Source organism: Haliotis rufescens, unplaced genomic scaffold (assembly GCF_023055435.1).
Source record: "Haliotis rufescens isolate VD_foot unplaced genomic scaffold, xgHalRufe1.0.p SCAF_8, whole genome shotgun sequence".
NCBI lineage: Eukaryota > Metazoa > Mollusca > Gastropoda > Lepetellida > Haliotidae > Haliotis > Haliotis rufescens.
In genome coordinates, this window is record NW_025964372.1 from 20888930 (window position 1) to 21013626 (window position 124697).

The following is a 124697-nucleotide window of genomic DNA, read 5'->3' on the forward strand; positions in this document are numbered from 1 at the left end:
CGCTTGATGGCACAAGCTACCTCCAAAACTACACGCTTGATGGCACAAGCTACCTCCAAAACTACTCGCTTTGTGGCACAAGCTACCTCCAAAATTACACGTTTGATGGCACAAGCTACCTCCAATATTACACGCTTGATGGCACAAGCTACCTCCAAAATTACACGCTTTGTGGCACAAGTTACCTCCAAAACTACACGCTTGATGGCACAAGCTACCTCCAAAATTACACGTTTGATGACACAAGCTACCTCCAAAACTAAACGCTTGATGGCACAAGCTACCTCCAAGACTGATGGCACAAGCTACCTCCAAAACTACACGATTGATGGCACAAGCTACCTCCAAAACTACACGATTGATGGCAAAAGCTCCCTCCAAAACTACACGTTTGATGGCACAAGCTACCTCCAAGACTGATGGCACAAGCTACCTCCAAAACTACACGCTTGATGACACAAGCTACCTCCAAAACTACACGCTTGGTGGCACAAGCTACCTCCAAGACTACACGTTTGATGGCACAAGCTACCTCCAAGACTACACGTTTGATGGCACAAGCTCCCTCCAAAACTACACGCTTGGTGGCACAAGCTACCTCCAAAACTACACGTTTGATGGCACAAGCTACCTCCAAGACTGATGGCACAAGCTACCTCCAAAACTACACGCTTGATGACACAAGCTACCTCCAAAACTACACGCTTGGTGGCACAAGCTACCTCCAAGACTACACGCTTGGTGGCACAAGCTACCTCCAAGACTACACGTTTGATGGCACAAGCTACCTCCAAAACTACACGCTTGATGGCACAAGCTACCTCCAAGACTACACGTTTGATGGCACAAGCTACCTCCAAGACTACACGTTTGATGGCACAAGCTACCTCCAAGACTACACGTTTGATGACACAAGCTCCCTCCAAAACTACACGTTTGATGGCACAAGCTACCTCCAAGACTACACATTTCATGACACAAGCTACCTCCAAGACTGATGGCACAAGCTACCTCCAAGACTGATGGCACAAGCTACCTCCAAGACTGATGACACAAGCTACCTCCAAAACTACACGATTGATGGCAAAAGCTCCCTCCAAAACTACACGCTTGATGGCACAAGCTCCCTCCAAAACTACACGCTTGATGACACAAGCTACCTCCAAAACTACACGCTTGATGACACAAGCTACCTCTAAAACTACACGCTTGATGACACAAGCTACCTCCAAGACTGATGGCACAAGCTACCTCCAAAACTACACATTAGATGGCACAAGCTACCTCCAAAACTACACGCTTGATGACACAAGCTACCTCCAAGACTGATGGCACAAGCTACCTCCAAAACTACACGCTTGATGACACAAGCTACCTCCAAGACTGATGGCACAAGCTACCTCCAAAACTACACGCTTGATGACACAACCTACTTCAAAGACTGATGGCACAAGCTACCTCCAAAACTACACATTAGATGACACAAGCTACCTCCAAAACTACACGCTTGATGACACAAGCTACCTCCAAGACTGATGGCACAAGCTACCTCCAAAACTACACATTAGATGACACAAGCTACCTCCAAAACTACACGCTTGATGGCACAAGCTACCTCCAAGACTGATGGCACAAGCTACCTCCAAAACTACACGCTTGATGGCACAAGCTACCTCCAAGACTGATGGCACAAGCTCCCTCCAAAACTACACGCTTGATGGCACAAGCTACCTCCAAAATTACACATTTGATGGCACAAGCTACCTCCAAAACTACACGCTTGATGGCACAAGCTACCTCCAAAACTACACGCTTGATGGCACAAGCTACCTCCAAAACTACACGCTTGATGGCACAAGCTACCTCCAAAACTACACGCTTGATGGCACAAGTTACCTCCAAAGTTACACGTTTGATGGCACAAGCTACCTCCAAAACTACACGCTTGATGGCACAAGCTACCTCCCAAACTACACGCTTGGTGGCACAAGCTACCTCCAAAACTACACGCTTGGTGGCACAAGCTACCTCCAAAACTACACGCTTGGTGGCACAAGCTACCTCCAAAACTACACGCTTGATGGCACAAGCTACCTCCAAAACTACACGCTTGATGGCACAAGCCATCTCCAAAACTACACGCTTGGTGGCACAAGCTACCTCCAAAACTACACGCTTGATGGCACAAGCCAGCCCTTCCGTTCACACTCTAGCAGGCTTGAGTATGACTGGGAGAAAAGGGTTGAAATTTACTGTTTCACTGAAATGTAACAAAGTCAATTTACATCACTATTTTTTTAATTGCATTTATCATTCGGTACTTTCATTAATTTTCTTTTGATACTTTTCAAATATTCGCTGATTTGTGTACAAAATGAAGCATCGATCGTACTTACTGCGTTCCCTCAATCTCATTAAAATCAGACCTTAGTTCTCGCTACCGCTAAACAAAGATCTGAAGACATCCCATTAGGGATCACGTCAGACCGACCTTTCATCCGACCAATCAGTGCGTCGCTTACCAGATTATGAAAGGGACAGTCGGAATGTGATTTCTAGTCATGCAATCTCGAAAACTTTAACATGGTGTATTCCTAACAATAGTTACGGGTTTAACGACTGAATCCATACAATCTAGACCATCTATTAGCCATTCCAAAATGGTTTTTTTTGTTCAGGTTTCAAATTTGTAATCGAGAATTTGTCAAAATATGTTTCGAAGCGTAGTCGCCAATTTGTAATTTGTGCCGTAAAGCACGAGAAAGCTGCCTTCTGATTGGTCATTCCATTGGTCGGTCAAAGTTTGCGCAAGGTCGGCCTGACGTGACCCGTAATGTGATGTCCTCAGATAGATTGTGCGTTCCCTTTAACAGTATCCTGATCACAACTTGCCGATATGTTCGACTCCTACAGTGACAATAGTTATCGAGTTATAATGGAATGTGAAAGTTTCTCTGAAGATGAATTAATGATTTCGGAAGAAGTACAAATGAACCCCTACCTGTGACCGACAAAAGTGACAACAAAAATCAGGATGGTCTCCATCCTGGATGCATGGGTTACAAGTGGTTGCATCACACAGATTGGTTCGTTTGTTTAGTATATTTTATCCAAATCACAATATCCCGTTGCAGTCATGCAACAGCACTACAAAGATGAAGTGTCATGTCATAGACTGAATTCGTGTCACTTGCAAACGTGTTACTGTACACATGGCTGAATGTTTTATGATACCTGGACTGACTGCTGACACACATTATGCAATAATCTACTGTGGTTACATGTTGTTGTGAGATAATGACTGTCGGTGAAAACAATACCTTTCTTTTTAATTATCATTAATTGGCCACAAAGATCAATCGATTTTTATCTTTATAACGGCGCAGATTGAGGGCGTGGTTGTGGAACCCGCGCTCCTAAAAGTGAACAGGAAAATATCTTACGATGTTAAAATGATATAATTCACTTTAGTGAGTTGGGTTTAACGCCGCTTTTAACAGTATTCAAGTTATATCACGGCGTGTCAGCTTAATGTGGGAGGAAAGCCCGAAGTGATGCAGGTCTCGGACGTTTACCACTTCGATGAAACCCACGAGCACGGGTATGGTGCTGACAAACCTAGAAACATAATCGTTGAGAACCGGGATTCGAACCCACAATCATAGGTTTCTGACGCGCCCAAGGGACGCAACTCTGCACAGCGAATTGCGGCGCCTTAGACGACTGGGCCACCCGTGCCCCCTAATTCACTTTAAGGTTACTTGACACGCCCCCACCAGCCATACTCGTGACATACAAGGAATCCGTACCAATCAAACAGTTAATCCATACCAGCATTATATATACAACACTGGTCTCCCACCATTGAAACGATCGCGTATGTTCTGTACCCGCCTGGGAGTAATATTTAATCAGCTTGCAGACCTAGCCGGCCGTCTCCCTCGTAAGCACTTTTAGGTGAAATGGAGTTTAACGTCGCGTCCAAGATTTTTGCACTTATATAGCGACGTGCATGTATGTGTTTGTGTGGCTGCTTGTTTGCCGATTTATAGTGCTAGCTCAGTGAGATACCGTGCCGCAGTTTAACATGAATACCCCACTCAGACACAGTATACAGACCAATCCTTTTTTAGTCCCTTAATGCCGAGCGCCAGACAGGGTAACAATAAGTACCATCTTTTAACGTCTTTTGGTATGACGCGGCCGGGGATCGAACCCCGGACCTTCCGCTCTCCGGGCGGACGCTCTACCACTAGACCACGGAGGCGGTCTGTTAGCGCTTTTAAGATTTAAGGTTTGGATTATGACAAATACTGACCTCAAAATACGTACTTTTAATTAAGCGAAACAGCGCCAACTTTACTTTTCATAATCTCTTTTTCGCGGCCATCGTATTGTACTTCATACTAGCTACATAACGATGTAAGATAAATCTATTACTAATTTTAATGATACTTGCACTTTAAAAGTTACATGTCATTGTAGCCCGTTAGTTATACGTTTGTCTACAGTGGTGGTATCAAATAACTTGGGTAGTTTTCTATACTATTATTTTCCGTTAGTCTCAAAAGTATCAACTACCATCTCGTATTGTGAACCCTGGTGGAACGGTTTCGTGCACTTAGTTTGTGAAGTGAAATGATGCAACATTAGCTTGAAGTTTATAAGAAATAGAATATTTAATGATGGTTACTAGTTTTATTTCATCTTGTGTTATGATTCGTGAACATACCAGGTCTTACCACGATACTGTTGAGACAAACACCATATTTGGCAAACCACAATTAAATGTCCTCTATTTGCATAATACTTGTCAGGGGTCAGTGAAGGTCAGGTCAGGGGTCAGAACTTACAACACTGTGGTCAGTGATATGAGCCAGGCTTATACCGAATATGGCTGTCGAGGTTCAGCATCAAAGTAGTGACATAAAACAACATGTATCAGAAATAAACTTTATTCATCTTCACCAACAAAATGACCTTGGCATCCGAGTGTCACCTCCTCCAGGCGAGGACAGTGCCTCTTATTTGACCTGCACTTCCGGGGGCCTCCATGTGAGGACAGTGCCTCTTATTTGACCTGTACTTCTAGGAGCCTCCAGGTGAGGACAGTGCCTCTTGTTTGACCTGTACTTCCAGGGGCCTACTCCAGGTGAGGACAGTGCCTCTTATTTGACCTGTACTTCCAGGGGCCTACTCCGGGTGAAGACAGTGCCTCTTATTTGACCTGTACTTCCAGGGGCCTACTCCAGGTGAAGACAGTTCCTCTTATTTGACCTGTACTTCCAGGGGACTCCAGGTGAGGACAGTGCCTCTTATTTTACCTGTACTTCTGGGGGCCTCCAGGTGAGGACAGTGCCTCTTATTTTACCTGTACTTCCAGGGGCCTCCAGGTGAAGACAGTGCCTCTTATTTTACCTGTACTTCTGGGGGCCTCCATGTGAGGACAGTGCCTCTTATTTGACCTGCACTTCTGGGGGCCTCCAGGTGAGGACAGTGCCTCTTATTTGACCTGTACTTCCAGGGGCCTACTCCAGGTGAAGACAGTGCCTCTTATTTGACCTGTACTTCCAGGGGCCTACTCCAGGTGAAGACAGTGCCTCTTATTTGACCTGTACGTCCAGGGGTTTGCCCCAGGTGAGGACAGTGCCTCTTATTTGACCTGTACTTCTAGGAGCCTCCAGGTGAGGACAGTGCCTCTTATTTGACCTGCACTTCTGGGGGCCTCCAGGTGAGGACAGGGCCTCTTATTTGACCTGCACTTCTGGGGGCCTCCAGGTGAGGACAGTGCCTCTTATTTGACCTGTATTTCCAGGGGCCTACTCCAGGTGAAGACAGTGCCTCTTATTTGACCTGTACTTCCAGGGGCCTACTCCAGGTGAAGACAGTGCCTCTTATTTGACCTGTACTTCCAGGGGCCTACTCCAGGTGAGGACAGTGCCTCTTATTTTACCTGTACTTCCAGGGGATTCCTCCCAGGCATCAGGTGGTCAACTCATATTAAGCTGGGAGACAAGCAAGATGTCACATTATCCCCGCTACCCTGAATGGGATGGAAACATGAGGTCATATCTTAACCTATATCCCCACTGGGACACACACATGAGGTCACATCCCCAACTCTATCCCCACTTGGACACACACATGAGGTCTTATCTTCACCTATATCCCCACTGGGACACACACATGAGGTCACATCCCCAACTCTATCCCCACTGGGACACACACAAGAGGTCTTATCTTCACCTTCATCCCCACTGGGACACAAACACAGGGTCACATCTTCACCTGTATCCCCACTGGGACGGAAACATAAGGTCACATCTTCATCTGTATCATCACTGGGACACACACATGAGGTCACATCTTCACCTATATTCCCACTGGGACACACACATGAGGTCACATATTCACCTGTATCCCCACTGGGACACAACTTTATCCATGGGGTAGGTACTCTGGGTAGATCAGTCCACAAATATAAAACTTGTATATTCAGGATGTGAGCCTCCGGTCTCTCAGGTTCTTCAGTTTCTGTCTCAGACTGAATATTTCCTCTTTGTATACATCTTCTTCGGCTACCACAACTAGCTCTCTCACCTCCTGCAACACACAACACACACCCTAAACTCCTCAGCCACGTATATCTCTACTGGGACACAAACATGAGGTCATGTGTTCACCAGTATCATCACTGGGACACAACTAGCTTCTTCACCTCCTACAACACACAACACACTCCTACTTCACAGCCACCACTCCTACAAGGCACATCTTCCCGAGGCAAGGGAGTTAACTGACTATCAAAGTCAAGTTTCCACTCTTGCCTAACTAGGCTGGTATTATGGAGTTACATTTTGGCTTGACTAACGAGTGTTTGCATAGTCCAATCAAAATCACGCAACGGAATCGAAATCCGGTTTGGAAACTGTCGTGCAGATTTCGATCGATTGCAGGATTTGTAAAGCATGTGCACCGTCAACTCGTCGTCAACAGATATTTTCCATATCTTTTCATGTTTTTAATCAAGGTGCTCGCGTGATTTGATGTACCCGTTGTATCACAATACAGATCTTGATTATCGATTAGATCGTCTTGACTGGGCGCCACCATTTTGTTTGAAGCAAATGCAAGTGATACGAGAGGTGGCATCTAATTGGTCCATAGGAGAGGCTTAGAAGGGACATAACTGGTAATAGCCACTGGTGGCGCTACGATCGAGCCCAGGAATTCCAGCAAAGTTCGGCAAGGGTGGAAACTGGACTTTTAAAGTCAGTTAACTCTCTTGCCTCAGGAAGATGTCAAGGCACAGCACACACCCAAGTTCATCAGCCACTTATATCCCCACTGGGACACAAACAGGTCAATTGTTTACCTTTATCCCCACTATACTATACTATGTTCTCCTGTATTACCACTGGGACAAACACAAGGTCATATCGTCACCCATATTCTCACTGGGACACAAACTCGAGGTCATATCGTCACTCATATCCCCACTGGGGCACAAACTCGAGGTCATATCGTCACCCATATTCTCACTGGAAACAAACTCAAGGTCATATCTTCACAGCACAAGCAGCTCCTGCAACGCACACAGAACACACCCTTACTTCATCAGCCACCACAACACTGACCTTGATAGTGAGAGGAAGTGTTCTGGCACCGAACCTGTAGAGACAGTCCTTGGTTGAGTGGAGAGTACCTCGACTTGGTCGAATTCGGAGCTCTGCAATGTAAGAGGATCAAGTTTTGTCCGATTGAAATGTTGTTAATTCTCCAGACTTCATACAGTCAGACCAAACAAGAAGCATATGTGTGGAGATAATGAAATATACATCTACGTCACAGTAGTCTGTAAACAGAAAAAACAGTTATCCCCCACCACAGTGAGTGAATATGATTTTACGCCGCTTTTAGCAATATTAATGCAATATCACGGCAGGGACACCAGAAATGGGCTTCACACATTGTACCCTTGTCGGGTCTTCGGCATGACGAGCGAACGCTTTAACCACTTGGCTACACAACCGCTCCCAAGTCAGCTCGAAAAGGGCCTTGAATGTGTGAGTTGGGTTTAACGCCACTTTTAACAGTATTCAAGTTATATCGCGGCGTGTCAGCTTAATGTGGGAGGAAAGCCCGAAGTGACGCAGGTCTCAGACACTTCGGTGAAACCCCCTGAGCACGGGTATGGTGCTGACAAACCTAGAAACATAATTGGGGCGAACCGGGATTCGAACCCACAATCATAGGTTTCTGGCGTGCCCAAAGGACGCAACTCTGCTCAGCGAATCGCGGCGCCTTAGACGACTGGGCCACCCGTGCCCCCAAAAAGGGCCTTGAATTGCCAGAAACCACAGGGCACGTAAGAACTGTGTTTGTTCATACAGTAGTGAGCAAGAAGACGTAGTCATTAATATCCCCCTCCCATTGTCCAATCTAAAAGACATTAAAATGTGCAATGAAATGTGACATTCTAAATTATCAGTTTGTCCAGCTGCTTGTGGAAGAGGTTGAATTCAAGATCTACTCCATAAAACTTGTACAAATATCTGCTTCAGTAAGACTTTAATGTTAAACAAATGTATGAGTGAGTGAGTATGATTTTACCCCTCTTTTAGCAATATTCAAGCAATATCACGGCGGGGGACACCAGACATGGGCTTCACACATTGTACCCATGTCGGGAATTGAACCCGGGTCTTCGGCGTGACGGCCGAACGCTTTAACCACTAGGCTACCCGACCGCCCCTCATGTTAAACAAAGATTATAATCATCTTCCAGTTTATTTTGTATGTCTTAGATAAGCTTGCATAGTTTTATTCAAGAAAAATAACATGGATCAAGGGCAGTAACTCCATAAATTTAAGACATCAATTTTTTAACTCATCTGAGATCACGACAAATAATACATCTTTAACTTAAATAGTTTTTGAGAAAAGGTGTCCCCATTGAGAAGCAGATGGATGGAACTGATTTCCCCTGATTGTACTCACCTACAATGTACAGATCTGTCACCTGGATGTAGTCATGTGGTGGGGGTCTGTACGTGGCCTTGAAGACAGGCGTGTAAATCAGCTCAAACTGGATGTACAACACAGGCGGTGAGATCTGCTTAATCATCATGTCATCAATACCCAGACGGAAGGAGTCTCGGACTTCACGCTTAATCTTGATGCCCTGGACAATCTGGTCCTCAGACACACCGAAGTAGATAGAGCCACCACGACCTGGGGACAGGCACTGAAGACTTGGAGCAAGTGGGTGGGTGTGTGGGTGGGTGGGTGTGTGGGTGGGTGAGTGAGTGAGTGAGTGAGTGGGTGGGTGGGTGGGTGAGTGAGTGAGTGAGTGAGTGAGTGAGTGGGTGGGTGAGTGAGTGGGTGGGTGGGTGGGTGAGTGAGTGAGTGAGTGAGTGAGTGAGTGAGTGAGTGAGTGAGTGAGTGAGTGAGTGAGTTGGGTTTAACGCCGCTTTTAACAGTATTCCAGTTATATCACGGCGTGTCAGCTTAATGTGGGAGGAAAGCCCGAAGTGATGCAGGTCTCAGACGTTTACCACTTCGGTGAAACCCACGAGCACGGGTATGGTGCTGACAAACCTAGAAACATAATCGGGGCGAACCGGGATTCGAACCCACAATCATAGGTTTCTGGTGTGCCCAAGGGACGCAACTCTGCACAGCGAATCGCGGCGCCTTAGACGACTGGGACACCCGTGCCCCCTGAGTGATTGAGTGAGTGCAAAAGTGTGTTCATGAATATTTAAACCAAAGAGAGCGGGGAGTGAAATTTGTGAGTGAGTGAGTGAGTGAGTGCAAAAGCGTGTTCATGAATATCTAAACCAAAGAGAGATGAGTTCACCTCCATGCCCTGACTTACTGTTCAGCATCCCACAGGCGACATCCGCGATGGCCAGGGCGGAGACTTGGGACAACTCTTTAGGGGGTCGGATTTCATGTGTCACATCATTACAGAAATCCACCCGAGAACCTGTAATAAAAACAGTGGAGTCAGTCTGGTGTTGTGTCACCAGGAGGAGAGAGGAGTCAGTCTGGTGTTGTGTCACCAGGAGGAGAGTAGTCAGTGTCACCAGGAGGAGAGAGGAGTCAGTGTCACCAGGAGGAGAGGAGTCAGTGTCACCAGGAGGAGAGTGGAGTCAGTCTGGTGTTGTGTCACCAGGAGGAGAGAGGAGTCAGTGTCAACAGGAGGAGAGAGGAGTCAGTCTGGTGTTGTGTCACCAGGAGGAGAGTAGTCAGTGTCACCAGGAGGAGAGAGGAGTCAGTGTCACCAGGAGGAGAGGAGTCAGTGTCACCAGGAGGAGAGTGGAGTCAGTCTGGTGTTGTGTCATCAGGAGGAGAGAGGAGTCAGTGGGACCAGGAGGAGAGTGGAGTCAGTCTGGTGTTGTGTCACCAGGAGGAGAGAGGAGTCAGTCTGGTGTTGTGTCACCAGGAGGAGAGAGGAGTCAGTCTGGTGTTGTGTCACCAGGAGGAGAGTGGAGTCAGTCTGTATTACATCACCAGGAGGAGAGGAGTCAGTGTCACCAGGATTGAATAATTGTAAAAAGAAAGTTGTAAATTATGATAAAAGCAGGTACTTTTTCTTGTTACACCTTGGAAACAAACCATCTATATAACCAGTCATAGGAAGTAGATGACAGAGGGGAAGAGTCTGCCCACCACTCACCATAGATGTACTGCTGGTCTGGAGTGTCCTGCATCTCCCCTGAGTTGATGGCCACAACATCACCATCTGTAACCATGGTAACATGAAAGGATGAGAATGGATATTTTCCTTTTCAGCTCAAACTTCTTTGCAATGAAGCGTGGTCCATAATTTGGAGGTGTTTATGGGGGGAAATCATCAGATTTTAACAAATTTGTGGTCACTAAAATTCACGGAAATTCGTGGATACATGGAAGATCCTCATCACTGAAAATGAGAAGGAAGCTTATGTAACAGTTTGTATACCAACTGAATCAGGGCTCATGACATCAGAATTATCCTAGTCAAAATTCTTCAGTAACAAGAGTTGCAGTAGTAACCAGACAATCCTCAAGTGAACACAGGTCCTGTCCTCATCAAACAATAAACAAATTACTGGTCAGAACAATTAATATGCCTCTCTGAAGCCTTCCCTCCCTCCCTCCCTCCCTCCATCTATGCCCCTCCCTCCCGCCCTCCATGACAGCACCTCCCCCGTGCGCTGACCTACAAATGCTGCACCTGTTGTGGGGGACGCACGACGTCCTCCATTTGTATCCCCCTCGTCCTCCTCACTAGAGCTGATGTCCTGTAACACAGTGGAGAATAGGGAGTGAGGGGTTTAAACACTGTCATTATGTGTAGGATAAAGCACGCCCAGGGGTTTTCATGACATACAAAACACGCATCTGCAGGATAAAACCGAGAGACATCAGCCCCAAGGTTTTATCCCATGGATGAACCCCAGGAAACGGGCGTAAAATATCTGTTGCTTGCGTAGGGTTCTTGAAAAAGACATTCTAAAAAGCATCGTATTTTATCAGCGCCACAAACACACACACACAGACAGACAAACACAAACACTGTCCAATATGCATACACTGCACATACAAAGAAACTGACTGACAGACAGACATACACACAAACTGACAGATACACACAGGCACACATATACACTGCCTAATATGCATACACTACACAGACACACTGACTGACAGACACAAACACACACACTGACACACACACTGACAGACTGACACACACACTGACAGACTGACACACACACACATTTACACAGACACGCAGACCCACACTCGCACAGACCCACATTCACTGACGCGCACATACGCAGACACAGACACTCACTCACACTCTCACACACGCACAGACACACACACAGACAGAGCAGGACACTGTGTAACTGATGTAGTCACCTCTGCCTGGAAGGTGACCGGCCGCTGAGGACTGTTTGTCTGGTCCAAACTAGTGCTTCCTGCAGTCACCCTAGGAAAAAGAAAACTATACTCAAATCTGAATGTTGAGTCTTTCACAAGAGTCAACAATATACACAATTTCTAAATAGGTATACCTACAACCCTTCCTCCTTAACAATATTTAATTTTCAGACCACAGACTATCCTAGTTTAGATATTTGCCTTTAAATAAGACGATACCTGTTTGTTCCCTCTCGCAGAGAATGGTCACCATGCGAGGATTACAAATTTTGAACTATTTCTAGTGGCCAAACAGCAAGATGAATTGAGTTTGATTCCAGATGGGTCCATAAAATTTGAAAACCGTGAGGGAATCATTCAAATGTAACTCATAAACAATGTCAACCACATTTTAACTTCCGGGTTTTCATCAACATTTTCTAGCTTTTGCAAAAGGGAAACACGCCGTCTTCTGCGGGAATTAAATTACGTAATTGTTGCTAATAAAACAAAAGTATGAATCTGGAACAATATTCATTATTATTATAAACATATGATGAACTGTCACTACTAATTAAATTAAATTTCAAAATTATTTCCTTCAATACAGTATGGTACATACGACAGTCAACTATGTTTATAACGAACATGCTAATAATGAACTGATGGCTATAATGAATTTACTTTTGTCCCTTAAATTTGCTGTAGTTATGCTGTATGAATGCTAATAACGAACCACGGTTATAACTAACTAAAATTAGTGGTCCCTTTGAGTTGGTTATAATCGTAGTTAACTGTAAATATGAGTGAGTGAGTGAGTATGGTTTTACGGTGCTTTTAGCAATATTCCAGCAATATCACGACGGGGGACACCAGAAATGGACTTCACACATTGTACCCACGTCAGGAATCGAACCTGGGTCTTCAGCGTGACGAGTGAACGCTTTAACCACTAGACTACCTGACTGCCCCTACTGTAAATATGGAAGGAAATGGCAGCCACATGAGACTAATTCCTTGAAGTGACATTGCATATTTAAATGGTCTCTCTATTGGGTGAATGAGTGAGTGAGTGGGGTTTTATATTCCAGTCATATCATGGTGTGTCAGCTAACTGTCAGTCTGTCTCCCAGACCCAAAAGAACAAATTAAGAAAGGAGTCTAACTCAAGTCTAGGATGATTGGGCAAGTCTAGACTGCTTCAGCTCCTGAAATTAAGCATTATTCTCGACTCCATTTGGATTTTATTTATCTATTTAATAGATGTATATTTTTAAATACAATAATTTTATTTCTGAGACTAAATGTCAGTCCAGCTTACTGTTAGAGGAAAGTGTACAGGTCTCGGGCCTTTACCACTTTGACGTAACCCAAGAGCACGGGTATGGTGCTAACAAACCTAGACATATAATCGGGGCGAACGGGGATTTGATTTGTACCAACAACCATATATTTCCTGTGTGCCCAGGGGACGCAAATCTGCACAGTGGTACAATAGGCATTCATATAAACTGTATCTCTTTTTTTTCACCAACACAGCATTTGTTTAATAAAGTCTAAGTCGCACATGAGAAGGAAAAATACTTCATCATCACTAATCTGTCCTCTCACGTGTCAGCCTTTGGGGCCTCAACACCATCTGGGGTTCCTCGCTGTGTGGCCTTCACCTCTGTCACATACAGGAAGTTGCGCAAAAGCTGAGTGCCCATCTTGTAAACGGGTCTGAATGGTTTGTAGCACACCATGATTCGTAGTACAGTTGACAATCCTGCAGGAAAGAGAAGCCACTAGGACTTAAGTGTACAAAGAATACCCTACACATGTATGAACGTTTTGGGCCAAATGCACTAAAGTACTCAGGGAAATGAAAAAAAACTGTTTTTTCGATCTCAGATTTTAAATAAATGCAAGTTAATATACACAATATATAAATATTCAAACAACTCAATTAGTACTAATTGGGCCTTGGCACAAATACAGCGTATCAAAGGTTTTTATGTCTTTTTACACGTAAAAGTGTGTAAAAATATGAACAAAACAGACTATTGTGAAACTGAGCATAACCAGGTGCTAGTAGAACAAGGTGAATGTCCATGACCTATGACACCTTGACGACAGGTGAAAACAGGTGCTTGTAACCCACGTGCATGTGATTTGTCAGTGGTTAGTGATTTGTGAGTGGCATTGTGGGATAGTGAATCATCGTCAAAATATCAGAACGTAAAAGTAACATATTCCCTTCTCAAACAACAACTTACATGTCATTATTATTATGTACATAAACATAGCTGTTATTTTTACTTTAATTTGAAAGTGCCTACAAATTACCTCCTGTAAAGTACATTTTGTATTGAGCACTGAGATAAAACTAGCAAATCCAGACTAGTACTTTTCCAGTTGTTTTGTTATTTCGTATTTACATCTACCTAATGCTTTGTGTCGATTATTAAATCCAGCAAAACAGGGTTTTTTCATTTCCATGAGTACTTTAGTGCCAATTTCTAACACTGCATAGACCGTGTACACTAGAATACTGAATCACAAACACAATAGAGTAACGGAATTACTCAAGTATTGCTTGTGGGTTCCGTGAACTTATTTCTTTGCCTACTACACACATGAAGTTGACCCGTGATTCGAAACCACGATCATAGGTTTCTGGTGTTCCTAAGGGATGCAACTCTGCACAGCGAATTACGGCACCTTAAACAACTGGCCCCCCATGAAGTCAGTGAAGAGACAAGTTCAGTCAAGGAGACTCCATTGTTGTAGCACTGATAGTATATGTGAAGGCTTCACAATGAAGCTATGACTACACATTGTAAAGAAGCAATTGGAAAAGAGTTTATCGTTATGACCTCACTGACACAAGATCTTCCCTCCAGTACAGCACAGACCCAGTGATTCAGTACCCAGCGAAACCACATACACCAACAGTTAAAACCAACTTCATATATTGACTACCCCATGCCGACACCCCACGCTACCGACAATACCAGGCAATTGACAACTCTCAATAGCCAGAGAGAACATGCTATTACATTCAAAACCTACTGCTATCAACCTCGGTGTCACACGCCCTCTCTATGATTAACTGTACCTTGTCAATGGAGGAATTGGGTATTGAATTATGATTGACTGATAGTGCTGCATTGAGTCGGTTGTTGAGCCTTGGTCGCGAGAGTGGTCGTTAATAGCGGTACCTTGCTTGTGATTATACAAGGTTGATCTACTGTTCGGACATACTGATTGGCATACAGATGTATTGTCATGGTTGACATGTGTACCTGTTGTATCGACAAAGTATATTTCAGTGAACATACACTAGGAGTTACAAAGATTGATCCAGCATTTTTAAAAGGGGTCGAAAATATAAAAATCCTCTCTCAGTCAATTTTACTGCCTACAACAAACTACACTTGGTTTTCAAAAGGGGAGGGGGCAGACCCCTGGCCCCCCTCTAGATCCACCTAAGGGTTATTTATTTTCCAATTTAACATTTATTTTCAAATAATTTAAACAGAGTATCCCTCCCATTATAAATCTGTCAATGATGCTTGCATAAGTTTTAAGCAAACATACATTCTTACATTCATGACCTCTCAAGTCAAGTTCGAACTTATAAAGTTTCTGTTCAAGTGGCTATAAGCTAGATAATGAATGAAAATACAGACTGACCTGCAAATCACCCACCCACAATGTTGCTAAATACAGTAACAATATAAAAATCATTACTTTATTTTTTCAATCTGGCTATATCTGATGATCCTGTCTTTGAGGCCTGCACATATCTACTGTCTGCTACTTAAACATTCAAGTACATCGTGTCACTGTATACTGGGTCACATATGACTTGTCAATCAGAATGTCTTGTTTCTCTCAAACAGCGCCCTCTGTAAAACTGTCCTACTTTTAATATTTTATTTTTAAGCACATTGTTTCAAGCAATAAAGATTTTGTTACGGCTAAAATATTTCATGTCTTCATTTTCTTCCAACTTCTTAACATTGTTATGAAAAGAGTTTTTTTTCGATTGTGTTTTTGACATGACATTCAGACATAGAGCCAAAAGGGCGTGGCCAAACAGCGACATTGTTCAGTAAAAACAGTTTACTTACATAGATTTGTATCCTATCAAAGAAATACAATATAGGAACTTAAAACCCTCTTTCCCATAACCCATACAGTTCTTAAAAAAAAATCTTGAGAAGCAATGTATTCTTAGTAACTGGCCCAAACAGATAAATATGACATTCTTACTATGGAGAAACTGAAGAAAAAAATATAATCTGCAAGACAGAATTTTTACTTTATTTATTGACTTATTGACTGACCTTGGTTAACAGTTTAGACCTGACAGGTAATTTAATATTATCAATTCTTTCAATACTGATACCATTGACTCTGTGATTGTGTGACTGTAATCAATACTCAACATAGCTGTTTTTTTTATTGTTGTTTTGATAACTTTTTTTCCAGGCTAATTTGCATAATGCCTATAGCCTGTTTCTGCCATGTCAATTTGGACTTAGTTTTATTTTTGAATGTTGAAAGTGCCTACAAATTACCTCCTGTAAAGTACATTTTGTATTGAGCACTGAGATAAAACTAGCAAATCTAGACTAGTACTTTTCCAGTTGTTTTGTTATTTCGTATTTACATCTACGTAATGCTTTGTGTCGATTATTAAATCCAGAAAAACAGGTTTTTTTCATTTCCATGAGTACTTTAGTGGCTGTTATTATCAGCAAGACCGTGAAGATCCGAGTAGAACAGGTCTTCAGCAACCCATGCTTGCCATAAAAGGCAACAATGCTTGTCGTAAGAGGCGACTAACGGGATCGGGTGGTCAGGCTGGCTGACTTGGTTGATGCATGTCATCGTATCCCAATTGCGTTGATCGATGCTCATATCGTCAATCACTGGATTGTCTTGACTCCATTATTTACAGACCGCCGTCATATAGGTGGAATATTGCTGAGTGCGGCGTTAAACAACAAACAAACAAACAAACAGACAATTATATTATAATGAGCAACATACCACACTGGGAACTATGACACGCAATTAACTCACCCAGCCTGAACCTGATCAAATTTAGTTGCCTCTCACGACATGCATTCAAGTGATGGGCTTATACTGTAAATCTTGAAATTAACGTGAGCTATGGGAAAAACGCGAGTGGTCTTTGCTCGCATTAATCATCTATGCATTTATGTCTCCAAATGACTATCAACAATAAGATGCACACTTTGCGTAGCAGCAGTTGTAACAAGTATATAACAATGTCCTTCAAAAAATAGGAATTACACAATGGGCATCCGGTGAGTTATCACTGCTGGGGTCAAGAGTTGTACCCACTCATGTCAAGCTTGTTGACACCTACTCCGCATACCTATCAGTGAACTGTTGTTGATTCAATAATCTTATTGCCTTTGAACTTCCTTAGTGCCAGTCAACAGGGTAAACATATAAACTGTGTGATGTTTTTAGGAAAACATGCTTATTGTTTTTACAGAAGGGCTCAACTCAGCCCTAATAAGCTGTGCTATTTGATTGGATTAAGGTAAGGATGTATCATTCAATTAGGGACGGGGTGGGAGTCGCATTGATATTGAGTCACATTTTTGGCTAAGGTTCAGCAGTCATATTAAATTGGAGACGCATTAATTTCCAGATGTACAGTATTCTAACCAGTGGTGGGATGGATGTCTGGTATTTTATGGAAACGGGAACTGGATATTTTTAAAAAACACACTACAGGTAACTGCCCACACTGCAAACAACCAGAAACCCCAGAACACGCACTCATCCACTGCACACACTACCTAACACATCGAACCGCATTACAAACCACCCTCAATCTAAACAAGGCTCTAACTCTAGAAGCAATACTAAACCCACAAAATAAACTAGAAAACTTCAAGGCCTTAGGCGTATTCTAAATAAAAACGGAACTAATAAAACGCATCTAAAAACACAATAACCTACCAAATCAAAATCACATAAACAAACAAACATCCACCATACCCAGCTCCCTTAGTTCTCCTCCCCAATCCCATCGGCATCTATTCCAAATCTCAAAATTCCCAAATTCTATATAAGCAACCCCTAAAACCCCCCTCTTGGGTTGCACAGACCACTTTCGCCCCTTTCGGAAACACATTAAATGGCCTGGCCGGGCCCGTGTGCGAAATACGCATCAGTCGGAAAGCGCACGTTAAATATCCAAAGTAAGTAAGTGGATAGTTTTCAGCTACAGCTCACAGTTGCAAAGTCAAATATTATTAAAAGTAGGAGGCTAATTTTATCTTAAACTGGCAACAATGTATTCTTTGTGGCAGACTTACTTTTTGTTTCACAAGTCTGAATTATAATTATTTTTCTCATGCATCCCCCCTCCTTCCCTCCTTCCCCCCTACAGTATCAACTGGTCACTCCTTTTCACAAGAAAACACCCATTCCATTATATCTCTTCAAACCAGGATACTTTAACGTGTCTGACTGACCCTCGTTCTGGTAGAAGACCGAGCGGTAGTGTCTGGAGAAAGTGAGGATGTTGGCGATGCAGGACATGCAGGTGTAGCTGGTGTCCTCCCTCACGTTGACGCTCCAACCCTTGTCAGGCACACTCCTCAACAGCTCTACAACCACCAACATGAAGCAAACGTTAAGGCCATCAGCTGTGAAGGCACCATGCTAGTGGTCTGGAACACTCCTCAACAGCTCTACAACCACCAACATGAAGCAAACAAGGCCATCAGCTGTGAAGTCACCATGCTAGTGGTCTGGAACACTCCTCAACAGCTCTACAACCACCAACATGAAGCAAACGTTAAGGCCATCAGCTGTGAAGTCACCATGCTAGTGGTCTGGAACACTCCTCAACAACTCTACAACCACCAACATAAGCAAACGTTAAGGCCATCAGCTGTGAAGTCACCATGCTAGTGGTCTGGAACACTCCTCAACACCCCACAACCACCAACATAAGCAAACGTTAAGGCCATCAGCTGTGAAGTCACCATGCTAGTGGTCTGGAACACTCCTCAACAACTCTACAACCACCAACATGAATCAAACGTTAAGGCCATCAGCTGTGAAGTCACCATGCTAGTGGTCTGGAACACTCCTCAACAGCTCTACAACCACCAACATGAAGCAAACGTTAAGGCCATCAGCTGTGAAGTCACCATGCTAGTGGTCTGGAAACTTGGGCTTCACCCTGACAAGCCAGTACAACACAAGCTAAGTGAACACAGCCAGCAGCAGCTGAATCTCTCCCTTGTACTTACAACTGAACCACAAAGTAGTGAGTGAGTTTGGTTTTTACGCCGCTTTTAGCAATATTCCAGCAATATCACGGCGGGGGACACCAGAAATGGGCTTCACACATTGTACCCATGTCGAGAATCGAACCTGAATCTTCGGCGAGACGAGCGAACGCTTTAACCACTAGGCTACCCGACCACCCCTAACCACAAAATAACACAATGTACAGAAGAGGTGGTGCAGGTGATACAGAAGGTGGTGCAGGTGATACAGAAGGTGGTACAGGTGATACAGAAGGTGGTACAGCGCTGTAACTTACAGTGGTAGGTGGTACAGGTGGTACAGGTGATACAGAAGGTGGTACAGGTGATACAGAAAGTGGTGCAGGTGACACAGAAGGTGATACAGGTGATACAGAAGGTAGAAAAGGTGATACAGAAGGTGGTACAGGTGATACAGAAGGTGGTGCAGGTGACACAGAAGGTAGTACAGGTGATACCGAAGGTGATACAGGTGATACAGAAGGTAGTACAGGTGATACAGAAGGTGGTACAGGTGATACAGAAGGTGGTACAGGTGATGCAGAAGGTGGAACAGATGATACAGAAGGTGGCACAGTGCTGTAACTTACAGTGGTAGGTGGTACAGGTGATACAGAAGGTAGTACAGGTGATACAGAAGGTGGTACAGGTGATACAGAAGGTAGAAAAGGTGATACAGAAGGTGGTACAGGTGATACAGAAGGTGGTACAGGTGATACAGAAAGTGGTGCAGGTGACACAGAAGGTAGTACAGGTGATACAGAAGGTGATACAGGTGATATAGAAGTTAGTACAGGTGATACAGAAGGTGGTACAGGTGATACAGAAGGTGGTACAGGTGATACAGAAGGTGGAACAGATGATACAGAAGGTAGCACAGGTGATACAGAAGGTGGCACAGTGCTGTAACTTACAGTGGTAGGTGGTACAGGTGATACAGAAGGTGGGACAGGTGATACAGAAGGTGGTGCAGGTGATACAGAAGGTGGCACAGATGATACAGAAGGTGGTACAGGTGATACAGAAGGTGGCACAGATGATACAGAAGGTGGCACAGGTGATACAGAGGGTGGCACAGATGATACAGAAGGTGGGACAGGTGATACAGAAGGTGGGACAGGTGATACAGAAGGTGGTGCATGTGATACAGAAGGTGGCACAGATGATACAGAAGGTGGTACAGGTGATACAGAAGGTGGCACAGATGATACAGAAGGTGGCACAGGTGATACAGAGGGTGGCACAGATGATACAGAAGGTGATACAGATGATACAGAAGGTGGCACAGATGATATAGAAGGTGTCAGAGGTGATACAGAAGGTGGCACAGATGATATAGAAGGTTGCACAGGTGATACAGAAGGTGGTGCAGGTGATACAGAAGGTGGTGCAGGTGATACAGAAGGTGGTGCAGGTGATACAGAAGGTGGTACAGGTGATACAGAAAGTGGTGCAGGTGACACAGAAGGTGGTGCAGGTGATACAGAAGGTGGTGCAGGTGATACAGAAGGTGGTACAGGTGATACAGAAGGTGGTACAGGTGATACAGAAGGTGGTACAGGTGATACAGAAGGTGGTATAGGTGATACAGAAGGTGATACAGGTGATACAGAAGGTGGTATAGGTGATACAGAAGGTGGTGCAGGTGCTACAAAAGGTGGTGCAGGTGACACAGGTGGTACAGGTGATACAGAAAGTGGTACAGGTGATACAGAAGGTGGTACAGGTGATACAGAAAGGTGCAGGTGATACAGAAAGGTGCAGGTGATACAGAAGGTGGTACAGGTGATACAGAAGGTGGTACAGGTGATACAGAAGGTGGTACAGGTGATACAGAAAGAGGTGCAGGTGATACAGAAGGTAGTACAGGTGATACAGAAGGTGGGACAGGTGACACAGGTGGTACAGGTGATACAGAAAGTGGCACAGGGTGGCACAAAAGGTAGTACAGTGTGTGTGTGTCTATACATCTGGGATTTAGGGTGATACAGAAGGTGGTACAGATTGAGAGTTGGCCTACTCACCAAGTAGGTCATGGAGAACTGGTTCAAATACAGTCTTGTCGGTGTGGGGGTTGGTGGCGAGGTTGTTGAGGATGCGGAGAGTCTGTAGCACCAGGCTGGAGTCTGGGCAGCGCAGGACTGGCAGCAAGTATGTCAAACAACCAGTCTTCAACAAAGTCAACCCTGAAAACAAGGGGACATTTCATGGAAGCTCCTGAAACTGCTTTGATATAAAGCAAAGCAGCTGATGAAGTTATTCACCTGATGGTACACAGTAGCGGATGAAGTTACCTGATGCAACACAGTAACAGATGAGTTTACTCACCTGATGCCACACAGTAGCAGATGAAGTTACCTGCCTCGACACAGTAGCAGATGAAGTTACCTGATGCGACACAGTAACAGATGAGTTTACTCACCTGATGCCACACAGTAGCAGATGAAGTTACCTGCCTCGACACAGTAGCAGATGAAGTTACCTGCTGCGACACAGTAACAGATGAGTTTACTCACCTGATGCCACACTGTAGCAGATGAAGTTACCTGCCTCGACACAGTAGCAGATGAAGTTACCTGCTGCGACACAGTAACAGATGAGTTTACTCACCTGATGCCACACAGTAGCAGATGAAGTTACCTGCCTCGACACAGTAGCAGGAGAAGTTACCTGCTGCGACACAGTAACAGATGAGCTTACTTACCTGATGCCACACAGTAGCAGATGAAGTTACCTGCCTCGACACAGTAGCAGGAGAAGTTACCTGCTGCGACACAGTAACAGATGAGCTTACTTACCTGATGCCACACAGTAGCAGATGAAGTTACCTGCCATGACACAGTAGCAGATGAAGTTACCTGCTGCGACACAGTAGGGGATGAGGTCACTCACCTGATGCGACACAGTAGCGGATGAGGTTACACATGGATGCTAAGGCCAGCTGCAGAGTGTATACATCACTGGGCGGGGCTTGCACACCTGCACAACCACAGCAAGTTAACGACAAATACTTGTTATCAGAAGTGTGTGAATATTTACATATATTTCATGGCATCAATCTGTTCGTTATGGAAGATCTGCAGTTTGTTATGAAGGGTCTAAAACATAACACAAGGTTTGAAACAATACTGAAGAATATGTCACAATATGAAGAATCACTTGCTAACATTACATTTATCGAAAAGGTTGCTACTGCATTCTTGTTTATAACATGAATAATGGGTTTAGAATTCTGTCATGACATTAACAACTACTTATTGATATGACAAGCTCCAGTACATTAGTACTGGTTCCATATATTTAAGAGCGAATGTGTTGCCACGACAACTTACCTGCCAAGTAGCACAGGGAAGTCTGGGCAGGGAAGTACATGAGGCTGAGAGCAGATGGCAACTCAAAAACATTCTTCAGCCGAACTTCCCTCACCCCTCCGTACTCCAACATCGTCGCCTTCACCCATTCTCCAACATAGCTGACAACCTGACCTCGGACATGTTCCAGCTGCCCATCTCGAACAACAACCATGAGCACAATCTTTCCAACCTCGATGGCTGCCACATGTAGATCACCCTTCACATTTTCTATGAGGGACTTAATGGCAGCTGCCTGCCTAATTGCCGCCTCACCAAGAAGAGCATAGAAGTACTGATCCCTGAGATGCTCGGTGACAATCACGTCCTTCCAGTCCTTCAGTTCTCCTCCCTGGATATTTAAGGTGGGCCAGGCCAGACCTTTGCTCATCAGCTGCTGTGTGATGTTGACGTCCGTCTCACCACTGGTGTCGAAGCAGCTGCACCTGTAGATACGTCCAGGCAGGTCTATGGGATATTTCAGGATGTTTCCAAGATGTTGTTTAACATCTCCGCCAACTGTTTCCATGACAACATTTGCTATCAGCTGTTTTCCCCGTGTTAAGAGGGAAAACATTTCCTGAAACTCACAAGAGAATCTGAAAAAGTCTCCTTTGGTGTCTGTCAATTGAAGTAGGGATGTGTAAAATCTGACTGTCATCAGCGGGCGCAGAACAAGTGGAGACATGGATGCAAGGTGGTGGGTGACTTTCAACGCGAGCATCACGAGAACACCATGTATGTCCTGGTTCTTGCCCCCCGGCGTCCAGGTGTCCAGACAGCTGACCAGTACATCGGCCAGGCCCTCCTCCAACAGGTACTGCACAACCTTCCAGTCATATGTGGACTTGACAAACTCAAAGATGGCCGTGAGCCCAGCTACAGTCACCAGTGGATTGTGGGCAGGTTTGGACACCTGCAGTAGGTACTGCAGCGTCCTGGTCTCAGACGTAGTCAGGGACATTCTGGAGAAAATGTTGTTTATTTATTACAAATCTTGTCAAAAGAAAATGAAAGTCAAAGTACATTTCTATATTTTGGGGCTTCTAATCCTTGCATAATTTTTTGTTGTTTTTGGTTTGTTGTTTTACGCCGCACACAGCAATATTCCAGCTATATGACGGCGGTCTGTAAATAATCAAGTCAGGACCAGACAATCCAGTGATTTACATCATGAACATCGATCCACGCAATTGGGATCGATGACATGCATCAACCAAGTCAGTGAGCCTGACCACCCGATCACGTTAGTCGCCTTTTACGACAAGCATGGGTGGCTGAAGACCAGTTCTACCCCGGATCCCTTGCATAATTAGTCTATTGTCAAGTTATTAAGCATGTCTGGTTGTGTGCAATGCATTAGCTCCTGTGAACTATGTTCACTGGACCTTTAGTAATGGCCTAATTGCAGCACTAAAAAAGTTATTACTGGTGTTGTTTTGCCATCTGCAGATTATGATAGAATACGTAACTGTATTTGTAATGAGTATGGATGAGACATATGGACGAACAACTTCTATATTACAATTAGGAGCGATGGTTTCAGTGTAGATTCTAACACCGTTATCAAGCAAGTGAAGTACAGAGTATGGTTGACAAGAATATATAGTGTTTATACAGTTGAGTAGGTTTAAGATCAGTTACACTGTTGTATTTGTAATGAGTTGTGTTTCTGCATGAAGTTAGTCAGTGAATACAACAACTGTGACCATGACATTTTTTGGAGGAACATACACTCAAGCAATGTAGAACTTACCAACAAGAAAAGGAAATGTATTCAATACTGTGAGATGACATTATGTGCTAAGTTTGGTTGCCATTGAAACAAAAAAACAAAAAATTTAAATCCCAAACTATCAAAAGACACCAGTTCACCACTAGACCTATCTATGTGCCAAGTTTGGTGAAGAAATATGGTAGGGTTTTCAAGATCAGCTCCGGAAACGAGGACTACCGCCATTTTCAGTCTAAATCAAAGCCGTTGCCATGGAAACTCGAAAAATAACTTTTTTTTTAAAAATCCCAAACTATCAAAAGGCACCAGTTCCCCACTAGACCTATCTATGTGCCAAGTATGGTGAAGAAATATGATACGGTTTTCAAGATCTGCTCCGGAAACGAGGACTACCGCCATTTTCAGTCTAAATCAAAGTCGCTGCCATGGAAACTAAAAAAAAAATAAAAAATTAAATCCCAAACTATCAAAAGACACCAGTTCACCACTAGACCTATCTATGTGCCAAGTTTGATGAAGAAATATAGTATGGTTTTCAAGATCTGCTCTGGAAACGAGGACTATCGCCATTTTCAGTGTAAAACAAATTCGTTGCCATGGAAACACGAAAAAAAAAAATTCAAATCCCAAACTATCAAAAGGCACCAGTTCACCACTAGATCTACCTAGGTGCCAAGTTGGGTGAAGAAATGTGGTACGGTTTTCAAGATCTGCCCCGGAAACGAGGACTACCACCATTTTCAGTCTAAATCAAAGTCGTTGCCATGGAAACTCAAAAAATAAAAAAAAATTAAATCCCAAACTATCAAAAGGCACCAGTTCACAACTAGATCAAGTTTGGTGAAGAAATATGGTACGGTTTTCAAGATCTGCTCCGGAAACGAAATGTGACGGACGGACGGACAGCACCCCTTCCTATATCCCCCTTCCACTTTGTGGCGGGGGATAATAAATGGAGACTTGTTTCAGTCAGTTCGTAAAATGACTGAAATATTTAGGCTTGAGAAAACAACGACTTACTGTTGTCTGGCCCACTACAGCAAATGAGAGAAAACAAAATGCAAATATAGCAATTACAGCCGACCAAAGTTATATGTATAATATTAAGGAATTACCTTGTTCGAGGAATGCATTTGTCAATATCCACATAAAGGAACAATATCCAATACATCAGCAGGTGTACAAAGTTCGATGTCACATGTCTTTGTAACAATCTGATATATTCTAAAATATATTGGCATTTCTGGATATTATAACTCTTGTTCGTATCTCAACTGATCACATACGTTTGTTTCACAAGTTTCACGCAGGTGACAAATCTCATTGGTCAGCTGAGATAGCACATGTGACAACTATTTTCATGATGTCCACAGTTCTTTAAAGAAATCCATTGCGTGAGCTATCAATCAACGTATTATCAGTTAATCCTTTGAACAAAGTGTGTTGTTTTCACATCAGCACTTCATGCCCTGGTATGGGTGTATTCTGTCTGCTTTAGGAACCTTTGTAAGGCAATCTGAATGGTGCTACTACTAACTATACCAGTAATAAATTCATTAATTGAGCATCAAGTGAATGACGACAAATGCACAGGTGTAGGGTTATACCAGTAAACATGGATGACAACAAGGGAGTAGTAATCATATTTCTGAAAAATACGCAATCTGAAACCCAAAAATGCTTTCACTGCAGGGATATTTTTTTTATAACTATAACCATCAGTGATATCTCCAAATAACATCCGATGAGCTTCCATTGTTTGTTTTTTTCAGTTTGTTTAGGTTGGAGAAATTAATTAACATACGCCTTTTGTAATACTGTATTGAAATCTTCAAAGATCAAAGTTCAGAAATCAGTTTCCAGGCATGATTATAGATATGGCCTCAACGTTTATTTATGCGGTCCTAGCGGATGGTAGCCCAATCTCGCTCAGTTGCGTTTGCAAGAAAATCGACTAACAGCTGCTAGTGCATCCAAGTTGGCAGTGTTAGATAGCTAGGAAGTGCCCCTTTAACCACTAGGCTGGTGGGCTGTAAAAGGCTTGTCGTAAGATGCGACTAACAGGATCTTGCTGACTTGGTTGATACATGAGATCTCAATTGTGTGGATCAATGCTCATGATGTCAATCACTGGATTGTCTGGTCCAGACTTGATTATTTACAGACAGCCGTCATATAGCTGGAATAAGCTGAGTGCGCCATTAAACAAAAAAAACACACACACACACACACCACACGGTGACACCACACACACACAAACCGCAATGCTGGCTACCCCACTGCCCCGGCTATTGTTCAAAGAAGTTAATCACAGTGAACTTGTCAAAACACCAATGAAAATGAAATAAATAGTTTACCATACCTAAAAAACGGCACGGGGTGTTGACATTCTATCATTAAAGTGTTACATTAACAGTCGAGGGGGGTAATTACTGTTACATTAATGGTGTTTTAGATGAATGCTCGTTTGTGTCATTGTTTTCACTGAAGGCATGTCAAAATCTTTCAAAAATGGCATATGTTTTTTGCTTGATGTTAAAAGTGGGTTAAAAGTGAATTATTTTAGAAAGGTGATTGTGATTACTTACAGGATAATCCTGTCAAAAATATCAAGGGGCATCTTTGTTTGAGTTTCAAAATATGACATGCGCCAATCCTTGTGGCAGTCATGGTAAAAAGTAGATACACCGATATTCTACTTCTGTCACGACTGGGCATTTTAACAGATTAAAAACGAACGTAGAGATACTTTGCATTCACCTTGACAAGTATTTAATACCAGCATTTGAAACCTCCGCTTCTCGTGATTGCACCTCTGCACCCCGTCTGGCTGTTTATCTGCGTGGAGTTCATACGCGGGAGCTAGTGGCGCTGTTGAGAGTTGACAAGTATTTTCGTAAGGAGTACTAGAAATATTCAGCCAATGAAATTGTTAAAAAGCGTATTCTCCGGTGTTAGTGTTTCAGAAACATGGCCGCCGCTTTAGCTACAGAGTTGCCCCAAGGAGGGTTTTCTTTTGAAAACTGCAAAAGGTTTGTAAGGAAACAATATAAGAATATATATGAGTAATACCGTACTATAATTCTATCAGCGTGTGGGTTAACTCAAGAAAGTATTCTTCGGTTCTTGTTCTTTTAGTTCTGTAAGTAAGCATCTGAACATGAGTAGACAGATTTTAGCCATGTTGCATTGTCATCTTTAGCCGGTTATGTTTGCTATTTTTCTGACTTGGTAAACAATTCGGTTTGATTTCATAAATATATAGTATTTGCTACGAAAAGATATGACCGGAAGACTGCTGTTTATGGGTTGCACCTATATAGCGCTAATTTGCTCCAGTTGTACTTCTCACTTGTCTGTGCTCTGGTTCGTCTCTCCGATCGTTAGGTTTGGCTAAGGGTAGGGGTAAGACTATTATATTGATAAAAATAGAAAATTAAACATTATCATTGAAAAATATCTCTGAGATTGAGAAGTAATGCCTTTTGACAACCTCATTACATATGGTATTTTCCTTAACTTTGGCCCCTGAAAACAACATTTACTAAAATACTTGTGAAAGAATATATTACAATTTAAAAACCATTGCAATAATTACCAATAAAGAAATTGCATGTCCCATTCTTTCCCATTCTTTGACCACCATGAAACATTGCCATTAGTGTAGTAATACACAAAAAGTCATTTTCAACTACCTTACGGTGTTAGAAATTGGCACTAGTCCCATAGTCCTTGCCAAACTGCCCAATAGTAAAGGTATCCTACATGTCCTAAGGACCAGTAGAAATTTGCTATTTTTATGGGGTTTTCTATATGTTTCCATTATAAGGACTAGTGGACTTAAATTGTTAGTGTCTGCTGCTGCCTTACTAAGTTGACATGTGCAGTTGCAAGCAACATGTTTTAAAAACTTTTTAGATACAGCTCTACAAAATGCTCCAATGAAAAGAACCGAGAGCAAAGTGAAAATAAAACATCCGTGAATATAGACATAACCATAATTACCTTGATAACAGATAATATGACGTTCTTGTTTCTTGCAGGAACTTGATGTTAGAAAACCAAGGGTTCAAGGCTCCCAAGGTTTACAAAACAGGAACAACTATTTGTGGTGTTGTCTTCAAGGTAAGTGACGTCACACACCTGCAAATTGTACATGCAGGTATTATACCTATGCTATACCATGTCTGCCTTCTGACGCTTTCATGAATGCATTGCATACATATTGTTTTCCCTAGTCAAAAGTCAGTAGTGCCAATTGTAAATTGTCTCTCTGTCTAGTAGAAAGTTCAGCCAATACAAGCTGTGTTCTAAAGCCAAGGTCAGGCTTGTAGACTCAAAAGTGTTCAGCACAGACTGGTGTGAATTGTGTTCTCTCATGTTATCCTGTGTGTTATCTGTTTACAGGATGGCGTTGTGTTGGGTGCAGATACAAGGGCAACAGAGGACACTGTGGTTGCAGACAAGAACTGTGCCAAAATACATTTCATCTCCTCTAACATTTAGTGAGTACTGGAACTGTGGTCCCTGTGGAGATTATCACTCACTGATAACTGTTGATAACTTTGTTGCTGGGCAAGGTGTAGAACTGTAACCAATATCTTTTGATGGGCAAGGTGTAGTACTGTAACTGATGTCTTTGTTGCTAGGCCAGGTGTAGTACTGTAACTGATGTCTTTGTTGCTGGGCAAGGTGTAGTACAGTAACTGATGTCTTTGTTGCTAGGCCAGATGTAGAACTGTAACTGATGTCCTGTTGCTGGGCAAGGTGTAGTACTGTAACTGTCGTTTTTACTAGGCAAGGTGTAGTACTGTAACTGATGTCTTTGTTGCTGTACAAGGTGTAGTACTGTAACTAATGTCTTTGTTGCTGTGCCAGGTGTAGTACTGTAACGGATGTCTTTGTTGCTAGGCAAAGTGTAGTACTGTAACTGATGTCTTTGTTGCTGGGCAAAGTGTAGTACTGTAACTGATGTCTTTGTTGCAAGCCATGTGTAGTACTGTAACTGATGTCTTTGTTGCTTGGCAAGGTGTAGTACTGTAACTGATGTCTTTGTTGCTAGGCAAGGTGTAGTACTGTAACTGTCGTTTTTACTAGGCAAGGTGTAGTACCGTAACTGATATCTTTGTTGCTAGGCCAGGTGTAGTACTGTAACTGATGTCTTTGTTGCTAGGCCAGGTGTAGTACTGTAACTGATGTCTTTGTTGCTAGGCCAGGTGTAGTACTGTAACTGATGTCTTTGTTGCTAGGCAAGGTGTAGTACTGTAACTGATATCTTTGTTTCTAGGCCCGGTGTAGTACTGTAACTGATGTCTTTGTTGCTGTACAATGTGTAGTACTGTAACTAATGTATTTGTTGCTAGGCCAGGTGTAGTACTGTAACTGATGTCTTTATTGCTGGGCGAGGTAAAGTACTGTAACTGATGTCTTTGTTGCTGTACAAGGTGTAGTACTGTAACTAATGTATTTGTTGCTGTACAAGGTGTAGTACTGTAACTGATGTCTTTTTTGCTGGGCAGGGGAAGTACTGTAACTGATGTCTTTGTTGCTGTACAAGGTGTAGTACTGTAACTGATGTCTTTTTTGCTGGGCAGGGGAAGTACTGTAACTGATGTCTTTGTTGCTGTACAAGGTGTAGTACTGTAACTGATGTCTTTATTGCTGGGCAGGGGAAGTACTGTAGCTGATATCTTTGTTGCTGTACAAGGTGTAGTACTGTAACTGATATGTTTGTTGTTGCTCAGCTGTTGTGGTGCAGGAACGGCAGCTGACACAGAGATGACGACTCAGATGATCTCGTCCCAGCTGGAGCTGCACCGACTCAACACAGGCCGCAAGCCACGCGTGTGTACAGCCAACAGACTGCTCAAACAGATGCTTTTCAGGTGATGCTCCTAGCTCAAGTCTAAACTCAGATACTCTTTGAGATTCCAGGGCAGAATAGATCCCCTATACCCATTGCTGCTCAGGTTCTTCATGAATCCAGCATGGGATTTGTGGGGATTCCTTGGCAGAATAGATCCCCAATACCCATTGCTGCTCAGGTTCTTCATGAACCCATTATGGGATTTGTGGGGATTCCTGGGCAGAATAGATCCCCTATATCCATTGCTGCTCAGGTTCTTCATGTACCCATCATGGGATTTGTGGGGATTCCTGGGCAGAATAGATCCCCTATATCCATTGCTGCTCAGGTTCTTCATGAATCCAGCATGGGATTTGTGGGGATTCCTGGGCAGAATAGATCCCCTATATCCGTTGCTGCTCAGGTTCTTCATGTACCCATCATGGGATTTGTGGGGATTCCTGGGCAGAATAGATCCCCTATATCCATTGCTGCTCAGGTTCTTCATGTACCCATCATGGGATTTGTGGGGATTCCTGGGCAGAATAGATCCCCTATATCCATTGCTGCTCAGGTTCTTCATGAATCCAGCATGGGATTTGTGGGGATTCCTGGGCAGAATAGATTTCCAGTAGCCATTGCCCTTCAGGATCTCCATGAACCATTGTCAAACATACCCTGACAGCGCTATGTGCATGCTATGAACCATTGCTTTACACAAATTACAGATTTCTGTGATATGACTGCAATATTGTTGATGACATTCAGTATAAACCAACTTTCTCATGCTTATTCTAGGAAATATTAACTCAGATTTAGAGTGGTGAATATTTATACATAAGAGTTTTGTTGATTTGTGTGTTTGCAGATACCATGGTTACATCAGTGCCGCCCTGGTGCTAGGTGGGGTGGACTCTACCGGCCCCCATCTGTACAGCGTCTGGCCCCATGGATCAACAGACAAACTGCCATATGTCACCATGGGTAGGTGTTCCTACATTCACCCACAGACAACATGCCATGCAGGCGGATTTCACACCCACCCACAATCAACGTACCAGTCAAATTGATTTTACATACACCCTCATACAACATAGTTGTCAGAGGGATTTCACATACCCCATAAACAACATACTAGTCAGACATATTTCCATACATCCCCACACAACATACCAGTCAGACAGATTTCAGATACAACTGCATACAACATACCAGTTAGACAGATTTCACATTAACCTCTGTAAGGAAGACAATGTGACATGAACAAAGTTACTTTGTACCTCCCCCATTCACACAACACCTACTCACAGTCACACAGTGGATGCAGACCCATGAAGATCTGGTCTTCAGCAACCCATGCTTGCCTTAATTGGCGACTAACGGGATCGGGTGGTCAGGCTCACTGACTTTGTTGATGCATGTCATCGTATCCCATCATCGGATTGTCTTGTCCAGACTCGATGATATAGCTGGAATATTGCTGTGTGCGGCATTAAACAACAAATAAAGTTTTAACATTGGGGCAGCAAGGTTACCAGTGGTCCAAGGTGCTGTGACTTGTGCAGAGTTATGTCCCTTCCTAGGATTTCCTGAATCCACACCCCCTCTATAATCATCTTTGTTCACGCCATGCATGTGATCTTGGATTTCATCCAATTGATGAGTGTCTGCACCTGCACCTCATTAGGGTGATAATCCAAAATGATGATATCTATCCTATGTTTGACACTTGCATTAAGACCCATGAAGATTCGGGTTAGAATAGGTCTTCAGAAACCCATGCTTGTCGTAAGAGGCGACTAACAAGATCGGGTGGTCAGGCTCGCTGACTTGGTTGATACATGTCATCATATCCCAATTCCCTGGATCGATGCTCATGATATCAATCATTGGATTGTCTGGTCCAGACTCGATTATTTACAGACCACCGTCATATAGCTGGAATATTGCTGAGTGCAGCGTTAAACAACAAACAAACAAACAAACACTTGCATTAAGTTAACCACACCAACAATATGTGTGGTGTATCTGATGTGTTAGTTAGTCATCTAAGGAGCCACAATATGCTGTGCACACTTATGTCCCTTTGACATGCCAGAATCAAGTAATTGTTGGTTCGAATGCCGAGTGTACCAGTAATCCTTGAATGTCAGCACGGTTCTGGTGTTTCACCAAAGTACTACATGTCTGACACCTGCATCTCTTTGGGCTGAAGTCATATTGTGGCTGAAATATTGTTCACAGTTGTAATAAGCCCAATGCACTCACTGACTTGTTGATGTCTGTGCCTGCATCTCATGTGTCTGTCTCTTTGATGTGTCACAGGATCAGGCTCCCTTGCCGCCATGGCAGTTTTTGAAGATCGCTTTAAAGCAGATATGTCTGTGAGTATATTAATCAGACATGACTTCGTAAGTTATATCAATAGATGACATTGGGATATAGGAACAGGATTTAAAAAGTTTACAGGTTTTAAGGACAACCTAGAACGTGTAAGATTTGTACAAACATGCTACTTCATACCAAGGATAACCACTGACCTGCCCCCATAACAAGTTATCTCCCTTGTATTACTTAGGTAAGGTTCTGATGCCACACAGCACTCTGTGTTGATAATGTTTGATTGTGAACATCTCGACTTAAAATGTGTTTGTGACCTGACCCCATGTAAAGATTCCTGGAGTAAATTGGGTAGTCAGACTCTGTGATGTGGCTGATTACAATGGCGTGGATTGTATGGACTCACTTGTGTGTCCTGTGTTGACAGCGTGAGGATGCCATGCAGTTGGTGCGAGATGCCATTGCTGGAGGCATCTTCAATGACCTTGGCTCTGGCAGCAACATTGACGTGTGTGTCATCACCAAGGACAAGACGGAGTACATTCGGCCATTCGACCAGGCCAACCTCAAGGGTGTCAGGTAATGAAGACTGGGTGTTGGGTTATGCAGACTGTGTGTTGGGTAATACAGACTGGGTGTTGGATAAGAGAGACTAGGTGTTGGGTAATGCAGACTGGGTGTTGGGTAATAGAGACTGGGTGTTGGGTTATAGAGACTGGGTGTTGGGTAATGCAGACTGGGTGTTGGATAAGAGAGACTAGGTGTTGGGTAATGCAGACTGGGTGTTGGGTAATAGAGACTGGGTGTTGGGTAATAGAGACTGGGTGTTGGGTAATGCAGACTGGGTGTTGGGTAATAGAGACTGGGTGTTGGGTAATGCAGACTGGGTGTTGGGTAATGCAGACTGGGTGTTGGGTAATAGAGACTGGGTGTTGGATGATAGAGACTGGGTGTTGGGTAATGCAGACTGGGTGTTGGGTAATAGAGACTGGGTGTTGGGTAATAGAGACTGGGTGTTGGGTTATAGAGACTGGGCGTTGGGTAATACAGACTGGGTGTTGGGTAATACAGACTGGATGTTGGGTAATACAGACTGGATGTTGGGTAATACAGATTGGATGTTGGGTAATACAGACTGGATGTTGGGTAATACAGATTGGATGTTGGGTAATACAGACTGGATGTTGGGTAATACAGACTGGGTGTCAGGTAATACAGACTGGGTTTAGGGTAATACAGACTGGGTGTTAGGTAATACAGATCGGGTGTTGGGTAATACAGACTGGATGTCAGGTAATACAGACTGGGTGTCAGGTAATACAGACTGGATGTTGGGTTATACAGACTGGGTGTTGGGTAATACTAATAGACACAAGGATCTGGTTTCACAAAGCGATCTTAGCACTAAGACTATTCTTACTCCCATTCTTTAATATAGACTTGCATTGTGGAACAGGGCCATATTCATGTCGTGATTGTATTGTTTGACTGTATCTTGTGAGTTCCTGGGGCCCACTTCCTGTTGTGATTGTGTTGTGACTATCTTGTTACTTCCTGTGTGCAGACAAGGCTCCTACCGCTACAAGCGAGGTACATCGTCTGTGTTGAAGACCGAGGTGAAGAAAGTCGAGTTTGACGTTGTGCAGACCGATGTGCGACCCCAGGATATGGACACCGACTAGACCAAGTTCTCAGTTCCTGGTGTGCTACAAGTACACATCTTTCCATCTTGGGTACATCATGCAGATTGTATAACTCATGACTTGACACAAACACAAAAAAACAACACTGTAAAATAGGATAGAGTTGTTGATATTTTGTATCGGTGTCAATTCCTGTGTTGGTAGCTGCCTCTCTAACATGGCACAGTAAATGTTACACAACATTTCATCTCATAGCAGCATGGTCATTCGATACATAGTTTTATGTGAGCTATATCTAAGTGCTATGAAGAGACGGGTTCAATTATGTTTGTTAACAGTTCATGTCCAGCTGATGTCTGACAGCTGTGTTGTATGAATAAACCTTGTCACTGTCTGGTCTGGTCCTGTTGTGTGTGTACAAGCTCCTCACAGCGATAGTCCGTTCGGGGAGCTCTCTATGCTACCAGTCAAAACTCCCCACTGTGATAGGCATGCTTGGAGTTGAACTCGCAACCGAATGACTGTTATGTTTACAAACAAGTGACGACTTTCGTGACGCCGAATACACTTACCGCTGATAAATTACTTTCTTTGTTTGTCAATTTGAATTTCTATTTCATTAAAAGTATCATCTTTAATTGGTATAGTAAGAATGTAAGGGAGAAGTTGGTTGATTTTTCGTTAGTCTGCAATCTCGAACTAATCTGATTATTAAAACAACAAAGTAAATTCATCTGGAAAACACGGTCAGTCGTAAACCTTTTCAAAATGAAACATGATGGCATTCCCAATATGGGGTTAGAGGGCAAATTTCAAAATGATTGTAATGGCCACGCCCACACTGGTGGCAGCGATGTTACCGAGATTGTAACGAAGGTGTCACGCTCTTGGAAGGAGCTTGGTGTGTGTACTACTCAGTAGGGGGCAGGTAGCATGGCCATTTGTCAGCAGTAATATAATAGTCTCCGACAGTCTGGGGCCACAGTTGAGCCAGTTGTCTTAGGAGCCATAATTTCGCTGTGCAGTTGCACATGCATGCCACAAACCTATGATCATGAGTTCGAATACCGGCTTGCCCTGGTATGTTTCTAGGTTTGTCAGCACCATACCTGTGTTTGTGGGTTTCGCCAAAACGATCAACGTCTGAGACCTGCATCACTTCAGGCTTTCCTCCACTATTAAGCTGACATGCCGTGATATAACTGGAATACTGTTCAAAGCGGTGTTGATCCTTTATACCCAACTCACACCCACTCTCCATCATCCTGGGGCGGTGGGGGTAGCCTAGTGGTTAAAGGTTCCATCGTCATGCGGAAGACCCGGGCTCAATTCCCAATGGGTACAATGTGTGAAGCCCATACCTGGTGTTCCCAATCGTGATATTGAAGGGATATTGCTAAAAGCGAAGTAATACAATACTCACTCACTGCCCTGAGGATGTTTCTGGTTCGTCAGCACCATACCTGTGCTTTTGGTTTCACCAAACTTGTAAATGTCTAAGACCTGCATCACTTCAGGCTTTCTTCTGTCGTGCCGCCTCCGTGGTCTTGTGGTAGAGCGTCCGCCCGGAGAGCGGAAGGTCTGGGGTTTGATCCCCGGCCGCGTCATACCAAAAGACGTTAAAAGATGGTACTTGTTGTTACCCTGTCTGGCGCTCGACATTAAGGGGCTAAAACAAGGACTGGTCGGCTCGGAGTCCGTATACTGTGTCTGAGTGGGGTATTCATGTTAAACTGCGGCATGGTATCTCAGTGTGCTAGCACTATAAATCGGCATCAGTCCAGACTAGTACAAGTAGCCCCACACACACACATACGCATGCACGTCGCTATATTAGTGCAATAATCTTGGACGCGACGTTAAACCCATTTCACCTCACACCTCATACATTACATGATAGGTTGATTGCGATCTGGAATTTAGGAATTCCTGTTCAAGAAACAGTTTGAAATTTATTTTAAGACTGTTAAGCTTGTAAGAGGCGACTAATCCGATCGGGAGGTCAGGCTCGCTGACTTGGTTGATGCACGTCATCGATCCCAATTGCGTGGATCGATGCTCATGGTGTCAATCACTGGATTGTCTGGTCCAGACTCGATTATTTGCAGACCGCCGTCATATAGCTGGAATATTGCTGAGTGTGGCGTTAAACAACAAACCAAACCAAGTTACCATACCATTGGGTGATAGTACAGATGTACGGATAGTACAGATTCAGATACGTCATCACCTGAGTCAGACGCTGGCTGAAGAAATCATCTGTAGAACAGCAAATACTTCTTCCTTCAAAAAACCCAACCCTCCAATACTCGTCCGTTTCACAGCTTTTAACTATTTCACCAAATATAATGCAGTACATATCTTTATCGCTACCCCGTCAACCCATATTTCAATAAGGTACAATAACAACAATATTTTGAGACCAACACAGGTGACATTTGCACCTGTGAGAATGCAGGGCCCCCTGCGGTGTCATCACCTCGGGGCAGGTGTTAGGTAATTACCTCAGGCTGTAAGCAGTTGCATACATGCATGACAACACACGGATATTTTCCAAGTTTATCATTATTTTACCTGTAAAAGTACCTTTTAAGACTAATCGGAGTGACGGTACGGTTAATTAATACATGCTATTTTCTCAGCCCTATGATTCGTATTTATTAAATGAAACCTGAAAAGCTTTTTTCGACATCACTTTAATGACCACTGCTTTTCTACACTTTTAGTTTAGTTCGACAGTAGGATTATTGACAAGGACGCACATTAAACAAAACACTGTGGATTTTACACGACAATATACGATGCAGTTATATGTAACTTATAATATTTGAAAGAACTAATGATCATCATGGACATATACATACAAATCCATCAAGCCGGCGTACACAAACACACTTGAAGATCCTGGTTAGAATGTGTCTTCAGCAACCCATGCTTGCCGTAAAAAGCAACTAACGGGATCGGGTGGTCAAGATAGCTGACCTGATTGATGCATGTCATCGTATCCCAATTACTTAGATCGATGCTCATGATTTTATTCACGGCATTGTCTGGTCCAGACTCGATTATATACAGACCGCCGTCATATAGCTGGAATATTGCTGAGTGCGGCGTTAAACAACAAACAAACAGCATTCACAAAAGCTGACAGCAGTTTACCAGGCACTGCCGTCATGACAAAAGGGGAAGTAAACGCTGCTTGGGGAAGGTATATGTCTGGGTGTGTCCGCTCCATGCCATCGTCATCTTCACCGGTTTGAGTTAACTACGGTCCTCCTCCGTGACTACAAACAGCCGCAATGTCGTCTCTTCTTTTAACCAACAGCCTAAAGCAAAGTCATGATACAAAGTCATGATACAAAGGAGAGTATCGAAACATGGTCTTCGAATGTCATAAGTATTGATAAGTCTGGTCGATAACATTCATAAATGAAGGTTTTGTTTGAGCATTTTTTTGACATTTTCTGTGACATTTTTTAGGAAATTGAATTGATGAAATATGTTTGTAATCAAATTTCCATTCACCCAGGTTACACCCCAGTGGGATTATCCATTGCTTGTAGTCAGTATGGACTAAACCCGTGAAGATCCGGGATAGAATAGGTCTTCAGCAACCCATGCTTGCCGTAAAATGCGACTATGCTTGTCGTTAGAGTGAGTGAGTGAGTATGGTTTTACGCCGCTTTTAGCAATATCCCAGCAATATCACGGCGGGGGACACCAGAAATGGGCTTCACACAATGTACCCATGTCGGGAATCGAACCCGGGTCTTCAGCGTGACAAGCGAACGCTTTAACCACTAGGCTACCCGACCGCCCCTTGTCGTTAGAGGCGGCTAACGGGATCGGGTGGTCAGGCTCGCTGACTTGGTTGATGCTTGTCATCGTATCCCAATTGCGTTGATCGATGCTCATGATGTGAGTCACTGGATTGTCTGGTCCAGACTCGATTATTTACAGACCGCCGTCATATAGCTGGAATATTGCTGAGTGTGGCGTTAAACAACAAACAAACAAACAAACAAAAATGTGGACTTATTTGAGGATGTGGTGGGGCAAGGTCCCTTTTTCCCATCACTTGTGTTCTGTTATGTCACTGTAATCCAGGGGCGGTCACTCATGCTGTCAACCACTGGTTCGTCTGGACCTCGATTGTTTTCTGGCCGCCATGATTAATTAAGCTGGTCTAGTCATCACTGCGACTTGAAAGCACGCGAACTCACCATCACTGTACTATATATAACAGGTGTCATTTCCTGAGCGTTGTGCTTCCTACAGATGTTTCCTGCTTGCATTGACATCTATGCTTATAACGATGCCCAGGGACCCGTTCCACAAAGCAATTTTAGATCGTAATTCCCATTCTTTAATACTGACTTACGACAGTCGTAGCCCTAACATCTATTTGTGAAACAGGGCCAAGGCCTGTGTTGGGAGTTAAATCGCACAATTATGAAACATCTTGACAAATTATGCACATATTTGGGGAATGTTTTCCCAAAACAGATTTATTGCTGGGTTTGGCAACATAACATGCCAAAAACGACATAATCATTGCTTTCGAAGAGCCTGCACAAGCAGGGTCGAGTCTCCTGGCGCTGCTGGGTGTGCGCGTTGTTCAACAGCCATGACGTCATCGCCTTGTTATCTATACTCAGATGTCAAATGGGATGAAACAATGACTGGTTAGATACAAAGTTCCATTGTGTTGAAACCTGCACTGGCGGAACCTAGGCCTGTTTGTGATTAAACAGGATCTCCCGGGCGTGTCCCAGGCGAGTTGATTTCCCTACTTCTCCGTGTGTGAACATCTACGATAAACACTTATAAATATTCATACTCCAACACTCCACGTGAGAAGTGTTTGATGAGCCCGAGGGGTGGACCCAAGGGGCACGTGCAGCAGGCAGTAAGCATGAAGTGGAAATAAAACAAAATCCTCGACAAAAACAAACAGATCACCTTTTGAAGACTGAACCAGTCTCTATTTTATAATAAATATGTCATTGATTTTACAAATTGAACGCACAAGCGAAACCACACAGCACGCTTTGTAGGGGTCCCAGTGTTAGAACAGGCGCTCTCGTGCATTTGACACTCCCGTGTTTTGTTTCATGCGTCGTAGACATGATATTTTCTTTCAGAAAGACTTAGTCCAGACTACTCTTCAGGGTGTAAAAACAATCATTTTTCATTTGTACTAGCGGAACTGACTTTCGTGTCCGCGAATATGTCTGCTACAGACTCCAAGTGACGTGTTTGCTGGCCACGCCTTTCAGTCAAAGATCAGAATGTAAAAGCACAGTATGGGTATTTTAGTTCACCGTGAAACTTCAGAACTGAGCTGAATAGATATGCCCCCCCCCCCCCCCCCCCCCCGGGGTGTCACGATAAATCGAAATATCGATATATTGCTATTTGTAAGCACTTAGAGTCAATAAACGATTGTTAAATCAGTTCCCGATCAATAGTATCGATTTCAGTTAGGAATTTCAAATTTGTTTTTCTTTTGATCATGAGTGGTAGTAATTTACACATGGTAATGTGGAAGTTCCTTTTTCTTAAATTATTATGGTAAAGGAAAAACAAATCAGTCATATCTGAAACTTTACTTTTTATTTGTTGTTATGGTTAACAAATTCAAAGTAAACCTCAGTTCCAATTTGTAATTCAACTCTAAAATGATACACTGAAAACTATCGATATTTATTGCAATAGTTGCTTGCAATATCAATAGTTATCACAATAGTTTTTTTCAATATCAATAGTTATCGCAATAGTGATTTCCAAACCAATAGTCACCCCTACTCCCCACCCCGTGCCCCCTAGAGTCGGAACAGAAAGATACAGTAACCACCCACCCTGTCGGAACAGAGTGATATGGAATCTCCCACCCTTCCCTGTCTGAACAGAGAAAATGTACCGTGCCCCGTCCTGTCTGAACAGAGAGATACAGTCCCCCTACCCCCTTCCTGTCTGAACAGAGAGATACAGTCCCCCTACACCCACCCTGTCTGAACAGAGATACAGTCCCCTATCCCCGCATTGTCTGAACAGGGAGATACAGTCCCCCTACCCCCACCCTGTCTGAACAGAGAGATACAGTCCCCCTACACCCACCCTGTCTGAACAGAGAGATACAGTCCCGTACCCCCACCCTGTCTGAACAGAGAGATACAGTCCCCCTACACCCACCCTGTCTGAACAGAGAGATACAGTCCCGTACCCCCACCCTGTCTGAACAGAGAGATACAGTCCCCCTACACCCACCCTGTCTGAACAGAGAGATACAGTCACATACCCTGTCTGAACAGAGAGATACAGTCCCGTACCCCCACCCTGTCTGAACAGAGAGATACAGTCCCCCTACACCCACCCTGTCTGAACAGAGAGATACAGTCACATACCCTGTCTGAACAGAGAGATACAGTCCCGTACCCCCACCCTGTCGGAACAGAGAGATACAGTCCCCTACCCCCACCCTGTCTGAACAGAGAGATACAGTCCCGTACCCCCACCCTGTCTGAACAGAGAGATACAGTCCCCTACCCCCGCCCTGTCTGAACAGAGAAAATGTACAGTGCCCCTTCCTGTCTGAACAGAGAGATACAGTCACATACCCCCACCCTGTCTGAACAGAGAAAATGTACAGTGCCCCTTCCTGTCTGAACAGAGAGATACAGTCACATACCCCCACCCTGTCTGAACAGAGAAAGTGTACAGTGCCCCTTCCTGTCTGAACAGAGAGATACAGTCACATACCCTGTCTGAACAGAGAAATACAGTCCCGTACCCCCACCCTGTCTGAACAGAGAAAGTGTACAGTGTCCCTTCCTGTCTGCACAGAGAGATACAGTCACATACCCTGTCTGAACAGAGAGATACAGTCCCGTACCCCCACCCTGTCTGAACAGAGAGATACAGTCCCCTACCCCCACCCTGTCTGAACAGAGAGATACAGTCCCCTACCCCCGCCCTGTCTGAACAGAGAAAGTGTACAGTGCCCCTTCCTGTCTGAACAGAGAGATACAGTCACATACCCTGTCTGAACAGAGAGATACAGTACCCCTACCCCAACCCTGTCTGAACAGAGAGATACAGTGCCCCTACCCCCATCCTGTCTGAACAGAGAAATACAGTCCCGTACCCACACATTGTCTGAACAGAGAGATACAGTACCCCTACCACCACCCTGTCTGAACAGAGAGATACAGTCCCCTACCCCCACCCTGTCTGAACAGAGAGATACAGTCCCCTACCCCAACCCTGTCTGAACAGAGAGATACAGTCCCTAACCCCCACCTTGTCTGAACAGAGAGATACAGTCCCCTACCCCCACTCTGTCAGAACAGAGAGATACAGTCCCCCGCCTCACCCTGTCTGAACAGAGAGATGCAGCACCCCACCCCACCTTGTCTGAACAGAGAGATACAGTCCCCTACCCCAACCCTGTCTGAACAGAGAGATACAGTCCCTAACCCCCACCTTGTCTGAACAGAGAGATACAGTCCCCTACCCCCACCCTGTCTGAACACAGAGATCCAGTCCCCTACCCCCACCCTGTCTGAACAGAGAGATACAGTCCCCTACCCCCATCCTGTCTGAACAGAGAGATACAGTCCCCTACCCCCACCTTGTCTGAACAGAGAGATACATTCCCCTACCCACACCCTGTCTGAACAGATGGATACAGTCTCCTACCCCCACCCTGTTTGAACAGAGAGATACAGTCCCCTACCCCCACCCTGTCTGAACAGAGAGATACAGTCCCCTACCCCCACCCTGTCTGAACAGAGAGATACAGTCCCCTACCCCCACCCTGTCTGAACACAGAGATACAGTCCCCTACCCCCACCCTGTCTGAACACAGAGATACAGTCCCCTACCCCCATCCTGTCTGAACACAGAGATACGGTGCCCCAACCTGTCTGAACCGAGGGATACAGCCCCCCATCCCACCCTGTCTGAACCGAGAGATACAGTCCCCCATCCCACTCTGTCTGAACCGAGAGGTCCAGCCCCCACCCCCAATCCTGTCTGACCAGAGAGATACAGTGCCCCAACCCCCATCCTGTCTGAACACAGAGATACAGTGCCCCAACCCCTGTCTGATGAGTTCAGTCGACGGGCAATTATCCCGGTGTGAGGCAGGGCAACATAGGTGAAGCTGTAGAGACAATGATCGAATGTTGGAGTGTTATTTCCCGTGCATTAGGAAATGGGCTGTCGATAGTGTGTGCATTACATCTTCTTGTGGGTGCAGCAATCTGACTAATTGCCCCGTCTCGTGGACTGTTTGTTGTATTGTCCGGCAGGAATAGTCCGGCACGGTCCGGATTCTCAGTTGTCGTGGGTGTTGTCCCTGAAACGCTGTTTAATATTTCAGCAATTTAAAAAAATGCTTTGTACGGAGTGCAAAAACAAATACATTTTAAAGTGATAACGAATTTGTAGTCATCCGCCTTTGCTATCCACCCATCCCTGGTGTCCACCATCTTCCCGAGGCAAGAGAGTTAACTGACTATAAAAGTCCAGTTTCCACCCTTGCCGTACTAGGCTGGTATTATGGGGTTACATTTTGACTTGACTTACGAGTTTATGCATAGTCCAATCAAAATCGCGCAACGAAATCGAAATCTGGTTCGTAAACTATCGCGCAGATTTCGGTCGATTGCAGGATTTGCAAAGCATGTGCACCGCCAGGTCGTTGTCAACAGATTATTTTCCAAACCTTTTCATGTTTTTTATCAAGGTGCTCACGTGATTTGATGCACTTCGCGATGTAAGACCCGTTTTATCACAATATAGATCTTGATTATCGATAAGATCGTCTTGACTGGGCGCCACCGTTTTGTTTGAAACAAATGCAAGTGATGGAATCTGATTGGTCCATAGGACAGGCTTAGAAGGGACATAACCACTGGTGGCGCTACGATCGAGCCCAGGAATTCCAGCTAAGTTCGGCAAGGGTGGAAACTGGACTTTTAAAGTCAGTTAACACTCTTGCCCAGGAAAGTTGGGTGTCCACCAGCCGTGATATTGCCGGGATATATAGCTGAATAACAGCCGCGTCAGACCCACTCACTCTGCTCATTAGGGTACCATCTCCCCATTCTATTATGATAAATCATATTAAACACTGGATAATTCATAATAGATTTAAATAATATAACTGGGTAATTCTTATAATATTATTCACAATATATGTCCCAGCTGTGATGTATATAGTAACACCCATATAACTCACGGGGTAGTTCAATACACTGAACTCTGTAACAGCTGTGATATATCTGTAGTAACACCCATATAACTCACGGGGTAGTTCAATACACTGAACTCTGTCACAGCTGTGATATATCTGTAGTAACACCCATATAACTCACGGGGTAGTTCAATACACTGAACTCTGTAACAGCTGTGATATATCTGTAGTAACACCCATATAACTCACGGGGTAGTTCAATACACTGAACTCTGTCACAGCTGTGATATATCTGTAGTAACACCCATATAACTCACGGGGTAGTTCAATACACTGAACTCTGTCACAGCTGTGATATATCTGTTGTAACACCCATATAACTCACGGAGTAGTTCAATACACTGAACTCTGTCACAGCTGTGATATATCTGTAGTAACACCCATATAACTCACGTGGTAGTTCAATACACTGAACTCTGTCACAACTGTGATATATCTGTAGTAACACCAATAAAACTCACGGTGCATGCACGTCGCTATATAAGTGCAATAAACTTGGACGAGACGTTAAAACCCATTTCACCTCAACTCACCTCACCTCACCTCACCTACGGTTGCATTCAGTTTGCTAATCCCTATCAAGGCAAGCATATTTCACGCGCTTCAAAAAGTTTATTTCAACCCGCGGCAAATAGTTTAGTAGTGTTAATCAGTGCCTTAAAAAACTATCTCGGTTAATTTGTCCTAAATACATGCACATGCACTCTGATGTCCTTTGCAGTACCGGTGCACTATAGGGTCACGTGTCTGCTGTATGCGTTGTTCATTGCCGGACCCGTCCATAGGTATTCGACACAGATTTATTTCTAGGTCGCCGTGATATACGCGTGCATCGTAAAACAACGGTCACTCATAATCTGTGGTGATGACGGATTGGGGCAGAAGAAAACCTTTTAAGGTGAACTGTCGCACTAAAAAGGTGAACTGTCGCGCTATACTGTGGGCCTCAAGCGGTTAATGTGGTCAAAGGCAGGTGTGTCCACGTATAGTTGGTGTCATATCGCCTGGGGTGGCCGGGAGAGATCCCAAGGCCATTTACAGCGATAAGATGCTCTTTCATCATAGTGTGATTGTGATGTCAGCTTACAGACTTTAACCTTTCGTCCGTTACGCTCACCGCAGCACATCAAAGATTTGACAGGCTGTATTATAAACTGAAATACTTCAGCGGCACCCAAGATCTATTAATACCTTTATTCATTTAACAATGCTTCGTAGATATCAGTCAATATTATCAGTTAACGTTTTTTATTTGTGCAAAACTTAACTCGATCATATGAGCGAGAAATGTAAAACAGTATTATAAGCTTTACAATGAGAAGTTTAATGGTTGATATGAATGCATTACTGGTATATCTAATATGGAGGACATAAATAATATGGGGGTGGGGGTGGGGGTAGGGGTGCAAAATATATGTAATTATTGATAAAATACAGTATTTATTTGACAAAAGAATTGAAATCCTATTTGAGTAAAATAACACACAATATGCCAAAACTACTTGCCTACATTTCCCTATACCCAAGTAACAGCGCGAATACCACTAAAACGATACATGTACAACACACAAAACAGTTGTTTTGAGCCAGACAAATGATTGCGGAAAAGCTGCATTTTATATCATCAAAACTGTCTAGATAATATTAATGGGCAAGTTTCACGAACTCTACCACATCATTAGAAAACAACGCTTCTTGTAGAAGTTTAAGAGGCGACACTAAAAATATCCAAATATAGGTGACAATGCTTTAATTGTATGTGAGCATGGTCGGTTCTGGTTTCGTTTATTTTCATTTGTCTTATTTCCTGTAAACGCGGACATGCGGAGTTGCGCTGTGATCGATGCGGGAATGTCGTGACGCATGCACCGTAACGGCATTCCTTCCGTGTCGGCGTGGTAACACTCCTTCATCTCCTAACACAGAGGCTGCAGGGGTACTTGTCGGTCGTCATAACTGTCTTTCACGGCAGTCGGTCAGTAACGCGAGGACGCGTCGGAATTGCAGTCAGCAGTGTCCCCAATCTGAGCGATAATCCAGTAGCTCACTTAGTTTCAGAATCGGCGATCGCGTGAGTGACAAGTATTTGTAGGTGTGTTCAGTTTATTGAAGCCGGTTGTCATCAACGAGTTTGACACGCCCACTTGTCTCTGCTTTTCCGGTTTGAAGAAAAGGGAGAAAACTCGTCAGCGTCATATACAGGACATTCAAAATGGCGGCTTTTCACTACAATTACGCGATTGTGTCTCGTATTCCTAACAGTTTCAAAGATAAAGCAATTACTGCTGGAAATGAACAGATCGACGTAGAGAAGGCGAGAGAAGAGTACAAGGAACTGCTGGTTGTGCTACAGAAATGCGATATAAACCTGATCGAACTTCAGGAAGATGAGAAGTACCCCGACTGTTGTTTTGTCGAAGACACGGCTGTTGTGATCGGGGGGACAGTTCTCATCACTCGGCCAGGCCATCCCTCGAGACAAGGGGAGGTGAGTGTTACAAATTGTTGCTTACTTTGCGGTGTTACATTTTGTAGGATATGCGGGTGGCTGTTTCCGTTTTTATGCTTGTAAGCTTCAGCCGTGAGTCACCGCGTGAAAGTAGGTCAGGCGCGTCCGTAACTCGCTCAAGTAGGAAATGCCTACCTGCTGACTACCGGACAGTTGACATTTAAGGACGTCCGTCTGCTGGTCTGGTATAAATTAGTTTCTGAAGAGCACTGACAAGCAGTGATAGGTCAGTCTGTTCATTGAATACATGAATACAATGAATATAAATCTCTCCTGTTTATCAACAGGCCCCTACTGGCAGTACTGCCGAATTGGGTTGTTGTCACATTTATGCTCTATAGGATGGTACGCTAATTTATCGCGGGAGTTAAATTAAAATGGATCGTAATGGCGATTGCTTATTAACACATTAACCATGTCATACGCAAAATGTTTCTTGTTCTTTATTCAACTTTTATGACACATCAATTAGGATTGATCGATGGTGATTTTCTTTACCGAGTTTGGTAAAAGAAGTACCTGTCATTAGCATCTCAAGGGCAGGCAACTCTATATTATCGTGGTATTGCTATTTTGTCGTGCGATATGTGTGGATTATGTGGTTTACATCGCTTCCTGTTTTGGCTATGCATAATCAGTGTACAAACAACTTAGGTTGGGTCAAGGGGCTTCGTCTAAACAAATGGGTTCTTATTCTAATCAGTTTCAAATGGAGGTAATTCAAGAAACAATTTTATAAAAAAGATTAACAAGTATACTTACGAGTAGCCGCGACACATACCGCGAGTCATGTATTCGATCAAGCAATCAAATATCGTCCTTAGATTTGCATAAGTAAACAGTCGACGGGGGTGTGGATTACAAGATTTAACAATACCACGATAAGATAGAGCCCACGATGATATAGAGTCATACTATACATTGTTTACCAGTATATCATCTGTGCATATTACCCATACTGACCACTACTTGAGCACCATTACACTGATAGAAACTTAACAGTTTCAGTCCACTAGTCCTTACAATGATAGCATATAGCAAGACCCTTAAAAATGGCAAATTTCTACTAGTCCTTATCATCTTATGATCATACCTTAACTATTGGGCAGTTTGGCAAGGACTACAGGACTAGTGCCAATTTCTAATGCTGCATTACTGTGATAGCCAAGACAGTGTCTGTTTAAATGAAGTGATGCACCTCCACTGAAAGATGTGAAAGTGGAGTTGACAGAGTGACAATACTAACATTTAAAACCCATGATAAGCATTGATAACTTAGCTTTGACCTGTTTGAACATTTAACCTAAAATTAGATCCCGTTAACAGGCATTCAGATTGGTATTATCATGTTTCACATGTTTCTAGGAGGATGACATTGACTGCATATAATAAAAAATGGGATCACCTTTAGAATCCAGTACAACGTTTCTTCCATCTCAGTCACTCAGACAAGTAACAAGTGTTTGTGAAAATCTGTCACATTCAAACTTGCAACATTGGGAATGTTGCCCCGACAAGCTAACCAACTGCGCTAAGTTAAGCTGAGTGTAAATTTAGCTTGTCATGACTGAGACATTATGGAACTGAATGGAAGGGGACAACGTGGTGACGGGCACTTACTTAGGTTACAGGTAGCCATGACTTCAGTCTGCGGAACTTACGAATGTTCACAGTGCGAGTTGGCATACTTTTCCCATTCTGTAATCTACAAGATCTCAAGTGGTAAGGAATGAGCCAATATGGTGCAAACGAAACATGAGACGGGGGCACTGCCCTCTTAGACCCCCTACATAGCTCATCAATCCATGTCATTACAGACCTAATTGATTCATTGTGAAAAATGAAAGGATGTCCCTGTATTGTCCCATGGTAGAAAGTGTTCAGAATACTGACGTTTGGATGTGGGCCTGGATGTGTCCAGGCCATTCACCTGTTGAAGGGGGACGAAACAGCCCTGAAATGTGTGTGTACAATGAAGTAGTCATCCATAATATTTCTTGTCAGAAGAAAGATCTTATTACTGTGAATTCTCCTTATTAATTCCTGCTTGTGGTATCTTCATTTTCACACAACCCATGTTTCAGGTTGGTGAGATCCGCCGAGTTCTGAAAAATGACCTTCACTTCAACGTGAGTGAGATGAAAGAGGCTGATGCCAAGCTGGATGGAGGAGACGTTCTGTTTACAGGTGGGCACATTGCAGGGGAATACCAGGCTCTGTAGACTGGGGAATATGAGGCTTAGTATAGATACCAGTGAGTGAGTTGGGTTTAACACTGCTTTGAGCAGTGTTCCAGTTATATCACGGCATGTAAGCTTTATGTGGGAGGAAAGCCTGAAGTGGTGCAGGTCTCCGACGTTTACCACTTTTGTGAAACCGATGAGTACAGGTATGATGCTGACAAACCTAGAAACGTAATCGAGGGGAAAACCAGGCTCTGTAGATGGGCATTACAAGCTCCATATACAGGGGAATACCAGGCCCTGTAGATGGGATAACAAGCTCTATATACAGGGGAATACCAGGCCCTGTAGACAGGATAACAAGCTCTATATACAGGGGAATACCAGCCCTGTAGACAGGATAACAAACTCTATATACAGGGGAATACCAGGCTCTGTAGATGGGATAACAAGCTCCATATACAGGGGATTACCAGGCACTGTAGATAGGATAACAAGCTCCATATACAGGGGAATACCAGGCTCTGTAGATGGGATAACAAGCTCCATATACAGGGGAATAAGTTACCAAGTTTAAATGTATGACGTGGCATCATCATCGCTGTGTCATGTAAAGCTTGCATGACTGAAAGCTGTGATTTAGTTGGAATATTGCTGACTGCATTCACTCACTCATTCATTGCAGTATTCGAAATTCAGCATGAAAAGACTAGGATTCTGGTCAGAAACCTGACGTTAACAGATCAAGAATGAAGGGGGAGAAGAAAACATTGACACAACCCCACACCCAACACCCACCCCTTATTTACTTGCACAGCACTCACCACTGAACAGCATTCACTTTCTGACACCTTCCCCTGCAGAATGTACATCGTACTGAACATATTCATCATGTTTCATGCTTTTTTCCAGGAAAAGAAATCTTTGTCGGCGTTGGCAAAAGAACAAATAATGCAGGAGCAACAGCAGTGGCGACAGCATTTATTGATTACGATGTCGTCCCCATCAACATCGGCGACACGGATGTCCTTCACCTTAAAGATGCTGTCAATGTCATTGGACGGGAAGAGCTGGTAGTTGCAGGGGGTGACGGTCCACGGACTATCATGAAGGTAGGTTCCGCCCACTCTGGGGTAAGGCCATTCAGGAGGTCGGCCCTGGTCAGATGGTGCCCAGCACCGTCGTCGTCATGGCGACAGGTGTTTTACACTTGGAACCTTGACATTACTGTCCACCTATTTCTTCACCCAGATCTAATCTGTTATTGATCGTTGACCATTAGAAATGAGATTGCATGCTTTTTCACAGTTTACTCATGTCTTGTCATGTCCGGTGTTTCAGCGTATGGATGCCCTAAAGACGTTCAACTACAAGATCCTGCAGATGCCGAGCCCGCTGGGGGCAGACATGCTGTACCTGAACGGCCGACTCATCCACAGAACCAATGAGGAACTCACCAAGGAGGGCTATGGGGTGAGTGTCAAGCTTGTAGTCACAGTTTATAATGGTTATGGTTGGAACTATTTTCCCATTTTGTCTTATTGAGGCATCTTACCAATCTAATTAAAATCAGATCTTAGTTCTCGCTATCGCTAAACAAAGGACTGAGGACACCCCATTACGGGTCACGTCAGACCACACTTGTTTGAACTTTGACAGACCAATGGAATGACTGACATTAGTGACAAGAAGTCAACATAAGCCAGTCAGAAGGCAGCTTTCTAGTGCTTTTCGGCACTAATATCAAATTGGCGACTACGCTTCGAAACATGTGACAAATTCTCGATTAAAAATTTTAAACCTGAACAAAAGAACATTCTGTAATTGCTAATAGATGGTCTAGATTGTATGGATTCAGTCGTTAAACCCATAACTATCGTTCGGAATACCCAGTGTTTAGAAATCACATTCCCACGTTTACTTTCATGAACTGGTAAGCCATGCTCTGATTGGTTGGATAAAAGGTCGTTCTGACGTGACCCCTAATGGGATGTCCTCAGATCTTTGTTAAGTGGTAGCAAGAACCAAGATCTGATTTTAATGAGATTGGACATCTTACCAGTATTTCTATGAGGTATTTGGTCTGTCAAACATTTTATGAAAGTTGGTAACTATTGTGTTGCCATGTAGAGCTCTCCATAAGCTTTTGGTTATTTGGGTATTTTACTCAGGGGGTTGATCTTTATTGGATATCCACAATTTTTAGAGGGTATTCAAATAGGTTTTACCTACCTGTTTCTTGACATTTCGGTATTTTAACTTCGTAACTTAATTTCGTAACAATCCCCTTAAATCATTTAAAACTATCTCTCCGGGAAGCATTTTTGTTTGCAAAACTTAGCATAGTAAGAAAGGCAGTATTTTTTTAATCACCAATCAGCGACTATTCAAGATACAACATATACACCGACTAGGCACGATGTGCTTTTCAATTGGCATCTATCAGTATGTTTTATGCACAAACTTTTCCAAATATTAGTGTTGGTAAGTGAATTTTGCAATTGGCTGATACACAATCATGCCATCTAAGGCTTTAATAATTGTAAAAATTGGTTCTCAGGCAATGGTTTTTGAAAATATAGTGCGGGTGGGTGGTGTCATTTTTTACTTCTTTTTGTTTGGTTGTTCAAACTGGGTATGTAACCAAGTAAACAGTTGTGTAACCAAATAAACAATTGTGTACAATTAACCCGGGAAAAGGCCTCCCTACATAAATGTATTCCTTGATGAGTAAAATACTGGAATACACTATTTGACTATCATTGGGCCTGGAATATTTAAGTTTTTTTGTTTTTTTTATGAAAAATGGAAATAAAAACAAAACATGCGGCAAACTTTATGATGATGCAGGTGGTGCCTGAGAACCAAGACTATTTTTTTTTTTAAACCTAACAGTTGTAATTATATGCAATCGTTTTAACTAACAGTTGTAATATACACATTAATTTTATTTCAATAGCATATTTATAGTTTTTGCTGCATATTTGATATGCTAGAATTTTATTTGTCTGCGTATATCAGTTTATTTATTAATGCATACTTTACGTAAATAAGCAGCTTATCTCTAGATCTGGCCATGAATCACTTGTAGCAGAAACTTACTAAGCAAGAGAAGAAGAATCATGTCAGTAAATTATGTTTACATATCTCAGTTGTTGCATGAGGTTAATTCTAGAAGATGAGGGGAATGTTGGACTGTACACAGTGCTGCTCTAGTACATGAGACATCCATGTGACTGCAGTAACTAATTCTCCTTTGTTACAACTTACACGAGAGTGACCTGCCCTTGTCATGTGACTAACCTGTAGAGAGAGATTGACAACTAATTTGTGCCCATGTAAACATCCTGTCATCTGACTGCTGGTAGGCATGTTGTGTTGAGGGAAAGGTTGTATCCCTCGACGTCTCGTTCTGTTCTGAACTGTTGTGTTTTGTTGGTGTTATAGAGAGGTCATACTTATACCATGGCTGTGTCCAGCATGTGATAGACAGAGATCCTGCATGATGTTACACAGAGACAATGCCTCACTGCAAGATGACACATAAATAATAATAGTACTAATAATAGTCTATTTATGTGGCGCTGTACTCCATGCATAGGCATGCTCTGAGCGCTTAGACATTTATTACCCTGGTCAATGGATCAGTGTGCATTCAACCGTCATTCTAAGCTCCCTGGGGAGTATACAACCCAAGCTGCCTGTGAGGCGCTAGAAGACATAAAGACCATGCATGATGTTACACAGAGACAATGCCTCATTGCTTGGTGACATATAAAGACCATGCTGACAAAGACCATGGATTAATGCCTGGTGATACACAAAGATCATGCATGATGTTACACAGAGACAATGCCTCATTGCTTGGTGACATATAAAGACCATGCTGACAAAGACCATGGATTAATACCTGGTGATACACAAAGATCATGCATGATGTTACACAGAGACAATGCCTCATTGCTTGGTGACACATAAAGACCATGCTGACAAAGACCATGGATTAATGCCTGGTGATACACAAAGATCATGCATGATGTTACACAGAGACAATGCCTCATTGCTTGGTGACACATAAAGACCATACTGACAAAGACCATGGATTAATGTCTGGTGATACACAAAGATCATGCATGATGTTACACAGAGACAATGCCTCATTGCCTGGTGACACATAAAGACCATGCTGACAAAGACCATGGATTAATGCCTGGTGATACACAAAGATCATGCATGATGTTACACAGAGACAATGCCTCACTGCCTGGTGACACATAAAGACCACGCTGACAAAGACCATGGATTAATGCCTGGTGATACACAAAGATCATGCATGATGTTACACGTAGACCTAGAGCGGTTAAATAAAAGTCATTCTACAAACTATTAAAGGAAGATATCTGTAAGGTAGAGGGTCTGTAAGGTCAAGGACCATGCACAGTGACACACAAGACCATGCTTGAAGTTCCTTGGAGGCCATGCTTTGGACCAGATTGATGTTATACAAAGACAATGCATGGTGTTATTTTACTCAAACAGTCATAGACCACCATGCATGACGCTGTGTTATGCATGAAGTTAAATTATGCATGATTGTACCTCACTGCCATGCATTGTTTGTTCTGATGGGAGGCATGTCAGTACCATCAGCTATGGGCAAGCTCATATGACTGTGTTGCCCAGACTGTTGTAGCCAAGTATATGATGTGAATAACTGACTTGCCAGAGTTGAAGACTAACATCACTTCTCATCCACATGATGGATTGCTAACAGCCCTGCAGTAGGATGTGGAGATGTGCGGAATGTTTGCATGATTGAGATCATAGCCAGCCTTGACCTGTGTGATGACTGGATGCCTTGACCTTTGAGGACATGACATCCTTGACCTTCGTAAGGTCAGCTTCTTCTAGGACCCTGTTGCCTCCTTGTTGCATGGATTGTTGGACCTCGGTCAGCCTTACAACCAAGGGAGGTAACTGTGAACTCTGTAACCAGGAGCTGCAGAAGATTCATGGAGTTGAGAAGCATGAGGTCGCGTTGACCCAGCTGCAAGGATGCGGTTTACATCGGATGCCACTGCTGGTCCTGAAGCTGAAGTACCAGAAACACATCATCTCCACTCTGCCCTGATTGGATGACAGCATCACCATGGCAGCACAGACACACTGACAGACTGGGTTGGTAATCTGTGCATGAGGACCTCCACGTTGTATATGTAGACTCCCACCACCACTGTTCTGGGGTTATTTTGACAGTGATGTTTTGTGTTCGGTGTGGGTTAGATCGGGTTACCATGGACACTCTGTGAGTTCAACCAGGGTACAGTTGGGATCAGAAGTTGCTGATGATCTGGTTGTCAGGATCTCTCATCTGTTGTGTGTTTTAAGAAGACATCCAGTATTGCGGGATGGTAACAGTGTTCAATGTTTGTGGGTGGGCAGACGCCTGCTCTATAACTACTGATGTTGTGTGTTAGTAGGAAACCCAAGGAGGGTATTTGTGAAAATCTACCTTGTTATATATAGGCTGTCACAACTACGGAAATGAATATGATAGTATATACAAAGATCAAAGATACAATACACAATGCATTTACCCTTTTCCAGAAGCAATATTCTCCTAGCTTTGCATTAGATCAGTTTGGTAATCCTGATATTGAGCCAGCTTGCGTTATCTTACTGTCTATCACGAAACAACATTGACCTCTTGTCAGGGGCATTATCCACATGCTGATTGATTTCACCAAAGGGATAAACTTCTATGAGTTATCACTTCGGACACTTTTTTCCCACTAAAGCTGACCCCCCACAATGTGACCGAATAGTTCTTAAAAGGTCAGGACATTGACGGTTCGGGGTGTTTTCCAATCATGCATAAAATAATTTTCGTTTGTGACATCACACCTTTATTTCATGCAAAGTTCAATTGTCAAGCCAAAACGATAGAGCTCCACACTGAGAAGCCGACTTGTGACACAAGCACTGTGCAGAATAACTGGCAAATTAAAGATAAAGCTTGTGTGTTTTTCTGAGGATGAGATATTTGCCAGGTTGATTAGATTAGAAGCCAGTGTTTATCAAAGCCTAGATTACAATACATATGCCTCAATTGTATGAAGCCAATCACCTTACAGAAACAAGGCAGGGGTATTCCCTGGAAAGAATCACTTCCTGACCTGATGGGAATACTCCTGAAGTATGGTCAAGGGAGCAGAAATTTCTCTCACAGAAAAAGGCGGGTTATTGACTGTTGTTTGCAGTGCTGTCAACGTCAACATCCAGGCACTTTAAACCCTTCTCATTCAGTTTGTTTATTTTGAATGTAGCTCATTTTAGAATTGTGTTGGCTCTTGATATTTTGCTTAAGCTGTGCATATAAATAACGATAAAGCTGGTAGGGGCAAAAACAACTTTGCATGTGGATTATTATTTCTGACATGTTGTCTGTTTCTTCCACAGCTGCTGGATGAGAAGCTGCAGTGCACACGACACCAGACGTCGCTGAGGGAACTGAGCAAGGCGTATGGAACCATCAGCAGCATGTGTATACTGCTCCGTATCAACCGGCGCATACAGAAGGTTCTGTCCAACGTCACAGAGCCCGACCTCACACAGTTCCTCAGCATTGGCCACCAGAAGCCCTGAGTTGACGACCACACAACGCTTAAACTCTCAAATATCCTCTGTCTTAACGCTATGTCTCCTTTATAGGTAGGATATATGACTAGTATTAACATCAGGATGTTCTGCGCTAACTCTCATCATCAGTGATTTGTACCAGGAAGGATGTGATAGTTGATTCAAGCCAATTTGTATGTAAATAAGGGAAGTTTGTACATTGTGAGTATAGGAGAGAGCTGAGTAGGACCGCCGGGATATTGCCAATTAGGTTGACAGTGAAATTGAAACTGTTGCTTGGAAACCAACATGGTTGCCATGGTTACATAGTCTGGTCTCCTGCTACAACGAAGTGTTACCGTGATGAGGTTGGTACTTCGGTGTGTGGGGGTTGGGCATTTTTAGACCTAGATGGGTGGATTGGGTGAGTGAAGAATCAAATTTTGAATCATGTACTGATCTTCCCCAATGGGACTAAAAATAGGTTAAGTTTATTGAGGAAAATCAAGGTGATATTTGTATGTATATTCTTTGTAGGATATGTAGGCTGTGCCATGCTCTTCTGTGTAGTATGCAGTGATGTCATTGGCTAGATGACCAGGATGTATGATATATTCCACACATACAAGTAGCTGTATACGAGATTGTAATATGTTCCTTTATATGACAACTCTTATGAGTCAAGGCGGTCTTCACCCATTTTCGGTGGCCTATCTGGATAGTGCAGAACTTATTTTCTTCTATTGTACAGATCAAGCAATTTTTCAACTTATTTTTGACGATATTTTTGCTGAAATTCTTGTCGTTTTTATAAACATGTTTGAAATACACTTGCAATGAATTGTAACAGGAAGTCAGTGTACATACAAGACTGAAATAAGTGAAATAACTGTCATGTTTTGAGTCTGTGGATGTGCTTCTGGTTCATGTTAGCTGTATCTGTCGAGGGAGATCAGGATGCGTGGTCACTAACTGATTCTTAGATCAATGTAATGATAACACAAACTGATCCCTCGTATAGATTTGACCACACAAGTAGGTAAAGACCACATTTCACCCTTGGACTACTCTAAATACACATATGCTTAGATTAAATGAGCAAGATCAGCATATTGTGACAAAGAACTAGGTCAGTCCTGAGAGATTGGCAAATGGGTCTGGAGGATATAACAGCTTGTGTCTGTCTTTGTAACATGGAACATTATTTGCAAATTTCCCTGTACTGTACCCCCCAGAGTATCTCGTATTGTAACACCCGCTCTTGTGTGATGCTAGGGCATAACTCAGACATACCATACTTCATCTGGCGCCTGTGCCGCCGAGGCTCCTGCAGGAACTCACCAATCCAGTGCTGTCATGGAGATGTGTTACCATGGTGATTCTGTAGCAATGTGGAGTTTACAGAGCATCTACAGATTGTTTCATTGTATTGTTATATTGTTAGCTCACCTGGACTTGTTCCATGATCTGTTGTCTTTCATTAACTGTTAACCTACCCATCTGCATGTGTTAAACTGTTGAATGCAGTCTCACTACTAAGACTTGTGTGAAGCTTATTTCTGGTGTCCCCTGCAATGGTGTTGCTGGAATATTGCTAAAAGTGGCGTAAAACTGTACTAACTCACTCACTCACTCACTTAGATTTATGCTGCAAGATGCTTACTTTACCATTGACCAACAGAAAGACTAGAAGGATTAGACTACATAAATTCATCATCAGCTGAAACATGATAACATTTCATGTGATTAAGCCAGGTGAGCTACAGAGCTCTCGGCTCTATGTTTCCATTGTTAATTGTTACTCACAGATATACGAAATATTTTTTTATAATTTTGTAATCTACTACACATGAATATTGATACGTTTCATGTAGTGCCGAACATCATCGACCACAGGGTGGCCATTGGGCCGACATCCAGGACATGAGACATCCCTGTTTATCTTTGCTTCCTGGCAAAAATCCACGAGGTGTAGTTCAGGATCTCCCCAATCATGTTAATAGAAATGTTTCTTGTGTATCAGAGTTTCTGAGGAGTTTGAAATGAAATCTTTGTCATAAAGCTCTCTTGATTAAAACGTTTGGGTTATTCAGGCCATTCTTTTCTTGTTATTCATCTTTGTTGCTGGGATGTGAAAGATTATTGATATATTTGATATAGTTTCTGTGAAATGGTTTGTATAATATTTCCCTGTAGCAGATATCCTACAGTTGAGATCCTGTAGTAGAGATCCTACAGTTGAGATCTTGTAGTAGAGATACTACAGTAGAGATCCAACAGAAGAGATCCTACAGTAGAGATCCAACAGAAGAGATCCTACAGTTGAGATCCTGTAGCAGAGATCCTACAGTAGAGATCCTGTACCAGAAATACCGTACTTGTACAGCGATCCAGTGGCATAGATCCAACCAAGGTGTTTATATTCATCCTTTATTTATCATAAAAATGTCCCCATTCTTCTGGGGGACATCGGAGGTCAGTGTTTTGCTTGCATATCATTAGCCTATCATGTTTTGCTTCGCTGTTCTATACATTTTAGCTCATCTGTTGAATGTTTGTGTGACTGATTGCAATCCCATTTACAAGGTCTGTGGCAGGTTTTCTCTCCTTCCTCACCTTGACCATCAAACATCAGCAATAACTGTGTGTGTTACGTCCTGTGTTATTGTATGGTCTTTGTTGTGATGAATGAAAATTGAACAAAAGCATGTTCTTTTTATGGAATAAGTACTGGACATCAGAATAAGCAATTGTACTTTTCAGACAGTGTTTGTGTTACCATGTAGACAGATCCAATTATTCCCCTGAGTGCCAGGTCATTGCATCTTGCGTCTGTGTTCAAGACACAGCTCCATGCCCTGAGTGCCAGGTCATCTCATCTTAGGTCTGTGTTCAAGACACAGCTCCATGCCCTGAGTGCCAGGTCATCTCATCTTAGGTCTGTGTTCAAGACACAGCTCCATGCCCTGAGTGCCAGGTCATCTCATCTTGGGTCTGTGTTCAAGACACAGCTCCATGCCCTGAGTGCCAGGTCATCTCATCATGGGTCTGTGTTTAAGACACAGCTCCATGCCCTGAGTGCAAGGTCATCTCATCTTGGGTCTGTGTTCAAGACACAGCTCCATGCCCTGGGTGCCAGGTCATCTCATCTTGGGTCTGTGTTTAAGACACACCTCTATGATTGAGGATGGCAAAATCCTTTTTTCCCTCAACAATGTTAAATAAGTGGCATCGATGCAGAAATGCCAAACATGATAAAGTGATTATCTTGACACCCCCTGAACATGTCATTCTGTTCATGCTGGTCATTGTCCAGAGTCTCACACTTCCTGGTCTGCAGGGTGAAGACTTGCACAATCATCTCCATGGTTAATCCAGTGAGAGGTGAGGTGTCGGGGTGGGAGGTGGACAGCTTTCAGCCTAGTATCTGCAATGTTGGATATATGCAAACCTCTTCCTTTGTTCAGTGTGTGACACTAACGATTTAACACACTATCTCTGTACGATTGTTATGTAGGATTAGTTGATATGCTATGATATACAGACTTGTATCAACCTTGTACTTTGACATGCCAGTTATACATGTTATGCCATGCCCAGTCTGACAATGTTGCTGTATCAAGCAGTTGGGGTGTACAGCAGTTGTTACATTGTGGGCAGTGTAGGAGATATTTGTCTATATTCAGCCTGGTGCCCAGTAGTTACATGAAGGTCACCCAGTCTAGCTTGCCACTATTTTCCTTTGACTCTTAAATGCATTCTTTGTATTGCTTGTCAATTTTTTTGATATATTTAGTCTTTAATAAAACATAGTTGAACAGTTGGTAAATGTGTTTGTTGTGATCAGATGGTTGTTGGAAGATGCGTAAACTGACAAGGCGATCTTAGCTCTTCAGGTGATGGTAACCCCATTCTTTTAAACTGACTTATAGCGCTTTGTTGAATGGGGGCCTGGACCTTGCCCTTACATCAACATAGGGTGGGTTTGCTACACGTTTTGTGTCACATTTGTCCTTTCTAATAGGTTGAAATGAAAGAAATATACTGCAATAATTTACATCAAACTCACTCCTGACCTAGCGGTGATGATCCGGGTTAGAATAGGTCTTCAGCAACCCAAGCTTGTTGGAGGCGACTAACGGATCGGGTTGTCAGGTTAACTGGCTTGTTGATGCATGTCATCGTATCCTAATTTTATGGATCGATGCTCATGATATCAATCACTGGAGTGTCTGGTCCAGACTCGATTATATGCAGATTGCCGTCATATAGCTGGAATGTTGCTGAGTGCGGTGTTAAACAACAAACAAACAAAAACACTCCTGAACCTTGGAACTTTCGAAGAGGAAAAAGGTCACCAACAACCTATGCTTGTGGTGAGAGAGGGCTTAGTGATTTCGTGTCATCGGATCCCCATTAAATGGATCGCTGCTTATTTTGGCAATCACTGGATTGTATGATACAGGCTGGAAAAGACGCTCTCCCTCTCCTCAATGCCAGGTGTGTGGCTATCAGCATCATCAGGTTTATCTGATGAAGATGATGTTCCCTTGACTGCATCAGTTTCATCTGGTACCCGGAAAACATTTGATTATATACTCATGTACTGGTGTGATTAGAATCATGCTCACATGATCAACCACAGGTCTTTGCTCCCATGACTTGCGTTAAAACTGAACTCGTCCTTGAAAAGTATTTATTAGTTATCCCTTTCTCGTTGGCTGTAAAATTCCTTCTGTTTAGAACCTCATGCCACCATTTACCTATGGAACTAGGTAGGTGGTACAAAATCACTGTCAATGAACCAACGTGTAAACTCTGCGACATGAGCCACGTTGGTGATGAATTCCATTATATTTTAGTTTGCCCTTTTTTAAACCCCAACGGAAAATATATGTTCCAATTTCATATGCTTAAAACCCAAATATGTTTAAATTCAAAGAACTTTTTAATTGTAAAAAAATAAATGTTATTAAGAAACTCTGTACATTCTGTAATGTCAGTATGAAAACTGTAAAATCTTCCATGTAAACCATCCTGTCATCTGATGTATTTACTGTCTGCAAATTTGTACCTCATTTGCCGAGGATCCCGGCCTGAGCGTAAATAAAGTTCTGTTCTGTTCTGTCAGCCATCAGTGATGCTTGAGCCCTCCTACTTGGACATCTATGAAGGAAGGTTGCATAAAACGTTATGTCTATCATTACCATACAGTTTGGTCAGTAAAGTGAGCACGGGTCAAAGTCATGCTTTGAAGCAGCAATATATCGAAGAATTGCAATAATACAGCTTCACTCAAGAAACGTATTTATTATGAACGTATTGTCCGGATGTTAAATATCCAACATCGAAAAATACGGTCACAGGATGATGATTTGAGTTTAACGCCGCCTTCAAGAATATTTCTGTTTTATCACGCAGTGTCAACCTGATGTGGGAGGGAAGCCCAAAGTCCTGTAGGTCTTTGACGTTTTACACTGTGATCTGGTATCAGAACCCACGACCACAGTTTTCTGGTTCACCTAAGGGACGCAACTCTGTAAATATGACGTCTTAGACAACTGGGCCGCCCGTACATCTGGGTATAACCTATTCCCAGTGTATTAACTAATCCTCGGATCTGAGTGAACGAGATACTGTGTTCTAGGTAGACTACTATACTCTGGGTATAGTCAGCATATACCCTGGTTTAGGTCCGTGGTATACACTGCAAGTTTCAATACAACTGTTGTCAGTGAACATTGATACAGGCAGTATATCCAATCTGGGTCCAATGATATATAATAAAAACAGACTATTGTGATACGGGTATATGGTCGCATTCAGAGGTTATACACCGATAGACGTGTTATTCCCGGCGTAACGTTATCGCCTACCTGGCGGGTGGGTTATCTGTCATAACGTGGTCAAGAAGTGTGGTCAGCACTATGTGACGTAACGACCGTCAGGGTCACATCACCCACTCACTCTGTCCAGCACTGTTCCGCAGATTAATAGGCGGGAGTCTCAAGTTGGCCTCAGCCCGCTGTCCGTGGCGCTGTTTTGAACACTTTGTTCCGCGTTGGAGACGTTTCGTGATGTCGTCTATCTCCTCTGCTGACTTATTCTTCGTCACTGTCGTCGTCCTGTCGGTGCCGAGTTTCTCCCTGCAGCGTCTGCGAGCGGATTCAGACTGGCACGTAATACGTGTCTGAAGTCTCGTCACGATGTCGTCCATGCCTTTCTGATCCACCTCTCTGAATGCGGGCGCTCTGGGGATGCCGATATTCATTTCGGGGTAGAAGTCGTAGAAGCGACGAGGGTAGCGTTTCCTATTGGGGGTAGGGAGGCGCACACGGGGCAGGTGCACATAGCGGTGGTGGTGAACAGGCCTCTTTCCGGTGTAGGAATACATATGGCGGATATTGTTCTCCAATACGGTCTGGAACGAGGTGCTGAACGCGGCCATTTTGAACCAAATAAGTTTAAGTCACTGTACAACCGGACTAGACACTTTTGTCCACTTTTGTCGACTTCAGCTGCACATGGCAGTACACGAGGAAGCAATCAACACTGCTCCACCCTCAGTCGTATACCCTCACTGGCCCAGTAAGACAATCTGTCTCTACGGGTAGCTAATCTCACGTTGCCAGGAACCGGACACGTGGCGCTTAGCTAGATATGTTGAGGGTGAGATATGTGTTACAGGCTGAGATATGTGTTTGAGGGTGAGATATGTGTTTGAGGGTGAGATATGTGTTAGAGGGTGAGATATTTGTTAGAGAGTAAGATATGTGTTAGTGGTTAAGATATGTGTTAGAGGGTAAGATATGTGTTGAGGTCGAGATATGTGTTAGAGGGTAAGATATGTGTTAGAGGAAGGTATATATATGTCATAGGATAGGAAATTTGTTAGATGGAGAAAGATGCGAGTGTCAGAGAATGACATGTGTTAGTGGGTGAGTGAGTATTCAACAGTATTTCGGTTATATCGGGGCCTTGGAGCTCGGTTTGGGAGGAACACCCCAAGTGATGAAAGTATTTGACGTTCACCTTGGTGACAAACCAAGCTTCAGGGCTTATTTGGGATTCGAACCCATGATCATAGGCTACTGGCTCGCATAAGAGTCGCAAATTAGTGATGTGCAGCGCCTAAGATGGTTGGGCTACCCGTGCCCCTGGTAGAGGGTGAGATATGTATGAAAGGGTGAGATATGTGTTAGAGGGTGAGATATGTGTTAGAGGGTGAGATATGTGTTAGAGGATGAGATATGTGTCAGAGGGTGAAATATATGTGTTGTGGATATCTATCTTTCTATCTATCTATCTATCTATCTATCTATCTATCTATCTATCTATATATATATATATAGAAAAAAGCACAGTAACGTTCTAACTCTCAGGCACAATATAGTAATAATTAAATAAGTGGAGTAAGATTGAACAGTTTCAATTGGCTAGCGCTTTCAACTCGTACACGAGTCTCATCAGGCCATACTTGAATAATGGTGTGTGTGTGTGTGTGTGTGTGTGTGTGTGTGTGTGTGTGTGTGTGTGTGTGTGTGTTTTAAAGGTTGAGATATTGAATGAGTGAGTTGGTATATATAGACGATTTGAACAGCTGTGTTTCAGTTATATCATGGCCCGTCAGAGTAATGTGGGATCTTGACCCCGGTCCTGGACATTTGACATTGTGGTGGAACTCGACGAATTCATAAAAGCGAGCGCGAGCGAGTTTGGTTTTACGCCGCTTTTAGCAATATTCCAGCAATATCACGGCGGGGGACACCAGAAATTGGCTTCACACATTGTACCCACGTCGGGAATCGAACCCGGATCTTCGGCGTAACGAGCGAATTCATAAAAGATTACTGTAGGTCACATATAAGAAATCAGTGGGCAACCACACATAAGAGATCACTAGATCACCCACCCATTAGAGAATACTGGGCAACCCACGAAAGAGAATCCAAGAGAGAAAGTTAGTCTTGGCCTACATCTTCGGCGCCCTGTGATTACGTCTGGACCAGACCGTCCGATGGTCTTAGAGCGGTAGCTTTGGTCCAAGCTGATGTAGTACGATGAGACACACTCAGCCAGGCGTTGTAAGCATCTGATCCTCATTTGATTCGGTTATTACGTAAGCGTTGGGGGGTGGTCGGGTAGCCTAGTGGTTAAAGCTCGGCACGCCGAAGACCCGGGTTCGATTCCCGACATGGGTACAATGTGTGAAGCCCATTTCTGGTGTCCCCCGCCGTGATATTGCTGGAATATTGCTAAAAGCGGCGTAAAACCATATTCACTCACTCACTCACTCACTGCTTTAAAATCGTATTGCACTATCATCTGCTTTAGTTTCATGTCTGTGTTAAGAGTGAGTGAGTATTGTTTTGCGCCGCTTTTAGCAATATTCCAGCAATATCACAGTGGGGGACACCAGAAATGGGCTTCACACATTGTATCCATGTGTTAAGATGATTACTCTGAATATCTTCATGTCACACAGCACGAGACCGCCTCCGTGGTTTAGTGGTAGAGCCTCCGCCCGGAGAGCGGAAGGTCCGAGGTTCGATCCCGGCCGCGTCATACCAAAAGATGTTAAAAGATGGTACTTGTTGTTATACTGTCTGGCGCTCGGCGGCTTAAAGAAGGACTGGTCGGCTCGGAGTCGGTATACGTAAGCGTTGGGTAAAGAGATCGACTGGTTTGTGTTCGGTAACCATGACTGCACTAAGCGTCACGCGAAACAACGAGCTAGGATAGATTAGGACATCAGTCTATTACCAAGTGATTGTGGAACATTATGATGGCCCATAAACGAGGATTTGACGTCACAAGACATGTAGGTATATCTCTTACTGTTACTGCAGTCGTGCGTTGCCGTGCTTGCCTAACTTGAAATAATTAATAGTCAAAGGTTTGACACCTGTCAGGACTTGATAATCAATTACCGGCACAGGTCTACCATCACGTGGTCGACACATTGCTGATCTGAGATACCTATCTGGAGGCGAAACATTAATTAAACATGACGAGTCCCGGTCTATAGAAAGTGTATTTGTCAGAAATCAGTGAAAGAAAGGACCACGTGGGTTTGATAGTACCACTAAGATATCGCGAGATATAGCGAGAACAAATCATGCATCATGGCTTGATATGATAAGCATGAATACAGTTGGGGTTTCTCGAGTCGGTGGTTCAAAATCCATCATGTCGGGAGTGTTTGATTAAACTGCTGAAACTGCTCGGTGCCGTCATTGCTCGTCGCGACGTGTGATATAATTATTTATTAATCTGACAGAGTCACGACGGCGCTTCGCGGGGGTAGTTTTGTACGCGTTGTCATAACAACGGTCAGTTCACGTGACGTCGCGCCCCCAAGCCTACAGTAACGACAGTTCTACGTAGATGTTTCCTGGAGGGATCTTGACAGATCCTCTCAATACTGACAACGTTGTCGTCTTGGAGTCGTCCTCTCGCCGCCGTCCATAATTTTCCCAGCGTGTACTCAGAACGGACAGTTGTGTAGAAGAGGACCAAAGTTTTTCTTTCTTCGTGGGCACAGTGTACGTTCTAATTAAAACAGAGAACTTTGAGAGAGATCGCACCGTGGGTTGGAAGGGTGAAACAATGGCCCAGCATTCTCTAGCGTTCACGGACATCCTACAGAAGAACATTCGCCATGTATACAGTGGACGTCCTTCAAACACGAGCTTCAGAAAGCACCCCCCGCCGCTCGCACACAACAGAATCGACGTGCCGCACCGCATCGACGAGCTACAGAAGCGGCCGCCGGGCAGGTTCAGGCAGACGTTTGAGGAGTATCTACCAGAGTATGATATCTCGCTGCCCCGGGCTCCGGCCTTCAAAACTCTCAAAGGACCGGAAGTGGAGCACATGGTCGAGAGACTGACCAGGCCAAACAGGCGCGAGAACCGCCAAGACGTGACGTGTGAAATGGCGTCTGCGAAGAAGGTGTCGCCGGAAGAGATGGAGACAATCATAACGAGGCTGAACAGGCCGACTAAATCCTCCATGGTACGCATCATGATGCGAACACCGAATGCGGAGAGTCAGTACACAGTAAGGTCATGCAGTGCGCATGACCGTTTGACACACCCGGCCGGGAGAGAAGGTTGCTGTGTGCCCTGTAGAATTATTATTCAGTCCCACCGTCCCACCGTGTCGGAAGGGTGCTGATCCACCCTGAATAAGAGAAGAAATCGGCCACTGAATTAGAATTCTGACTTTTACATAAAGATGATCTTCATTGTCCATGGCAACCGTACAGACGATATATACTGAATAACAAAAGCTCGGGATCACGAATATTTTGGGGGATAGTTTTGGTAGCGAAGACTGAGCACACGATTTCATGAAAAAAATATCCCTAAAATATTCATGATCCCTAACTTGTTTTGTTCAGTATATATCGGGACGTACATTCAGACAGCAGAACAATATGGCCATGACGTCCAGCTCGTTTCCTGGAGTGATGGCGCCATAGGGTTGTGTATTAAAAGGAAAGTGATCGTAGACGGCCTACAGTGTAAATAGATGGCTGATAGTTCTTCGCAAGAATTTTTTCATATGTTCTTCCGGGAACGGAAATATCTCCATGCATTGTGGGTCGTGCCAGACATGGCCCCACGTGGTGTCAACCCTCGTTCGGAAGCAGGGTCTGAGACAGAAGCCGTCAGAAGCAGACACGTGGCTTAGTGATGTGTTTGAGAGACATCATGTGATGATATGTTTGAGAGATCACCGTGGTGATGTGTTTGAGAGATCCATGTGGTGATGTGTTTGAAAGACCCATTTAGTAATGTGTTAGAAAGCAACATCTGGTGATTTGTTTGAGAGACCCATGTGGGTCATCTATAATACGTGGAATGTTTTAGAGCTCCCACCAGGTGATGTGTTTGAGAAACTCCATGTGATGTCAAACCTCCACTGGAGGTCGAGACACGGTGAAACATATAGACACGTGTCAACACCGTGCTTACCTTCCAAGTTCATGACCCAAGAGGATATATATTGTCATATGTCTTAGTTTATTTTACCTAAACTTCAAAAATTCTCTTGGATCGAAAACGAGTAATGTTGATTCTTAGAAATATGAAGGCCTCCATGCACATTCATCCTCATTAACATAATTATGTCGCTCCACTGTTACATTTAGTGTTGTAGTGTCTAGGAAAACGCGAGTGATGGAAGAAACAAAGTAGTCGCCTTGTTCATTCAGTTAATTATGCATATGTAGGAATAACCTTGAACCTTGTCATGGCGACTATGACGTAGTTATCTCCCTTTCATTGTGTGTCGTTACAAACCATTATCACGGGAAGGAAGGGTACTTGACTAACGGCGTACCATACTAACACGGTACCGGACAAATTGGGTACCAGACTAACTAGGTACCAGACTAACAGGGTACCAGACTAACACGGTACCAGACTAACAGGGTACCAGACTAATGGAGTTCCAGGCTAACGGTGTACCGGACTAACGGGATACCAGACTAACGTGGTACCGGACAAACGGGGTACCAGACTACCGCGGTACCAGGCTAACGTGGAAGCCTAACTATAGAGATTTCACTGTAATGTAGGCTGGAGGACATTCTGCTTTTACTAATACGATGGATGAAAGTTGACGGGGATACACGACGGCGACCCAGGGTGCCGAGGCCAGGTGTACGTGTGGTAGCGGTGGTAGAAACGTTTGCTTCGTAGTCTTGTTGTGACACGTTGTTATACTCATAGCGGCGGTGATTAAATGTTTTTGTATACATAGAAAATGGTTGTTGAGGTCATAAAATGTGATGCTAAAAGCAACATTCCTGTTTGCGAGGATGTATCTGCATAAGCCACAGGATTAGGAAGACGGTGAGTTCAGGAACCACTTGGCTCAAAGATGGACTCGAGGTCTTGCGATCGGAATAGGTGTCATGAAAACAGTGATATTTGAATGGTTCGATAACTTTCCTCCAGAGACCATATAATTGTATCTATTCATATCTATTATATGGTCTCTGTTTCCTCCGACAAAAACGACCATTCGTGACCCACTGAGTGTTATGCCGGGCAAGCCGAATAGCGACTCGTGCCCCTCTCATGGCCATTTTTGCGACTGGGCTCCGTCTAAGCGCAAATGGGCATAGTTAAAAGAATTGTTAACTCGTTGCGAAATGATTCACGTTTATTTCCCCAATGCATATATATTCCAGATGCTATTTGTACACATCGGGACTTATGGTATTTATACAGTGTGGTTGAATATATTCAACTGTATCTAGGGTATATTTTTAGATGCAAAACATATGTAAAATCAAAAAATATTCCTGAGGGATTCTTTGACCAAAGTACTTGAAGTCATACGCGCATTCTGATTGTTTTTTCGTATTTTCGCAGATAACAATCATCGATAGAGGGGACGAGTCTCCTTGCACGTTACGGGAAGGGCGAGTGGTGACGAATGAAAAACGACCGGAAAAAAAGAAAGTATACACCCATGTTTGATGGTGGCAAAAAATGAAACAAACACGAAATGGTTATGCGATGGTGATGTATTTGCTACGGGTATCATAGCTGTGTTTTGAACCTTAAGTTTGCAGGTTTTCGGCGACTGTTTTCAGCACATTGGCGTTTTGATAACGTTTGTAATTATTTGTTCAGATATAATTTTCGAGTGTATACCTTCTTTTGCCCGGCAGTTTTTGACCGACTGGCGCCATTGTCCAATACACCAGACTAACATACATTATCCATGTCCCGGTAGTATGCTCTCACCCAGTGAGTGAGTGAGTGAGTGAGTATGGTTTTACGCCGCTTTTAGCAATATTCCAGCAATATCACGGCGGGGGACACCAGAAATGGGCTTCACACATTGTACCCATGTCGGGAATCGAACCCGGGTCTTCGGCGTGACGAGCGAACGCTTTAACCACTAGGCTAGCCGACCGCCCCTTCACCAAGCATATGTAACAGTGGGAGTGTGAATATTGTATTACGCCGTATTCATAAATGTCACAACCTTGGCGTAGACTTACATTTTTTACAGATGAAACAGTTGTTAAATTTTAGTTATGAAATATAATAAAAAGGAGCCCAGAGATTTTCTTCTTTTTAAGATACTGCAGAAATCTAGACTGACCAAATATTATAGTGTGAGTGAGTTTGATTTTACGCCGCAATATTCCAGCAATATCACGGCAGGGACACCAGAAATGGGCTTCACACATCGTACCAATGTCGGGAATCGAACCCGGGTCTTCGGCGTGACGAGCGAACGCTTTAACCACTGGGCTACACGACGCCCCCAAATATTATAGACTTGCATGGGCTGTATTGGATATATTTGTTCCAGGGTCTGTATGACAGACTAGCCTTGGTGGTGCATGTCCTGTAAACAATCGACTGATACTGGGAATATATTGCACATGGCCCCTTTCCCCAATGTGATCTCCGCACTACGACTGTGGTAAGTCTTTGTTAAAGTATGGGAGTTACGATCGTCTTTGCGCTAAGATCGCTTTGTGGAACGGGGCCCTGGACAGTCAGGTTCAGTGAGGTGCACAATATGAGGTAGAAACTCGGGAGTGACTTTCACTGATGTGGGGTCGGGATAGGAGGGAGTGTTGGAGGGTGACCCAGCTCACCACGCCTACCCTCATGGCTTGTATGTATATGTCCCTTCAATTACAATCATGTATGACTGGGACCTGGTGTTGGGTATATGCGTGCCAAGAAATTCGTACCTCGTTTTCTTGAAGAAAACAAACAAATCGCCTGCACCTCCTCGATAGTTTCATTGGACAGATAGAGGGCTATCAAATACATAACCTACATCGGCCTTAATACTGCAGTTTGGAGGTGCATGAGGAGATATGAAATCGTGCACGCACAGTGCACTGAGCTACAGGCTTTATTAACGACGAGAGTCGGAATGCTCAGCGCACCGGGCAACAGTCTATGTAAATGACTTGGGTCAGGCAGAGACCATATGATAGATTATATGGTCTCTGGGTCGGCTGTTGTTAAACGTTTAATGTAATCAAAGAAGTCTCGCTATGGTTTGATAGCCTTCATAACCGGGTGTCATCACACAAAAGCCCGTAGCTCAACTAGCATTGTTAGGAAATATATACTCACACGTTGTACCACACGTATACGTCACACAATGTACCATACATATACGTCACACAATGTACCACACATATACGTCACACAATGTACCATGTGGCTACATGGACGTCACACAATGTACCACACATATACATCACACAATGTACCACATGGCTACATACACATCACACAATGTACCACATGGCAACATATACATCACACAATGTGGCACACATATACGTCACACAATATACCACATGGCAACATATACATCACACAATGTGGCACACATATATGTCACACAATATACCACATGGCAACATATACATCACACAATGTGGCACACATATACGTCACACAATATACCACATGGCAACATATACATCACACAATGTACCACATGGCAACATATACACCACACAATGTACCACATGGCAACATATACATCACACAATGTACCACATGACAACATATACATCACACAATGTGCCATACATATACGTCACACAATATACCACCTGGCAACATATACATCACACAATGTACCACATGGCAACATATACATCACACAATGTACCACATGACAACATATACATCACACAGTGTGCCACACATATACGTCATACGATGTACCCCAGGGCAACATATACGTCAGACAATGTACCACGTGGCTACATATACGTCACACAATGTACCCCATGGCAACATATACATCACACAATGTACCACGTGGCAACATATTCGTCACACAATGTACCACATGGCAACATATACATCACACAATGTACCACATGGCAACATATACTTCACACAATGTACCACATGGCATCATATACATCACACAATGTACCCCATGGCAACATATACATCACACAATGTACCCCATGGCAACATATACGTCACACAATGTACCACATGGCAACATATACATCACACAATGTACCACGTGGCAACATATACATCACACAATGTACCCCATGGCAACATATACATCACACAATGTGCCACATGGCAACATATACATCACACAATGTACCCCATGGCAACATATACATCACACAATGTGCCACATGGCAACATATACATCACACAATGTACCCCATGGCAACATATACATCACACAATGTGCCACGTGGCTACTTATACGTCAGACAATGTACCATGTGGCTACATATACGTCACACAATGTACCACATGGCAACATATACATCACACAATGTACCACGTGGCAATATATTCGTCACACAATGTGCCACATGGCAACATATACGTCACACAATGTACCCCATGGCAACATATACATCACACAATATACCATATGGCATCATATACGTCACACAATGTACCCCATGGCAACATATACGTCACAAAATTTACCCCATGGCAACATATACATCACACAATGTGCCACGTGGCTACTTATACGTCAGACAATGTACCACGTGGCTACTTATACGTCAGACAATGTGCCATGTGGCTACATATCCGTCACACAATGTACCCCATGGTAACATATACATCACACAATGTACCACATGGCAACATATACATCACACAATGTGCCACATGGCTTCATGGGCGTCACACAATGTACCCAAGTGACAACATGTACCCACGTGGGAAATCGAACTCCGATGTTCGGCGTGACACAGTCTCTTAACGTCTTCAACAAGCCTGAAACTTGGCTCTGTCTTTGAGATGTCGGGCCGGGTGGGGGTCTTTGATGTAGGGCTGGGATGTCTCCAAATTTACTACCCGGGTACCCACCCCACTATTACCCGACCCTACCCGGGTATCTGCAATTGGTCTCGAGAAATAGGTACAAATGTCCGATTGGGAATAGTTTGACCGTAGCCGTGGCAAAATGTATTTAGATACTCGTATAAAACGATCTGGTCATGCATACACTGAAGTTGACTGGAGTTTTATCTCAATTCAAACATAAAGTCAGAGGGAATACGTGCATAGTCAGAAAGAAATGCGAACTTTAGTCACTTATAGTGTAATCGTGGAAGTTCTAGATAATTTTTGCCGTTAAACAATATATCACGTGACTAACCACGGGTCCGGGTAGTCCAGTAAGTATCCGGGTCCTACTCAGGAACCACCCGACCCCAGTACCCGATTTACCAGTTCCAGTCTTACTTTGATGCGTCTAATGCTTACACTAAAATACGTTTTCTGTACCCCGACTACTCAGACATCTGGAGACATCTTCCCGAAGCAAGAGAGTTAACTGACTTTAGAGTCCAGTTTCCACCCTTGCCGAACTGGGTTGTAATTCATGGGCTCGATCGTAGCGCCACCAGTGGCTTTTACGAGTCATGTCCCTTCTGAGCCTCGCCTATGGACCATTCAGATTCCACCTCTCGTATCACTTGCATTTGTATCAAACAAAATGGCGGCGCCCGGTCAAGACGATCTGATCGATAATCAAGTTCTATTGTGTGATAAAACGGGTCTTACGTCGCGAAGTGCATCAAATTGCGTGAGCACCTTGATTAAAAACATGACAACGAGTTGGCGGTGTACATGTTTTGCAAATCCTGCAATCGACCGAAATCTACACGACAGTTTACTGACCGGATTTCGATTTCGTTGCGCGATTTTGATTTGACTATGCAGAGACTCGTTAGTCCAGCCAAAATGTAACTCCATAATACCAGCCTAGTTCGGCAAGGGTGGAAACTGGAGTTTTATAGTCAGTTAACTCTCTTGCCTCGGGAAGATGTCTGGAGATGGTCAAGTCTCCAAGTGAGCTATGTGCATCGCAATCAGGCCGCAAAGTGTCAGGTCGGGAATCATTGACCCAGCATATATACCGAGGCAAGACTAAACGGCGAGCCGGTGGCGATGACGACGACGGTGGCGAAGATGATGGTCATTAACCACGCCGTTGTAATACATGCAACTAAATTTCAGTTGGTTCAATGTATAAACATTCAACTTTAATCAGTAGTACAAACAGTCAACCAAATCGATTAAATCAATGTTTCCACGTAGGTTATCACGTCCTATAGGTTGACAGTCGACCTACAGCGACTACAGGGGCTGACAGCACCTGGCTGTGAACGTGCAACACCGCCACGATAACAACTCATCCCGGATATGTCTATTTATGTCAGTGGCATAGGAAATCAACTGAGGGTCTGGCGATATCGAGGTTGGGATCACTCGTATATATTCAGTGGCGACTGATCAGTTGAAGATCTGGGCCTCGTTTCACTAAACGCTACGGCTGTCGGAACTCCCTTTCTTGTATCCAATCCGTTTCACTATGGTGAATAAATATGTTTAAAACAAAACTACCTTTCTCAGACAGCTTAAGCGTGGCAGAAAAAAACAAACAGGTTGCACAAACGTTGTGTCACACACCAGGCAAACACATATCACAGGTGACGCTTTGACCTTGACGCTGTACTAAACCCCGACGTCACGCGAGGATCGTTGTGCGAGGTCGGGTCGGGTCCGCGTCTATACGTCGATCCTTGTGAGGGGTGGATGTCCCGCTTCTCGAGTCTGGTTCACCCTCACAGTCGTCGCCTTGGTAACGTTGCCATAGAGACGTTCCGTGATGGCTTCCATTTCTTCTTTGCTCACCTGCTTCTCACCTTGACCTTGTGGATTCTGGTCGTCCTTGTCCTCTTTTCTTGACCTTGGTTGATGAAGCCGTTCAACAATGTCGTCAACTTCGTGGCGGGAAAGGATACGAAAGGCCGGGGCACGAGGCACGAGGCAGTGGTAGTCCGCCCTATACTCGGATACCCGGAGGACGTAGTCCTTGAGGTACTGGTTGTCCTTCTGTTGCCGGAGCTGGTCCATGTTCGGGTACTCCTTGGAGTGACGGTACGCCATGTTCATCGGTCTGCCACTGTAGATGTGCCGAATGTTGCTGTCCAGGATAGTTTGGAAGGTCAAGCTAAACGCCATTGTTGCAGGAGATGGAAGAGGTGGTGGTGGAGTCTGTGTAGCCGATGTTCCCTGACCTAATCGTGTGACAGTCTGGAACAGCGATATGACAGATTTTAGTGAGATGGATTTGGATTCAGTGAAGGGGGCTTTGAGTTGTAGTCAGTGAAAATGGGAATTTAACGCGACACTCAAAGTAACACACCTACACTACGTCAACGTGACGTCGCCACATCTCCGTTACGAAGACATACAATGTGACGGCGGCACCACACCAACACTACGGTGACAGCGTAACAAACAACACACATACGGCAACACACAAAAGTGACGACGTCACTACACCTACACTACGGCAACACCCAAAAGTAACGACGTCACCACACCTACACTACGGCAACACACAAAGGTGAAGACGTCACTATGCCTACACTGCGGCAACACACAAAGTGACGACGTCACTACACCTACACTACGGCAACACACAAAAGTGACGACGTCACCACACCTACACTACGGCAACATACAAAAGTGACGACGTCACCACACCGACACTACGGCAACACACAAAAGTGACAGCGTCACCACACTCACTCTACGGCGACACACACCGTCTACGCCATCTACGACCTACCTGTAGCAGAGAAAGTTTCCAACACTATCAGCTTTAAATTTTGGCCGCACTACCGACACCTCACATGGAATGGCCCAAACTTCTCGTGGGATCACCCATGGCGACAAGTATGGATTATTTGTGACGAATTTGTAGCGGATTGTGTGCATTGGGTCAGCTGTTACAACAAAAGTGAACGTGAACAGATAAATACCAAATACATACCCGTTTAAGATGTGATTTGATTGCTGTCCGTCACAGGAAGAAAACTTTTGTGTGTTGCTGCTGTGTTTTCAAATTATTTCTGGATCATCTGAGGAAACGGTTACCTAGGCAACTCAGCACGCTACTACAGCAGTGTTCAGTTCCTCGCGTCTGTGTGGTTTGCTTCACACGCCTCTGGAACAATACAGCGTTGTCATCTGAGCCTTTGCGTGTTGGATCTCGTGCTGGATCAGGTCCTGGATCTCGCCCTCCTCTACTGGAACAAGCAGACGACAAAGTGGCAGATGACTCGGGTTTCCAAATACAGTCCTCGTATGTGGCGTCCGCGTCCGTTGGTCTCAGCAATCTCATTGACTAAGCCGCGAAGCTTTGGGATTAACGTGGGATTAACTTCATGCGTCTGTGATGAAGTAACTCTTGTTTCCTTAAACTGGTCGTTTACGTCCGATATACTTAAAACGAGAAAGTCAGTATTCTGTAAGTGTTTCAGAGTAACTTAGGGGTTGATATAGGTAACATTGTCCTGGTTGTTGAAGCCGATGGCCCGTGAACACCTCCTCTGCGCCGTGGAACACTAATCACTACAGGCTGCTCGGCTGTTGCTCCCTTGCATTGGAGAGGTATACATAGGATATAGATTTGGTAATCCTGATATCATCTACACTTCACTGACCCCCACACAGGCCTACTCGGGGATTATGGCGAGATTTGGGGGATTATCAATGCGGCGACAATCAGAAGGGATTATCCAACCAGAGCGATTTAAGCCGCATCACATCACTTTCGGCTCCCTGCTCAGATCAGGCGAATGTTACGCCAGAATGGCTGGGCGTAGGGGTAGCAGGGGCGAGATATAGAGGGTGTGTAGCATGTACGGGTGTGGCAGGTCAGGGATAGCGGGGATAGGTGTAGCCGGGACAGAGAGTAGTGGAGGTGGATGTAGCGGGGACAGAGTGTAGCGGGGATACGTGTAGCGGGGACAGAGTGAAGCGGGGGTACGTGTAGCGGGGATAGGTGTAGCGGGGACGGAGTGTAGCGGGGTAGATGTAGCGGGGACAGAGTGTAGCGGGGGTACGTGTAGCGGGAATAGGTGTAGCGGGGACAGAGTGTAGCGGGGTAGATGTAACGGGGACAGAGTGTAGCGGGGATACGTGTAGCGGGGACAGTGTGTAGCGGGGATAGGTGTAGCGGGGACAAAGTGTAGCAGGGTAGTGGTAGCGGGGACAGAGTGTAGCGGGGGTACGTGTAGCGGGGATAGGTGTAGCGGGGACAGAGTGTAGCGGGGTAGTGGTAGCGGGGACAGAGTGTAGCGGGGTAGATGTAGCGGGGACAGAGTGTAGCGGGGGTACGTGTAGCGGGGATAGGTGTAGCGGGGACAGAGTGTAGCGTGGTAGATGTAGCGGGGACAGAGTGTAGCGGGGGTATGTGTAGCGGGGATAGGTGTAGCGGGGACAGAGTGTAGTGGGGGTAGATGTAGCGGGGACAGAGTGTAGCGGGGGTACGTGTAGCGGGGACAGAGTGTAGCGGGGATAGGTGTAGCGGGGACAGAGTGTAGCGGGGTAGTGGTAGCAGGGACAGAGTGTAGCGGGGTAGATGTAGCGGGGACAGAGTGTAGCGGGGTAGATGTAGCGGGGACAGAGTGTAGCGGGGGTAGATGTAGCGGGGACAGAGTGTAGCGGGGATAGGTGTAGCGGGGACAGAGTGTAGCGGGGTAGTGGTAGCGGGGACAGAGTGTAGCGGGGATAGGTGTAGCGGGGACAGAGTGTAGCGGGGTAGATGTAGCGGGGACAGAGTGTAGCGGGGATAGGTGTAGCGGGGACAGAGTGTAGCGGGGTAGTGGTAGCGGGGACAGAGTGTAGCGGGGTAGATGTAGCGGGGACAGAGTGTAGCGGGGATAGGTGTAGCGGGGACAGAGTGTAGCAGGGGCGAGATATAGAGGGTGTGTAGCATGTACGGGTGTGGCTGATCAGGGATAGCGGGGATAGGTGTAGCGGGGACAGAGTGTAGTGGGGGTAGATGTAGCGGGGGTACGTGCAGCGGGGATAGGTGTAGCGGGGATAGGTGTAGCGGGGATAGGTGTAGCGGGGACAGAGCGTAGCGGGGTAGTGGTAGCGGGGACAGAGTGTAGCGGGGTAGATGTAGCGGGGACAGAGTGTAGCGGGGTAGATGTAGCGGGGACAGAGTGTAGTGGGGGTAGATGTAGCGGGGACAGAGTGTAGCGGGGGTACGTGTAGCGGGGACAGAGTGTAGCGGGGATAGGTGTAGCGGGGACAGAGTGTAGCGGGGTAGTGGTAGCAGGGACAGAGTCTAGCGGGGTAGATGTAGCAGGGACAGAGTGTAGCGGGGTAGATGTAGCGGGGACAGAGTGTAGCGGAGGTAGATGTAGCGGGGATAGGTGTAGCGGGGACAGAGTGTAGCGGGGATAGGTGTAGCGGGGACAGAGTGTAGCGGGGATAGGTGTAGCGGGGACAGAGTGTAGTGGGGTAGTGGTAGCGGGGACAGAGTGTAGCCGGGATAGGTGTAGGGGGGACAGAGTGTAGCGGGGATAGGTGTAGCGGGGACAGAGTGTAGCGGGGTAGTGGTAGCGGGGACAGAGTGTAGCGGGGATAGGTGTAGCGGGGACAGAGTGTAGCGGGGATAGGTGTAGCGGGGACAGAGCGTAGCGGGGTAGATGTAGCGGGGACAGAGTGTAGCGGGGATAGGTGTAGCGGGGACAGAGTGTAGCGGGGGTAGATGTAGCGGGGGTACGTGCAGCGGGGATAGGTGTAGCGGGGATAGGTGTAGCTGGGACAGAGTGTAGTGGAGGTAGATGTAGCGGGGGTACGTGTAGCGGGGATAGGTGTAGCGGGGTAGATGTAGTGGGGACAGAGTGTAGCAGGGGGCAGTTGAAGCGGGGATAGGTGTAGCGGGGACAGAGTGTAGCGGGGTAGTGGTAGTCGGGACAGAGAGTAGCGGGGTAGATGTAGCGGGGACAGAGTGTAGCGGGGATACGTGTAGCGGGGATAGGTGTAGCGGGGACAGAGTGTAGCGGGGGAAAGGATATTGCGGGGCTACGGGTGTAGCGGGGACAGGTGTAAGGAGACAGTATGTGGCGGGGACAATGTGTAGTGGGGGCGGATGTGGCGGGGAAAGGATGTTAGGAGACAGGATGTAGCGGGGACAATGTGTAGTGGGGGCGGATTTGGCGGGGAAAGGATGTTAGGAGACAGGATGTAGCGGGGACAAGGTGTAGTGGGGGCGGATGTGGCGGGGAAAGGATGTTAGGAGACAGGATGTAGCGGGGACAATGTGTAGTGGCGGCGGATGTGGCGAGGAAAGGATGTTAGGAGACAGGATGTAGCGGGGACAAGGTGTAGTGGGGGCGGATGTGGCGGGGAAAGGATGTTAGGAGACAGGATGTAGCGGGGACAATGTGTAGTGGGGGCGGATTTGGCGGGGAAAGGATGTTAGGAGACAGGATGTAGCGGGGACAAGGTGTAGTGGCGGCGGATGTGGCGAGGAAAGGATGTTAGGAGACAGGATGTAGCGGGGACAAGGTGTAGTGGGGGCGGATGTGGCGGGGAAAGGATGTTAGGAGACAGGATGTAGCGGGGACAATGTGTAGTGGGGGCGGATTTGGCGGGGAAAGGATGTTAGGAGACAGGATGTAGCGGGGACAAGGTGTAGTGGCGGCGGATGTGGCGAGGAAAGGATGTTAGGAGACAGGATGTAGCGGGGACAAGGTGTAGTGGGGGCGGATGTGGCGGGGAAAGGATGTTAGGAGACAGGATGTAGCGGGGACAATGTGTAGTGGGGGCGGATGTGGCGGGGAAAGGATGTTAGGAGACAGGATGTAGCGGGGACAATGTGTAGTGGGGGCGGATGTGGCGGGGAAAGGATGTTAGGAGACAGGATGTAGCGGGGACAAGGTGTAGTTGGGGAGGATGTGGCGGGGAAAGGATGTTAGGAGACAGGATGTAGCGGGGACAATGTGTAGTGGCGGCGGATGTGGCGGGGAAAGGATGTTAGGAGACAGGATGTAGCGGGGACAATGTGTAGTGGGGGCGGATGTGGCGGGGAAAGGATGTTACGAGACAGGATGTAGCGGGGACAAGGTGTAGTGGGGGCGGATGTGGCGGGGAAAGGATGTTACGAGACAGGATGTAGCGGGGACAAGGTGTAGTGGGGGCGGATGTGGCGGGGAAAGGATGTTAGGAGACAGGATGTAGCGGGGACAATGTGTAGTGGGGGCGGATATAACGGGGGTACGTGTAGCGCGGGCAGGGTGTTTGAAGACAGGGTGTAGTAGGGGCGGGTGTGACGAGGAGAGGGTGAAGCGGGGACATGGTGTAGTGGGGGCGGGTGTGACGTGGGGAGGGTGAAGCGGGGACAGGGTGTAGTGGGGGCGGGTGTGACGTGGGGAGGGTGAAGCGGGGACAGGGTGTAGTGGGGGCGGGTGTGACGAGGAGAGGGTGTAGCGGGGACAGGGTGTTGTGGGCTTGATGTAGCGGAGACAGGGTATAGCAGGTACAGGTTATGTTGGGGACATGGTGTAGTTGGAGCGAGGGTCCGTGTAGCGGGGGAGGATGTGGCGGGGAAAGGCGTAGCGGGAGTAGCGGAGGTGGCGGGGACGGTGAGGGGGAGGCTGCCAACATGTCACGTGTCACTTAGGGTGCAATGCTACAAAAGCATGACGTCACGGGTACGGGTGGATCTGTAGATACCCGCTAATTGCTGATCTGCCTGATACTCGGCTTTGTTTACCCGAGACTCAAGGGTCATACTAACTGATAATCAGCGTTCCTGGCATTGTTTTCAGGAAATATTTTCTTTCATTTGTCTGACAGTGTGACTGACTGAAGACAATACACGACCAGCACAACACCCTGCCCAGAGTGTTTGCTTGTTGTTTAACGCCGCACTTAGCACTATTCCAGCTATATGACGTCGGCCTGTAAATAAACGAGTTTGGACCTGACAATCCAGTGACTGAAACCATGAGCATCGATCCACGCAATTGAGATACGATGACATGCATCAACCAAGTCAGCGAGCCTGACCACCCGATCCCGTTAGTCGGCTCTTACGCCACACATAGTCATCTCCTGTCCTGAGTTGGTTGGTTTGTTGTTTAACGCCACACTCAGCAATATTCCAGCTATATGACGGCGGTCTGTAAATAATCGAGTCTGGACCAGATAATCCAGTGATTAATATCATGAGCATCGATCCACGCACTTGGGATATGATGACATGCATCAACCAAGTCAGCTAGCCTGACCACCCGATCCCGTTAGTCGTCTTTTACGACAAGCATAGTCGCCTTTTACGGCAAGTATGGGTTGCGAAAGACCTATTCTATCCCGGATCTTTACGAGTGAGTGAATGTTGTTATATGCAGCAGTGAAGCTGTTCCTGCTGTAGCACGTGTTGCCTGTGACACGTGTTGTCTGTGACGCTTGTGTTGTCTGTGATACGTTTGTTATCTGTGACGCTTGTGTTGTCTGTGATATTTGTGTTGTCTGTGATATTTGTGTTGTCTGTGATACTTGTGTTGTCTGTGACGTTTGTGTTGTCTGTGATACTTCTGTTGTCTGTAATGTTTGTGTTGTCTGTGACGCTTGTGTTGTCTGTGATGCTTCTGTTGTCTGTGATACTTGTGTTGTCTGTGATACTTGTGTTGTCTGTGACGCTTGTGTTGTCTGTGATATTTGTGTTGTCTGTGATACTTGTGTTGTCTGTGGTACTTGTGTTGTCTGTGATACTTGTGTTGTCTGTGATACTTGTGTTGATGTAATGTTTGTGTTGTCTGTGATACTTGTGTTATCTGCGATACTTGTGTTGTCTGTGACGCTTGTGTTGTCTGTGATGCTTCTGTTGTCTGTGATATTTGTGTTGTCTGCAATGCTTGTGTTGTCTGTGATATTTGTGTTGTCTGTGACGTTTGAGACGCACGTGATGCTGTGACATTTGTGACGTCTGACGTTTGTGATGTTATAGATGCCTGTTCCGTTTGAGACGCACGTGATGCTGTAACATTTGTGACGTCTGACTTTTGTGATACCTGTGATGTTTGTGTTGTCTGTGATACTTGTGTTGTCTGTGATACTTGTTTTGTCTGTGATATTTGTGTTGTCTGTGATGCTTGTGTTGTCTGTGATACTTGTGTTGTCTGTGGTACTTGTGTTGTCTGCGATACCTGTGTTGTCTGTGATACTTGTGTTGTCTGTGATGCTTGTGTTGTCTGTGATATTTGTTGTCAGCAATGCTTGTGTTGTCTGTGATACTTGTGTTGTCTGTGATACTTGTTTTGTCTGTGATATTTGTGTTGTCTGTGATGCTTGTGTTGTCTGTGATACTTGTGTTGTCTGTGGTACTTGTGTTGTCTGTGATACCTGTGTTGTCTGTGATACTTGTGTTGTCTGTGATGCTTGTGTTGTCTGTGATATTTGTTGTCAGCAATGCTTGTGTTGTCTGTGATATTTGTGTTGTCTGTGACACTTGTATTGTGTGTGACGTTTGAGATGCCTGTTCCGTTTGAGACGCACGTGATGCTGTGACATTTGTGACGTCTGACGTTTGTGATGCATGTGATGTTTGAGACGCACGTGATGCTGTGACATTTGTGATGCCTGTTCCGTTTGAGACGCACGTGATGCTGTGACATTTGTGACGTTTGTGATGCCTGTAATGTTAGAGACGCACGTGATGCTGTGACATTTTTTATGCCTGTGATTTTTTAGATGCCTGTTCCGTTTATGACGCACGTGATGCTGTGACATTTGTGACGTCTGACGTTTGTGATGCCTGTGATGTTTGAGATGCCTGTTCCGTTTGAGACACACGTGATGCTGTGACATTTTTGATGCCTGTGATTTTTTAGATGCCTGTTCCGTTTGAGACGCACGTGATGCTGTGACATTTGTGACGTCTGACGTTTGTGATGTTTGAGATGCCTGTTCCGTTTGAGACACACGTGATGCTGTAACATTTGTGACGTCTGATGTTTGTGACGCCTGTGATGTTTGAGATGCCTGTTCTGTTTGAGACACACATGGTGCTGTGACATTTGTGACGTCTGACGTTTGTGATGCCTGTGATGTTTGAGATGCCTGTTCCGTTTGAGACACACGTGATGCTGTAACATTTGTGACGTCTGATGTTTGTGACGCCTGTGATGTTTGAGATGCCTGTTCTGTTTGAGACACACATGGTGCTGTGACATTTGTGACGTCTGACGTTTGTGATGCCTGTGATGTTTGAGATGCCTGTTCTGTTTGAGACGCACGTGGTGCTGTGACGTTTATGATGCCTGTGATGTTTGAGATGCCTGTTCCGTTTGAGACGCACGTGATGCTGTGACATTTGTGATGCCTGTGATGTTTGAGATGCCTGTTCCGTTTAAGACGCACGTGATGCTGTGACATTTGTGATGCCTGTGATGTTTGAGATGCCTGTTCCGTTTAAGACGCACGTGATGCTGTGACATTTGTGATGCCTGTGATGTTTGAGATGCCTGTTCCGTTTAAGACGCACGTGATGCTGTGACATTTGTGATGCCTGACGTTTATGATGCCTATTATGTTATGATGCGTTGGTGAGATGAAACAACAATTTTGCGCAAACCATTGACATCTTTCAAAGTAAGTTCAAACATATACATGTCACTTGTTGAACACAACATGCAGCAAACCTAGCTGTATTTCCTGGAACTGTCAAAAGTTGTCTTGACAGCCACAGTTCATGTGTGTATTGTTCTATACCTAAAAAGACTGCAAAAAATATCAACAAAATAACTAAAAGCGCCATTATTTTATTCATAAACAATAGTAACAATTACATCAACAAAATAACTAGAAGCACCATTATAAAATCTAAAGATGTCGTCTGACTACTGTACACATAAGCATGGTAACATATCAGCATGATATCTATGTAGACATTCTGACATGAGGCTATCTTGAGTCGTGAGCTGGCAGGCTATAGAACAACCATTACCAGACAGTGCTGAACAGAGAGTACTGAACAGAGAGTACTGAACAGTCAGTACTGACCAGACAGTGTTGAACAGACAGTACTGAACAGATAGTACTGAACAGACAGTGCTGAACAGACAGTACTGAACAGTGTTGAACAGACAGTACTGAACAGACAGTGCTGAACAGATAGTACTGAACAGAAAGTACTGAACAGACAGTGTTGAACAGGCAGTACTGAACAGATAGTACTGAACAGACAGTGTTGAACAGATAGTACTGAACAGACAGTGCTGAACAGACAGTGCTGAACAGGAAGTGCTGAACAGACAGTACTGAACAGACAGTACTGAACAGACAGAAGAGACAGTGTTGAACAGACAGTGTTGAACAGATAGTACTGAACAGACAGTGTTGAACAGATAGTACTGAACAGACAGTGCTGAACAGACAGTGCTGAACAGACAGTGTTGAACAGACAGTACTGAACAGTGTTGAACAGGCAGTACTGAACAGACAGTACTGAACAGACAGAAGAGACAGTGTTGAACAGACAGTGTTGAACAGATAGTACTGAACAGACAGTGCTGAACAGACAGTGCTGAACAGATAATACTGAACAGACAGTACTGAACAGACAGTACTGAACAGACAGTGCTGAACAGACAGTGCTGAACAGATAGTACTGAACAGACAGTACTGAACAGACAGTGTTGAACAGACAGTACTGAACAGACAGTGTTGAACAGACAGTGCTGAACAGATAGTACTGAACAGACAGTGTTGAACAGATAGTACTGAACAGACAGTACTGAACAGACAGTGCTGAACAGACAGTACTGAACAGTGTTGAACAGACAGTACTGAACAGACAGTGTTGAACAGGCAGTACTGAACAGACAGTACTGAACAGACAGAAGAGACAGTGTTGAACAGACAGTGTTGAACAGATAGTACTGAACAGACAGTGCTGAACAGATAGTACTGAACAGACAGTACTGAACAGACAGTGTTGGACAGGCAGTACTGAACAGACAGTACTGAACAGACAGTGTTGAACTGGCAATACTGAACAGTCTGTGTTGAACAAACAGTACTGAACAGACAGTACTGAACAGACAGTGCTGAACAGACAGAAGAGACAGTGTTCAACAGATGGTGCTGAACACACATTTCCTTACCCTCTATTGAATGGTCTATCCGTGGGGGTTTGGCTGGGTGTACATAAAAAACCTTGAAAATCTGGATAATACTGTTTCCAGTTAAACTGTCTGGATAAACTTATCAGAGGTACTAATCCCTTTGTATATACGGATACATCCACAGAAACAATCATCTTTTGGGAAGCAGATTAACAAGGTTTCATTGTGCAGAAAATAAGATCCTTCACCTTGAATAGTTGCATCAGTTGTGATTACAAGACTAACACGATTCTAGGACACACAGTGAGTAGCCTGGGATATACATCAAGCAGTATCAATGTAGGAGAAAATACATGATGACTTATGTGACAGTTCATGGGTATTGTCGTGACACTGACAGCAGCTGTAATGTCACTGTAATGTCGTGACACTGACAGCAGCTGTAATGTCACTGTAATGTCGTGACACTGACAGCAGCTGCAATGTCACTGTATTGTCGTGACACACACAACAGTTGCAATGTCACTGTATTGTCGTGACACAACAGCTGCAATGTCACTGTAATGTCGTGACTCTCACAGCAGCCGTAATGTCACTGTAATGTCGTGACTCTCACAGGGGCTGTAATGTCACTGTAATGTTGTAACACTCACAACAGCTGTAATGTCACTGTAATGTCGTGACTCTCACAGGGGCTGTAATGTCACTGAAATGTCGTGACTCTCACAGGGGCTGCAATGTCACTGTAATGTTGTGACTCTCACAGCAGCTGCAATGTCACTGTAATGTTGTGACTCTCACAGGGGCTGCAATGTCACTGTAATGTCGTGACTCTCACAGCAGCTGCAATGTCACTGTAATGTTGTGACTCTCACAACAGCTGTAATGTCACTGTAATGTCGTGACTCTCACAGGGGCTGTAATGTCACTGAAATGTCGTGACTCTCACAGCAGCTGCAATGTCACTGTAATGTCGTGACTCTCACAGCAGCTGCAATGTCGTGACTCTCACAGCAGCTGCAATGTCACTAATGTCATGACTCACAGCGACTGTAACGTTACTGTATTGTGACACTCACAGGGGCTGTAATGTCACTGCAATGTTGTGACTCTCACAGCAGTTGCAATGTCGTGACTCTCACAGCAGCTGCAATGTCGTGACTCTCAAAGCAGCTGCAATGTCATGACTCTCAAAGCAGCTGCAATGTCGTGACTCTCACAGCAGCTGCAATGTTGTGACTCTCAAAGCAGCTGCAATGTCGTGACTCTCACAGGGGCTGTAATGTCACTGTAATGTCGTGACTCTCACAGAGGCTGCAATGTCGTGACTCTCAAAGCAGCTGCAATGTCGTGACTCTCACAGCAGCTGCAATGTCACTGAAATGTCGTGACTCTCACAGTAGCTGTAATGTCACTGCAATGTCGTGACTCACAGCAGCTGCAATGTCACTGTAATGTTGTCATTCTCACAGTGGATGTAACGTTACTGTAACATTGTGACAGTGACTAGAGTTTCAGCACAATGTTTCCCTGGGCACTCTTGGTGTTCATGATAAGTTCATGAGTCTCGGCCGCCTTTTCTAGAGGAAACTCCTTCCCCACGACTGGTCGCAGCCAGCCCTGGGACATCCCTGACTCCATTGCTGCGTGCATCTCCTTCCAGTCAGCCTGAAACAATTTGAGTGAGTGAGTGAGTGAGTGTTTGAGTAGATGAGTGGATGAGTGGGTGTTGAGTGGATGAGTGAGTGAGTGAGTGAGTGGGGTATTTGGGCGAGTTGTTGGCAGTGAGTGAGTGGTTGAGTGAGCAAGTGATTGGTTGGTTGAGATAGTGAGTGGGTGAGTGAGTGTGTGGTTGAGTGGGTTGGTAAGTGAGTGAGTTGTTGTTTGGTTGAGTGGGTGAGTGAGTGAGTTGTTGTTTGGTTGAGTGGGTGAGTGAGTGAGTTGTTGTTTGGTTGAGTGGGTGAGTGTTGGGTGGCTGGATGACTGGTTGAGTGGTTGAATGATGGTTTCACCGAAATAGTTAATATCTGAGAACAGAATCACTTCTGAGACACCATGATCTAAATGACTCCCTTGCTGTGAGAGTGGGATGGCACACCACATCCAGTGATGATGATCAACACCTAGAAAGTTTGAAGGTGTTTGGGTAAACTAACAGTAAACACGAAACAACAAAGATTCTTAATCGGATGGTCAGGCTCTCAGACTAGGTTGATGCCTTTCATCGTATCCCAAAAGCATGATGTCAATCACTGGAATGTCTGGACCAGACTCAATTACTTACAGCTTGCCGTCACATAGCTGTGGAATATTGCTGAGTGCAGCGTTAAACAACAAACAAACAACATGAAACATGAAAACTGAAAACATACTTTCAACAACATTCAAATTGCCAACCAACAAAATACATGGACACAATCAGCCAGGTGTCAGACTACTGACAGCCATCCTCGTGCCGGGTCTGACAACACACATGGACACAATCAGCCAGGTGTCAGACTACTGACAGCCATCCTCGTGCTGGGTCTGACAACACACATGGACACAATCAGCCAGGTGTCAGACTACTGACAGCCATCCTTGTGCCGGGTCTGACAACACACATGGACACAATCAGCCAGGTATCAGACTACTGACAGCCATCCTCGTGCTGGGTCTGACAACACACATGGACACAATCAGCCAGGTATCAGACTACTGACAGTCATCCTTGTGCCGGGTCTGACAACACACATGGACACAATCAGCCAGGTGTCAGACTACTGACAGCCATCCTCGTGCTGGGTCTGACAACACACATGGACACAATCAGCCAGGTGTCAGACTACTGACAGCCATCCTCGTGCTGGGTCTGACAACACACATGGACACAATCAGCCAGGTGTCAGACTACTGACAGCCATCCTCGTGCTGGGTCTGACAACACACATGGACACAATCAGCCAGGTGTCAGACTATGGACAGCCATCCTCGTGCTGGGTCTGACAACACACATGGACACAATCAGCCAGGTATCAGACTACTGACAGCCATCCTCGTGCTGGGTCTGACAACACACATGGACACAATCAGCCCGGTGTCAGACTACTGACAGCCATCCTCGTGCTGGGTCTGACAACACACATGGACACAATCAGCCAGGTGTCAGACTATGGACAGCCATCCTCTTGCCGGGTCTGACAACACACATGGACACAATCAGCCAGGTGTCAGACTATGGACAGCCATCCTCGTGCTGGGTCTGACAACACACATGGACACAATCAGCCAGGTGTCAGACTATGGACAGCCATCCTCGTGCTGGGTCTGACAACACACATGGACACAATCAGCCAGGTGTCAGACTATGGACAGCCATCCTCGTGCTGGGTCTGACAACACACATGGACACAGTCAGCCAGGTGTCAGACTACTGACAGCCATCCTCGTGCTGGGTCTGACAACACACATGGACACAATCAGCCAGGTGTCAGACTATGGACAGCCATCCTCGTGCTGAGTCTGACTTCACACATGGACACAATCAGCCAGGTGTCAGACTATGGACAGCCATCCTCGTGCTGGGTCTGACATCACACCTGGACACAATCAGCCAGGTGTCAGACTATGGACTGCCATCCTCGTGCCGGGTCTGACATCACACATGGACACAATCAGCCAGGTGTCAGACTATGGACAGCCATCCTCTTTCTGGGTCTGACATCACACATGGACACAATCAGCCAGGTGTCAGACTATGGACAGCCATCCTTGTGCCGGGTCTGACAACACACATGGACACAGTCAGCCAGGTGTCAGACTATGGACAGTCATCCTTGTGCCGGGTCTGACAACACACATGGACACAGTCAGCCAGGTGTCAGACTATGGACAGTCATCCTTGTGCCGGGTCTGACAACACACATGGACACAGTCAGCCAGGTGTCAGACTATGGACAGTCATCCTTGTGCCGGGTCTGACAACACACATGGACACAGTCAGCCAGGTGTCAGACTATGGACAGCCATCCTTGTGCCGGGTCTGACAACACACATGGACACAGTCAGCCAGGTGTCAGACTATGGACAGTCATCCTTGTGCCGGGTCTGACAACACACATGGACACAGTCAGCCAGGTGTCAGACTATGGACAGTCATCCTTGTGCCGGGTCTGACATCACACATGGACACAGTCAGCCAGGTGTCAGACTATGGACAGCCATCCTTGTGCCGGGTCTGACAACACACATGGACACAGTCAGCCAGGTGTCAGACTATGGACAGTCATCCTCGTGCCGGGTCTGACAACACACATGGAAATTGTCAGCATTGACCAACACCCCTCTGTACAGTGTCACCCACAGGGCAACACCCTCACAAAATACTGCTATCAGTCTCTTCACTAAAAGACCAGAAGAAATGTCTTGAATGTTCTCCAGCAAATAGTTTGGGAAATACTTACATCCCCTGATATCATCAGCATGACGCCTGTGATGGTGCACTCCTTCCCCATTGTGGCGCGTGGGTTGATCTCTGTTGGTCCACGGGAGCCGATGTTCTGCAGACATAAGGTATTACAAGCTAGAGCTATCAGTTACATGAGGTGAGGTCCGGACTAATGCCTATTTCATAGTGCTAGCCTACTGGGGATACGACTGGAGGTGTCTAGAGTTAAGTGTCAAGAACAGAGGTGTCTGGAGTGGAGGTGTCCAGAACAAAGGTTTTAAGAACAGAGGCGTCTGGAGCAAAGGTGTCACAAACAGACGTGTCGGGAGTGGAAGTGTCAAGAACAGAGGTGTCTAGAGGGAAGGTGTCAAGAACAGACATGTCGGGAGTGGAAGTGTCAAGAACAGAGGTGTCTGGAGCGGAAGTGTCAAGAACAGAGGCGTCTAGAGCGAAGGTGTCAAGAACAGACGCATCGGGAGCTGAAGTGTCAAGAACAGAGGCGTCTAGAGCGAAGGTGTCAAGAACAGATGTGTCTGGATTCAATCTCATTAAAATCAGATCTTTGTTCTCGCTTCCGCTAAACAAAGATCTGAAGACATCACATTACGGGTCATGTCAAGCTGATCTTGCACAAACTTTGACCGACCAATGGAATGACCAATTAGAAGGCAGCTTTCTCATGCTTTACGGCACCAATTTCAAATTGGCGACTACGCTTCAAAACATATTTTGACAAATTCTCGATTAAAAATTTGAAACCTGAATAATAAAACCATACTGGAATGGCTAATAGATGGTCTAGATTGTAAGGATTCAGTCGTTTAACCCGTAACTATCGTTCGGAATACACCATGTTAAAGTTTTTGAGATTGCATGACTAGAAATCACATTCCGACTGTCACTTTCATAATCTGGTAAGCGATGCACTGATTGGTCGGATGAAAGGTCGTTCTGACGTGACCCCTAATGGGATGTCTTCAGATCTTTGTTTAGCGGTAGCGAGAACTAAGGTCTTATTTTAATGAGATTGGTCTGGATTGGAAGTGTCAAGAACAAAGGTGTCTGAAGTGGAGGTGTCCAGAACAGAGGTGTCCAGAACAGAGACGTCTGGAGCAAAGGTGTCAAGAACAGACACGTCGGGAGTGGAAGAGTCGAGAACAGAGGTGTCTGGAGTGGAGGTGTCTTGTGTGGAGGTGTCTAGAACAGACGCATCAGGAGTGGAAGTGTCCAGAACAGAGTCGTCTAGAGCGAAGGTGTCAAGAACAGATGCGTCCGGAGTGGAAGTGTCAAGAACAGAGGTGTCTGGAGTGGAAGTGTCCAGAACAGAGGCGTCTAGAGCGAAGGTGTCAAGAACAGACGTGTCGGGAGTGGAAGTGTCGAGAACAGAGGTGTCTGGAGTGGAAGTGTCCAGAACAGAGGCGTCTAGAGCGAAGGTGTCAAGAACAGACACGTCGGGAGTGGAAGTGTCGAGAACAGAGGTGTCTGGAGTGGAAGTGTCTTGTGTGGAGGTGTCTAGAACAGACGCGTCGGGAGTGGAAGTGTCCAGAACAGAGTCGTCTAGAGCGAAGGTGTCAAGAACAGACGCGTCGGGAGTGGAAGTGTCAAGAACAGATGTGTCTTGTGTGGAGGTGTCTAGAACAGAAGCGTCTGGGGTGGAGGTGTTCAGAACAGAGGCGTCTGGAGCAAAGTTGTCAAGAACAGACGCGTCGGGAGTGGAAGTGTCGAGAACAGAGAAATGTGTCCAGAGGAGACCAGATGTGTCTATAGGAGATAGAGGAAAGATGTCTAGAGCTGAGATTTCGGAGCCTAACAGCATTGCCAGTCACACGAGCAATGATAACAGTCTTACCACAATCCGCCCACGTAACTTGATCATGCCGAGGTCCTTTTCCAGGTTTATGTTGGCCAACATCTCCAGGATGACATCCGGCCCCTCCCCTCCCGTTGCATCCTGGGAAACACACAACATCAACCTTCATGAATTACTTCAGTCAGTCTTGTACAGTACAATGTCAGTCTTGTTAGTACAATGTCAATCTTGTTAGTACAATGTCAGTCTTGCACAATACAATGTCAGAGTCTTGTACAGTACAATGTCAGTCTTGTTAGTACAATGTCAGTCTTGTACAGTACAATGTCAGAGTCTTGTACAGTACAATGTCAGTCGTGTTAGTACAGCGTCAGTCTTGTTAGTACAATGTCAGTCTTGTACAGTACAATGTCAGAGTTGTGTACAATACAATGGCAGTCTTGTATAGTTCAATGCTAGGCTTGTACAGTACAATGTCACAGTCTTGTACAGTACAATGTCAGTCTTGTACAGTAAAATGTCAGTCCTAGAAAAAAACAATGTCAGAGTCTTGTACAATTCAATGTCAGTCTTGTACAGTACATTGTCAGTCTTGTTAGTACAATGTCAGTCTTGTACAGTACATTGTCAGTCTTGTTAGTACAATGTCAGTCTTGTACAGTACATTGTCAGTCTTGTTAGTACAATGTCAGTCTTGTACAGTACATTGTCAGTCTTGTTAGTACAATGTCAGTCTTGTACAGTACATTGTCAGTCTTGTTAGTACAATGTCAGTCTTGTACAGAAAAATGTCTATCTTGGACAGGACAATGTCAGTCTACATTAGTCTTGTATAGTACAATGTCAGTCTTGTACAATACAATGTACATGTAAGTCCAACTCACCATGATCTTCTGAATGTAGCCCTCCTCGCGATGGTTGAACACCACATCAGCTCCATTCTTCTTGATGGCCTCCATACCTTCTGCACTCCCTGCCGTGCCGAGAACACGGATGCCCCTCGACTTGGCGATCTGGACGGCCGCAGAACCCACCTGGCATCACGAGAAAGTGAGTGAGAGAGTTATGGGGCAGTGAGTGATGTGTGGGTTTTTCAGGACGGTTGGTTTGTGAGTGAGTTGGGTTTAACGCTTTTAACAGTATTCCAATTATATCGCGGCATGTCAGCTTAATGTGGGAGGAAAGCCTGAAGTGATGCAGGTCTCAGACATTTACCACCTTCAGTGAAACCCACGAGCACGGGTATGGGGCTGACAAACCTAGAAACATAATCCGGGTGAACCGGGATTCGAACCCACAATCATAGGTTTCTGGCGCACCCAAGGGATGCAACTCTGCACAGCGAACCGTGGCGCCTTATACGACTGGGCCATCTGGGCCCCCGTTGGTTTGTGAGTAAGTAAGTGAGGGTGTTGGTTTTGATTGAGTCATGAGTTGGTGGGCGAGTTGAGTGAGGCGAGTGAGTGAGTTCGATTTTGACCAGTATTCCCGTTATATCAGCCTGATGTGGAAAGCCCAAAGTGACACAGGGCGCCCATGATTACTTGTATGGCAAAATCAACAAATATGGGCGCTGACAAACTAAAGATCCTATTCAGTTCCCTATTGCCTGAACCTTGCAGATCATGTACTCACCCCTCCACTGGCGCCATGCACAAGGACGGTCTCCCCGGGACGGGCGCCGCCTCTGTAGAGGGCAAAACAACAGCACATGTAGGTGTCATTCTTACTCAAGTAATAGATTTCTAGTGCAATACATGTAGACTTTGTCATGGTGGGATATTGCTGTTCACCTCGGTGTGAGAGTTCTGTAAACTGTTCACCTCGGTGTGAGAGTTCTGTAAACTGTTCACCTCGGTGTGAGAGTTCTGTAAGCTGTTCACCTCGGTGTGAGAGTTCTGTAAACTGTTCACCTCGGTGTGAGAGTTCTGTAAACTGTTCACCTCGGTGTGAGAGTTCTGTAAACTGTTCACCTCGGTGTGAGAGTTCTGTAAGCTGTTCACCTCGGTGTGAGAGTTCTGTAAACTGTTCACCTCGGTGTGAGAGTTCTGTAAACTGTTCACCTCGGTGTGAGAGTTCTGTAAGCTGTTCACCTCGGTGTGAGAGTTCTGTAAACTGTTCACCTCGGTGTGAGAGTTCTGTAAGCTGTTCACCTCGGTGTGAGAGTTCTGTAAACTGTCCTCGGTGTGAGAGTTCTGTAAGCTGTCCTCGGTGTGAGAGTTCTGTAAGCTGTCCTCGGTGTGAGAGTTCTGAAAGCTGCTTATCCTGGTATGAGTATGCTGTCAACTGTTTACCTCAGTATGAGTGCTCTGTAAGCTGTTTATCCTGGTATGAGTATGCTGTCAACTGTTTACCTCAGTATGAGTGCTCTGTAAGCTGTTTATCCTAGTATGAGTGTGCTGTCAACTGTTTACCTCAGTATGAGTGCTCTGTAAGCTGTTTATCCTGGTATGAGTGTGCTGTCAACTGTTTATCTCAGTATGAGTGCTCTGTAAGCTGTTTATCCTAGTATGTGTGTGCTGTCAACTGTTTACCTCAGTATGAGTGCTCTGTAAGCTGTTTATCCTAGTATTTGTGTGCTGTCAACTGTTTACCTCAGTATGAGTGCTCTGTAAGCTGTTTATCCTGGTATGTGTGTGCTGTCAACTTTTTACCTCAGTATGAGTGCTCTGTAAGCTGTTTATCCTGGTATGAGTGTGCTGTCAACTGTTTACCTCAGTATGAGTGCTCTGTAAGCTGTTTATCCTCGTATGAGTGTGCTGTCAACTGTTTACCTCAGTATGAGTGCTCTGGAAGCTGTTTATCCTAGTATGAGTTTGCTGTCAACTGTTTTCCTCAGTATGAGTGCTCTGTAAGCTGTTTATCCTGGTATGAGTGTGCTGTCAACTGTTAACCTCAGTATGAGTGCTCTGTAAGCTGTTTATCCTAGTATGAGTGTGCTGTCAACTGTTTACCTCAGTATGAGTGCTCTGTAAGCTGTTTATCCTAGTATGAGTGTGCTGTCAACTGTTTACCTCAGTATGAGTGCTCTGTAAGCTGTTTATCCTGGTATGTGTGTGCTGTCAACTGTTTACCTCAGTATGAGTGCTCTGTAAGCTGTTTATCCTAGTATGAGTGTGCTGTCAACTGTTTACCTCAGTATGAGTGCTCTGTAAGATGTTTATCCTGGTATGAGTGTGCTGTCAACTGTTTACCTCAGTATGAGTGCTCTGTAAGCTGTTTATCCTAGTATGAGTGTGCTGTCAACTGTTTACCTTAGTATGAGTGCCCTGTAAGCTGTTTATCCTAGTATGTGTGTGCTGTCAACTGTTTACCTCAGTATGAGTGCTCTGTAAGCTGTTTATCCTAGTATTTGTGTGCTGTCAACTGTTTACCTCAGTATGAGTGCTCTGTAAGCTGTTTATCCTAGTATGTGTGTGCTGTCAACTTTTTACCTCAGTATGAGTGCTCTGTAAGCTGTTTATCCTGGTATGAGTGTGCTGTCAACTGTTTACCTCAGTATGAGTGCTCTGTAAGCTGTTTATCCTAGTATGAGTGTGCTGTCAACTGTTTGCCTCAGTATGAGTGCTCTGTAAGCTGTTTATCCTAGTATGAGTGTGCTGTCAACTGTTTACCTCAGTATGAGTGCCCTGTAAGCTGTGTAGTAGGGGACTCCGATTCCAGCACCCTGTTCAAATGTGATAGCATCGCCAAGATGACCGATGTACTTTTCCTCGACTGTGGCGAACTCAGCATAAGCTCCCGTTGATGTCCGCATGGAGTACACACGATCGCCCTTCTGTAACCATACAAACAAGTGCATTGTGAGTCGTACTGAACACACAGATACATGCAGCCATTGTAACCCACACTCACCCCATCCTTTGGGAACTATTGGGAATCACTCAAAACACAGGAAAAATAATCACGCGTCAAGTACAAAACTAACTTATGATCCATTAATGTCTTCCTCAAGGTTTCGCCTTGCATACAAAACTCGGGTCCAGAATTAAGATGGTGTAGTGTAGTGTAGTGTAGTGTAGTGTAGTGTAGTGTAGTGTAGTGTAGTGTAGTGTAGTGTAGTGTAGTGTAGTGTAGTGTAGTGTAGTGTAGTGTGGTGTAGTGTGGTGTAGTGGGGTGGAGTGGAGTGTAAAATTTAATAATTACTTAAAATCACTGAAAAGGAATATCATTGTTCGTCCCACGGAACGCATTATATACTTTTTTCTGTGTCCATTCTATTTATTTGTGCATACTGGACATACATTTCTGTGTCGCGTAAAACAGATAGACAAGGTAGTGTCACAACCCCACACAAGTCATCTTCCCGAGGCAAGAGAGTTAACTGACTTTAAAAGTCCAGTTTCCACCCTTGCCGAACTAGGCTGGAATTCCTGGGCTCGATCGTAGCGCCACCAGTGGCGATTACGAGTTATGTCCCTTCTATGCCTCTCCTATGGACCAATCAGATTCCACCCCTCGTATCACTTGCATCTGCTTCAAACAAAATGGTGGTGCCCAGACAAGACGATCTGATCGACAATCAAGATCTATATTGTAATAAAACGGGTCTTTCATCACAAAGTGCATCAAATCATGTGAGCACCTTGATTAAAAACTTGAAAAGATTTGGAAAATATCTATTGACGAGTTGGCGCTGCAATGCTTTGCAAATCCTGCAGTCGACCGAACTCTGCATGACAGTTTACAAACCGGATTTCGATTTTGGTGCCAATTTTGATTGGAGTATGTATAGACTCGTTAGTCCAGCCAAACTCCATAATACCAGCCTAGTTTGGCAAGGGTGAAAACTGGACTTTTATTGTCAGTTAACTCTCTTGCCTCGGGAAGATGCACACAGGTTGAACAGTAAGAACAGGACACATCCAATCACCTGATTGTTTAATATGTTTTGGGAGGTCCAGGGCTCGATTTAAGGAACTTCATTTAACTTTGACCAGGTGCATGTTGACATGAAATCCAAGCCACACACAAAATGAGGTTTCATCCTGGTCCCATAAACTTATTAAAGTCGAAACATTGACCATTTGACAGCCGTCTGTAAACAATCAAGCCTGGACCACACGATCCTGTTAGTCACCTCTTATGGATTAGTGATGTAGACTGGTAAGGTGACTATATATACACTACTGCCTAGAAGTTCATTCCCCTTACACGCATGGGCAACGCGTTACGCAACCAGTGTGCATCGGGTTGGTCACGCGTGTGATACCCGTGTGCAACGCGTTGCACACGGGTGTGCACCCCCTTCGCCACTCGTGTGCAACGCGTGACACACTCATTAGAGGGGGAACAAACTTTTGACCAAAGGAGGACCCGTCTTAAGCTGAACCTGGAGGTGGTAACAAGGAGAGAAAATTTTGTTATCCTGACGAAAAATGATAATACACATGTATTTGCTAATGTCTCCTTTCTTTATGTGATTTTGTGGGAATAACATGAATACTGTTGTGTTTAAATAGATCTGTCTTGTTTTATACGACCATTGCTTCTAAATCCGATGGTGTTAAGAGAATACATGGCCCTGGAACATGTTATTGCAATTGAAATGCTTTTATTGTGATTTGACATTAACCGTCTGTAGTACGACTTTCAGTGATAATATGTATGAGGTTTGGCGGCGCATTGTTTTTATTGGACCCTAATTACTTTATGATGACTTGGACTCTTTATCTCAGCTCCATAGCCGTGAGGCTGGGAAAGAGCAGCATGTAATTAATGAGGGTGGGTTATATCATTGAGGATACACTTGAGGGAGAGAATACTAATTACCATACTACAGGAAGAGACCTGTAGACGTAAGCGCGAGGTTGTGTTTTAGCTGGCCGTTCGATAATGGCCGCCAGGAGAAGTAAGCTTTGACTGCGTCATCTAAAATAAATAGTAAGAAACAGCAGTGTTATTTTCACGGGTCTGTTGAATAAACTCCCAGCGCTACGATCAATGTATCTTCTACTTGATCCTTGATACATCATTTTGGCATTCACAATATATAGTAATTCAACGTACAAAGGAGCACTGATCTAAAGCAATTCCGCGGGAGTAGTTGTTACCTGTGCATTACTGTATTTTCCCAGTGAGTACCCGGATGATATAGCAGAAATCTAGACTTGTTAGCGACCTGTGCTCACCATTCGTAAGCACATTTTTATTGAAAGTAGAAGGACGTATGGTCACATTGATCAACAAAAATGAAATACAGTTTTGGAAATGTAGGTATATTTGTGGGGAGCATCGGTAATGGTGATGCAGTTTTGGTAAGTCACTTGCTTGGTAATTGTGCGATCTTTGTGTACACTATTTTGACTTGCAACACAAAGTAAATATTTCATCTGAACATTGCTTATTTTACCGTGTGTATATGTTTACATTCAAAATGTAAACATATTTCACTAAGGAAATTTATTAAACACCTAAATATTCAGTTTATTTTACAAATTAACTGAAAAATATGTCCATCTTTATTAATATGATAACGAATTCCAAATATTTGTTTATGTTTAATATCATCACCAAGTACAGTTCTGTATTGTTGGGCTTCTTTTCTTAGCATAATTAATATATTGTGAAGTGTTTAAGCTCTTTTGATCGTCTTTATCATTTTTAGTCTGTCGGTTAAATAAATGAATGGATTATTCAGTCAATTTGTAAAATGACTGAAATATTTAGATATTTAATAAATTGCCTGAGTGAATCATATTTTACACATTGACTGTAACAGATACACGCTTACAAAAGAAAATACTTGTGAAAACAACGTCTATCGCGCATCGAAAAACTTCCCAACCAAACGGAAAGGAACAAGAATGATTCTGTTCAAAGCTGCAGCGAATGAATGAAAACAAAATGCAAATATAATTATTACAACCTACCAAAGTAATAATGTATCTGGGATATCAACATAAAGGAACAATATCCATTGCGTCTGCAGCTGTACAAAAATACTTATTTGATGTCAAATGTCTATGTGAGAATCAAATACTTTAATAATAATTATTTGGAAACAATATTTGGAATATATATGAAATATATTAAAATATTTAAATATATCGTTTTAAACGTTATTTAAATGTATCGAATATTATATAACCCGTGTTTCTTTCTTAACTGATCACTTAGTTTGTTTCAATTGTTTCACATAGCTGCCAAGTTAGCTGAGAAAGCCCACGTGACAACTATTTTTATAATGTCCTCGGTTCTTAAAAACATACATTGAGTTAGATAACAATGAACAACCAGTCAGTGTATTATCAGTTACCCTTTGAACAAAGTATGTTGTTTTTACATCTGTACTTCACGCCATGATATGAGTGTATTGCCTAGGTTTAGTAAACCTACCTTTACATGTAAACACTTACTTTTGACATATCCACTGTGCAAGATAACAGTAATTAATCAATCAACGTATTTCCTGTTGATCCTTTGATGTCTGGGAATGATCAGTTGATTTACAAAAAAAGTAAAGCAACGGACCATACATCTCTTGCTGGGCTGCCACGTGCGTATCACATAACTCACATTCCACCTCACTTCAAACCTGGATTAAGATTGAATAATTACCCCAGGTACAAGACAGACCAAATTTGAACCTTTATAATCTGAGTGGTGCTACAACTAAGTATACATGTTATAAATTCATTAGCTGAGCAGCAAGTGAATTACGACAAATACACAAGTGTAGGGTTATACCAGAAAATGTGGATGACAACAAGGGAGTAGTAATTGTATCATCCACGCAATCCGAAATCCGCAAATGCTTTCACTCAGGGATACTTTTTATTATTAAACTGTAACCATCAGTGGTATTTCCAAATAACGACATCCGATGAGCTTTCGCCGTTATTTGTCTGTTTGTTTAGGGTGAAGAAATTAATTACCATGCGCCCTTTGTTGAAATCTTCATAGATCACGGGTAACCAATCAGTTTTCAAAAATGCGTAAGCTTATTTAGCTGTCCTTGCAGACTGGTAGCCCAGTCTCTTGTCACGCTCGGTTGCGTTAACGAGCAAATTGACTCACGGCAGCTAGAAAGGCCAAGCGGAAATCCAAAGGTCGTATTACCTGAAGAATCAACCTTCATTTGCGAAATATCTACTGCTCTCAAAATTAAAGTCAGAACTTTCTAACCAAGGATTACCAGTTGAAACTGGTCGATGGCTGAACATTCCCAGGGAAGACAGCCAGTGTCCACTCTGTGAATCTATCGCTATGGGAGATGAATTGCATTATTTATTCCAATGTGAAGCTTTTCACCAACGGCGATATGAACTCTTAAATAAGCAATATCTTAAGTTTCCAAACATTTAAGAAAATTATGACCACTAACAGTGTAAGAAATCTAAAAGGCCTATCTAAATTCCTTAACGATGTGTACAATACAATTGGTAAATTGTATTAGTATCCACGTATCCTATTTTTATTATTTTTGTTAAATTGTACATAATAAAAATTGTAGATAATTGTATGTCATGTTATTCTAAGAATAAATGAGTTTGAGTTTGAGTCTGACACCCGAGAAGAAGCCAGAGATTAGTGCCCCTTTTTGAATAGTTTACAATCATGTGTTTTAGGGTTAGCTGTGTTGGCTTAAACGTATTTTTATTTCAAAAGAAATCTGGATCGGTAAACAAGCAAAACTTATGTAATACCACTCCAGGTAACAACTGAACAACAGCTGGATATATATAAGAGAGTGATGAACATAAACATACAAAATGCACAAATAAATACAGGAAGCCAATAAACTGAAGCAAGTGGTGTCTGTGAAATAAGGTAATGCAGTTTTCCTTTACTACATGCATAAAATTAAGCTACTCAAACCTTTTGCTTTTGACGATGATGTCGTGAACTGATTTAAGAAGAGTCATGTTTGTAGAACTGCTTAACTACTGCCACGTAATATCATTTTTAGACCATACCCATGTGTGTAGAAATACACAGTGTTTCTGATATTATCGTATTTTTTGACAGTTATAGAAAAAGTGAATTGCATCTTCAAGGTGATATCCACAAGTGCAGTCTGGTATGTCTGATACATGTCGTCTAAACTTATCAGCGTTTAAGTCACTGCAGCCGAGCCTAACGCGACAGTGGACAATTTGGCATGATCTATGAAAATATTTGAAGTCAAAATTATTAGTAATTGCATCAGAACGATTAATTAATGATTTGATTTCTTTTAATGAGCGAGCATTAGTTACTTCATCGGATAGAGGGTTCCGTATTTTGGCTAAGCAACTTGTGAGTGCTACAGGTCTATAATTTGAGCATTCATGTTCATCGCTGACACTGACACCGCATCAGCCCGGCAGTGGACTTGACACAATTATTTGCGCACCGATTATATAACTCCTACAGACAGGGTGGGGTGGTTGTTTAAAGCGAAACGGACGACCCCGTCTGTTATCTAATAAATACTGTGCGGCGCCTTGCCTCAAAACATACACCTTATAGTAGTAAACAACGATCAGGATGGCCTGGAAATAAACACAATTCTGTCTGCCCAGTGTATCCACAATTAACTAGAATGCTTCATATCCACAAATATATATATAGAAAATAGATATTTGCCCACAGCAAATATTCATTTGCTTAATTGCATCAGTATGGTTTATCAGAACATGTACAATGCTTTCTTACGCTTGGTGAGGCAGACTGAAATTGAACATTAGGATAACGTCAGCAGGGATAAAAGAGGTCATACCAAAGAACTTTAATTACTAGTGGAAAAGTCAGACATTCCGATCAACCACTTCTTTATTTAATCATTACGCTTTTTTACCCTAATAGTATAAGTGCTTCCCCGTGTGCGAGATAGGCTTAAGTCGGAAAGCGCACGTTAAATCTCCGAGGTACCTATCTACCAGAACTTTATTTGCTGTTCTGGTCATACATAAATATATGTAAGTTACGTACATGGGGAGGCTAGATTATTTACAGCTAACAGCAATATAGTGCAAATATTATGTTCAATAAAAGAAAACGTTGATAGATCTATAACACACTTTTTGTACTATTAAACAAACTGTGGACTTTTAAGACATTTTCGCTTATTGTAATAACATCTAGCTAACAAATCATGTCTATCTCTGAAATCCACAAGCATAGTTGCTGTCAAACCTAAAAAACATATTCAGGGAGGTCAGTTTTGACTTGCCAAGCACCTTAAGGTGAGTTTATTTTTAAACTGTCAAAAGCGATTGTCCCTTCAATACTAGTATATGGCTGGAAGCTGTTTCTCGGACTGTTATGAGTTATGATGTATTTTATGATATTACTGGGGAATGTTCAAATTAGTTACTGTCATTTAATCCAACGTTCTAACTGTCAACTGTCTCAACAGGACCATAGGTTTGGTTATATATCTCCTCCCTGTCTCTATGTCTTAAGTTGTTAATCGGTAACTGCGGTCCAAATGTATCAACTTATTCATCTATTGTTGCAAACTTGACTGATTTAACATATCTAATTGGTCATGAACTACTCAGTCAGTCAAGCACCTGTATCAGAAATGTAAAACCAGCCATGTTTCATGTAGTCCCAATATCACTGAAAAATGCCGATGAAACGTGACATAAATTTACTCACAGACAATATATTTTTCGTGAGAGTGAAGCACAATTTTATTAAAGTTTTATTAACAATTTCATAAACTATAATAATATTAATATTAAAATTCATCATCACTTGCCAAGTTTATGAACATGTCCCAATTTGGGAGATGTCACATATAAACAAGAATTCGAACTAAGTTTGATCGTCTTTGACACTGAGGTTTATCCCCACTTTGCCAGCAAACTGCAGAAGATTAACAGTGAGTGAGCATCGTTTCTATGTTTATACAAGAAAAGATGTTATGCCAAAAACGCTCACAGTAGTTAGTGAGTAAACTCACGACCTGTCATGACCTGATCATTGAGTGACTTCCTCCAATCAACGTGAAAAGATTACCCACAGAGAAAGAAAGGATTAAAGTCACCCATAAATCTTATCCTAACGTAGTACTCCAACTTCTAAATGCCTCTCAAAGAAGGATTAAAATCCTAAATATGTCCTATCTACGTGGTATAGGTACTCACAACCTCTAATAATAAACTGTTACGTTTGGTATCCCCAGCAATACTCACTATGGTCATTGGGCAAATGTAAAAATCACAAACCTTAACGAGATTCTGTCTACATGGTCACACCCGGTGATTGTGAAGATCTCAAATTCTATCAACAGTCAGACAGCATGGCTGTTCATATTCATTTACCACATCCTCTTATTATTAGTATAAAAGTGTCCCACACAAAACATTCTTTTATTTATTCTTTCAAAATACAAAACAGAAAGTGGGGTGTGGGGAAATGGGACATATTCCCACGTGAAATAATGAGACATTAGTAGTGGTGACGGCTATATCATAATTGTACTGTCTAAAGCATAAATTTGGCGAACGAAAAACGTTATATTTGTAATCAAATGGAATGACTCGTGTGGGCAAATGAATATGTTCGCAAATCCACAAACAATCATTTTATTAATGGCGAACATTTACCAACCCGCGACAATCGTGTCAACACGGGGGTTCCCCTAGCAATAAACTCGCATCTAAATTCACTACTGTTCTACTGTCGGCTAGTCACAATGGCTAGACGGGACCCCAGTGGAATGGTTCATGCCATAAAAGTCTAACAACCGAACACTAATTAAGACGGGCCGACCTTGTATTTACGGTCTGGTGAACACAGCTTAATGGCCGCTCATTAACTCAAATTTCACATCTCACTGTTTTGTTTTATCTCACTATTCATTTGATAATTTTGTCAACTTCAACTGGAACCCAGTCCCGTGTTACACGCGTGGCACACTCGTGTGCAACGGGTTGCACACGCGCTGCACACCCGTTGCACACCCGTGTGCAACGAGTGCTCACCCCGTGTGCAACCCGTTGAGCACCCGTGTCACATGCGTGTTACACGCGTTCTCAACGCGTGTTAGGGGAATGAACTTTTAGGCAGTAGTGTAGGTTTTGAGTGAGGTAAAATGATTGATTTTGGATGGACACGTAAGGATTAGTCAGACACAAATTTGAACTTTTTTATAGCACATGGTGGATGTAGACATAAATGTTAAGTTGCTTTTTCCAATAATAGGTTGCACTTGTGCATGTTTACTATAGCTAAAACGAGCCATGAGATCTGCTGACCACTGTTTACCTGGAACTTTTTCACATCCGCCCCGACCTCCTGGACGACACCGGACACATCCATCCCAGGGGTGTAGGGCAGGGAGGGCTTGGCTGCGTACACGCCGCTGCGGATGTAGGTGTCCACCGGGTTGATGCCGGCAGCACTCACTTTAATCAGCACCTACAGGTACACCAAGTAGAAAAACAAGTGGAATACAAGTGTAAGAGAAGTTGAGTACAAGTTGCAAACAAGTACAATAGTATGATACAAGTGGATTACAAGAGAAGTACAAGTGGAGTACAAGAGTAGAAGTGGTGTACAAGTTGCATACAAGTACAATAATATGATACAAGTGGATTACAAGAGAAGTACAAGTAGAGTACAAGTAGGGTACAAGAGAAGCATAAGTGGAGTATAAGAGAAGGACAAGTGGACCTTACAATATAAGTACAAGTTCAATACAAATGGAATACAAAGCTTGGGTTAAAGTAAGGAGAGTCCTGGGCATATCTATCATGACTTACCTCGGAGGCCTTGGGTTGAGGTATGGGGACATCTGTCTGTACTTTCAGCACCTCTGGCCCCCCGAACTCTGTGACTCTGATCGCCCTCATCACTGCACGCACAAAGCTTCTACTGGACATACAACCCTGATGCAGAACAAAACAGTAAACAAGTCAACTGACACCATGTTTGTTTGTTTGTTTGTTGTTTATTTGTTGTTTAACGCCCCCTCAGCAATATTCCAGCTATATGGCGGCGTTCTGTAAATAATCGAATCTGGACCAGACAATCCAGTGATTAACACCATGAGCATCAATCCATACAATTGGGATACGATGACATGCATCAACCAAGTCAGCGAGTCTGACCACCCAATCCTGTGGTTGCCTCTTACGACAAGCGTAGTCGCCTTTTACCACAAGCTTGGGTTGCTGAAGACCAGTGTTCTACCCCGATCTCCACGCGTACTAACCATGCTAACACCATGTATTGCTGGTCGGTCAATCTTGTTGTTTAATGCTGCAGTCAGCAGTATTCTAGTATTTCATGACAGTTTGTAAAGAATCAAGTCTGACCCAATTAAACCAGGGGCCTTAGTGTACGACCGGGTAATGGTGAGACACTCCTGAAGCCCCATCTTACCAGTTCGTCGTTTTGGGTACTGGGGTAAACAATATAAGACACCTGCATGAAAGCTTAACAGTCTTAAAATAAATTTCGAACTGTTTCTTGAACAGGAATTCATAAATTCCAGATCGCAATCAACCTATCATGTAATGTATGAGGTGTGAGGTGAAATGGGTTTAACGTCGCGTCCAAGATTATTGCACTTATATAGCGACGTGCATGCGTATGTGTGTGTGTGTGGCTACTTGTACTAGTCTGGACTGATGCCGATTTATAGTGCTAGCAAACTGAGATACCATGCCGCAGTTTAACATGAATACCCCACTCAGACACAGTATACTGACTCCGAGCCGACCAGTCCTTGTTTTAGCCCCTTAATGCCGAGCGCCAGACAGGGTAACAACAAGTACCATCTTTTAACGTCTTTTGGTATGACGCAGCTGGGGATCGAACCCTGGACCTTCCGCTCTCCGGGCGGACGCTCTACCACTAGACCACGGAGGCGGTCTTGTAATGTATGAGATCACACAGGTAATGATGTAGTCTGAAACGCTCTCTGGGCAGACGCTTTACCACTAGACCACGGAGGCGGTCTTGTAATGTATGAGATCACACAGGTAATGATGTAGTCTCAAACGCTCTCCGGGCGGACGCTCTACCCCTAGACCACGGAGGCGGTCTTGTAATGTATGAGATCACACAGGTAATGATGTAGTCTGAAACGCTCTCCGGGCAGACGCTCTACCACTAGACCACGGAGGCGGTGTTGTAATGTATGAGATCACACAGGTAATGATGTAGTCTGAAACGCTCTCCGGGCGGACGCTCTACCCCTAGACCACGGAGGCGGTCTTGTAATGTATGAGATCACACAGGTAATGATGTAGTCTGAAACGCTCTCCGGGCAGACGCTCTACCACTAGACCACGGAGGCGGTGTTGTAATGTATGAGATCACACAGGTAATGATGTAGTCTGAAACGCTATCAACGTGATCAAACAGACAATATCGCCTCTTACAGAGAAACAAGTATCCCTCACCTGACCTGATTCAGTTGTTGATTAATCGAGTATGCAAGATATGAATATTCAATTAACTGTAGCTGGAACTTGTGGCTGGTGATTATCCCATTGTGCTGACCCACATCCTACAAGCTATTATGCTGACTCACGTCCTTCAAGCTGTATCTTGTAGGGCCTGTACAGGTTTTAAGCCTCTACACTCACGAGTGTGTCAAATTATTCCTCCACTGAGTCCTCAATACCATCTAATTTTTAACTCTGAGTCTCATTGTTAACCCCTGAATCTCGAATACTACTTAACACAAATATAAAAAGCATTGAGAAAGGAGAGTTAAATTACTCACAAGAATAAAATACTATTACGGAAACTTTGAAGTACGTCGGTTGTCAATATGTTTAATAATGATGAATTTGCGTACTAAATACGATTTTATTTTAGTCCCGCGTACCGCACGACGGAATACTGTCCGAATACCGTCTAAATTGACCCCCGAATCCCGCGTGCCAAAAGGGGGTTTGGTAGCCTCACTCACCAGTCACGTGATACATACATGGTCAATTCTGGCTTTATTTTTGTTTAACTTGTTTGTAAAGTTTGTGAACCTGTTTCAAACATCTGCAAGTAAACTTATCCCCGGCTAAAAGTTAAATCATGTACCTGGTCAGACGTGTGACAGTGATTATCGCCTAGACTATCTGCATCCTCTGATTCTGAATCTGATGAATGTTGACAGGTGCCCGGAACCAGACACGCCAACAGTATTACAATACTGACAATTTTACCATGACAACTGCCCGCGCACGACAAATATAACGTCATGTCCTAGCAGCATTTACGCACAGATCTTGTTGTTAAATTTGAGGACGAGCATACGCCACTGATCAATCCTACCTTTTCAACACGTGCAACGTCCAATTCTGTCACTTCCGGGTGACTATAAAGGGACATAACTCCTGTCTCCTTGTTGGCGTATCAACGCAACTGTGGTATTTCTGGCATGGACGCTGACAATGTACTACCGGTTGCAGCTTGTCAACTTGTTCACAAAATAATGGGCTTATAACTTTGACAACTGTTGGTTAACCTGTTTAAAAACTGGCTGACCCGTACACAACGATAATTAAGTACATTCATTGATTGGCTAACTCGTAAACACATACACACTCTTCAAAAAAAGAAACGCACTGGTAGAATGTGGTCCATTGAACCTGACTACACACAAAATCCGGTATGTAAATTGGATATATGTTATTGGAAAATGTTAGTGGCCTGATATTCGACAAACGGTGCGTCAAATCGCAGCCATTGTCGATTTGCAATGTCTTAAACGGCATTGTTTTCACACTTGTTAAAAAATGTCATGGAAAACAGTAAAGCAAAATGCACGTGCAAGTTACTCGCAGTAGTGGCTATAAAAAGGCAAGCATAAGCCAATAACTTATCATTCAATTATCAACATTTTTAAAGTTCTAAAATGCCAATACTCAGCGCTGCCGATCGGAACATCGCCAAAGGACGTATCCAAAGAGGGGAATCGAAGTCTTCTGTTGCAGGCCACTTCAACGTCCGCCACAGCACCATTTGCCGCCTTTGTGACCGATACACACAGTTCAATTCCACTGCAGACCGTCCGAGAACCGGCCGACCAAGAGTTACCTCCTCTGCGCAGGATCGCTATATTCGACTGTTCCACCTACGCCATCGCAGTGTCACATCTACGAAAACTGCAGGATGCATCCATGGTTTGAGGAGGATATCGGACCAGACTGTCAACATGACAACGCTCCACCGCACACAGCTCGTTTCTCGGTAGACTACCTCCCTAATGCTAACACCAACGCCTTGCCCTGGCCGTTTTTGATCTCCAGATCTCAACCCAATTGAAGACCTCTGGGATGAACTCGATCGACGTGTACGTCAACGTCAGAACACGCCGCAGACACTCCCACAACTAGCCAACGCGTTACCCGTCCGCAGGACAGAATTCGTACACTTATCCAGCTAAGCGACGTGGAGCTTGTGTACGAGTCGCAACGAAGCTGGAGCTTGGTAACGTGTAAATATCTACATCGAAACGTCGCTATATCGCGGCAAATAAACCAGAAGTTGTTATTCATAAAGTTGTACGTTTTCTTTTTTGAGTGGTGGTTTAGTGTGTATTGTCATATTTTCAATGCATTGAACTTAAAACACTTCTACAAAACGACTTGTTTGATCGCTCAACACACTGTATGAATATCTCTTTTAATTGATTGATTTATGGCCATGTAAACTCTTAAAGGGGTTAAAAACGAAAATATTCTACATGAGATCGTATTCAAATAGTAAATGTCTCGGAAATATCTTTGTGCGAGTAAACAAATTAATAAACTCAGCGTGCATGTTTACTTATCAACCACCGAACAATACGGTTTATGATTACTCAATTACAAACTGTCTCGGAAATAGATTTGTACGAGTAAACAATTGCAAAGCGTTAGTTTTCACATGTGTACGAGTAAGCAAACGAAACAATGTACTTAAGCATCGTTGTGTACGGACAGGAAGTCTGTTTATAGACTCTCTGGTATGGGTCTGCTAAAAGTTGTGAACGGATCAGCTAATTTGGAAACGAGTCTCCGCGCGAACGTGTTGACAAAAAATAAAGTACTCCAGGCCCGATCGGTCAGGGAGTGTTCGGCCTTGTGCCTGTAATAGAGGTTTTGTGTCCCGCGCGTCAATTGTTTGGGTGAAACGTGAAAAAGAACTCACGGAGAAGATAGAACAGGTACACAGAACAAGGTAGACAGAAAATGATGATAGAACTGGGTAGATGTAACAGGTAGACAAAACAGTGAAGACAGAACAGGCAGATGACGATAAAATAGGCAGATATAGAACCGGGAAGATGGCACAGGTTAGACAAAACAAGGTAGATAGAACAGTGACGATAAAATAGGCAGATATAGAACAGGGAAGATAGCACAGGTTAGACAAAACAAGGTAGATAGAACAGTGACGATAAAATAGATGCCCAAACCAAATTTCATAAAGGTTAAAGTAGCCTTGGACAAGTAGCGGGAGTGAGCATGTTGTGTTAGCAGTATTCAAGCATTATCACGGCGGGCCACACCATAATGGGCTTAACATATTGTACCCATGTGGGGAATCGAACCCGGGTCGTCGGTGTGACGAGCGAACGCTTCAACCGCTAGGCTACCGCTGAGTAGAAATTGTTGGAAGTTGGGAGATTGTTTCACCAGGACAGTTGCGTCACTTGGGCATGCCAGAAACCTATGATTTGGGGTTCGAATCCCGGTTCGCAACGATTATGTTTCTAGGTTTGTCAGCACCATACCCGTGTTCGTGGATTTCACCGAAGTGGTAAACGTCTGAGACCTGCATCACTTCGGGCTTTCCTCCCACATTAAGCTGACATGCTGTGATATAACTGGAATACTGTTAAAAGCGGCGTTAAATCCAACTCTCTCACTCTCCAGAACAGACGCCTAAAATTTACCCTACAGCTAGAGTAGGATTCCCTGATAACGGGAGGAGGTCATGTGCCGTGTGGATGGTATAGGACGCCTTAACCACGTGATTACAGTTGGCGAGGTATGAAGGGAAAGGACGCCTTGACCACGTGACTAAAGCTGGCGACGAATGGAGGTATAGGACGCCTTGATCACGTGACTAAAGCTGGCGACGAATGGAGGTATAGGACGCCTTGACCACGTGACTAAAGCTGGCGACGAATGGAGGTATAAGACGCCTTGACCACGTGACTAAAGCTGGCGACGAATGGAGGTATAGGACGCCTTGATCACGTGACTAAAGCTGGCGACGAATGGAGGTATAGGACGCCTTGATCACGTGACTAAAGCTGGCGACGAATGGAGGTATAGGACGCCTTGATCACGTGACTAAAGCTGGCGACGAATGTAGGTATAGGACGCCTTAATTGATCACGTATAGAGGTAGAGGACGCCTTGACCACGTGACTAAAGCTGGTGACGAATGGAGGTATAGGACGCCTTATATTGATCATGTATGGAGGTATAGGACGCCTTGACCACGTGACTAAAGCTAGCGACGAATGGAGGTATAGGACGCCTTATATTGATCACGTATGGAGGTATAGGACGCCTTGACCACGTGACTAAAGCTAGCGACGAATGGAGGTATAGGACGCCTTATATTGATCACGTATGGATGTATAGGACGCCTTATATTGATCACGTGACTAAAGCTGGTGACGAATGGAGGTATAGGACGCCTTAACTTGATCACGTATGGATGTATAAGACGCCTTATATTGATCACGTATGGAGGTATAAGACGCCTTGACCACGTGACTAAAGCTGATGACGAATGGAGGTATGGGACGCCTTATATTGATCACGTATGGAGGTATAAGACGCCTTATATTGATCACGTATGGAGGTATAAGACGCCTTGACCACGTGACCCAAAAGCTGGCGACAAACTGAAGTATATGTCGCCTTAATTGATCACGTGACTAAAGCTGTCGACGAGTGGGGGTGTCTGTGTCATATTTCCACGCCCTGCTACACAAAAACCAAACAACAGACGCCTGGGTAAGATATTGATGGTGTGGTCTAGCTGTTTTGGTGTGTTTATCTGTGGTTCAGCTGTCATTGTGTGGTTAATCAATCAGGTTATTTCAGGGAATATAAGCTGAATAAACAGGAAAAGAGAGATTTCTTCCGGTTCGAGGTTTAAAATGATGTCTGTTTTTCACGAAACACAGCCACGCTAATTGTGGCGGACCATCCTTTACCATCTCAAATTTCACGTAAGTTCAAGTTACATTGATACCTTTTGGTGCAAACTATGGCGTCATACTCGGTACACACTTTATTTTTAATGTGTTCATTGAATTACACCCACATTTATCACAGCACCATTGTAGAGGCGTGTAGACAACGCGCTTCATTGTAAAACATACACATACACACACACACACACACGCACTTGGGTTCAAGCGCACTTGCGGTGTCCTCCGTGTTGAAGTATGGACAAGACCACTTTGTAAGACACGTTCAGACACCACCATGTCCCACTGTAAAACATAATCCCTCGCACGCACACACACACACACACACGCACGCGCACGCGCACGCACACACACACACACACACACACACACACACACACACACAGCACAACAAATAAGCCGACCGTTGTGTTTTGTATTATGTTTGTAATGATTCGTCCGCTGTCTTTCCGATGTGTGGGGTTACATTTATATGCAAAATTCCCGATAAGCTTGGGTTAAAAAAGATCTTCAGCGAGCGATGCTTGCCGTAAGAGGCGACTAATGGGGTCCCACACCCACCTCCACACCTTACAAAGTTAAGACATTGTCTGTGTAGGTCAGAATTTGGAGATTTATGGTTATTTCAAATGTATGGTAACAAACATGTATTTCTCCATGTGTTTCAGCAACGTTTGAAGGACAATTTTCAACAAATTTGGCACAGTGACCTACTTGCAAGTTCAAAAATGACCGATTATGCAACATTTAATGTTTCTATAAATACTAAAAACTATTTAAACCTCATAACACAAAGCAAATACAAAATTGGTATTTCTCGTTTTCATTTAAGTTGTCATGACCTGGAAATTGAGCGTGGGTGTCACTTCAATATACCTAGAAATTTTAGAAAATGTAAACTTTGTAACCTAAACTGCGTTGAAAATGAATTCCATTTTCTCTTAGTGTGTCATCGTACGTACAGCTAAGACAACTACATCAACCCAAAGTTTTATCTTGATACTAACATCCATATATTTAACATTTTGATGTCATCGCCAAAATCTAACATAATTACAAATCTAGCAAACTATTTGTACAATGCATATATGGAAAGAAATGTACAGTAAACTACGGTTATAACGAACTCAAAGGGACTACTAATTTTAGTTCGTTATAACCGTAGTTCGTTATAAGGACATATGCAGCATGACTACAGCAAGTAGTCGGGACCAAAAAGTAAGTTCGTTATATCCGTCAGTTCGTTATAAGCGTGTTCGTTATAACCGTAGATTACTGTACTGCGATTCCGCCTGTACCATAATGTTTGTACACAAAGGCCGGGGTCCTAAAAATACTGAAATAAATCGATTGATTGATTGATTGATTGATTGATCCTACAGTGCATGGACGGGGCTATATCACTTTACAACATCTTTAAACACAACGTAATTGTAGATGGTTGTACGCTTGAGTAAGCTCAAGGACGCCGCCATGGCGTCGGGGAATGCATGCTAAGTTGTAAGAGGTTCTGCGCTTTTGTTATGTTTTTTTGCACTGGTAGAAGTGCATTGTCACCATTGAGTGCACCAGCAGGGCTTAATCAGCAGATAAGACTACAATTTTCTATGATATTATGATTAACCTTGTGACCTATATTAACGTTTGGTCTTGCCTGATTATAATATACTAGCCACATTAAGAAACTGTGCACGGAGAAAATATAGATATAAGGGCACACCGTCCATATATGAAATATAGATTTGAACACAGCAATTATTGGAGACATTCAAACGCTCATGCACGTGCCATGCGATATGACGTCATTGATGGGGGCCTATGGACGTGCAATGTGTTACTGCACGTGCATCCTGTGCAGCTGTACACAGCATGTGCAACTCAAAATTCGCTGTCACTTTGGAAAGCATGATCTGTGGTCATTCAAAAATTCAAAACTTCTCAGGCGCAGACACAAGCATATCACAAGCAAATCATGCCAAGATTGACAGCTGCACAGCGTCATGAAGCCATTGGAATGATCCGAGCGGGAATGAGGCAACAACAGGTGGCAACACATTTCCAATGCCATCGTATCACGATATCGGCATTGGTGAGGCGTTATCAGAACACAAATGACGTTGCCGACCCCCCACGTTCAGGACGCCCCGAGTAACGACGCCAAGACAGGACAGATGGATTCGAGTTACACATCTCCGACACAGGTTCCAAACGGCAGTAACGACGTCCCAGACAATTCCTGGACTGCGCCGTATCCATCCCAACACTGTCAGGAATCGTTTACGTCAGGATTCGACCACGACGCCCTGCCATACGTCCCATCCTGACACACCGTCATCGAGTCAACCGTCTAAGATGGTGTCGAAATCATGTTCGCCAACCTCGAATATGGTTGAGAAATGTTGTCTTTACAGATGAATCGAGGTTCAACATTTCCCACAGTGACGGGCGCCAACGTGTCTACCGGCGTTTGGGAGAACGTTATGCACGCAACTGTATTGTGGAGAGGTATCGTTTTGGAGGTGGCTCTGTGATGATTTGGGGTGGGATAACAGCACGGCACCGAACCCCTTTGGTGGTTGTTCAGGGCAATCTCACCGGTGTTGGCTACAGAGATCAGATTCTGAGGCCTGTGGTCATTCATTTCCTGCAACGTCATGGCCCGGGATTGACATTTCAACAGGACAACGCTCGTCCTCACACGGCTAGGGTCGCAATGGATTTCCTTCACCATAACAATGTCATGTTACTGCCATGGCCTGCAGTTTCTCCAGATCTCTCCCCAATAGAGCATGTGTGGGATGAAATGGAGCGCCGTCTGCGTCGTCTTCCACATCCTCCAGATAACGTCCGTGACTTGGCACAGGATTTGAGGAGGATATGGCAGGCCATTCCCCAGGCCTTCCATGCCCAGTTGGTGGACTCCATGCGTCGCCGATGCACTGCTGTGATTCACGCACAGGGTGGTCATACCCGTTATTGACTTTGTGACTTTGTCGTATGACCCCCTACTCCATTTTGATCTTCTGACGTCATCGTAACAGATGTTGTTCAGGTCCCGTTGACATTTTCTTATGGTCCGATCATTCAGCTGCTACAGCGTCTGCATCATTTTGTTCTTGCTGTGTTGTATTTCAATCCAGAATATATTTTCTCCGTGCACAGTTTCTTTATGTGGCTAGTATAGTATTACTTAAAATTTGTTGTCGGTGTATTAGCTCAGGACCGCACACCTTAATATGACCAAGAGAAGCATCTATTAGTGACCAGTCTTTATTCAGCGTATATCATCAGTGAGGTACCCCGAATAAAGGCCGTTATTTATACCACCGATGCTCTTAGAGGTCATGGTAAGGTCGCATGTTCAATTATCACTTATTTAACCAATACTTACACAATGTAGCTAATCTAACGTGTTGACTATCTGAATTTAGAGATTTACTCGCACTTGTGAAAGACACGAGCATGCATAAATAACCAAATCGTCAGAACAGTTTCTCCGAGAGCATGTTGTCCTAGAGTAACATGTACTTCTCTCTCCGGACAGGTAGTCCTAACGATTACCACATAACGTTTATCACGTAAAACTTGGGAGTGAAGGCAGGCGTATATCAAGACTGCACAAATTATTAATATGCAATATCCACAAAATATGTTGTTTAATCCTACCGTATAAAGCCAAAACTATTAATAAAAATAGAAAAGATTATGGCAAAGTTTGGAACTATGATACTATTATTCGCATACTTTCCGACGTGTCGGGACACATTTATAAGCAAAATCTGTTTTTAGAAATAATGCAAGGTTTAATGTGTGTCATTAAGTGGAGCGTTTAAGGACGCGTTGAAGTTAGATTGGTTGGTTTGTTGGTTTTTTAACGCCGCACTCAGCAATATTCCAGCTATATGACGGCGGTCTGTAAATAATCGAATCTGGACCAGACAATCCAGTGGTTAATATCATGAGCACCGATCCACGCAATTGGGATCGATGACATGCATCAACCACGTCAGCGAGCCTGACCACCCGATCCCGTTAGTCGTCTTTTACGACAAGCATAGTCGCCTTTTACGGCAAGTATGGGTTGCTGAAGACCTATTCTACCCGTTGAAGCTAGAAAGTAGTTCAGGCATGTATGCCGGCTTGTCAGTGAGTGAATGAGAGAGTGAGTGATATGGGTTCAGCTATTTATTAGTTGAATGTTGGAAGAAACCCAAACTCACCCAGGTCACAGACGTTTACCACGAGAGAAGTATGGACTTCAAACACACGATCAGCTGATTCTTGCAGAGCCAAAGGTGGACATTTTGCTCACCGAATTGTAACCAATTGGCTACCTGCCCCGTATTTTATTGAATCTTGTAAAAATGTTTAGAATTTACTTGTTGTATATGACCAAACATACACTGCATAGTAAAGGCATCAGTAAAACATATAATAAATATAGGGTAGATGCGCTGACATTTCAAAACAATGACATAACATATTTTACATATATATATAACATATCATATATATATGTTGTTGTTTTTCAATGTTACTAAATAATATCACGACTCCAGGAGCGAGTGCCGGTATTGGAGAGGGGGCAGCTTTGCATTTTGCCAGACATGGAGCCAAACTCTCGATAACGGGACGAGATAAGACGAGACTGGAAGACGTCGCTTAGCGATGCGCGGAGTGCGGGATACCGGCTGATGACGTGAGTGTTGTAGTATTGTACTTCTTGTCTTGTACACCCCAAGCACGTTCAGCTCACTAGGTGACTGATGATACATGTAACAAATTAAATACGACGTGTTTAGAGCTTTTCTATTTGATTTTTGTATCGCACTTTCCTTTTAATTCCATATGCTTTTCTAAGTGAGAACATACCAAGAAACCAATACTTTCAAATACAAACATACCCAAAGCACTTTGGATTCAAATGTTGAAGCTGTTAGGCGAAACTATGAAGAGAAGATACTCCCTACTGCTGAAAAAGGACGAAAAACTGTCCAAGTCCTTTAACAAGTACTTCTCAAGCAAAACGGAAAACATCAGTAAATCGCCTGTCCCTAACTGATTTTAAAGTCTGAACTGCAGGTGCTGAAACTCATGTCCAAACATGTGAGCTGGACCCTATTCCTACTAAACTTGACCGCCTCCGTGGTCTAGTGGTAGAGCATCCGCCCGGAGAGCGGAAGGTCCGGGGTTCGATCCCCGGCCGCGTCATACCAAAAGACATTAAAAGATGGTACTTGTTGTTACCCTGTCCGGCGCTCGGCATTAAGGGGCTAAAACAAGGACTGGTCGGCTCGGAGTCAGTATACTGTGTCTGAGTGGGGTATTCATGTTAAACTGCGGCATGGTATCTCAGTGTGCTAGCACTATAAATCGGCATCAGTCCGGACCAGTACAAGCAGCCACACACACGTGCATTCACGTCGCTATATAAGTGCAATAATCTTGGACGCGACGTTAAACCCCATTTCACCTCACCTCACCTGAGTCACCTCACTTGGCTTCTCAACGGCCACGTGACCTGAAGCATCTTTGAACCCGAGAAACATCGGTGTCAGATGATTCAACTGCCTTTCTGTCGAATCCTCCAGTGGCCTCAAATAGAAGCAGTAATTTCTTTGGATAGACTTTAATTTGCTGTTTCATTCGTTGACATATTACAGCGTATTTTCAGCGAAAACGGTCTGGGGGAAGTAGTATACTCTCTTTAAACCGGTTTCCTTTTTACAGGGAACATCGTAAACGTTTCCAGTGTTGCCGGAGTCCGTCCGGTAAGTTCAACTTGGTTTGTGGTATGCAGTGTGTTACATGGCAGTGTTACGTATTGTTGTGGGCGAGAATATCTTCATTTGCTCAGAATTCATGTTTTTTTGTTTTGCAAATGAATAACGGTGTGTCTACAAGTATCATGACACACAAATCAATTCATTTTAACTTAATTCAACTAATTTACAGCGTTAATTAGAATATCTCAATCATCAGCGAAAACTGTTTGGCCCATGAGCGAGAATATTCTCCTTTGCTCAAAACCCATGTTTTTGTTTTGCAAATACATGAAGATATGTCTACAAGTACCATTACGCATAACTGAAATCATTTTAAATGTATTCAACTTATTTATAGCATTATTAAAATATCCCATAGTTGAGCAACGTTTCCTTTTGCTAAACACTTATGTATTTTGTTTTGCAAATAAACAAATGTGTGTCTAAGAGCACCATGACACATTTTAAATTAACTTAATTTATTTGTTGCTTTATTTCAACATCTGGCTTATTAAAACAAATGTGCAACTAAATCATGGCCTATAATTAATATAATATACATATAGTATCATTATGTACAGATTGGAAATAAAAAATGCAGCAAAGAGGGTTTGGGTGATCCTGACCCAGTCAGGCTGGTCAGGCCCATCATCAGCCCAGGGCCCTTGCCCCCTCTACATGCAGCCCGGACTTTTAGCGTTATGAAATTAAATGAATATAGTCATATTTATGTTTCAAGATATAATCTAAAGGTTTCGTTTATTAATTGAACATAAATAGTTCTATAACTGTGTGATCCTACATGTTATATATAATAGGTCATGACGTGAATGTGAACTTTGCGTCATAGCAATAGTTAGATGTAAAAACCTTGCAGTGTGTAAGGCTGTGTAGGGAAGTTAAACAAGAGGTTATATCAATAATGCCCAGCCAAAAGACTTTTGAGATTCGTTAGAAAATGAATTACAATCCTTAATTTCGTCTGTCACACAGACCCTGAAACAAATATATCCCATACATCCAATGAAAGTCTATACTATATAGATCGGCCCTGAGTTAACATGATTTGTAGCGTTATTGAAACATTTGGTCCAAGGGCTAGCAAGTTTTCGTTTGCTCAAAAATCATTTCCTGGTTTTGAACAAACACAAATATGTAACTACAATTTTCAACAGAGAAAATGTACCTTTTCAAATTTGAATATAACTGGAATGTAATAAAATATTTAAAAGACACATTTAATAAATAAGCATAAATAATTATACTACCATGTTATCCTATAGGTGATAAAGACTGCGTACGTGACCGCACCTACCGTTTTGTATATAACTAGTCGAGCATGGAAAAATATTTTGACAATGTTCTCTATCAAAAATTGAAAACTGAACTAAAGAAATGGAATATCTAATAAATGACCGAGATTCGGTGGAAGAACTTGACACTATGGAATGTTTAGCATACCATGGCCATGTCTAGGATTCGGAATCAGTCGCACAGCACGTAGCTGTCGCTTGGAATGCCCTGTGATGACCTTTTCGGTGTTGCTGAATTCACAGAAGCGTGCACTAAGATCTCATTCTAAAGAGGTTGCATAGTTTTTTCACATAGTTTTACCTTTGAGTGTGACTTTGTTGTGTTTATTGAGTAGCATTCAACACTGACAAATACCAAAACTTAGCGGATAGTTTTCAGCTCTTATTAAAAAAATGTTTGTTGACATCAAAATGTTGATCAACGTGCATTCCCAGCATTCGAAAAAAGAAATAATTAAAGGGAAACAACTCCATTTTTTACGATATTGTAATATTGATCAGCTTTTTCGTCGCGGATTCAAAATTTGCTCATGGACTATAATGTCGAGTGGTTTGACTTATGTTGATGCCATTCTCGCTGCACGAAGCAAACGATGACACCCATCGGAGGATCGGGGAATGAGAAACCGTATATCATAACAAAGGATATATATACTAACATATGTTTTTGCTGTTGATAAGTGTATGCACGATTTGATGGAGTGACCTCCGTTGTTTGAGAAATAAAATTGTAAACACTGACAAAAAATCACATCACATGGGTGTGGACCAAAACACATGGAGAGTGAAAATTGGTACAGTGTGTCGTTTGGACACCACAGGTGAAGTCCCCTTTAGCAGCTTTATGTGTATCGTTGTGCATTGCCACAGTTTTCGTGCTGGCGCTTTTGACAGTCACCAGGTGTGGGTGTGTAGAGCTGTGTGTAGCGGATGCCACAGGGACATATATGTCCCTCCTCTACAACCCTCACTTTGAAGTCGAATAAAATTAAAAATACATCTAATACACTTCACAGTTTTAAATTAGGTGGGAGATTCCCTGTTCTGTGATATTATCCATTGGCATTTTAGGCCAAGCAAAAGTACTAAAAATGACCTCTGAAAATTAGGTACTTCGTTAATGTCGCCATTTTTTACACATTACTAAATTACCCATCACCGCGTTATTTACAGCATGTTTTGAAATCTAAATTTCGGATATTTACTCCGAGAAATAAATTTCAAAAATAGCATATTAGTGATCACGGGTATCTGTCCTTTATGAAATCACCAATGATCATTCCAAAACGTCTCCGATAACCCTAGAATCGTTTAGAATGTTTTGGAAAATACGCAAACACGAACGCCGAAGTGAACTTTCCGCCATATTGGATAGTGTTTACAAAATCACGTTTCAGGTACACCGGTTATGAGGCGCCTGTAACATCACATATATTTCAAACTTAGCTGCGTTACACACAACCTTGAATTCCTCATACATTTTAGAATCGAATGAATAATGGTCTTTGTCACCAATACGAAGTGGCTGGATGAAATCAAGCAATATCAGTTAGGTGTAAAAACGAACGCTATGCTCGAAAAACTGCACTTGTTTGAAATGTAAACAAAGCAAAATACAGATTTTACACAGTGTAGCATTTTCTCCAATTTTGAGCTATCCATTCGTCTATTCGTTCAATATATTGGCTCAACATTTTCAGAATATTCATGGGAAGAGAATGGTAGGAAGAATTAGGGAATTTAAAATAGATACATTAACAATTTCTGTTGAAAATATCAGATCATTGCAAAGTTACCGTCCTGTGTGATCCAACTCACCCACTCACTCATTCATTCATACATCAGATTACAATAGTAAACTTTGGCAATGTGTATCATACGCCTGACAAGAATCTCAGCTCAATACACCATTTTTGTTTCAGCCCCGGCGTTGTGGACACTCCACTCTTCACTCGGGAGGACTCATTCTTTCACAACAAAGACGAGGAGGCCAGCAAGGTCAGCGGCTACGGCCTTACTTTCTCCACAATATTGATGCTGGCAAGATACATCCCAACTGTCGTAGTGCGTGATGCGTCGAAATAATGTGTCACCTATTCCGTCAATAGATCAAATTTATATTTGTTGATATCAAATATTCTGGGTCGTCTGGCGAAGGAATTCTCTTTAATGTCCACAATAATAAATCACCAGGGCCCCCTTTCACATATTGATCATAAACTACGACTGTTGTGGTGTAGTGGATAGAGCGTCGGCCAATAGAGCGGATACTTGGCGTTTGATCGTCAGCTGTGTAATACCACAAAATGTTAAAATGTGGTACTTGTTGTTTCCGTGCCTGGCGCCCGGCATTAAGAGGATAAAATAAGGACTGGTCCCGATGTCTCGAATGGTCTCGTGGTACATCGTGTTCCTTAATCACCTGGGAGCATGGGTGGCCCAGTCGTCTTAGTCGCCGCGATTCGCTGTGCAGAGTTGCGTCCCTATGATTGTGGGTTCGAATCCCGGTTCGCCCCGATTATGTTTCTAGGTTTGTCAGCACCATACCCGTGCTCGTGGGTTTCATCGAAGTGGTAAATGTCTGAGACCTGCATCACTTCGGGCTTTTCCCCCTACATTAAGCTGACACGCCGCGATATAACTGGAATACTGTTAAAAGCAGCGTTAAACCCAACTCACTCACTCCTAATCACCTGAATACCATCTACAGTGTCTGGGCCGCACAAAGAATGCCTGGAGCACATTGTTAACTGAAGGCATCACCAGTGGTACCAGTCAAAAACCTTGTTACGTCTCCTCACAAGTGTCAGTTCTGATTAAAATATTGGCATTTAATGTCTTTTACTATCCAAACATAAAATGTTTGAAAATTTAAAAGACATCGAGTTTCATCATGTTAAACAGAAGTTCAGATTCCTGCGGTCTCCTCGAAGTTTTGAAAAGAATGTGACCGTGTGTTCCGAAACCAGTAACTTGTGAAACCAGCTCGCGTTTTGGCAGCCATCTCGCGAGACCGGAATTGAGTTATAAAATGACGTTATTTGTCAGATGAGAGAATTCGTGACCAACCTGTGTCATTCTGAGTTACAGGAGGGGGCCATTTTGGACGAATGTTCTTGCCGGGTACAGAAGGTGTCGACCTTTCGCGATTTTTGATCGACCAATGAAATGATTAACAGGAATTCGACATTAGACAATCAGAAAGCTGCTTTCGCAAGCTTTAGGTACTTGTTTCAATATGGCGACTTCCATTCCAGGCTACGCTTTGAAAAATATTTTGATAACGTTCTTGATTCAAAATTTGAAAACTGAACAAAAGAAAAGCCTGGAATGTCAAAACCATGACCTGAGACTGTATGGCAGTACTTTATGTAGCGGTGATTTTAATGAGATTGGCCCCTGTGGTACTATTGTCCTGCAAGGTCATTGTTATATATTTCCAGTTCTTGAAGGAACAAGCAGTTGCCCATCCCCTTGGCAGAGTGGGCCAACCCCAGGATGTGACTGAGTCCATTGCTTACCTTGCCTCAGACGCTGCGAGCTTTGTGACAGGACAGCTCATTTTCATTGATGGGGGTCGACACCTTGTCTAGCACAGTACTTTTTAGTGAAATTCGTGCATATTCAGGGACAAACCGATTTGTTCTCGAAGGGCGGTTTGATACATGAACATACATGAATCTTGCTCCAATGTCCTTTGCTCGAAGACATGAGTTAAATATGCAATTGACTGCATGTGATCCAATAAAGATCGAGAAATGGTGACGTGTGGTGTTTAAAATTCCTTAATAAGAGACTGCTTCATGCTACGTAAGCATCGTCCGCATAGAATAAGTATATCACAACGTTATCACAGTTTGATCTGGCAGATTGCAATAAAAAATACTACTAATCCTATATAGATATATATCACAGCGACCTGTTGTCAGCAATATTACAGCTATATCAGAAAGATCAGTGGTTAGCAATATCACAGCGATATTGCAGCAGACTTGTCAGAAATATTACAGCTATAGCAGAGAGAACAGTAGTTAGCAATATCACAGCAGACTGTTGTCAGCAATATTACAGCTATAGCAGTGAGAACAGTGGTTAGCAATATTTTAGCTATATTACAGCAGACTGTTGTCAGCAATATTACAGCTATAGCAGAGAGAACAGTGGTTAGCAATATCACAGCGATATTGCAGCAGACTGTTGTCAGCAATGTTACAGCTATAGCAGAGAGAACAGTGGTTAGCAATACCACAGCGATATTGCAGCAGACTGTTGTCAGCAATATTACAGCTATAGCAGAGAGAATAGTAGTTATCAATATTACATCTACTTTACAGCAGACTGTTGTCAGCAATATTACAGCTATAGCAGAGAGAACAGTAGTTAGCAATATTACATCTATATTACAGCAGACTGTTGTCAGCAATATTAAAGCTATATCACACAGGCCTATAGGCTGCAACATTACGTCTGTGTCATAGCGGCCCGTTATCAGCAATATTACATATCTAGGATGCTTGTAGTCGGCAATACGGCAGCCAGAGACAGAAAATATATTCGTCTGCCATATGACACTGATAGAGATATTTAGATGTGCTTTTGACTATTTTTATCAATAAAATGATAATCTGTGTCAAATGTTTGTGTTGTATTATTGCAATTAATATTTTGTTTCACTCAATGTCACTCAGTATAAGTATCAATGACTTATATAAGTATAAGTCTTTCAACCCGAACTGTCAGTGACTGCTATGTCACCATTTGCTAAGAAATGAGCTGTTGTTATTTAGAAAGTTTGCCCCTTCCTTTCAGTTTGACAACACCCTTTTCAATATTTGAATCCCCTGCAATGTGTGTGAAAAAGGTTTGTGCATTAATCGTGTTCATATGTTCATTATCCATGTATACTGGCTTTATATAATACCCATCGTCACACGGTCTCTGTTCTAAAAGGGGCGGTGATGTAGCCTACTGGTTAAAGGCCTCGCTATTCACACCGAAACCCGGTTCGATTCCACTCATGGGTACAATGTGTGGAGCCCAGCTCTGTTGCCCCCGCCGTGATAAAGCGGCTTAAAACCTCACTCACTCACTCACTGTTCTAAAGAAATCAGTATCATTTCAGGTGTTGCTGATTTTGGGAAATATTTGTTCTGCACACACGATCAGTGTCAATAATCGGGCATTCTCGATATCGTTATAACGAGAAACAAAGCAGCTTTTCTGCATGAAATAACACTGTATTTGTAAAAATAAAAACTCGGTTAATATCTGACTAATACACTGAAAATATATAACAAAACACTAACTGTTTTGTGCACGTGAACATTTTATTTCCTTATCCTATGATATAGAGATATGAACATTATGTTTTCATTTGTTTTACAATCACATAAACCTTAATTGAAGTATAGTGCTGTTTTCGCCTGCTCGCAAATTCGAAAACATTCACAACGATTCTAGAACTATCGGCTACGAAATTATCATTTGTGATTTAATAAAAAACAAAACAGATACCCATGACTAATCATCAAATTCTCTGAGTTAATATTAGATGTTTAGATTTCAAAACATACACAAAATAGCGCCATGAATGGTGATTTAATAATATGTTGTCAAAAATGGCGTGTGCCTAGTTTCAAAGGTCGTTTTCAGTAATTTTGCTTTGCCTAAATTGACAGCGGATGATATGTCAGAACAGAGAAATTCCCGCAAAATTGAAAACTTTGAAGTGTGTTTGTGTGGGTGATGTTTTTTGAATTTTATTCTACTTGAGGGTTGAAGAGAAGGGACATATATGCCCTATGGTATCCACGACATAAGCTCACTTGACTTTTAGTCAGGTGAAGTTTGATGTTTGGTCATCTTATACCGTACAAATGCAAGCAGAGTAATTACCAAAACAATCTATAATGTTCATCAAAGGATATGCATCCATAGTCGTCCGGAGATTTAATTCTCTAGAGTCAATGCAATATCGAATTTTGTCAGCTCTCGTGGTGACTAGACAGTTGGCCCGGCACAAGGTTTGTTTGTTTGTTTGTTGTTTAACGCCGCACTCAGCAATATTCCAGCTATATGACGGCGGTCTGTAAATAATCGAGTCTGGACCAGACAATCCAGTGATTAATATCATGAGCATCGATCCACGCAATTTGGATCGATGACATGCATCAACCAAGTCAGCGAGCCTGACCACCCGATCCCGTTAGTCGCCTTTTACGACAAGCATAGTCGCCTCTTACGGCATGCATGGGTTGCTGAAGACCTATTCTACCCCGGAATCTTCCCGGCACAAGGACTTGACGAGGGATGGTCTGCCTCTCGCTTAGCAATGGGCAATGATCGGTGAGCCTCTACAACATTAATACGATGTTGAACTAGGTTTGTCCTGACCCGGCCATCATCGTCTCTGGCAAAGTGTATGTGGATTGGTATTCAGTAAGGTTGGTTGGTTGGTTGGTTGGTTGTTTTACGCCGCACTCAGCAATATTCCAGCTATATGACGTCGATGTGTACATAATCGAGTCTGGACCAGACAATCCACTGATTGATATCATGAGCATTGATCCACGCATTTGGGATACGATGACATGCATCAACCAAGTCAGCGAGCCCGACCATCCGATCCCGTTAGTGGCCTCTAACGACAAGCATAGTCGCCTCTTACGGCATGCATGGGTTGCTGAAGACCTATTCTACCCCGGATCTTCAGGGGTCAGGTAGACAGGGCAACTACAACTAGTTCCACGTCGAATACTGCATATCCACTTCGACATGTCTTCAACACGAATGTTCAAGATCATAACAACTTATATTTGTCTCGGGGGCGGTCGGGTAGCCTAGTGGTTAAAGCGTTCGCTCGTCATGCAAAAGACCCGGGTTCGATTCCCGACATGGGTACAGTGTGTGAAGCCCATTTCTGGTGTCCCCCGCCGTGATATTGCTGGAATATTGCTAAAAGCGGCGTAAAACCATACTCACTCACTCGCTATATTTGTCTCGGCCCTACGACCTGAGCCGCTTCAAAAATTCCTCAAGCCCGACAGCCTGTGCACGTCGACCTTATCAGGTAACGATGCTGGTGTAACAGGAACAAGGATTGGCGGCATTCTGATAAGTAAAAAAGACCTGTAAACAACTCCGTCAACAGTCAACAATGTGTGATAGTTGTCAGGGCAGGGAATGGCTGCCCTGGGTCAGTGCTTCGGGTAACCGAACAACGCATATTGCGTATAAATGTCGCAAAGCATATATCAGGTAACTGGACTCTGAGCGATGTGGCACGCCTTGTTGGGCCACGTGATGCTCGGAGGGTGTGGAGGCAGGGTGGATACAATGACGTCTTTCTAAGAAATGTAACGTGAGGTAGTGTAGGTGGCAATATCCAACAAGTACCGGACTGACAACCTGCCATGAGTAAAGGGGATGTGGGTACACTGTTAGTCTGCCTCACAGTCCCTGAAGGGGCAGTCGGGTAGCCTAGTGGTTAAAGCGTTCGCTCGTCACGCCTAAGACCCGGGTTCGATTCCCGACATGGGTACAATGTGTGAAGCCCATTTCTGGTGTCCCCCGCCGTGATATTGTTGGAATATTGCTAAAAGCGGCGTATAACCACGCTCACTCACCCACAGTACCTAAACCATATTATTTCCCTTCTCCCCAACGCTTTCTCTGATGCAAAAACTGCACATGAAGCAAGTTTAGATTTTTCTTAGGTTTAGGTTCTGAATCTCTCATCTCACTGGGCTTTCTTTTCAATTTTAATGAAGTTATTTGTTTCTATCAAAATTATGTATTTCCAGAGCCTGTTAGAATCCTGTATAGTGTTGTGTATACGCTGTGTTGGTGTCCCATATAGTGTTGTGTATACACTGTGTTAGTGTCCTGTATTGTGTTGTTTATACACTTTGTTAGTGCCCCATATAGTGTTGTGTATACGCTGTGTTAGTGTCCCATATAGTGTTGTGTATACGCTGTGTAAGTGTCCCATATAGTGTTGTGTATACGCTGTGTTAGTGTCCCATATAGTGTTGTGTATACACTTTGTTAGTGCCCCATATAGTGTTGTATATACGCTGTGTTAGTGTCCCATATAGTGTTTAGATACGCTGTTAGCGTCCCATATAGTGTTGTGTATACGCTGTGTTAGTGTCCCATATAGTGTTGTGTATACACTGTGTTAGTGTCCAGTTTTGTGTTGTGTATACGCTGTGTTAGTGTCCCATATGGTGTTGTGTATACGCTGTTAGTGTCCCATATGGTGTTGTGTATACGCTGTTAGTGTCCCATATGGTGTTGTGTATACGCTGTGTTAGTGTCCTATATAGTGTTGTGTATACGCTGTGTTAGTGTCCCATATAGTGTTGTGTATACACTTTGTTAGTGCCCCATATAGTGTTGTATATACGCTGTGTTAGTGTCCCATATAGTGTTTAGATACGCTGTTAGCGTCCCATATAGTGTTGTGTATACGCTGTGTTAGTGTCCCATATAGTGTTGTGTATACACTGTGTTAGTGTCCAGTTTTGTGTTGTGTATACGCTGTGTTAGTGTCCCATATAGTGTTGTGTATACACTGTGTTAGTGTCCAGTTTTGTGTTGTGTATACGCTGTGTTAGTGTCCCATATGGTGTTGTGTATAAGCTGTTAGTGTCCCATATGGTGTTGTGTATACGCTGTGTTAGTGTCCCATAAAGTGTTGTGTATACGCTGTGTAAGTGTCCCATATAGTGTTGTGTATACGCTGTGTAAGTGTCCCATATAGTGTTGTGTATACGCTGTGTTAGTGTCCCATATAGTGTTGTGTATACGCTGTGTAAGTGTCCCATATAGTGTTGTGTATACGCTGTGTTAGTGTCCCATATAGTGTTGTGTATACGCTGTGTTAGTGTCCCATATAGTGTTGTGTACCGGGCAGGTGTTGGGAAATGTGTATGTGGGAGGTGGAGGGTGTAAGTAAGTGTACGGGGCGGGTGTAGGGGAAGGTGTATATGGCAGGTGTAGATGTATGTGGCAGGTGTAGGTGTACGGGGCAGGTGTAGGGGAAGGTGTATGTGGAAGGTGGAAGTAAGTGTACGGGGCGGGTGTAGGGGAAGGTGTTTATGACAGGTATAGGTGTACGGGGCAGGTGTAGGGGGAAGGTGTAAGTAAGTGTACGGGGCGGGTGTAGGGGAAGGTGTATGTGGAAGGTGGAAGGTGGAAGTAGGTGTACGGGGCGGGTGTAGGGGAAGTTGTTTATGACAGGTGTAGGTGTACGGGGCAGGTGTATGTGGAAGGTGTAGGTGAATGTGGCAGGTGTAGGGGAAGGTGTATGTGGCAGGTGTAGGTGTACGGGGCAGGTGTAGGGGAAGGCGTATGAGGAAGGTGTAGGTGTACGGGGCAGATGTAGGGGAAGGCGAATGAGGAAGGTGTGGGGGAAGGCGTAGGTGTACCGGGCAGGTCTAGGGGAATGGGTATGTGGCAGGTGTAGGTGTACCGGGCAGGTCTAGGGGAATGTGTATGTGGCAGGTGTAGGTGTACCGGGCAGGTCTAGGGGAATGTGTATGTGGCAGGTGTATGTGTACCGGGCAGGTCTAGGGGAATGTGTATGTGGCAGGTGTAGGTGTACCGGGCAGGTCT

The 124697-nt window shown here is 43.9% G+C and overlaps 9 protein-coding genes across 21 annotated transcripts; 4 read left to right on the forward strand and 5 right to left on the reverse strand.

Moving 5' to 3' along the window:
- The first annotated feature begins 419 nt into the window (after positions 1-419).
- LOC125376984 lies at positions 420-998 on the forward strand. The gene has a single exon (XM_048389738.1). The coding sequence runs from the start codon at positions 420-422 to the stop codon at positions 996-998; it is 579 nt and encodes a 192-aa protein (XP_048245695.1).
- Positions 999-4939: 3941 nt separating this feature from the next.
- Positions 4940-27197, reverse strand: LOC124114148. Of its 6 annotated transcripts, none has more exons than XR_007219292.1 (14): positions 27075-27197; positions 22562-23544; positions 22122-22208; positions 21254-21415; positions 18426-18560; positions 13528-13684; positions 11917-11986; positions 11210-11291; positions 10685-10750; positions 9881-9991; positions 9001-9234; positions 7638-7729; positions 5904-6603; positions 4940-5612 (listed from the first exon to the last, which is right to left on the reverse strand). XR_007219292.1 is itself a non-coding variant. In XM_048388939.1 (13 exons), the coding sequence occupies exons 2-13, from the start codon at positions 23541-23543 to the stop codon at positions 6496-6498; spliced, it is 2271 nt and encodes a 756-aa protein (XP_048244896.1). In that variant the 5' UTR covers position 23544; positions 27075-27197; the 3' UTR covers positions 4940-6495. The 6 variants fall into 6 exon arrangements, 2 of the variants coding, with proteins under 2 accessions (XP_048244896.1, XP_048244895.1); XR_007219291.1 differs by having other exon boundaries at positions 4940-5709; XR_007219290.1 differs by having other exon boundaries at positions 4940-5803.
- Positions 27198-27206: 9 nt separating this feature from the next.
- Positions 27207-34536, forward strand: LOC124114167 (proteasome subunit beta type-7-like). The gene is made up of 8 exons (XM_046474737.2): positions 27207-27346; positions 28358-28439; positions 28722-28819; positions 30059-30199; positions 31028-31143; positions 32485-32543; positions 32927-33078; positions 34064-34536. The coding sequence occupies exons 1-8, from the start codon at positions 27285-27287 to the stop codon at positions 34179-34181; spliced, it is 828 nt and encodes a 275-aa protein (XP_046330693.1). The 5' UTR covers positions 27207-27284; the 3' UTR covers positions 34182-34536.
- A 10788-nt stretch (positions 34537-45324) lies between these two features.
- LOC124114168 (N(G),N(G)-dimethylarginine dimethylaminohydrolase 1-like) lies at positions 45325-58537 on the forward strand. 4 transcript variants are annotated; one of them, XM_046474739.2, is made up of 6 exons: positions 45325-45892; positions 47998-48100; positions 49009-49208; positions 49438-49569; positions 53093-53274; positions 54556-54757. In XM_046474739.2, exons 1-5 carry the CDS (start codon positions 45617-45619, stop codon positions 53225-53227), a joined length of 846 nt encoding a protein of 281 aa, XP_046330695.1. In that variant the 5' UTR covers positions 45325-45616; the 3' UTR covers positions 53228-53274; positions 54556-54757. The 4 variants fall into 4 exon arrangements, 2 of the variants coding, with proteins under 2 accessions (XP_046330695.1, XP_046330694.1); XR_007219294.1 differs by lacking the exon at positions 53093-53274 and adding an exon at positions 57599-58537 and having other exon boundaries at positions 45333-45892; positions 54556-57544; XR_007219293.1 differs by lacking the exon at positions 53093-53274 and adding an exon at positions 57584-58537 and having other exon boundaries at positions 45333-45892; positions 54556-57529.
- A 1660-nt stretch (positions 58538-60197) lies between these two features.
- LOC124114142 lies at positions 60198-61308 on the reverse strand. Its single transcript, XM_046474705.2, has one exon. It carries the CDS (start codon positions 61160-61162, stop codon positions 60665-60667), a length of 498 nt encoding a protein of 165 aa, XP_046330661.2. The 5' UTR covers positions 61163-61308; the 3' UTR covers positions 60198-60664.
- Positions 61309-71732: 10424 nt separating this feature from the next.
- LOC124114144 lies at positions 71733-74115 on the reverse strand. 2 transcript variants are annotated; one of them, XM_046474709.2, is made up of 2 exons: positions 73564-74115; positions 71733-72818 (listed from the first exon to the last, which is right to left on the reverse strand). In XM_046474709.2, the coding sequence occupies exon 2, from the start codon at positions 72744-72746 to the stop codon at positions 72291-72293; it is 456 nt and encodes a 151-aa protein (XP_046330665.1). In that variant the 5' UTR covers positions 72747-72818; positions 73564-74115; the 3' UTR covers positions 71733-72290. The 2 variants fall into 2 exon arrangements, with proteins under 2 accessions (XP_046330665.1, XP_046330666.1); XM_046474710.2 differs by lacking the exon at positions 73564-74115 and adding an exon at positions 73360-73454.
- Positions 74116-74450: 335 nt separating this feature from the next.
- On the reverse strand, positions 74451-78324 carry LOC125376985 (adhesive plaque matrix protein-like). The gene is made up of 2 exons (XM_048389739.1): positions 78307-78324; positions 74451-76613 (listed from the first exon to the last, which is right to left on the reverse strand). Exons 1-2 carry the CDS (start codon positions 78322-78324, stop codon positions 74451-74453), a joined length of 2181 nt encoding a protein of 726 aa, XP_048245696.1.
- Positions 78325-81339: 3015 nt separating this feature from the next.
- On the reverse strand, positions 81340-104188 carry LOC124114171 (quinone oxidoreductase-like). 4 transcript variants are annotated; one of them, XM_046474744.2, is made up of 9 exons: positions 104116-104188; positions 101595-101720; positions 101098-101250; positions 92511-92674; positions 90532-90583; positions 89781-89930; positions 88936-89037; positions 87103-87198; positions 81340-84328 (listed from the first exon to the last, which is right to left on the reverse strand). In XM_046474744.2, exons 1-9 carry the CDS (start codon positions 104170-104172, stop codon positions 84167-84169), a joined length of 1062 nt encoding a protein of 353 aa, XP_046330700.2. In that variant the 5' UTR covers positions 104173-104188; the 3' UTR covers positions 81340-84166. The 4 variants fall into 4 exon arrangements, with proteins under 4 accessions (XP_046330700.2, XP_046330699.2, XP_048244898.1 ...); XM_046474743.2 differs by lacking the exon at positions 104116-104188 and adding an exon at positions 103882-104107; XM_048388941.1 differs by lacking the exon at positions 104116-104188 and adding an exon at positions 103247-103541.
- A 3529-nt stretch (positions 104189-107717) lies between these two features.
- LOC124114145 (tropinone reductase 1-like) lies at positions 107718-119018 on the forward strand. The gene is made up of 4 exons (XM_048389607.1): positions 107718-107801; positions 112561-112700; positions 117002-117077; positions 118523-119018. The coding sequence occupies exons 2-4, from the start codon at positions 112696-112698 to the stop codon at positions 118670-118672; spliced, it is 231 nt and encodes a 76-aa protein (XP_048245564.1). The 5' UTR covers positions 107718-107801; positions 112561-112695; the 3' UTR covers positions 118673-119018.
- The last annotated feature ends 5679 nt before the right edge of the window (positions 119019-124697 follow it).

What these genes read in the sequence shown, in the direction of transcription:
- LOC125376984 (XM_048389738.1), top strand. Translation starts at nt 420, where the DNA reads ATGGCACAAGCTACCTCCAAAACTACACGCTTGATGACACAAGCTACC.
- LOC124114148 (XM_048388938.1), bottom strand. Translation starts at nt 23,543, where the DNA reads ATGTCCCTGACTACGTCTGAGACCAGGACGCTGCAGTACCTACTGCAG. An exon ending in AACAGGTGCAGCATTTGTAG is followed by an intron (nt 10,751 to 11,209) that starts GTCAGCGCACGG and finishes CCATGGTTACAG; the next exon opens with ATGGTGATGTTGTGGCCATC. An exon ending in CACTTCCTCTCACTATCAAG is followed by an intron (nt 6,604 to 7,637) that starts GTCAGTGTTGTG and finishes TGTGTGTTGCAG; the next exon opens with GAGGTGAGAGAGCTAGTTGT.
- LOC124114167 (XM_046474737.2), top strand. Translation starts at nt 27,285, where the DNA reads ATGGCCGCCGCTTTAGCTACAGAGTTGCCCCAAGGAGGGTTTTCTTTT. An exon ending in TTCATCTCCTCTAACATTTA is followed by an intron (nt 28,820 to 30,058) that starts GTGAGTACTGGA and finishes GTTGTTGCTCAG; the next exon opens with CTGTTGTGGTGCAGGAACGG. An exon ending in GCTTTAAAGCAGATATGTCT is followed by an intron (nt 32,544 to 32,926) that starts GTGAGTATATTA and finishes CTGTGTTGACAG; the next exon opens with CGTGAGGATGCCATGCAGTT.
- LOC124114168 (XM_046474738.2), top strand. Translation starts at nt 45,617, where the DNA reads ATGGCGGCTTTTCACTACAATTACGCGATTGTGTCTCGTATTCCTAAC. An exon ending in ATCCCTCGAGACAAGGGGAG is followed by an intron (nt 45,893 to 47,997) that starts GTGAGTGTTACA and finishes CCCATGTTTCAG; the next exon opens with GTTGGTGAGATCCGCCGAGT. An exon ending in TCACCAAGGAGGGCTATGGG is followed by an intron (nt 49,570 to 54,555) that starts GTGAGTGTCAAG and finishes TTTCTTCCACAG; the next exon opens with CTGCTGGATGAGAAGCTGCA.
- LOC124114142 (XM_046474705.2), bottom strand. Translation starts at nt 61,162, where the DNA reads ATGGCCGCGTTCAGCACCTCGTTCCAGACCGTATTGGAGAACAATATC.
- LOC124114144 (XM_046474709.2), bottom strand. Translation starts at nt 72,746, where the DNA reads ATGGCGTTTAGCTTGACCTTCCAAACTATCCTGGACAGCAACATTCGG.
- LOC124114171 (XM_046474743.2), bottom strand. Translation starts at nt 104,043, where the DNA reads ATGACGTTATATTTGTCGTGCGCGGGCAGTTGTCATGGTAAAATTGTC. An exon ending in TACAGGGCACTCATACTGAG is followed by an intron (nt 90,584 to 92,510) that starts GTAAACAGTTGA and finishes TGCCCTCTACAG; the next exon opens with AGGCGGCGCCCGTCCCGGGG. An exon ending in GCTACATTCAGAAGATCATG is followed by an intron (nt 89,038 to 89,780) that starts GTGAGTTGGACT and finishes TGTGTTTCCCAG; the next exon opens with GATGCAACGGGAGGGGAGGG.
- LOC124114145 (XM_048389607.1), top strand. An exon ending in AAGACGAGGAGGCCAGCAAG is followed by an intron (nt 117,078 to 118,522) that starts GTCAGCGGCTAC and finishes ATATATTTCCAG; the next exon opens with TTCTTGAAGGAACAAGCAGT.